This window comes from Piliocolobus tephrosceles, chromosome 12 (genome assembly GCF_002776525.5).
Source record: "Piliocolobus tephrosceles isolate RC106 chromosome 12, ASM277652v3, whole genome shotgun sequence".
NCBI lineage: Eukaryota > Metazoa > Chordata > Mammalia > Primates > Cercopithecidae > Piliocolobus > Piliocolobus tephrosceles.
The window spans coordinates 18,757,226-18,901,404 of NC_045445.1; the positions used below are offsets into that span (position 1 = coordinate 18,757,226).

Below are 144,179 nucleotides of genomic sequence, written 5' to 3' on the forward strand. Positions count from 1 at the left end.
GAATTGTGTTTCTACATAGAAATTTTAGAGCCTCTCTGGTCCCTGTAAAGGTTTATTGCATAGTTAAATTCTGGTCATATGAGCCGGACTTGCTATTTCTTGAAACTTGACAGCCATTGCGGTGGTTGGTAGTACTTGCTAAGACCCTTTCATTTAGGAGGAAGTCGATTGCCCAGGGGGCCTTCCTTCCAAGTTTTTAATAGGACCCAGTCTCCAGGGAGGACTTGCGGGATGTTTTTCGTTTGTCCAGGTGAGGGCAGCACTGTACTGCTGTATTCCTGGATAGCCTGCCGTACTGGGCTTAGATTTTTTATTTTTGTTTGTTTATTTATTTATTTATTTATTTATTTATTTATTTATTTATTTGGATAGCAGAGTGTCAATCTATCTCCCAGGATAGAGTGCAGTGGTGCAATCTTGGCTCACTGCAATCTCCGCCTCCCAGGTTCAAGAGATTCTCCTGCCTCAGCCACCTGAGTAGCTGCGATTACAGGCCCACCACCTTGCCTGGCTCACTTTTGTATTTCGGGGGTTTCACCATGCGGTCTCGATTTCCTGACCTCAAGTGATCCGCCCCCTGCAGTCTCCCAAAGTGATGACAGTACAGCTATGAATGACCACGCCTGGTCCCTGGCTTAGATTTTGATTATACTGTATAGTAGATTGGGTTTCCAGTTTGATAAACAGGTCTAAGGTAAGGAAGGTTCTCTCAGAAGTTATTGCCAAAGGACTAAGTTTTGTCTTTTCTTTGGATGCCACTCGTATTCTCATGAGGGCTATAGGCAACAGAGTGTACCATGACTCAGAAGTTTCCTGGCATAGTTTTGCCAGGGTCTGCCTTAAAGTTTGATTAGTCCTATTAATCTTGCTGGTGGATTGTGGCCTCCATGAGGAGTGGAGATGATATTTAATTTCCGAAGCTTGGGCTATCTATTGGGTTGTAGTTGCAGGAAAACAGGGTCCTTTGTTGCTCTGCAAGGAGCAGGGGAGGCCAAATCCTGGTATGACCTCTTTTGGCAGTGCCTTGGCCACTTCTGTAGCTTTCTCTGTTCTGGTGGGGAAAGCTTCTACCCATTCGAGAATGGTGTCTACAAAAACTAAAAGATATTTAAAAACCTGAAAGGTGAGTATTTGGGTGCACTGAATTTGCCATTACTCATCAGGATAGGTTCCTTGCCACTGTACTGAGGTTAATAAAGCAGGGAACCCTTGTTTTTTTGTTATTGTTGTTTGCTTGTTTCTTTTTCCAGAGATGGAGTTTCACTCTGTCACCCAGGCTGGAGTGCAATGGCGTGATCTCAGCTCACGGCAACCTCTGCCTCCCCGGGTTCAAGCTATTCTCGTGCCTCAGCTTCCCGAGTAGCTGGGATTACAGGCATGCGCCACCATGCCCGGCTAACTTTTGTATTTTTAGTAGAGACAGAGTTTCACCATGTTGGCCAGGCTGGTCTCAAACTCCTGACCTCATGATCCTCCCGCCTCGGACTCCCAAAGTGCTGGAATTACAGGCGTAAGCCACTTCGCCCGGCCCTTGTGTTTTTGGTTGTTGTTGTTCGTTTTCCCCTAAGGTAATTTTGAGAGCAAAGTTCACAGGCCAGAATGACCTTTTTTATTGTGGCTGCCAGGCCTGTACCTGTAAAGTTATGGTACATCCAGGTGGTCGTAGCATCCTGCCCATATGGATGGAATTATGTAAACTTTTGACAATTTACCACTATGGGACTGAGGAAGCAAGAGCTTTTGGCCTACGAGCCACCAACCCTCAAGAGTTAGGCTCCCCTGATTTTCTTTAGCCCATGCTATTTTATAGTATAGTATAGTATAGTATAGTATAGTATAGTATAGTATAGTATAGTATAGTATAGTATAGGATGAATTTATACCAAAAGAATGGGATGGGCATGCTGTCTCATGCCTGTTATCCAGCATTTTGGGGTGCCAAGGCGGGCAGATCAATTGAGGTCAGGAGCTCGAGATCAGCCTGGACAGCATGGCAAACCCCTTCTCTATTGAAAGTACAAAAATTAGCAGCATGATAGCATGTGATTGTAGTCCCAGCTACTCGTGTGGCTGAGGCAGAAGAATTACTTGAGCCCAGGAGGGTGCAGTGAGTCGAAATCAGGCCACCGCAGATCAGCCTGGGTGACAGAGTGAGACTCCGTCTCAAAAAAATAAAAAATAAAATAAAATGAAGAGAATGGGCAGAGAGGAATAAGGCCAGCTGGGCTACAGCTTCTATAGTTGCCATCCTATCTTCCCCGCCAGCCCTTGCATTGTCCAATGAGACTGAGGAGTTTCCTTTTTGATGTCTCTGATCGTTTTTCCTTTTTGATGTCTTGATCCTCTTGCCTAAGATCATGCACAGCCTCTAAAAGCTGCAGTATTTCTGTTCCATGTTCAATGGGGGAATCCCTTGCATTTAAAGACCCCATTCTTTACAGATAGCAGCATTTTCTCCTGGTAACACTTTAAATATGTAATTGCATGGCCTTCTGGCTTTCACTGCTTCTAATGAGAAATTGGTTGTTAATCTCAGTAAGGATCTTTTCTGACAGGTAATTTCTCTCTCACTGCTTTCAAGATTTTCTTTGTCTTTCAACAGTTTGATCTAATGCTTTTCAGTGTGGATCTGTTTATCTCCCTTAGAATCCCTTGAGCTTGTTGCATGTGTAGATTCATGTCTATTATTAAATCTGGGAGTTTGGGGCCAATGTTTCTTTAAATATTCTTTATGCTACTTTCCTTCCTCTCCTTCTGGGTATCCTATTGTATATATGTTGTTAGGCTTGATGATATCCCATAAGTCTCTTAAGTTATGTTCATTCTTCTTAATTCTCCTTTCTTTCTACTCCTCAGACAGGATAATTTCAATCAACTTCAAGTTCACTGATTGTTTATTTTGCCTGATCAAAGTTGCTATTGGCCCCTCCTCCTGCCTTCCTCCCTTCTTCTCTTCTCCCTCTCTCTCTCTCTCCTCCCCTCTTCCTTCCTCTCCCTCCTTCCCTTTTCCCTCAGCCATCCATCCTCCCTCCTTCCCCCACTGCTGAAGAGCATGCCACATGGGGGATGGGCTAGTTACTTGCTCCAGTGACGGATGAGCATGGTGTCACCCCAGCCCTGAGTGCTGGGAGTCATCTGGCCTGCATCCAGCCTCCCTGATTGTCTCTTTTCCAGTCCCATGCCTGCACCTGTGTTCTCTAACACATTGCACACCGAGCAGCCCTGGGCCCTGAGCAGCCACCACCCCGATCATGCACCAGACTTGCCTGCAGTAGCACAATGAATGATTTTAGAATCAAGAATATGGACCACATAGCCCCTGTGGCTAACAGTTATGGAGGGACACTGAGGCACCAGCCAGGTTTTGACACTTTTTATGGGTCTCTGTTTGCTATTTTTCACTCTCTAAATAAAGAGCAAACACTGTAAGAAGTGCCAACAGGCTTGGACTCAATTTCTCATGACTTGCCAACTGTGCATTGCCCTTGTTAACTCTGTATAGCAAGGCTGTGATGAATCAAGCTTTAAAAGCTACCTTCAGTGGCTTCAAAAAGGAGAAAAAGTGCTTTGGCATTCCAAAGAAACCCTGGCTGTGGAGTGAGCAGCAAGTATGCCAGTGGCTTCTCTGCACTACCAACAAGTTCAGTCTGGTGAACGTGAATCTCCAGAGGCTTAACATGAGTGGCCAGGTATTGTATAACCTTGGCAAGGAGTACTTTCTGGAGCTGGTACTTGACTTTGTGGATGACATTTTCTGGGAACATCTGGACCAGATGACCGAAGAAAAGCAAGAAAAGACAAAAGATCAATATAAAGAAAATTCATGCCCGAACCCAATTCCTCATTGGTTTAACAATACGTTAGGTTTTGGCATAAAGCAGGTACCCTATGGTATGCAAACACACAATTACCCCGAAGGCAGCCTCCTGGATGGCATGTGTCCAGCTTCTGCAACCAGCATGCCCAGCTCTGAACAGGAGTTTCAGATGTTCTCCAAGTCTCAGCTCAGCTCTGTCAGCCTCAAATATGCTCCATCAGTCAGGACTTTTTAGGCAACTTGAATTTGCTCACCAACAATTCTGGGAAGCCTAAAGACCACAAATCCCCTGAGAATGGTGCAGACATTTAAAGCTGTCTGCTTTTTTTAATGTTTAAATCACGAAGCAGACAGCTTTGAGAGCTCAGGCACCTGGAACAGCCAGTCATCCTTACTGGATGCGCAGCAGGTTCCTTTTTTTGAGAGCTTCAAAGAAAACTGCAGCCAGTCTCTCTGCCTCAAAAAATTGACCATGCATTTCAAGGATTACATCCAAGAAAGGAGCAACCCGGTGGAGCAAGGCAAACCTGTTATACCTGTGGCTGTGCTGTCCGGCTTCACAGAAAGTGGACCTGTTCACCTGCGGCAGTTTCTCCTGGAATTTTTGTTAGACAGTCTTGCCAGTCATTTCATCAGCTGGAATAGGGACAGGAAGGAGTTTAAACTTGCCAACCCTGACAATGTTTCCTGCCAGTGGGGAATCAGGAAAAATAAGCCCAAGATGAACTACTAGAAGCTAAGCCTGGGTTTACACTACTATTATGACAAGAACATCCTCCATAAGATGTCAGGAAAGAGCTATATGTGCTGCTTTTTGTGTGACCTCCAAAACTTGCTGGGGTTCATACCTGAGGAACTGTACACCATTCTGGGCTTCCAGCCCAACACAGAGGGCTGAAGTCTCTGGGACTACCATGAATCAGGCCAAGGCCCGTGGACTGAGTGGAAGTCCATCCTGACCAACTACTCCAAGGACCCAGGAAAGACACGATTGAATATGTCCAGGAACGTCTCCAAGAAGCAGTGGACTTATTGCATCCAAAACCACACCTCTTGACCAGGCTTTTTCTCTTGTGAGAGAGAAGGCAAAGCTAATACTACTCACAGTGCTTTTAAATGAAAATGGTCAAGAAACAGGCACTGGGAAGCCATCCTGGCTCCTAGCAGGCTATGGGAAGGGATGGTGCTGGCTGTTTGAGAGTCTCAAAGGAGCAAGCATATCATAAATGCACACAAATTATTTTTCCATTTTCTTTTGTGTTTTGCAACCAGGAACAGAAAATGCAAAAACTCCCTCTTTGTTTGAGATGGGTAGGAAGGTGGGAAGTAAACAGCCATGCCATTTCAGAAGTCAGTCTGTAAATATTATTATTATTTGAGACAGGGTCTTGCTCTGTTGTCCAGGCTGGAGTTCAATGGTGTGATCATAGTTCACTGAAGCCTCCACCTTCTGAGCTCAAACAGCGCTCCCACCTCAGCCTGCTGAGTAGCTGGGACCACAGTTGCGTACAACCATGTCCAGCTAATTAAAAATACATATATTTGGAGAGACGGGGTCTCACCATGTTGCCCAAGCTGGTCTTGAACTCCTGGGCTCAAGTGGTTCTCCCACCTTGGCTTCCGAAAGTGCTGGGATTACAGATGTAGGCCACTGCACCTGGCCTCAAATTTCTTTTGTACTCGGCCATTCCAAGGGTGGGTTGAAATGCCAAAAAGCTCTCCTACCATGTTTCAGTGACTTCTCTCCTAATTCAGGATTGACTTGATTGCTGTAAACCTTTTACTATATTCTAGAGTTCCAATAAAACTTGATTCTGACAGGTTTTTTCTTTCCAGTGTTTTCCATGTTTCTTGAAAGTGACTAGTCCCCAGGGTACTCTACTCTGCCATTTTCACTAACGTCACTCAATTCTGTGAGTGATGTTTTGAAGTTTAAATCCTTATGTTAACATCTTTTTTAACAGCATACGCTCTTTTTCTGAAAGGAATAACAAATCACAAGAAACATATAACTAGAAATTTATCCAGCATTAATGAACTTGTGAAAATCAATAAAATGATTTATTTTATATATGCAAAGTCAAAATCTCTTTGTACACTTTAATTTTTGCAAATTCATACAAACATAACAATACTGCTCCATATAAACTTTGTATAAACATTAAAGGAAATATACACATTTTTTTGTTCTTCTTGTGCTTCCAAAGCACAGAATGTATAAGTCCATCTAAAGACTTTCTATCATCACATGCAAGAAAAATGTCAGAGGTTGGGGGCAGCCTCAAGTGCACTTTGTAATGTCTCTAGACAAAAGAGAAGAGAGTTGGAGGTAGATTGTTTGGTGACTCTCCCTGCCCCTTCCCACAGAGAAATAAGTTACCCGAATAGCAGCTTCTTACTTCTTTGATTCAAACTATCCTGAATATTGCATGGTTTAAAAGGCACAACTAGGCATTGTTGAAAACTTTGTTCAGCACACATAAGATTGCCATTTCTTTTCTGTACACCTATTCTTTCTGAAGGACACAGTAAGAGCACCAAGTTGCACTCCACTTGCAGGTGGCCCCTAGCCACTCTGAGAATGCCTGGAATGGCAAAGTTCAAAAGAGTGACCTCTCATTACCTGCGGTAGGGGCGGCGGTGTTTACTGAATTTAGCCTGCTGAATTAATAACATCACCTTCCTCAACTGAGAAAAACAAAACAATTCATACTTTAAAAAATTATTAAGGCAAAAGCCCAGCTTTCACTGCCAGATAATCATAAAATTCAAAAGCCCCACTGCTGCTTCTTAGCATCTGGAAGGCAATTCCCTTGACTCAAACATTTCTGGAGGCTTCAACAATATCCCATTCCATCCTACAGCACAGAAAACTTGTCATTTTTTTTCATTGGTCTTTGCACTAACATGACGATCTGCTGTTGATGTGATTAATGTTGCTGAGAAGGTGGTGGGAATCTATTTTTTCTAGTACCTTCTCGAGGTACTGAATTAAGACTCGTCTTTTAAACCTGAAAATAAAGAGAAATTTTATTAACCAAAAGATACTTAAAGTACTCATGATGTTCAAGGCACTGTGTGGGATACAAAGTGAAGCTTACAATCTACATAGGAATATAAAGATTGTCCTCATGGAAAGATATGGTTTAGAGCAAGTACCAATAGTGGCAATTGAGGGCCCAAGCCTACCTGAGACTATGATAAAACTAGAAGGATGAATGAGTTGAGTTCAGATAACATAAATCCAAATATTTCTGGAGACAACCTTAACTATGAGTGAGGGCCAGGGTTTGAGAAAAAAGCAAAGCAGAGCCTATTCCTCTCTTTGTCCTGCACTGGGCCCTACTGCTCTAAAAACAAAAATGAAAAACTGAAGAGTTCCTGTTTTTACCCACCTTGCAGCTTCCTTGATGGTAAATTCAACAAACTGTTTCTTCATCTCCAGAGGTCCTTGCACTTCTTCAAGCAAAATGAAAATTCTTTCATATTCTGAAGATATTTAAAAAACTTCAGTATTTTTATAAAGATGAATGGGAAATAAAATTTAACTATTGTACATCCTTAGTAATTGTTCTTTGTGAGTGGAAAGTTAGATGTAGTTTGTATTTTAAACATTCGGATCAAAATATCTGCATGCATCTACTAGGGCAACTCTTGTTAACACTAACCAAACGTAGCAGGCTGAATGGCAGCTGCTTAAAATTGTCCACATTTTAATCCCTGGAACCTGTGAATATGTTACCTTATATGGCAAAAAAGACTTTACTTTGCCGGTGTAATTAAGTTAAGGATCTTGAGATGGGGAGATTATCCAAGTTTATGCATGTGGGCCCAATGTAAGCACAAGTGTCCTTATAAGATGAAACAGTAGAGTTAAGGTCAGAGAGAAAACATGTAAAGACAGGAGCAGAGGTCAGAGAGGAGAAAAAGTGCTACGGGTGTTTTCATGAAAATGGAGGAAGGGGCCATGGGCCAAAGAATACAGATGGCCCTTAGAAGCTTGAAAAGGCAAAGAAAGAAATTCTCTCTAGAACTAGCAGAAGGAATGCTGGTCTGCCAACACTATTTTGGCCCAGCAAAAATAATTTCAGAATTCTGACTTCCAGAACTGTAAGATAATAATTTGTATTGTTTTAAGCTAGGAATCTTTTGGTAACATGTTATGGCAGCAAAAGGAAACATTACAAGAAATAAGGGGAAAAAACAGGAAAATATATACTGTACCTTTTTAGCTAAAGCAAGAGGAATTGCCTTAAACTATGTGAAAGCCCAATATTGCCCCCAGTGTACCTCAAGGGGTAGCTTGAATCTTTAGTGAATCATAGAATGAGAGAGACCTCCTGGTGCATTATTGATAGACGTTCTTTCACTACTTACTTCGTCCAAACTTTCGAACTTCCTTCATTAATTGATGTTTTATATCAGCATTGATTCCTTGTGCCATAGCAGGAGTGATTTGTAATGTATTTGGCACAGTTCCCAAAGTAGATGCTACTGGGTCTTTTTGGTCATCAACAGAGAGATTGCAGTTTTTGGCTCCTCCTACAAATGTGTTAATACCAGGTTTTTGAATCAGCCCATCTCTGCTGAGACTTGTGAAGTCATCAGATAGAGAATCCAATTGGTTGGGTGGCATAAGATCTCCTGTCATATTTATAAGCTCTGATGGAGCAGATTTTGACAAGAAACCATCAGGTGTGATCTGACCATTTTCCATCTTCTCCTCATGGTCATCGTGAATGACAGTAGCATCTGGAAACCAAATGAAGAGGTTGAGTTGTGAGGTAAGTGTATTATGTCAACCCCACAGGTATATCCCTCCGATGCTCAATTTCTAGGAAATTATCTCATAAAGCAGGAGGATATACCAGGTGGCGATCTGAGACCCCTCAAATTGAGGCCAGGACACATAATACAATAAAACCACCTCTTATTTTCTGGCCCTATGAATACATATGGAAACCAAGTAAGACAGTACAACTCTAAACACACATTCACAGATCCCTGGTACTCATGCGTTAGTGTCAGCTTGTTATGCTTTACAAGTTGAAAACAGCAAGTCTCACTTTATTTCATGACTTCTCAAATTCACATACAACCTGCCATGCTTTACTGAGCTGGAAGCCAGACAACTTGGATACACCACAAGTTGCCTCCTCTTTACATCAAATACATTCTGAGAAAATAGAGGCGGCCATTAGTGCTAAAAGTTCTATAACGCACTCCATCACCAAAAATCCCTTTTAGTGTATTGTCTTCCTAATTCTTCTTTTCTGTGTCAGAAAAGTGACTTTCTTTTCACTCCAGATCTGACACCTCTTTCATTTATTCATCGTCTGTGGCAGGCAGTGTGTCGGGAGCTGGGGATCAGCAGTAAACAGCCCGAGAGCAACGTTCCCTTGCCCTTGTGGAGCTCACATCCTCATGGGGCAGTCAGACAGTACATGCAGAATGAGCAAATGAAAAAAGCAGCATTGGGCTGGTGTTGGGGAAGCCATCTACAGGCCTTTGGGAGACAGCAGCAGAGGGAGCCCCAGGGGCTCCCGTGTTAGGAGAGGGTGACAGAGGCCAGGCTGTGCAGTCTTGCAGACTAAAGCTGGTTCAGGGTCCCTTCTGAGTGCTTAGGAGAGTTGAGGATGGGTTTTCAGGAGCAACATGGCATGATGTGATATACATGTGGACATAATTATCTGGCCACAGGGTTAGAGAGTATATGATAGATGGGGGCTAGTTTAGAAACATGAAGCTGAGATAAGAAGGTATTGTAGTAGCATGGTGAGAGTGTGCACTGGAGGGATAGAGAGAAATAGTGGGATTTAGGGATGTTGAACATCAAGTTTCCTGAACTTGTGAAAGGTATCAAAGCAAGGGAAGAATAAGAGAAAAATCATGATGACTCTACGGTTTGTCACCTGAACCACTGGGTAAATAGTGCTGAAGTGTGGCAGGAGTCAGGGCACAACTGCCCTCCACAGCATTCTTCCTGACTCTGGTTCAATGATCTCAGGTTGATAGCTTGACATTGATAAATATTAGCATTATTTACATGAAGGAAATCTGCAAACACTACAGTCTAGAGCTTTTCTATGCTCCTCAACCCTGACAGATGTTAAAGCTTTACTGGCACATATCTGGATGGTGCTATTATCTGCAACGTGGAAGGCTATAAGTAGAGCTGTTTTGGAGAGGGGCAAGTTCAAGAGTTCAGTTGAAACTCATGAAACCTACTGAGTTTTATTTGTCTATTAGACACCTAAGTGGAGATGTATGTCCACAAGTAAGTCTGAGTCGGAAATTGAGGAGCAAGTAATATTCTAGATATATAAATATCAGAGTTGTTGAAACATAGATCAAATTTAGAGCCCCGAGACTGCATGGGGTCACCTAGGAAGAGAGTGCAGTGAAGAACAGGAGAGGTCCCAGGATTGAGCTTTGAGGCCCTATGATATTTAGAGGTGGAAAGAAAAGGCAAAACCAGAAAAAGAGGATGAAAGGGAGTTGCTATTAGAGGGAAAAGAAAGCTATGAGCTTATGGTGTCTGAGAACCCAATGTACCCATGGAGGAGGGAGTGAATAACTGCATCAAATGCTGCAGAGAAGGAACGGCCATGTGCTGCAGACACTAGTGACCTTGATGAGAATGTTTCAGTGGGGTCAAGGAGGCAGATACCAGACTGCACTGGGTTAGAGCATGCATAGGTGGTGATAACACAAAGAGCAAGTGCAGATCCACTCTTGCTCCTAATGCCAGGGAAACCTGCTTTATCCTCCTCACCCTTGCAGCTACTACAAAAGGTTGCAGCAAACATGCTCACCTCTTTCCATTATTTCTCCATTAATTACTGTGGTATTTACTTGCTAAGCAATGTATTCGTTACTGTTAATTACTATATAATTTTTTCACCTTATGTAGATTGAGATCCTTGAAACAGGGTCTCTGCTCCCTGTGGGGTTTATTGTACCTACCACATAGATGATTTAGTAATGGCTTACTTAATGAACACAAACTGAACATAAAGGAAGGAATACAAAAAGGAAAATAAAATTGTTTAGCGTCTTAGTCCTCTAGGAGCCATAAGGAAATCACAACCACTACTCTATACCTGTATGTACAAGGGTGGGTTTTATGAGGTTTGGATTAGATGGGAACCACGAGGCTGAGGGTGGTCCCTTTCCGCCCACATGGTTAGTTACAGTAGGTGGTGTTTGTGGTTTCCTCAACAGCAGGGACATACTCCGCCTTCTCTTAGATGACATAGGACTGCTGGGTTCCCCTGGACGTTTCACTTTGTTTTGTGGCCCTGCTACAAACTCATCTGCTTCATCAATCATCATTCCCTAAAAAACACATAAATGAACGTATTTCATTAAAGACCAAAATGCAACTATTATAAAACTGCAAGCACTCTTAATATGCATACATAATCAATCTTGCATTGTATCACTGTCTTTTTTTCTTTCATTTTTTTAAATCCCATGCGAGATTAACTAATATAAATATTAATCATGGGCCGAAGATTTACCTTACTCCACCCCAACTTTGTTCTTAGAAAAATGCAACTCAATTTTAATCCAATTTAAATGGAACAAGGAGGAAACTAACATACAGGATGTTGTTCCAAGCAAAACATACTACAATAATGATTAAACAGAAAGTATGCAAATAAGCAGCATTATTCAATCAAAATGAGAGACGTACAAACCACTTTGCATCAACCCTTCATAAGGGAAATACTTTCCTTTTTTGTGCTTCAAACTCATATCATTAAATAACACTGATTATCGCTGTACAGTATGCTACATGTAGATGTTGAAAGGCAGGCAGGTGGAAAACGTAACTCCCCCGTCTGCAGCCTCACAGGGATTCAAATATGCCCACTTTGATGCTGGGCAGGTAGTGAGGAGGCTTTTCACTCTTGGGGGTAGATAAAAGATGAGAGGCAGCAGTGTGGAAGTTTAGCCAAGAGCTGTTCTTGTCCAAGAACAATCCAAGAACACGTGCCCTCATTATTTGAATAAAATCATATTAAATGACTTTTCCAAAGGATTTTTTTACTCATAAACAATACAGAAAGGGGAAAACATTTTCACTGAGAATTTACTATATGCCTGTTCGTGCTGTAAACAGTGTACATGTACTCATTTAATATCATGCAGAGTTCTATTAGTTAAGTGTTATTTATTTATTTATTTATTTATTTATTTATTTATTTTTGAGATGGAGTCTCACTCTGTCGCCGAGGCTGGAATGCAATGGTACGATCTTGGTTCTCTGCAATCTCCGCCTCCCGTGTTCAAGTGATTCGCCTGTCTAAGCCTTCTACAGTAGCTGGGATTACAGGCACCCACCAGCATGCATGGCTAATTTTTGTATTTTTAGTAGAGACAGGGTTTCACCATGTTGGCCAGGCTGGTCTCGAACTCCCGACCTCAAATGATCTGCCTGCCTCGGCCTCCCAAAGTGCTGGGATTACAGGCGTGAGCCACCTCGTCCAGCCTAGTTAGGTGTAATTATTATCCCTAGTGCTACAAAATGAGGAAAGCGAAGCACAGAAAAATAAACTGAGGATTTAGGTGAGGTGGACTACCATTAATTGAGGATTGAGGTGAGGTGGAATACCTCTGAATCTAGTCTTGTCACAAAAGAGATTATTGTGTGGTCTGAGCCTTAATACCAATGGTCTCCTCCATGAGTGCAGCTATAATCCCATCTGTTTTCATGCTTTAATGGGCAAGTCAGTATATCTCTCTCACACTCACACACACACACACACATCCCACATTTAGATTTTTAGTAGGACCATTCAAGTAAAACAACATCACTTAGTACTTCATACTTCAAGGGACGTATTCATCGTTTTCTAGATCAAGCACTACAAATATGAACCATGGGAACAGGAAATAAACTGTGATTTCGATATTAAAGAAATTAGTGTGTGGTGGGATGAATATATACTCTGGAGTGAGAAAGACGTGGATTCTAACCCTTGCTCTTATGTGCTGTGTTACAGGTAAGGCATTTGACCACTGCGGCCCTTGATTTCTCCCTTTTATTTATTTTTTTATTTTTTTATTTTTTGAGACGGAGTCTCGCTCTGTCGCCCAGGCTGGAGTGCAGTGGCCGGATCTCAGCTCACTGCAAGCTCCGCCTCCCGGGTTTACACCATTCTCCTGCCTCAGCCTCCCGAGTAGCTGGGACTACAGGCGCCCGCCACTTCGCCCGGCTAGTTTTTTGTATTTTTTTAGTAGAGACGGGGTTTCACCGTGTTAGCCAGGATGGTCTCGATCTCCTCACCTCGTGATCCGCCCGTCTCGGCCTCCCAAAGTGCTGGGATTACAGGCTTGAGCCACCGCGCCCGGCCCTGATTTTTCCCTTTTAAAGGACTAACAGCAGCATTCGTCTTACAGAACAGCTGTGAGTATTAAATGAGATCATTTAAAACACCAGCTCCTACTAGTACCCAATACATGGCAGCTCTGACTTTATTCAACCAACACGCTCTTGCATCAGGAGGCTCCCACCAAGAGCCTTGGTGTCATATTTTATTGTTTAAACAAACAAATGGAGAACCTCTGATTTGTATTCATCTTGCCAAAAAGAAAATAATTATATAGCAAGAATATCCCAATTTAGGCAGACATAGGCATAGGTATCCTACCTTCTTATCTTGTTTAAATGGATTGCCAAAAGTATGCAGTCTTTTGGGTTGGTCTGGATCAATCTCTCGTAGTGGAGAAGCCAATGTCTTCAGATATTCCTGATAGTTACCCATTTGTGCAACTGGAACACTATGAAGGGAATCTGCAAAATCACAGGAAAAGGAATTGATTGATGCTTATAGCTGAAGCGTATGGTCCTTTTGAGAAGACATCATAGTTTGGTTTAGCAGTGTGTCTTGGCATCAAATAGTATTTAAAGTCTCGAATCTAGCATTCTAGGATCTAGAATCATCTCTTTTCCCCCAATCATAACTTAGTCTACCATTACTACTGCCTACAGGCTCACATCGCTAGGGCTAGAACAACTCCCTTGCCTTCAAAACAGGTTTGAGAATGGGCTGACCCTACACCACCATCCCAACTCAAATCGCCACATATTTTCTGCATTTCAAAGAGTCTAGGCTCTACGGCATTCTCTTATCATCCAGAGAATCTCGGTTAGTAGGTCTTAATCACTGAGAATTTGATGAAATCTGTAGGTTCTCTTCCTAGAAAAGCCCTCTTACACACAAAACTTTGTGTATAATTTCAGGGAATTGGCCAGAATAATATTTGCTCATTTTAGTAAACAGGTGAGCCTTTTTAAAATAAACAAAATGGAGTATATGGAATTTGTAAATAGTCACAATTATCCTGGATACCATTAGGTTGATTACTTTCATTTAAATGAGGTATTCTCTACTGAGTTTATCACAGTAGGCTGGGTGTTACAGTGTTTGGGTGTGCAGATTGGGAAATCTCATAGATCTAGCTTCTGCCGCTTTCCAACTGGCCAAACTTGGGCAAACTACTAAAATGCTCACTCTCAGTTTCCATAAAAACAGTATCTATTTCCTGGGGTTGTTTGAAGCTTACAATAGCTAAAGCATGGCAAGTGTAGTGTACGTGCTGATTAATGCATACTTGCCCTTAAACTTGAAAAAAAAAAAAAAAATGTGCCTGGTAAACAGACATAGGGTTTCAGTGAAAACAGGTATTTTATACATTAAAATACTATAAAATACTCATTATGCAATAAACACCTTCCTGTAAGTCATGCCTGGCATTTTCCAAAAAAAAAAGTATTTCACAGTTCTTTTACCTTCATCTTGTCCAACAATAAACTTGTGCGTTTTCAGCAGATTGGATCTCATTCTGGTCAGCTGGTCTAAAAGACCTCTACGGGGAATATCATAAGCATTTCTGTATGTCTGAGGTTTCAAATCCTATTTGAAATGAAACAAATAATTTCAGCTATTCATGAGGCTTTTAATATAGAAATGTAATACTTATCTCTCTTAAAATGTTATTGAAGAGCATTATATCAGTACAACTGACTACAGCAGAATTTTCCCAGTGGCAAAATTTCACTTGCTAGCCTTGTTCTGCGTTGTAACACACCTACAGGGTATTAAAGCCACTGGGACTATCCCTTTTCAAATATTTCATTTAAAACACCAAATCCCCAGATTGATACCTGTGGCCGCCTTGCAGGACCACTGCTTGTACTCTAGATGTATTCATCTGGCAGCCATGGAGGGGAGGTGAGCTGCTGGGATCTCCCCTCAGGAAAGCAATGGCTGATCCTGCAAGGAGTGCAGTTAGCAGAGAGCCTCCTGCTGCTGTGGTACCATAGGGTGCTGCAGCACTGAGCTGAGGCCATGCCCTTCCCAGCCTGCCCATGGCCAGTAACAGAGAATGGCAGGGTGTTAGGGCCTGGCCAGCTCTGCCCAGCATGGTCCTCCTCTATGGGAAATCTTGGTGCTAGAGGTCCCCACTGGGCTGGCCAAGACTTTCTCCAAGCTACACCAATGTCTGAGCTTCTTCACACTCAATTCTTCTTCATTTCTCATTCCTCTCATAGGTGATGGGTCAGCTTTTGGCTTGGAAGCTCTCCCTGCCTACTCCAGCTTCATCTCCCCTTTATCTTTCATGGGCGTTATCCACGAAATAAATCTTGTCCATTTAATTCCATATTGATATCTGCTGACAATTCCTAAACTGGTCCATTATTAACTACTAAATCCAAAATAGGATTGTCCATTATTTCACAATTAAAGGAATATGAAAGACATAAATGTATCAGACAAGTTCAAACAAATACAAACTATTTATGTCACAGTTTACCTTGTTTAAGAGCCCAATTTGGAAGCCAGCAAATTCTTTGGTATTCAATTCTGTCAGCCTAAGTGCAGTTTCCCCTGTGATTTCTTTCAATAGTTTTCTAAAATTTTTATTGTGAGTCAAGGACATGCCACCTCCAGAATGATTTTTCACTCTAATTCCAATTTCCTGGGGAGGTTTCTTCCCCACTGATGCTAGTATTCGTTCTGACTCTAGTTTGGTCTAAAATGAAAGTACACAATGTGTTATAAAAAATCTACATTACCACCGTCATTTTTACTACTTAAGAAAGATAATACTTTCAGAACCCCACAGAGCAATTTTCAGTTACAAATCACAGAAAAATGGATAATTAAACATTTTCCTGTGCTTCTCTGCACTACCACAGCAAACAGATAGGGGGCGGGAAAGACAAAATAATATGGCTTTTGTTTGTTTTTGTTTTTTTCTTTCTCGTCTAGTGTCAAAATTATAATAAAATCATGGAGAGAATAAAAACCATGAATAAGAATTGCATTCATAGACATTTAAAAGCACATTTTGTTACTATAAAATCTAGTCTAAGTGAACAGGTTCATTTCAGACTCAGACATAAAGGTTTAAGACTCTGTATTTATGTATGTAAACTACTGCTAAAATTCATCGATTGGCATTATATCTGAAAAAATTGAACTATTTATCTCTAATATTGGACTATCCAAAAAAGGTCTTAGAAGATAATGCTTAATTTAACAGATATTACCAAGTAAATAATTTGTAAAAACCTCTTAATAGGCATTGTGATACCATATTGATTAATATTGCGTGAGCGTATTCTAGTAATATATATTTGGCATATTTTGTGTTTTACATAAATCTGAAATGGCTCAAGAAACACCGGTGACCTAGTTATTAAATTAGTAATTTGAGCTATTATAAATCAGCTATGATCTTCTCTTTTTCTCAAAAAGATGGAATTCCACCAATGTTTGGTAAACCTAAAATAATTTTGGATTTCTTGTGGTTTGGTCAGAGATACTTATTAATTTTCCCTAATTATTGGAATTAAGTCTATGCTTATTATCGCTAAAAAATTCTTAAGTCATGAAATATGAGATAAGAAAAAATGAAGCGTCTGTTTCCTTAAATGGTCTTGAAAGCTCATGCATAAAATGATACATGTGCCCCAAAAGGTCCCAGAACTTGCATTAATTAAAATCTCTGTACACTATTCTTCCTTGTGGCCATACCTTGGTGACACAGCCTTAAAGGCTTAGGTAAACATCAAATTTTTAAAAAATCGATAGATCAATAGATAAATAAATAAATAACCAAACCAAAACATTTACAACAACCACAAAAAATCTATTAGCAGAGAGGTAAGGAGGTTAGGGGGATACTTGGTAGATTAGAAATCTGGGGTTGCCCTTACTTTCTTTTGCACTTATAAGCACACTGGACTGGTAGGAGCTGGTAAGCTCCAGACCATACTTAAGTTGTCAGTTCCTAGCAAGGTGTGTCGGCATCCCAATTGTGGAGTCACTTTGGTTCTTTGGTGAAATCTGATGTTTTTCTCACTACTCTCCATTTCCTAAAGGCCAAACTTCCAAACACATCCACCTTGAAGCATTATCACCACTGCAAATGCTACTATTGTCCCCTACCTGGGAATACCTTTGTGCATAAGGTAAGTAAAACTGCTGCATTAGTTTGTCATATAACGTAACACATTCATATGGAAGTAAAGCTCTAACTCAGTAGTCTCAAATATTTCCATCCTACAAGAATGGGCTAAGTAGAGGTGAGAAGTATGATAAGGAACGGTGAGTGGAGGATGAGGTACTAATAGAGAGGGGCAGGCAAGGGACAAGGTGAATAATGGCAAATGAGGAACAGGTGGAGGGTGAGAAGAGAGGAAACTGAGCTCCACTCTTCAGTTCCCCTTGGGGTCTATCACCCTCCAGTGTGAGGAACACTGGTCTCATCTCCCCACTCTCCAGGGGAAAGCATATAGTTCTTTATCCAAGGGCTAGCATGTGAGTATAAGTCCTTCACATGCCTGAAAACTAATCTCAGACAAGTCATTCAATCACACCATGCCTCAGTGTGCTGATCTAAACAGGAGGGATGCTGTAGCCCAGAGTGATCTGAGGAGGAACTAGGTTGAAGATAGACAAAATGTGACCCATGAGAGAAGTCTATTAAGCCTCTGCCCCATATCAACCAGCTTGTGGGTAGGACAAACTGGCAGGCAAAAGGAGAAATGGCACAGCATCAAATGATACTGACAGACCCTTAACTGCAGCTTAATGGTGAAGCTAGAAGCCATAGAGAATCACATTATTACTAATCCATAAAGTGTAGCGATATATACACATTTAATTTGAAAAATTACAGTTACACTAAAGAATAAGGAAATGCACTTCTGAGGGCAAAGGATTTTTGTTTGTTTGTTTTTACCAATACTACCTGTTGGCTGAGTTTTTTAAGGTAAGAGATAACACTGTAACTAAGTCCACAATCTAAATTATCTGATATCAGATTTGGAGCTCCCATCATCCTTAGTGCTTTCTTTAATGGCTATAAGGAAACAAAATACACAACAGTAAGAATAGAATAAATCTTAAAATACTCAAAGTTCAGTTATAAGGGGCAAAGGGACATGATTCATTTCTTAGAAGTCAAGGTGCTGCACATAAAACCAAACATGGAACATTAAAAAGTGGCAATGAAAATAGCAGAGAAGTAAGAAGCAGAAAGTAAAAAAAATCAGAAGAGAGTGGGATAAGAAGAGCAAGTAACAGCAAATTCAAACAAGTAAATTGCATTCAATCTTATTTCCCAAATCATCAAATCATTTCACATTGCATTTTATTGTTTGCCCCATTACTGCCATGGTAAACAGTAACACACCCCAATTTCTCCTCCCAGTGACACCAGTGTTACCATTTAAGATTCTGCCTTTTCACCTCTAGAAACTTGGCTTAAAGTTTGTCACATCAACCTCTGAAATGATTTTGGTAATCTTGATTTAGGTTATATCACCAGTTCAAAATCATGAATACCTCACATTATAAAAACCAAAATGAGGTCAAGTCATTTCTTAATCTGTTTAGATTCCACCACCCACCACCAGTGCCCCAACTTCATGCTGTGTCTAGGACACATTTAAGAGGCAATAGGCAACTGTAATGTCTTCAGATTTTCTTTTTACAGAGGGAAACCCCATACTGAGGAAACCCCATACTGAGAATTTCTAGAGTTAAAAAGGGAAGTTGATGTAATATATGAATCCGGATCTATTTATTCTTAAATTCCAATATTATAATTTCATAAGGTTACTTTTTTAATAAGAGAAACATAGATGTGTTTTATAAAAATAACCATGGCAGTTAAAGGAATAAAATAGAGAAAACAGTTCTCTTTTGTGCCGCCATGACATCTCCAAACTCTTACACATGATTTGAGAAGACAGTGACGACACAAATATCTGTAAAATAAAAAGATATCTCTCTTATTGCAACAGTAAAAGCTTTTGATCACTAACATTTTTTGTGACAAGAATCATCATTGATACAGTTAATACATATATACACACAAATACATACTAATAGGTAGTACGGAGGCAGAGTTTTTAAGTAGCTGTCAAAAGCCTGTCGCCACTTCAGATTTGGCTTAAGCTTGTGAACTTTAAACAAGTCATCTGTAATAGAAAAATAAAATATTACATCATTCTAGTCCTGAGCTCTAAGATATAATCAAGCAACCCACATCTAGAAATTTCAGCTTTTAATGTAGATGAAAATTTCACTGGCATTTATTTGATTATCTTTCTTAGTGGTTGTATTATTTACCAAAATTATATATAGTATTTTTTCTAAAAAATGAAATAAATTCTTAAGTAACATATTCCTCTTTCATCTGCAATGCTACATGAAATACAGTATTAAAACAATGATTTTGATCCACTTGAAATATTTTCCCAACCTCTTACATATTGGTAACTCTAGTAATTTTCACCTCAGGGGCAATCCATGGTCACTGGTTGATGGAATAACATTTATTTCATTTAAACATAGAGGGTGTTATACATTTTGCTGAAAGGTCAAGGTAAGAGACTTTACAAAGTATATACGAACAAAAGCTAAGCCTATAATTTCTAGGCAGTGATGAGCAAGCTCTAAAACTGTATTTTGGGCCAGGCATAGTGGCTCACACCTGTCATTCTAACACTTTGAGAGGCTCAGGTGGATGAATCACTTGAGCCCAGAAGTTTGAGACCAGCCTGGGCAACACAATGAGACCCCCATCTCTATAAAAAAAAAACTAAAAATATTTACCTAAGTAGAGACATTCCCTATCTTTTCACACTTAAATTTAATTATTTTAATAATCTAAATACATTTTTATTTTTTTATTCTTTTATTTTTTATTATTATACTTTAAGTTCTAGGGTACATGTGCATAACGTGCAGGTTTGTTACATATGTATACTTGTGCCATGTTGGTGTGCTGCACCCATCAACTCGTCAGCACCCATCAATTCATCATTTATATCAGGTATAACTCCCCAGTGCAATCCCTCCCCCCTTCCCCCTCCCCATGATAGGCCCCAGTGTGTGATGTTCCCCTTCCCGAGTCCAAGTGAGCTCATTGTTCAGTTCCCACCTATGAGTGAGAACATGCTGGGAAAATTGGCTAGCCATAAGTAGAAAGCTGAAACTGGATCCTTTCCTTACTCCTTATACGAAGATTAATTCAAGATGGATTAGAGACTTAAATGTTAGACCTAAATACATTTTTATATAATGCATGAAAATTTCCTTCACATCTCATTATTTCCAAGTGTAAGAAAAAAATATTTTTCTAATAAAAATATAAAAATTGGAATCCCCAGACATCAACATGAATCTGCCACACATACTGTAAGTACCAAAGACACTATAAATTCATCCTTTATTTTGTGTCTTAAGGTGTTATTACTATTTTTTTTTAAAAAATGCTTTACTTACAGAGACAAAACCATCCCTATCCCACATGCATAATTTATTTACAAATAGGGCCATTCTTTGAAATTCTGAATTACTTTAGTTAAGAAAAGTGACATATTTCCTTCCTTTTACAGCTATAATAAATTATTCACTCCTGCTGAAACAAATTTAAATGAATTTACAAAGTCATAAAACGTAGATCTTTTGTTAAAGATTTGAAGATATTTCTGGTTCATTGCAGCAAGTGGAGCCTTTAAAGACCATTCATATCTTGACAGAAAGGAATGAGAGACCATGGATATATCCTGTTATACCATGTCTTTATGTGGAGTCTGTCAGGAATTAGGCAGATTTTGGAAACTAACAGACAAACGTAAATACTGGAGAAACTTTTAGATATATAATACTCTTTGTATTTCTAACAATGCCAAGCGCAATGATTCCACCAAGAAGATTGTTTAGGCTAATTATTTTCTGCCAGAGTTTTAAAATGGGGGTCAGGAGAAGAAAGATAATCTTCTGCAGTCTAGATTAAGAGTAGAGAGCTTCTAGTGTGACACTGCCTTAGTCACTACCTCTGTAGCTCAGCAAATTATTTCCATAGGATTAAATACCCATTCACATGGACTCTCTAGGATGGTACAGTAAAGGTGTCATATGAACAATTAGCTGATCAACATTTGAAAGAAGAGGTGATGAGAGTGTAGAATGAATGAAAGTAAAATGATACTGCCAACACCTCAGAAATGACTGGTATTTTCTCTTCCAGTTCCTTTCTCCCCATTTCTTTCTTCAAAGAGAGGGAAGACCTGGGTTTGAGTTCAAGCTCAGCCACATCCTTAGCTCAGTGAGTTTGGAGAAATCGCCTTTGTAAGCCTCCATTTCATCTATAAAATGGGTCAGATGATAATTGCCTTACCACAAGACTATTCTAAGGAACTACATAATACATGTGTAAAAGCCCCATACAAAATGAAAAACAAACAAACCAGTGTAAGCTGTTAAGTACCAGATACATAGTGACTGCTACACATCAAAGTATCCTGCTTCTATTCTCTATCCTCGTACCTCTCCCTTTCTTCCTCCTGATCGTAACTGGTTTTAATATGGAACTACATTTTATTTTTTACACAAGCCCTCAGTTCCGAATTTAAAAGAACAGGTGGTTTTAATATGGAACTACATTTTATTTTTTACACAAGCCCTCAGTTCCGAATTTAAAAGAACAGGTGGATTGAATGTGGTATATTTAAGAAAAGGAAAAAAAACTTGTTACAAATGCTCTAATTTCCATAGTTATTAAGTCTCAATAGAAAAATTAATTTCCTAATTGGGAAAGAGTCCTTTGCTAACTACAACAATCTGGTGACCTCCTTAATGACATGATTCTGGTAGCTCATTGATACAATTAAGCCTCATTTATCTATTCCAGAAAATGAGATGTTTTATATTTTCTAGTAAAAGTTTTAGTGCATAAGTAATTAAACTTTCATGACCTTAATTTGATTGAAATCTGGTATTAATAAAAAGAAAACAAGGGACACTATTATGAACAATTACTGTACTATGCAGTAATATAGTGATGCTTCTGGACTTATGAAGTCTGTGTAACTTAACTTGCCCTTTTACTAACTGTCCCTCTCCACTAAAACTGCAAAATTATACAATAACCGTACAGTATATTCTTAGTATAAGAAAGCAGTACCTTCAAGAGCTACTAAGATAATGTAGATATTAATACCGAAAATAATAATAACAGCATTTATTGAACACTTACTATTTGCCAGGCAAGTTCTAAACAATTTAACTGTATTAACTCATTTAATTCCAACTAAATCCCTTTGAGGTAAGTACTATCATTATCCCCATTTCACTAATGAGGAAACTGAGGCATAGAGAGGTTAAGTATCTTGCCCAAGGTCATGAAACTAGCAAGATTCATACCTGGGCAGCTATGACCTCTAGCCCAAACTCTTAACCACTATAGATGTTAAACTACCCAGAGAATTAAGTAATTATGGAAATGTTGAGTTTTTGTTTATTTCAGAAACTCACAAGGAATCCCAAGTTTGGACTTCAGGAGCTCAAGGACCTCCAGCCTCAAAGGGTGTTAAAAACCCTATATTCCTCAGAAAACACAGGTTACAGAAAGGCCTGGAGATGGATATTTGAAGCCTGGGGGCAGAATGGGAACTGAGTCAAGATCGGCATGGACCCTAGCTGAATGTATGGGATTAGGGAACAGGGGAAGAGTCAAAGATGCCTCCAGAGTTTCTGGTGTGGGATGTCTGCATAGACATGGTGATGCCACTAACTAAACTGTGGAGAGAGGAGGAAGAGCATGGTAAGTTAAGAGCTCAGCTTGGCTTGAAGACATTCTTGAAACATCCAGAAGGCTGTTGGGCAACCGAAATAATTTAGGTCATCATGCTCTAGGCAAGGTTGGAGTCTCAGTGTTATAGGCTAAGGAAGACCAGGCACAGATGCCACACATATCTTACTGGTGACAGAAGACACTTCAAACACAAGAAACACGTGACATTTGAGGAATACAGTGATACAAACTAAAAGGTGGCCAGGAAAACAGTGTCAGGATTTGACTTGGCAGAGTGCTGAGGAGTTTGGGGATGGGCACCACGTGGCAACTTAGGCAAAGAAGGTTTTAGGCAAAGAAGAACTGAATGCTTGATCACACTATAATCATTCCTCTTAACCATTATGTCATGCCTTCATCTGACCTCCATTACCTGAAAGACGAGCAAAGGCAAAGATGAGAGGATGGGTCTTGCTATTGTAAAGTGCTCTACATCCTGATAACTACTGGAAGACCAGCTACTCTAGTTAAAGGAATTTTCAGGGAATAATCTGGAAGGCAGGCTGGATTTAGATGAAAGATGGGACCCTATAACTCAGCCCATAATAGTTGCATAGGACTTTCACCACTGCTCAGTAGTAATGAGGTCACCTCTACCCATATAGTGTCAGTGGAGGTCAAGTGTGGAAGACAATGAAGCATTCCTACCTCTTCCAGCCAGGAAAGTATCACTCTAGGGGAGATCCAGAACTCCCACCAGCACACAACAATAACAAGGAGACCCCTCCCTTTTGGTGTCAATGAAGACCAAGTGGCGAGCCTGAACTTCTACCTGGCATGAATGAGGCAACACCTCCTAATTTCTCCAAAAGAGTATGAGAGGAAGTAAGTTAAAACAGAAGGTTTAAGTAAGATCCAGAGACTCATAAGAAAATACTGAAAATGTACAGGAAAAAAATCACTTATCATACCAAGAACCAGGCAGATCTCAAAATTATTATTGTTATTATTATTTTTGAGACAGAGTATCACTCCATCACCCAGGCTGGAGTGCAGTGGCGTGATTTGGGCTTACTACAACCTTTGCCTCCCAAATGCAAGTGAGTGTCGTGCCTCAGACCCCTGAGTAGCGGGAATTACAGGTGTGTACCACCATGCCCGGCTAATTTTTGTATTTTTAGTAAGGACGGGGTTGCACCATGTTGGCCAGGCTAGTCTGGTCTGGAACTCCTAACCTCAAGTGATCCACCTGCCTTGGCCTCCCAAAGTGCTGTGATTAAGGTGTGAGCCACTGCGCCTGGCCTCAAAATTAATTTAAAAAGATAATTAAGGGATGTTGACACCAAGATAATAGAGATGTTAAAAATATCCAATTTAAAGCAGCCATCATAAAACATGTTTCAAAAAATAATATGAGCAGGCTCGAAGCAAATGAAAACACATGCAAAGAAATAGAAAGTAAGAATAGAAGATATAAAGAATAACTAAATGGAAATTTTAGGATTAAAAAAATACAATAACCAAAATAAAAAGCTCAGTAGATAGGCTCAACAACAGAATGCAGGGGACAGAGCAAATAATCAATGAACTAGAAAATAGAACAATGTAAATTACCCAATCTGAATAACAGAGAAAATAGAATGAAAACAATGAACAGAGCCTAACGAACCTATGAAACTACAAGAAAGGATCTAACATTCATGTCAACAGAATCCTGGAAGGAGAAGAGAAAGAAAGTGGGGCTGAAAAAGTACTCAAGGTAATAATGGCTGAAAAGTGGCCAAATTTGGAAGGAGAAATAAACCTACAGATTCAAGAAGCTCAGTGAACCTCAAACAAAATAATCTCAGAGAAATGCATGCCAAGACACATCATAAGCAAACTTCCGAAAACTAAAGGCAGAAATAAATCTTGAAAGCAAAGAAAAACAATACCTCACTTACAGAGGAAAAACAATTAAAGTAGATTTCTTATTAGAAACCAAAAGAACAGAAGGCAGTTACACAGCATTTTTCTAGTGCTGAAATAACAGTACTGTCAACCGAGAATCCTATACCTAGCAAAAAAAAAAAAAATTTACACACACACACACACACAAATATATATATATATATTTCAGGAATGAAAGGAAAATCAAGATATTCTCAGATGAAGAGAAACTAAGAGAATTTGTCACTAGCAGACCTATCCTTCACCAACATGGCACAAGTATACATATGTAACAAACTTGCACATTATGCACATGTCCCCTCGAACTTAAAGTATAATAAAATAAATAAATAAATAAATAAATAATAAATAAAAAAACAGCTAAAGGATGTTCTTTAAACAGAAATTAAATATAAAACAACAAATCTTGAATTATCAGGAAGAAAGAACAGGATATGCCAAAATATGGTTTAAAACAATAGACTTTCATCCGGAGTTTTCTAAATTATGTTTGACAGTTGAAGCGAAAGTTATAACAAGGCCGCATGTGTTTCTAATTGTACATAAAATAGTTCAGATAATTTTAGTATAAATGGAGGAGGGTAAGGAAATATAATGAGAGATAAAGTTTCTATATTCCACTCAAATTAGTAAAATAATGAGAACGAGTAGACTTTGGTAATTTATGCATATATAACACCTGGAGCAATCACTAAAAAAGCTATCCAAACAAATATACTTGAAAGTACTATAGGTAAAAGAAAATAGAATTCTAAAAAATGTTTAAATAACCCAAAAGATGCCAGTAAAATGAAAACAGAGGAAAGAAAAATAGAACAAAGAGAAAACAATACTATAAGATGGCATACTTAAGCCCTAACATAACAATAATCACATTAAATGCAGATATCTAAATACATCAATTAGAAAACAAAGATTGGCAGAATGGATTAAAAAACATGACCCAAAAATGTGCTGTCCATAAGAAACTCACTTAAACAAAACAGTTACAGCCAAGTTCAAAGTAAAATGATGGAAAAAGATATATAATGCAAACATCAAAGAAAAACAGAAGTGGATACATTAGTAGCAGATAAAGCAGACTTAAGAGCAAAGAAAATTACCAAAGATACATTACATAATGATCCATCAAGGAAGAATACACCATGATTCTAAATGTATATGAACCAAGTAAAAGCTGCAAAATAGTTGAAGCAAAAATTGACGGAACTGAAAAAGAAACAGACAAATCTACAATTATAGTTGGAGACTTCAATACCCCTCTCTCAAAAACTGATAGAGCAAATAGACAGAAAATCAACAAGGATATAGCAGAACACCATCAACCAACAGGAATAATTTAACCCTTCTAGAATATCCTACCAAACAACATGAGACCGTACATTATTCTCAAGCACCACTGGAATATATATTAAGACAGAAAATATCATTTGCCATAAAGCAAATGGCAACATATTTATAAGAGTAGATATCAAATACAGATGTGTCCTCTGACCATGATGGAATTCAATCTAGAAACTAGTAACAAAAAGATAATAGGTAAATTTCAAAACACTTGGAAATCGAACAATACACTTCTAAATAGTCTATGGGTCAAATAAGTCTCAGGAGAAATCAAAAGACAAAGTAAAGTGAATGAAAATGAAGGACAACATGTAAAATTTGTGGAAAGCAGCTAAATTAGTGCTGAGAGAAATTTAAGGCTAAGTAGTACTTACAACAGAAAAGAGGAAAAGTATCAAACCAATAATCTAAGATCCCATACCAAGAATCAAAAAAGAAAAGCAAAACAAACTTAAAGTAAGGAGAAGAAAGGAAATAAAGAAATCAATGAAATTTTAAAAAGAAAAAAATTGGTAAGATTAATGAAACAGCTGGTTCTTTGATGAGATTAATAAAAGTAACAAACATCTAGCAAGGCTGACAAAGACAAAGAAGACATAAGATCCATGTTATCAATACCAGGAACAATATAGGTGATATCACTAAAGACTGTACACATCAAAAGAACAATAAGGGATTGCCAAGAATGACTCTACACACACAAATTTCACAACTTAGATGAAATGGACAAATGGACTGATTCCTCAAAAGGACACATAACCACATTTCACTCAACAAAGTACATAATTTGAATAATCCTATAACCATGAAATAAATTGAATTAATAACTTTAAAACTCCCAACGGGAATGTTTAGAACTAGACAGTTTCACTCAGGAATTCTATCAAATGTTTACAGAATGATTAATACCAATTATACACAATCTTTTCCAGAAAACAGAATAGGAGAAGCACTTCCCAATTCATTTTATGAAGAGCTTGTATTACCTTGATACTAAAACCAAAGACAACAACAAAAAAGACAACTACAGGCCAATATCTTTCATGAATATAGACACAAAATTACTCAACAAAATATTAGCACATAGAACTCAGTAACATATATGAAAAGAATTATATGCCATGACCAAGTGAAATTTATTTCAGGGACAGAAAGCTGGTTCAATATTTGAAAATTAGTGTAAACCATCATACTTACAGACTAAAGAAGAAAAATCATATGGTCATATCAAATGATGCAGAAAGAACATTTGAGGCCGGGCCCAGTGGCTGGCGCCTATAATCTCAGCACTCTGGGGGGCCAAGGCGGATGGATCACCTGAGGTCAGGAGTTCAAGACCATCTTGCCCAATGTGGTGAAACCCCATCTCTGACTGAAAATATAAAAATTAGCAAATCATGGTGGTACATGCCTGTAATCCAGCTACTTGGGAGGCTGAGGCAGCAGAATTGCCTGAACCCGGGAGGCGGAGGTTGCAGTGAACTGAGATCGTGCCATTGCACCCCAGCCTGGGCAACACAGCAAGATTCTATCTTAAAAAAAAAAAGAGGCCGGGCGCGGTGGCTCGCGCCTGTAATCCCAGCACTTTGGGAGGCTGAGGCGGGTGGATCACAAGGTCAGGATATACAGACCATCCTGGCTAACATGGTGAAACCCCATCTCTACTAAAAATACAAAAAATTAGCCGGACGTGGCGGTGGGCGCCTGTAATCCCAGCTACTTGGAAGGCTGAGGCAGGAGAATGGCGTGAACCTAAAAGGTGGAGCTTCCAGTGAGCCAAGATCGCGCCACTCCACTCCAGCCTAGGCAACTGAGCTAGACTCTATCTCAAAAAAAAAAAAAAAAAAAAAGAGCAAGCATTTGAGAAGCTCTAACACCTATTTATGATTTTTTAAAACTCGGAAAAATACAAATAGAAGCGGAACTCTTTAACTTTTTTTTTGTGTGTGAGATGGAGTTTTGCACTGTCTCCCAGGCTGGAGAGCAGTGGCGTGATCTTGGCTGATTGCAACCTCCACCTCCCGGGTTTGAGCAATTCTCCCGCCTCAGCCTCCCAAGTAGCTGGGACTACAGGTGTGTGCCACCATGCCCAGCTAATTTTTGTATTTTTTAGTAGAGATGGGGTTTTGCCATTTTGGTCAGGCTGGTCTCGAACTCCTGAACTCAGGTGATCAGACTGCCTTGGCTTCCCAAAGTGCTGAGATTACAGGCGTGAGCCACCGCACCCAGCCAGAACTCTTCAATTTGATAAAGAAAATCTACAAAAGCATTATGCTTAATTGAAGAATGAATAGTGCATAGTCAAGCACTGATGGAACATACATCTTACCACTACCATTCAACACAGTGCTGGAAGTTCTCTACAGTACAGTAAGGCAAGAAAAGAAAATAAAAAGCATAAAGATAAGAATACAAAAGGTAAAACTGTCTCTATTTGCAGGTGACATAATTGTCTACATTGAAAATTTCAGGGAATCTACAAAATTCTCCTACAACTAATAAGTGAGTTCAGTAAAGTTGCAGGATACAATATTAACATAAAAATCAACCGTATTTGTATATACTAGCTGTGAGCATGTAGATACCAACATCAAAAATATAATACCATTTGCGATCACTCAAAAAATGAAGTAGGTGTAAATATAACAAAATATGCACCGTATTTGTATGCGGAAAACTGCATAACACCAATGAAAGATCAGAAAAGATCTAAATAAGTATTTGCAAGTCACCTATCTGTCAGAGGGCTAGTATCTACAATAGACAAAGAACTTTCAAAACTCAACAGTAACAAAAGCAAACAATCTAATTAAAATATAGGGGAAAGTCAGTTCACCAAAGAACATATACAACGGCACATGAGCACATAGAAAGATGGTCAATACTGTTAGCCATTAGGGAAATACAAATTAAAACCACAGTGCTGTATCACTATACACCTATCAAAATGGCTAAAATTTAAAAAATACTAACACCACCAAAGGCTGATGAAGATGCAGAGAAACTGGTTCGCTCATACACTAATGGTGGGAATGTAAAATAGTATAGCTACTCTGGCCGGGCGCGGTGGCTCAAGCCTGTAATCCCAGCACTTTGGGAGGCCGAGATGGGCGGATCACGAGGTCAGGAGACCGAGACCATCCTGGCTAACACGGTGAAACCCCGTCTCTACTAAAAAATACAAAAAACTAGCCGGGCGACGTGGCGGGCGCCTGTAGTCCCAGCTACTTGGGAGGCTGAGGCAGGAGAATGGCGTAAACCCAGGAGGCGGAGCTTGCAGTGAGCTGAGATCTGGCCATTGCACTCCAGCCTGGGCAGCAGAGCGAGACTCCGTCTCAAAAAAAAAAAAAAAAAAAAAAAATAGTATAGCTACTCTGGAAAACACTTAAGCTGTTTCTTAAATAACTAAACATGCAACTACCATAGGATCTAGCAATTGCACTCCTGGGCATTTATCTCAGAGAAGTGAAGACTTATGTTCAAACCTGGAAGCAAATGTTTACAGTAGCTTTATTCACAATAGCCAAAAAGCAAAAACAACACAGATGTCCTTCAACAGGTGAACAGGTGGAGAATCTGTAATATATTCATGTCATAGTTTGTAAACTCAGCAGTGAAGAGGAACAAACTATTGATACTTGCAACAACCTGAAGGAATCTCTAGAGAATTACACTGAGTGAAAAAAGCCAATCCCAAAAGGTTACATACTGAATGGTTCCATTTATATAACATTCTTGATATAATAAAATTGTAGACATGTAGAACAGATTAGTGGTTGGCAGTGGTTAAGGAGGGGATGGGTACAGGAGGCAGGTAGATGTGGCTATAATAGGGCCTCATAAGGGATCTTTATGGTGATGAAAATGTTCTGTATCTTCACTGCATCAATGTTAACATCACAATTGTGATACTGTACTGTAGTTTTGCAAGATTTCCATTTGAGAAAACTGAGTGAAGATGACATAGGATCTTTCTGTGTTTCTTTTAAAAAAATATTATTAAAAATTGTGTTTAGGCTGGGTGCAGTGGCTCATGCCTGCAATCCCAGCACTTTGGGAGGCCGAGGTGGGCCAATCACTTGAGGTCAGGAGTTTAAGACCAGCCTGGAAAACATGGTGAAACCTCGTCTCTGCTAAAAATACAAAAGGTAGCTGGGCGTGGTGGTGTGCACCTGTAAATCCAGCTACGTGGGAGGCTGAGGCAGGATAATCACTTGAACCCAGGAGGCGGAGGTTGCAGTGAGGCTTGGGTGACAGAGACAGACTCTATCTCAAAAAAAAGAAAAGAAAAAGAAAAAGAAAGAAATTGTGATTAAAAACACATAATACTTACCATCTTAACCATTTTCAACTGTACAGTCCAATAGTGTTAACTGTATGCATATTGCTGTGTCACAGATCTCTAGAGGTTTTTTCACCTTACAAAACTGAAACTCTGTTACGCACTGAAGAACAAGTCCCCATTTCCCCCTCACCCAGCCTCTGCGTCTATGAGTTTGACTACTTTTAATACCTCATATAAGTGGAATCATATAATATTTGTCATTTGGCTTATTTCACTTAGCATAAGTCCACTAGGTTCATCCATATTGTAGCATGTCACAAAATTTCCTCCTTAAGGCTAAATAATATTCCATTGCATGTATATATACCACATGTTCTTTATTCATTTATCCAACAGTGGCATTTTTTTTTTTTTTTTGCTACTGTAAATAATGCTGCAGTGAATATGGGTGTGCAAATATATCTTCAAGATTCTGGATTCAATTCTTTTGGATATATACTCAGAAATGGGATTGCTGGATCATAGGGTTAATTCTATTTTTAATTTTTTGAGGTACTTCTGCTTTCCATATTGGTTGCACCATTTTACATTCCCAAGAGTGCACAAGAATTCCAATTTCTCCACATCTTTACCAACACTTCTCATTTTCTGTTTTTGTGATAGTGACCATCCTGAGGGGTGTAATGTAATGCCTTACTGTAGTTTTGCATTTCTGTAATGATTAGTGATGTTGAGCATCTTTTGATATGCTTATTGACAATTTGTACCTCTTCCTTGGAGAAATATCTATTCAAGTCCTTTGCCCATTTTTTAAGCAGGCTATTTAGGGTTTTGTTTTTGTTTTGCTATTGAAATGTAAGACCTCCTTATATTTTTTGGAATTTAAGCCCTTATAAGATATATGATTTGCAAATATTTTCTCCTATTCCATAGGTTGCCTTTTCACTCTGTTGATCATGTTCCTTGATGCACAAGCTTTTAAGTTTGATACAGTCCCATGTGTCTAGTTTTGTTTTTGTAGCCTGTGCTTTTGAGGTCATCTCTTTTTATATTATTTCTTACAAATGCATGTGAATCTACAATTATCTCAAAATAAAAAGTGTCTAAGTGGTATGCAGTATCTGTTCTTCTGTGTCTGGCTTATTTCACTCAGCATAATGTTTTCTAGCATAGTACCTACAGTTAACAATACAGATTGTGTACTTGAAAGATCAGTAAGAGGGTAGATCTTATCAGGGCAGGAGGAAACTTTTGGAGGTGACTGATAGGTTTATGGCATAGATTGGGGTGATGGTTTAATGAGCATATACTTATCTCCAAACTCATCAAGTTGTGTACATCAAGCATGTACAGCTTTTTGTATGTCAATAGATCAAGTAGATCAAAAAAGTGTACTTAAAAATAGAAAAATAATACCATTAACAGTGTAAGTGAAGATTACACAGTCTAATCTCTTCACTTTATAGTTGTGGAAACTGAAGTCATAAAGACATATTTAAGAAAAGGGATAAATAAATCTGCAAAATACAGATACTTTTTTACTGGCAGTCTTATTAATCTGAAAGATATAACCTATATTATATGTTAATGATAATCAGCTCTTAGAAAGAGAACATCCCTTTTAGGTTGGACTAAAAAATAAAGTAGATAGGTTATATAAAATAATCATGCTAATACATTTATAAAGACTAAAAGTATTGCAATTTCAGTATATTCAATGTATGTTGTATTTATAGCACTTAAAGTCTCATAGTTTTAGTGATCATATGAAAACTTAGTAAAGATTTGACCGTTTTTGCAAAAATTAAGAAACTCCACGAAATAAAAACATTTACAACTTTACAACTAGAAGGATACCGTGCAGTAAGTACTACATTACTCTAAACAGATGTGGCTCTTCAAATAAGGGGAAAATATCTCCACACACATTTTCATTAGTATCTGAGTGACAGCTTCTTGAATTGTTCCTTTTAGAATCTTGCTATGGAAACCACAGCTTCTACAACAACAGTCCTTGCAGAATTTGCTCTGGTACCTATTTCCTTAACTCGCTACTCTGCCTAAAACAGATGCCTCAAGAGCATTTATCTTCTGAGGAGAAACAAGCATAAGCCATTACTCCCACCCCATGGTAGCTCTGTTTTGGTATTTTTTGGCCCAAACTATACAAAAAAGCCAAGTGCACTTCAAACTGGGGACTGGGGGTGGGGCGTGCATTGGAAGTTGCAACCTGAAGAACAGCATAAGAATCACACACTGAAGGTCAAGCTTCTTTTCTGTTTGATGTAAAAACAACAAAAAGAAGACAAACAAAACAGAAAACAGTATGCAAATTCTATCCTTTCAAATGGGTTTTTTACTGTCATCTACATTTTAAATGCTTAGTCCATTATGGATTTCTCATTTCCGATGTATTTTAAAGATGACTCAATGGCACATGTTTTACTTACCTAAAAGAGGAAGTAAAACTGGGTAGTTGTAAGGCATCACAAAGAGGTTTACACAAGTTAAAGTCGTACTGGCTTTTAAATAACCAAATGGATATCCAAGTTCATTGTACTTTCCACTGCTAGTAACAAACACCTGAGAAGAACATGAAGTAATGCACAGTGATGACAATAAGGATTTTATGTCAAACCAAACCCACAGTAACATTCCATAGCAGCATCTATGGCACAATTTGATTGTAATTTTAAAATAGCAATAGTGTTTTTAGCCTATGGTTATGTCAAAATATATTATACTAGGCCAGGCTCATGTACTAGGATTACAGGTGGCTCACACTTATAATCCTGGCACTTTGGGAGACTGAGGTGGAAAGACTGCTTGAGGCCAGGAGTTTGAGACCAGCCTGGGCGACAAAGGGAGACCTTATCTCTACAACAAATTTAAAAAATTAGCCGAGTGTGGTGGCACGTGCCTATGGTCCCAGATCCTTGGGAGGCTGAGGCAGGAGGATGGCTTGAGCCCGGGAGCTTGAGGCTGCAGTGAGTCATGACTGTGCCACTGCACTCCACCCTGGGTGACAGAGGGAGACCTTGTCTCAAAAAAATCATACTAAATGCGAATGTTCAGATTGCAATTCTTCTATAAATTATATTAAGAAATGAAACTATACTATGCAACAACCATTCAGAGATCACAGGCCACATCAACGGTACCCAAACACTTACTTACTTAGCAAAATGAAAACTACAGCTGAAATACTGCTAAGAGGAAATGAGCCACTAAAACAAATTAACTTCTCAAAAGAACAAGTGGTAACCAATGCAGACTGCGAGGAAAATAGAACATAGTCCCATGCCTGAAGCATGAAATTACAAAAACAAAGCCTACTTAAAGGATTATGTAAACAGTCTTCATTGTACTATTATTAAGTCTTTGTTCTATGCTCTTTGCTGCCTCCTTCCCCTACCCATTTATTCATTTTTCTTTCAATAAATATTTACGGAGTAACGTATTATAATAAGCCAGGCACTGGTGCTAATTATTTTGAGGCAACAAAAAGATACTTTGGGTCAACCTGGAAGGCATTTCTCTTATAAATTATGCTGGTAGTGGCCAAGTGCGGTGGCTCACGCCTGTAATCCTAGCACTTCGGGAGGCCGAGGCAGGTGGATCACCTGAGGTCAGGAGTTCTAGACCAGCCCGACCAACATGGCAAAACCCCATCTCTACTAAAAATTGCAAAAATTAGCCAGGCGTGGTGGCGCGCTTGTAATCCCAGCTACTCGGGAGGCTGGGCAGGAGAATCACTTGAACCCGGGAGGTGGAGGCTGCAGTGAGCTGAGATTGTGCCACTGCACTCCAGCCTGGGCAACACAGCAGGACTCCATCTCAAAAAAAAAAAAAGTTACGCTGGTAAACATTCAGTGAAGATTAAAACATTGATCTTCATTCCATGTGACTATTTTCTTACTCCTTATTGATTTCCTGATGTGATTCCTGTATCATCAGCCCCCATACAGTTGATATGTTGTGCTGGGGTCCCCTAGCTGCCATGTTTTCTCTGTTCCATGTTCAGTTTTTAGTCCAAACCACCAATATATACTTTTGGAGACCTGGACCTTTACTTTTCCAAAGTCCTTTGGCAGAATTGTTTACAACAAAAGTCAAACCCTGACATTTAACAGAATCCATTTACCTTGCTAGTTCTCGCTACCACCAATATCACCTACCAATTCACTACCTTCTTATAATATTAAGTTATCACTAAGAATAAGTTGTTATAATTTATGTAATGTAATTTATGTAATTTATGACCCCACAGAACATGAGTTGTACTAAAACATGAGTCCACTAGATATTGTGTCATAATTTGAACGATAATAGAAACAGATAACTGCAATAAACCATGCTGGATTTTATTTCCTAAGTGTGTATATTAGGAGAGGAAAAATTCATCAAAGAAAGATTTAAAAAATCACATGCACAAGGCAATCAAGGGTCAGCTCTATGATTCCCATGAAAGGAAAAGCACTGTATTTTGTTTCTTTCTCTCTTTCCCTTTCCTACCTTCCTTGGCCCCTTGAGTTTTTCCAAATTCCTCATCAGCCACAGATTCATAGATTTTTAGGGTTCCAAAGGATCTTTAGAGCTAGTTCAGACAAAATAAGTGCCTAGTGCAAGGCCACATAGTTGGTGACAGAGCTAGGGTTAGGCTCTGGTCTCCTTTGTGGTTTTACCATATTTCCTGGCTACTGGTTCATTTTATTCTTTTTCACTACAGCTAATTCTTCACTACAGCACATTAAGAATACTCTAAAACAAAGTAACATAAAGTACAGGAAAGAGGCAAATGACATATTTAAGGGGTTGTGCAGGAGCAAGGACAGTATTTCTTAAGTTTCTTGGAAGAAGGTTTCCAAGAAATGTGCTATATAGAAAAGAGGGGTTATTTTAGGGAAAAGCTATAATTTGTAATTTTATTTGCTTTCATTGTAAAAATGTTTTCCAACCCATAAATTCAAAGGTCATATCTTTATTTTAAATTAGCAATCTATTATCCATACCTCTACATTTCTAGCACTTTTGGGGTAAACTGTAAGTATATAGCTCAATGAATGCTCACAAAGTGAAAGTACATGTGTAAACAGCACACGAGTCAAAAAACAGAACATGGCCAGGCACAATGGTTGATGCCATCATCCCAGCACTCTGGGAAGCCAAGGTGGGAGGACTGCTTGAGCCCAAGAGTTTGAGACCAGCCTGGGCGACACAGTGAGACTCTGTCTCTATTTTTAAAAAAATTTAAATATTAGCCAGGAATTGTGGTGTATGCCTGTAGTCCTAGCTCCTTTGCGGGGGGCTGAGGTGGGAGGATCACTTTGTTTGAGCCAAGGAGGTCGAGACTGCAGTGAGCCACGATTGTGTTACTGCACTCCACCCTGGGCAACAGGCTGGACGCTTCTCAAAACAAAACAAAAAACAAAAAAGAAAAGAATGAAAGAAAGAAACAGAACAAAACCAGACATCTCCTTGTGTCGTCTTCTATCCACTACCTTGTATCTCCCCAAAAGAAACCACTATCCCGACTTCTAACAGAGTAAGTTAGTTTTACCTCTCTCTGAAAGTATATAACATAGAATCACACAATATGTAATCTTTTCTGTCTGGCTTCTCTGCTCAGTATTATGTTTGTGAGATTATTCTGTTTCTTGTGCTTTTACATTCTTGCTTTAAGCTTGCTCCTTTTTTTCTAACTAGTTGTAGCATCTTGAGAGAATTTAAGTAGCTTACAGACAACTTGTAGCAATAATCTCACATTTTAAGATAAAACAGATGGCAGTCTGAAAGTGTTCCTTGCATAAATAGAGCCTAACAGTTACTGATTGCTATAGAGTCCTATATATTAATAGAAGTAGAACATATATCTTTACAGTTTAGAAATAGAACATACATCTTTACAGTGTAGGGCCTTTTTGTTGTATCCACATAAAAAGGCTGTGACTGCCATGTCTGAATTTTTACAAATTAAATTCCATAGGTGACTCTATTAACCAATTAGCAAATCCTTCTGGCTTAAGTGTAACACTTGGAAGAGTCAGTGTATGATATCTCTATGCATTTGTCTCATCCAAGTTGCAAAATCCACACTACACACATTAGTATGATTTGTACTACAGGACGAAGACTTTTATTATATTACACTAATACAGAAATTAGTTTTAGGGCTTATGGTTCTCTGGCTAACCTATCCTGTACTCCCAATCTGTCAAGTTGAAAGTAAGGGCTACACACCTTGTTTCAGCTGCAGATGCCATACCTGAAGTGAATTACATCCTTTAGATTAGGGATTCTTAAGCTGGGGTCCATGGGTAGACTTCAAGGGGTCCCCCAAATCCTCAAATATATATGTTTCATCAGACTCTATTGCTTTAAATGTCAATGTACAGTAGACTAATGATTCATATTAGTCTGAAATTATTTGCCTGGCCCTGTTGCTTATTTGACAGCATTCATGAGAAACATTATTAACAGAGACAGTCCAATTATTTTGAGATTAACCTTTGAAGCTTCCTTTTTTTTTTTTTTTTTTTGAGACGGAGTCTTGCTCTGCCGCCCAGGCTGGAGTGCAGTGGCCGGATCTCAGCTCGCTGCAAGCTCCGCCTCCTGGGTTCACGCCATTTTCCTGTCTCAGCCTCCCGAGTAGCTGGGACTACAGGCGCCCACCTCGTCGCCCAGCTAGTTTTTTGTATTTTCTATTAGAGACGGGGTTTCACCGTATTAGCCAGGATGGTCTCGATCTCCTGATCTCGTGATCCGCCCGTCTCGGCCTCCCAAAGTGCTGGGATTACAGGCTTGAGCCACCGCGCCCGGCCTGAAGCTTCTTAAAACAATTCCCAGATCCTAGAGTGGTTACAGACATTCGGCTAATAGGTAAGGATAAGTACCTGCCAGCAGGTATGGGGAGACTTTCGTTCCAAGATATACTGGGTTAAGGGCGAAGGTTCAAGTTCATATTTGTCAAAAGGAAGTTTGTCTATTACCATTGGCTCACAATCTATACAGGAGAACCTCACAACAGGATGAGATGTTCGTGGAGGCTAAAACAATTTTTAAAAAAAAGCAGAAAAAATGGTTAGGTCTCAAAACAAGCTTTTATCTCTGACAATTCTTCCAGTCCTTTTATATTTTGTTACATTATCACTGAGATACAGACTACCATTTTGAGAAAGAAGATTACTAGATCTCTAGGAACCACCAATGGCTTCCACAGGAGGGCTCAGATTCTTTACTATCTACTTGACATTAGGAAGAGGAAAGGTCAATTACAACACTCATAACTAAAATTTCAGTGAATTGAAAAAAACTGTTTTGAATATGTTTAAGAAGTTATTATGAGTCGTAGGATGAATGTTGAATTTCAGATCTATTTTATGACTTCCAAGAATTCCCTGCCCTTCATTCCTTTGTACCATGAGGTTACAGATAGTCCAGATACACTGGGAATGAAGAAATCCATGCAACTTTCTAATAAGGTAATGAGAGGGCTAAAGCCATGAACAAGCAAGATGAAAAATAGTAGAGAGATGGAAAGGGCAAGATAGAGACTGATAAAGAGCCAGTCACAACGCCAGGGCCCAGATGGATTTTTGCAGCATTGCTAACACCAACGTGTTTGCCTTGAATAGCTGGAGCTGGGGGTGCTTTGCGCTGGGCTTCGAAGGCCTGTGTACCTGGGGTACTGGAGCAGATTAATGGAGAAGCCATTTAAGTAACAGGTTTAGCTTGTGTGACTGGAGAGCACCAGAGAAATAAAGGCGAACAGCAAGGGCAACATGGAGAGAGAGGGACACAGGACAAGTCCCAGAGACAAAGTAAGAAGTGGGTCAGCCTATTCTTGTTGAGAAATCTGTAAGGCTAATATGAGTATGATAAAATATCTCTGCTTCCTTTATAAAAAGAAAAACATATTCATTTGCCTTTATAATTTACAATTTTAAGATGTTTGGGGGTTGAGAAAAATAGCTCTTAAATGAACTTTTAAAGATGGAGGAATGGTAACATGAGCTATGTGTGAATTACTTGTAATGTCTTTTATTCTATTTTGTTTTTTCCCGACTTAGTTTTAATTAACCTCGTGAAAGGTTTCTGACTCCTTAGATTTGAACAGGTAAAAATGTAATAAAGACAAAAGTGATGACTTATTGCTAGCAAAAATGAAGTAAATTTGCCATAAAGCCTATACTCTGGAGTTTGGAAGGGCTGACGTTTCACAGGCGTAACACCTTGAAGCCCTGAGGAGAGGAGTGGGACATTTACCCTCACCCACAGCAGGGGCCGAAAGGATTCTTCAGTCTTACATTCAGGTCTTTCATGGCCACTTCTGAAAAAAGCGCAGAAGCCTAAAAGCAGTAATCCAGGAGAAAATGCAATTCACTGTCAGAAATTTCTAAAACTGAGACAGAATATAGATTAACTGAACCAGGAAGATGTTAAATAGAAGAAGTAGTGATTTGTTTGTGTCCCCTCCTGAGCCCACACTAGGGAGATTACTCAGGCCTTCTTACAATTTGGGGAAGGGGAAAGAAGAGAAAAGAGAGAGTGGGTTTCATACCATCTCCCTTATTACTAGACACTGCCCTCCCTCCAAAAGAAAAGCCAATTGATTTGGCACTAGGAGCAACTATAATAGCAAAGCCTCTCCTACAAAATGCAGTGACCAAAAAGATAAGTTCTTGCTTAGAGATTATTTTTTAAATATTGTTTAATTACCCATCATTGAGAGGTATATTGCTACAAAAGTCCATTGATTACAAAAAGATGACAAGTAGGAAGAAGTAGAATTTTGAATATGCTTTTAATATGTTCCCAGAACCTATCCAAGGTGCAAACTATGTTCAAACTTCCTGAGGCTGTGCATGAAAACCAAGGCCAGTCACATTTTAGACATTGTGTTTGCCACATAAATCAAGTCAGCTGCTCTGAAATGAAAACCAAGTAACAGATTATAACAGCATCAAAAACAGCAATGTTTTAACATCCAAAAAGGGCAGCTCAAGTGGTAAAGGCAACTGAAGAATGACAAGTATCAGAAAATAAAGGAAGTCCTCCTTTGATTTTAGGCACAAAGCTAGACTTCCAGTAAGAGACAGAAGGCAAAGGAGGGAAGACTTACTTGCCTGTGGCGTGGCATAAAGGCCTCAAAGCTATTTTAAAAGGTTCACTGTAATCAGAAAATTGAAAAATCCAGAATGATGTTTACCTTTTTGTTTTATGACACTTACTAGTGAAGGTAAATTCTGATCTGGCCAAAAAGATTCTGGAATTGGCCAATGTCCAACAGGAACACCAGTTTTAGAGTTAGGTCGTACATAAATGAGTTTATGACAACTATGCCATGGCTGAGCAGCAAATGAATTGCTTGGCCTAGATGAATCCATAAGTCCATCTAAAAGTTAAACAAAAGACAAACTAAGGTGTGAATTTCTTTTTATAGCTGCTCATCTTCTTGTACAAATTTTCCAGCTGAAAGCAAAGTCCAAAATAAAACAAGAACAATGATTCATGAAAAACGAAAGAAAAAAAAAAGTAACTCTACTAGGATTTCTAAATGTTCTCTCTAGCAACTCTTCATCTAATCTACCTCTTCTAACCCAACACCCCGCCCCCCACCATTCTTAACCTAGTAAGAGAATATGCAGTTATGCAGAAAACTATGGTAAAACTGGTTTTAAATGTTCTGAGACTCGTACACATAAATTAAAAACATCAAAACACTACAGTTAAATAACTGTATTCAAGAACTGAATTCAAGAATTCAATTACTAAATTAGGCAAATGAAATTGTTCACTCCCTGGTATAGTTTTCACTTTCTGGAATTGACAAAAATAGATCATAAATTCCATTTATATATTCTTTCTATTTCCAAATACATGGAAAAAAAGTGTTCTCTGTCAAACAATTAGACCGAATGACCACAAAGGCAAAATAAAAACTAGCCAAATTCACTTAAAGATATAAGAAATGCAGACAATGTGTATATAGTTGAGGGGAGCACAAAGCAAACATATCAAGTTTATCATGGGCTAATTCACCATGGTTTCTCCATCCACCACCATCAAAATTCCATGGACAATAGGTGTTGCATAATGCTGAATAATGTATCCTGAATGCATTTTAATGATTTAAACTAGCGTATTTCATTTCCTTCCTCCTTCTCCCCCCACCCCAAATCAGGGCAAGGCAGAGTTATATGACCTTTCAATGATAATATTTGTAAAAGATATGTTTTAATGATTTGAGTCTCATTTTTCTTAAATTACCAGTCATTTGAATAACTTATTTAAGCATTACTTTAAAGAAGTAATTTCTTTAGACTAGGAGATTTAATGGGTCCACTGTGCACTAGGGAAAAAGACATGTAATGGCTTTGGAGGACCCCCCTTAGGTTGAGCTCACAATTCTGACAATGTGTATTTTTCTGAGGAAAGGGTTCTTAACTTTCATCAGAACCTGAAAGGTTAATAACTCTGGACAAAGGAGAACTGGAGCTAGAAAGAAAAATCTGAGCCATTTACATGACACCAGATCCCACTAGGATTTCAATATGTAAGTTCTCAGTTTATGCTAAGATAGTGAGCACGAAATTTTGGATTGCTAGCAGTATAACATGCCCTTCCTACACAGTTAATTTAAAATAGGCTGTGGAGCCTCAGTCTTTTATGGCAGATGTTCTTAACTTGGAGGTCCAAAAAATCCCTGAGATTATATACAAAATTGTGGATGTGTTACTTATGTCTGTATTTATAGGGAAAGCGGTCTATATTTTTTCCAACAGCTTCTCAAAAGGATGAGGAACTAAAGAGCAAAACAACAACAACAACAACAAAAGATCAGGAGCCACAGGATCCACTGCTTCAGACAGAAATGTATAGCTTTCTGCCCTTAAGCATTTGACTCCTTTGTTCTTGGTCAAGGCAATTAAAACATATAAATCAGGCTAGACAAGCACTGTGGTAATAATAATGGAAAATACACACACACACACACACACACACACACACACACACACACACACACGGACTTCCTAGGAGCTCTGTTCGTGCAATGCATTACCATGGAAGTCTTGCAATGCATTACCATGGTGCTTGTTTCGTTCCCTGATCCCTTTGAAATCCATCTGCATTCAAGTGATCACAAACATCCATTCACAAACTATCTGGAGATTCACTACAATTTAACTTTCCCTATGTAAAAGTCACCCTACTTTCATCAATTTTTGGATGTCAAACTTTCTGTGAAATCTCATTTGGAGAAAAGGTTGCTCAACCTTTAACTTCAAAGTGAAAAAGTGACCGGGAAAATACTAGTGTAGGATCTTAGAGAAGATGAGCAGTTCCTGGATAAACATTCATAATTTCTTGCTGAGGTGCAGAAACTAACACATATTTCATAAAGATGGCTTAGCATACTTGGCACTCACAAAACAAAAACCAGATTATTATTTCAGTACATACCACAGTGAATCTCCAGACATTTTGTGAATAGAGAAGTGAATGAGTCAGTGCAATCCAAAGACTGGGACCAGAGAATATAAAATGCACCAGGAAAAGGAAACACATTCCTAGGAACATCCAACATGAAATTAAAGTTGTTAGAATTTGGCTACCTGACACATACACATAGGCAGTGAATGTATGGTAGTTGTTTGGATGGATGTTTGTAACCACTCAAATGCATGTGGATAGTGAAGACTGTGTCTATAATAATTTATTTAATGTCTTCTCATTCTCCTATATAACACTTTAGGGTTAAAAAAGTTTATCTACTATACCTTCTCCAATAGGAAGTGGATCTGGTCCTGTTTTTTCAAAATTAATAACTACACCACTCTGAACTTTTTGAACTAGAGATTCTAAACATTGATTCAACATTCTTTGTGTTCTCACACAGTAGGAGCGACCTATCCCAGAAGGAAAAATAAACAGCACAAGTTTGATCAAATAAAATATAATTTCATAATATAAGCATTTTAAAATCCTAAAATATAGCTTGAAATAATCATAACTACATTGGCAGCAAGTATCATACCAATGATGACTTTAAGCAACAGAGTTAAAAGGCTTTGAAGGAAAACAAGTAAAGATTGGATATGGCATTTAATGAAAAACATACTCTATGCTCTGAATTTTTCCTTCAGAAACGGTAAATATTGCCAATACCTCCTGTGACTTCACACATCTGTGTGATGGCAGATTCATCAGTTGGTACGCTCCCTAGTTGCTCTGGTTCAGTAGAAGCCACTCCAGGCAAACGCAACACCAGGGCAAATAACCTTTGATCCCAACGAAAAGGTTCTTTGGTTAGTTCACTTCCAGGCAGAGGGGAATTCAAAGGAAGATGGAGCTGATAAGGCAAAAATGTGAAAAGATTCATCATAACAACCCATATAAAAATGAAGAAAGAATTAAAGGGTTGACTTTTTCTTTCATGTAACTCAATAAAATTAAGCAATCTTTCAAGGATTACCAAGATGGGTGATTTGACCAAACTGATTCTTAACTGGAAATGCCTCCCACAGAAATAGCTACATTTTCCCTGCCATTTAAACAAAATTAAAAAAAAAAAAATCTCACCTCTTCTTGAACACCAGCAGTACTTGTTAACTTGTTTCCATCTGTGATGGTAATTAAAATAGATGGTTCTAAAAAAAATGGATTTCTCCCCTAAAATACATTTAAAAAGCATTAGAGCCATGTAAAGTAATAGAAGTGTATTTAAACTTTTACATTTGCCTTGCCAATGATCTCTCAAGAATATGATAAAATTTGTCTGGATAAATAAGGAAGAAATGATCAGGGAACGAAATAGGTGGGAATCAAAATAACAACCACTGAAGAGGTAACATTCAGTATAAACTGAGAAATTCTTATAATTCAGGAACTCCCCAAACCATTAACATTTAAATACCTCTCTCACTCTGCTTTCCAAGTAATCATAAAATAATATTACAAGATTATACTGGCATTATCATCCACCCTCATGAATCATTCACTTGAGTCAAAATCCTGGCACAGATAGGACACTAGTGACTTACGTGCTGCAACCTGGAGAGTGACTCTGGTTACTGTGAGCACAGACTTTAGAGGAGGAAAGGACAATGTGAGCAACAGCAAATGCTACTCTGCCTTCTTATCCTAGAGCTTTTTCATCAAATTGGGAGGGGCAGAGGAGTTAAGGACACTGAAAGTTTCTTTCCAATTGTCTTGTTCCGATATTTCTTAGCCGTTTATTCACATCATTCTCAAACATCTGATTATCTCATAGTAGACAATTTTAGCTATTCTATTATCAAGCCATACACAAGAACCAAAAGAAGAGGGATTTTTTTAAAGTATATATTTAAAAGGTAATATGAATCTCATTTTTGGAGGTTATGAAAAGTAGCAGAAAACTCAGTAACCATGCCCAATTTTAAATTCTTACCCCAAGCCACCAAAATAAATTAGCTGTACTCACTCAAATTTTTTTTACCTGTCCATAATTGTCTATTCCAGATATTAATCTATTGAGATTTAACAAATCAAATGAGGATCTTAGAGCCTGACCAAGAGTAGTCAGTCCAGAAGCCTGAAGATTTTTTAGTTCGCTCATGAATGTTGCATGATTTTCCTTCCAACCAGCCTGCAAACCAAACATTTACAAAGAATTTCTCAATTACACAATGAACAATATATAAAGTACAAACATAAACAGCAAGTATCAAAACTCTAAGAAATTAACCACTCCTTAACCTAATTCTATTCTATATCTTCACTGATCAGGTAGAACTAAAGCAGTTTCGGAAAGACCTGCTAGCTCTAATGATCAACTGCAAAGAACTGAAGTCAAAAATACTTCGTCCATTATGGCTGAAGGACTGTGGCACAAGAGGTCCAATTTTCTGTTCAGGCTCAACCAAACCTGCCAACACACCTGTTACCCCAGCTTGACATTGATGGTAAGCATGGAGTAAGGGGCAGAGGAAGGAGTAGTTATTTTTTAAATGCATTGTCCTTGGTAGAGACAAACAATTAGCTATATTGACTGCCTGAGCTACATTAATTCTTCTAACCAAGATTCTTCCACCCAAGCAATATTTTCACTTTTAAGCAAGAGTAAAGAGGGAATAATAGGAATAGAGCCACACTTATTTGGATATAACCCTTCTGGCATCTTCAAGCATTCAGAAAGCCCAAGATCTAGAATAAGAGGAGAAAGAAAAAGAAACAAAAAGTTTTGGCAAAGAAGCAGCGTCCCCTAGCTACGCCCAGCAGCTATGAACAGCAGCAAACAACCAAAGATCCAAGGTCAACAGCCAACATGCTGTGATTGATTGCTCTGTAGAATAGAAGGAAGGAAAGGATCGTGCTGACTGGTCTGAGATGGGTATAAAAACAAAGCAGCAAAAAAATGCTGAGAAGAGAAGCTAAAAGAAGAAGGTGGCAGCTAACAGGAAGTCACAGAGGAATGGGCCAGCAAGAAAGAGAGAAGACAGCACAGCTTGGCAACAGAGTGGAACAGCCACTTGAGCCTCGGAGAGCCTGAGAGCAGCAGTGTGATATGCTAAATGCTGAAGTTATGCCAACCAGGCCAGTACAGCGGGAGGTGGAAAACAAGAGCAAATGGTACCGAGATATACCAAACCATTTGAATTTCACATTTAGCTGAAGGCATATAGTCCATTATCCATGCAACTACATCAGACACTCTTTTCTGGTTTCATGGTCTTCCAGAGCAATTTGGATTAGTAGAATGACTGAGAAGTAAGAAAGGGGTCAGGTTATTGGCTATGAACCCTGTTACGAAATACCTGTGTGACCTTGAGCAAACCAGTCGGCTTATTAGGACCTAAGTTGAAAAGGAGGATGATCTGATAAGCAGGGACACTGTCTAAGGCTGAGAATACCACCTCGCAGAGTCATTCACATCGTAATCTGTGAGAGTGGCGCCCCCTAGGGTTAAACAGAACACAACCTGCATAACCCTACAAGGTGAGGGTGATCTTGGTTAAGATTCACTCCAGGTCCAATAGCTGGCGATTCTTGTGAAATTAAAGATGTGCTTAGCTTGTTGTCTTTTATTTTAATATTCCTAACATATCCTATAGGTCAAAGCATTTAAAGGTTAAAACTTTCCAGGTGCTCTTTTGGCCAATTTATATATATATGACTTTTAGCACTGGGAATATAGGGAATGAGAATAACTCTTTATGGCCCAAGGAAAATCTTATTGGACTAGATAGTGAAAAGGAAGCATTATGGTTTAAAGTGTCTTTTCAAATACCTGGAACTATCAGTAGTTGATTATAAATCATACAGAATTAGGAAATTAGATTTCTTCTTTGGGGTAGAAGAGAAAGGTGTACATTTGGGTGGAGGAGAGGATCAATTCTTTCTTGTATTTATTCAGCAATTTTTTTTACTGACAAACTATGCTATACTTGGCAGAATGCTACGTGCTGGGGATATAGAGAGGAATGAGCTCTTGAGGGGTTCCTGCCACAAAGGAATAAGAGATGCATTTATGGAGACTGAAAGAACAAGCGACCAGAGAGTGAGGGAAGGCTTCTCACTGAAAATGGGACATTTGAGAAAGCCTGATGGAATGAAGTGAAGATCATGAGACTCACTGATGTGAGGGGTGGAGGGGACTGTGCAAGAGAAGAGAACAGATAAAAAAGGATAGGACTTACTTGAGAACCACCAGTAATCTGATTATCATTGCTCTGGGCACATGGCAGGAGGCAAGGCTGATTAAGATAATTTGGGTTCTGACTATAAAGTGCTTTGTACACCATGCTCAGCAGATTGGATTTTATCTGCTGGCCCTGGGAAGAACTCAAGGTTTTAAATCCGGGGAGTGGTATGATCAGATCTGTATTTCACTAAGATCTCTGCTGGTAGTTGGAGAATAAATTGTGGGGTGGAAGGGAGGCTGAAGCTTGAGGCAGGGAAACTGGTTTGGAGACTGCTGAAAGAGCTTATGAGAAAAGTGATGAAAGCCTGAGTTAGGGCAGTGGGGATGGAGAGGATGTTGCAGATTAAAGAAGTATTTCAGAGGAGGAGTCCTAAGGATTTAGTAGCTAATTAGAGGGACAGGTGAGAGAGAAAGGGTCATGCATTATGTTGAAGTTTCTGGCTTTCGCAAACTTGTAATGGTGGGCAGGGGTCCTTCACCCTGAAGTCATTATATAAAATTGATTCTTGTTTTTGGAGTTAATTTGTTTAGCAATCTTATTTCCACACTGGAAACAACGGTTATATATCAAATTTGAACTCCTGAAGGGCCATGTGGTAGTTCAAGTTATAATTTTTAAAAACTAGTGGACTGTTTGGTTTGGTAAAAGGCTAGGATAAGATTTGGATACCACTTCATGACTCATCACGATTTAAAATAATGTGTCCTGATTGTTAGTGGTGTTATTCATCAATCTGTCTTCAAATTTTCCTTTAGAATATGGAATGAAAGCATTTTACAAATATTAAGTTTCCTTCCTTCCCTCCTTCCTTCCTTCTCCTCCCTCCCTTCTCTCCTTCTCTCCCTCACTCTCTCTCTCTTTTTCTTTCCTTTTTTTTTGAGATGGAGTCTCACTCTGTAGCCCAAGCTGGGGTGCAGTGGCACGATCTCGGCTCACTGCAACCTCCACCTCCCAGGCTCAAGCGATTCTTGCATCTCAGCCTCCTGAGTAGCTGGTACTACAGGCGTGTGCCACCATGTCTGGCTAACTTTTTGTATTTTAGTATATTCGGGGTTTCACCATGTTGCCCAGGGTAGTCTTGAACTCCTGAGCTCAGGTGATCCACTTGCCTTGGCCTCCTATAGTGCTGTGATTACAGGAGTGAGCCACTGTGCCCGGCCCAAATATTAATAGTTTCTGTATCTAAATCTCTGACATTGTTTTTAGGTTAATTCCTATTCTTTGCAATGAATTGGATGATATGGGAAATTTTTAATGCCACTCCTACCTCAGTACTACAAAGTATGTAGGCTACATTTACTACCAAGAGCAATTAACTCTTTGGTAGGGGTCCAGCTCCCTATATCAAGAGAAGAACCAAATGTCCCTACGTCCATTGCTCAACACGCTGAAGGAAAAAAGGCCCACAGATTTACTGAAGTATTTAGAGAATCTTATTAATGTGATAAATTTCTTCCAAAAAGATAATTATAAAGAGATAGTGAGTATACATTTATACTCTCTGTTCATTGCTTAATTTTTTTTCACAAATGAATTCAGGACAGCTAATTTGCCTCCTTAATATGGTTTTTTCTTTTAAATTACTTTACTCCAAAGATATTGTATTCTTATGTTAGTAAAAACCTTCACTCCTGATAATAACTTCTATACATTCTTACAGAACTTTACTGCTTACAAAGCACTTTCACACTTCACATTGGCTTAGGACAACCCTATAAAATAGGCGTGGCATTAACATCCCTATTTTAACAGACAAGGAAGAAGTGAAACATAGTTATGTCTTGTTTATGTGGTGGCAAGTCACATTCTACAGCTGCACTATCTGATACAGTAGCTTTTAGCTACATGTGGTTATTTGACACTTGATGTGTGGTTAGTTTGGATTGAGATGTGATGTAAGTATAGAACGCATTTGGCATTTTGAGGATGCAGAACAAGAAATGCCAAAATCTCATTATTTTTGTACTGATTACATGTTGAAATGATAATGTCCTAGATATTTTTGGTTACATAAAATATTTTAGTAAAATTAATTTTACCTGTTTTTACTCTTTAATGTGGCTAGTAGAATTTTTTAAATTATGTGTATGACTGGCATTATATTTCTATTGGACACTGATGTTCCTAAAAGACCTGAAGTTGAGGTATGAGAGCCTGGCCTTAAAAGCAGCAGACAGTAGACACACTACAGAATTCAAGGCAGGGGTAAACAGGAAAATCAGTCTGATAGTTACATACAGGACAGCCTGGAGGAAGGTGAAGCTGTAGTCAGAAGAAGCTAGGAGGTTTGAGGCCAGGCACGATGGCTCACACTTGTAATCCCAACACTTTGGGAGGCCGAGGCTAGCAGATTGCTTAAGCTCAGGAGTTCAAGACCAGCCTGGGCAACATGACAAGGCCCTGTCTCTACCAAAAATACACACACAAAAATATAGCCGGGTATGGTGGTGCGCACCTGTGGTCCCAGCTACTCAGAAAGCTGAGGCGGGAGGATCACTTGATCCCAGGAGGTGGAGGCTGCAGTGTGCCATGGTCATGCCACTGCACTCCAGCCTGGGTGACAGAAACAGGGCCTGTCTCAAAGAAAAAAAAAGGATGGGGAGGATGAGGGGGGCAGGAGGAGGAGGAGGAGGAGAAGGAGGAAGAGGAGAAGGAGCAGCAGCTAAGAGGCGTGAATAGTAAGTCACACCTGGGGAATCAAGACCTGAATTAGTATGGAAACACAGATGAAAGAGTTAAATGAGAAACATGTGAAACAAATAGGACAGGACTTGGTGATAGAGCATGGGGCCAAAGGACAGACAGTAAAAGATGATTACAAGAGGCCTAAAGAATGGAGGTTTAGGACAAAGGAGTAACTTGGGATGGGTAAAAATCCTAAGCTAAGGGTTTATTATCTTCACAGGTCAAATTTTAAAAGTCTCTCCGAGGTAAAATAATCATGATGATGACTAAGGAGAGCTAATATTTATCAGTGCTTATATGTTAGGAACTCACTTATACTAAGCATAGCATGTAATATACATCCTTCTTACATGAACCTCACAGCCACCCTCTGGGTAGGTGCTGTTATTATCTCCACTTTATACATGAGGATACTGAGGCTTGGGAAAGCGAAGCAACTTGTCCAGGCCAAACAACTAGGAAATGGCACAGCCAAGATTTGAATCCAGATAACCTAACTTCAGAGCCCACCAATTTAAACCACTCTTCCACACATTATGGATATCGGCATACCTCATTTTATTGTGCTTTGCTTTATTGCACCTCACAGATATTGCATTTTTTACAAATTGAATGTTTGTGGCAGCCCTGTATTATCAGTGCCATTTTCCCAACAGCATGTGCTCACTTTGTGTTTCTCTGTTACATTTTGGTAATTTTTGCAATATTTCTAACTTTTTCAGTATTATTATATCTTTTATGGTAATCTATGATCAGTGAGCTTTGATGTTACTATTGTAATTATTTTGGGGCACCATGAACCATACCCATATAAGATGGCAGTGAACTTAATCGATAAATGCTGTATGTGTCCTAACTGCTCCACTGACCAGCTGTTCCCTGTCTCTTTCCCTCTCCTCAGGCCTCCCTATTCCTTGAGACACAACAATATTGAAATGAGGCCAACTAGTAACCCTACAATGGACTCTTAAGTGTTCCAGTGAAAGGAACAGTTGCACTTCTCTCACTTTAAATCGAAAGCTAGAAATGATTAAACTTAGTGAGGAAGGCATGTCGAAAGCTGAGATAGGTAGGCCTCTTGCACCAAACAGCCATGTTGTTAATACAAAGGAAGCTCTTGAAGAAAATTTAAAATGCTACTTCAGGAAACACAGGAATAAGAAGAAAAACAGCCACATTGCTGATATGGAGAAAGTTTTAGTGGTCTGCAGAGAAGATCAAACCAGCTACAACATTCCCTTAAACCAAAGCCTAATCCAGAGCAAGGCTCTAACTCTTCCTAGAGTTGACAGAATGAATCTTCAACTCTATGAAGGCTGAGAGAGGTAAGAAAGCTGCAGAAGAAAACTTTGAAGCTAGAAGAAGCAGCCACTTCCATGTCATAAAAGTGCAAGGTGAAGCAGCAGGTGTTGATATAGAAGCTGTAGCAAGTTATCCAGAAGATCTAGCTAAGATCACTGATGACAGTGGCTACACTGAAGAACAGATTTTCAATGTAGATGAAACGGACTTCTATAGGAAGAAGACACAATCTAGGACTTCCATAACTTGAAAGGAGAAGTCAATGCCTGACTTCAAAGCCTCAAAGGACAGACTGACTTTTTGTTAGGGGCTAATGCAGCTGGCAACTTTAAGCTGAAGCCAACATTCATTTGCCATCCTGAAAATCCAAGGGCCCTTAAGAATTATGCTACATCTACTTTGCCTGTGCTTTAGCAATGGAACAACAAAACCTGGATGACAGCATATCTGTTTACAGCATGGTTTACTGAATATTTTAAGCCCACTCTTGAGACCTAATGCTCAGAAAAAAAGATTCCTTTCAAAATACTGTTGATTGTTTTCAATGCACCTGGCCACCCAAGAGCCCTGATGTAGATGTACAAGGAAATCAATGTTGTTGTCATGCCTGCTAACACAACATCCATTCTGTAGCCCATGGATGAAGGAGTCATTTTGACTTTCAAGTCTTATTATTTAAAAAATACATTTTGTAAGGCTATTAAGAAGTACATTTTGTAGGGCTACAGCTGCCATAGATAGTGATCCCTGTGATGCATACGGGCAAAGTTGAAAACCTTCTGGGAAGGATTCAACATTCTAGATGACATTAAGAGCATTCGTGATTCGTGGGAGGAGGTCAAAAGATCAACATTAGCAGGAGTTTGGAAGAAGGTGATTCCAACCTTCATGGATGACTTTAAGGAGTTCAAAAGTCCAGTTGAGGAAGTAACTGCATAAGTGGTAGAAAGAGCATGAGAACTAGATTTAGAAGTGAAGCCTAAGGATGTGACTGAATTGCTTCAATCTCATAATAAAACTTTAATGATTGAGTTGTTTCCTATGAATAAGCAAAGAAAGTGGTTTCCTGAGATGGAATCTACTCATGGTGAAGATGTTGTGAACATTGTTGAAATGACAACAAAGGATTTACAATATTATATAAACTGAGTTTATACATCAGTGGCAGAGTTTGAGAGGACAGACTCCAATAAAAGAAAATAGAAAGAAGTTCTACTGTGGATAAAATGTTATCAAAAAGCACTGCATGCTTCAGAGAAAACTTTCCTGAAAGGAAGTGTCCACCAATGCAGCAAAATTTGTAGTTGTCTTATTTTAAGAAATTGCCACAGCCATCCCATCCTTCAGCAACAACTACCCTGATCACTCAGCAGCCATCAACAACGAGGCAAGAGTCTCCACCAGCAAAAAGATTATGACTGGCTGAAGGCTCAGGTGATCATTAACAATTTTTTTTAGCAATAAAGTATTTTCAATTAAGGTGTATACATTGTTTTTTAGACATAATGCTATTGCACACTTAATAGACTACAGTATCGTGTAAACTGGGAAAGCAAAAAATTCTTCTGACTCACTTCATTGTGGTGGTCTGGGAATTGAACCTGTACTATCTTCATGGTAAGCCTATATTCACTTCACAGATACGTCTTGTTAGATTAGTTTAGATGTTTAATAAAATTTTCAAATTTCACTTTAAGCCTACTTTCCCTGACATCTAAGTACAGAACAATTAGGTATGGGGAACAGTGAATTAAGAATTAGAAGGGCCTGGTCTATTCCTAGCTGTCTCAAACTTGCTTGGCAAGTGGTCCAGAGTAAGTCATTTAATCCCACTGGGGCTGTTTCCTCACCCAAAGAATGAAAGGGCTGAAAAACCAACTCCAAGGTCCCTTGCAGTTTTTATATCCTATAATTCTATACCTTCTTTTAATATAAATCAGACTTATATATCTTATAATTCTACACCCTGTAACAATCCTTTATGTAAATCTGACTTACAGAAAGAGAACACCTCCTGTCTCAGTAAATATGTTAATTCAGGTTGGGTTTAAGTTTCCATAGTCAACTAAAAATGTCTTTTCATACCAACAGAAAAACATGGGCCTTTCTGTCACTGACAGAAAGTGACCTGGGTTCTTGTCCCAGCTTGATCTGACTAGCCACTAGCTATTTATTCTCCACTTACATCACCACAGGAAGGAGAGAATTTGCACTTTTCTCCTCAGAAGGGCAAAGCCTAAAAGCAATTATTTTCTTTTCTATTACCCTCTGTACCCACATTTCCACCTTCTCATCTGACTAGTTGGTTTGCAAACAGGAAACTGGCATGCTCTCTGCAGGCCTGTTGCTGAAGCTCTTTTGAATATTCTGGTATGTTCTCTGACATGTGGTGCTTAAGGCGTAGGTTCCACCCCTACAACAGACCCATAGGGTAGGTCTGTCAATATGTGAACTACTTGGAAGCTTTTCATGAATACACATGTAGGCTATATCCTTTCTTCCAGCTTTGATCAGGAATAAAGCTGTAATCTGGAACTCTGGTTGGTTTCTGGGTCTTATTTCTCAATAGATTTCAAGTGGAGGAGGGAAATGAAGGAGTGTTATTTAGCGGCTCCCCTAAACTTCAGTATCCCTCAGTATCTATCCTAATACTTGTCCTTCCTGAACTTCATCCCATTTTAGCCAGGCCACTTCTCTGATTCATTGATTTTCATTGATTTTTATTTTTTTAAAATAGAGAAGCCTTTTCCTCCATTGAAATCTTGCCAGGAACTAAGAACAAGTAAAAGAGATAAAAGCAGATCAACTGTCCTTGAAGGGGATGTGGGAGTGGTGTCAGAGGCCTTTCTGAAAACTCCTGTTCTATCTCTAAAGGTCACTTGTAATCCTTTTCCAAAATGTTAGCAACCTTACTAACATCTGGAAAATGGTATAATGTTATAACACAGTATAATGTACAAGTTCAATAAACATGCTGTTAATTTCCCCAGCCAAGGTAAGTGATAAAAATATTTAGGGCAGCTGTACCTAAATTTCCAGAAGAAAAGAAACCCTTACAAACGGTATGTGAATGGACTATTTATAAATAAAAAAAATAGTTGAATGATTAATATTCTCTAGGATGGTAGCTATTTAAAGGGACTGGCAGTGAATCTTTCCAAACAGTAAAAAGAATCCTTGTACATTATGAATTTTCACAAGCCAGGCTCCTTCACACAGCAGTGACAGGACTTCTTGCTGGGAGGCTCCACTTGTTGTGTCCCCCTGACTTGGTGCTGAGCCACTGCACTGACTTGTTTTAGGCACATACATCCTGCAGCCTATCTGGACATTCCCCTGAGCAGTGCAGTCCAGTCCAAATCTTCCTAGCTTGTTAGCAAGCCCTTCACAATGAATGAATGAAAGCCTTGTTGACATCCAGAAAGCCAATGCATGTTGCTTTCCTCTCCTTGACAAGACTTTTTATCTTTTATTAAAGGAAATTAGACCAGCCTGGTAATATCTGCCATTCGTAAGCCCATGTTAGAGGTCTATCCTGGACATTGGGCTCTTCTAGGTGGTTATACAAACTAAATGATTAACAGATTTGAGTATTTTCCCAGATGTCACAAGTTAAAGCCAAAGAGTCTAAATTTAGCAGGGCCATCATTTCTCTTGTTGAAAGATAAACTATTTTCCTTTTTCCATCTGCTCTCCATAAGTTTGGGGAAAACTTGCTCTGAAACAACCCAGAAAATTTGCATAAATCAATTCCAACAGTATTTTTCAACCAACTTACTTTCTTCTTCAAGTTAGCATTCTGTCATCTTTGTCATCACAAACTGTTCCTGCATTGGTAAACTCACCAGTGAGATGGAATGACATGAAAAATAAGAAGCCCTGCTTTTCCAATCATCTCTGTCTCCTGAGGAGACAAATGACTTTTCTCTTGGTCTTTGCCCTGAATATTTGGGCAAGTTAAAACTTCTCAACTTCAAGAATCTTCTTCTCACAATTACAATGGACTTCAATTTTGATAACAAAGATAAGGTTTACTTGCTGTCTTAGGTAACAGAACACTGTGATAGCTTAATCACTTTAAACTGTTTAAAATATCTTTGTAAAATGATTTTTACAGCTAGCACACCTATAAAGGAGGTTGTTACAATTATGAAGTACACACTAAGAATACACTATATCATTACAAGAATAGAACTGTCTTCCTTCTTGTACCTCCCCTAAAAGCTTCCTTCTTGCTTATATTTTCTGACCCTGACACAACTTTTTCCCTGATACTCTAGCAATTTGGCTGGATTTCACTTTTTTGTGCTTTACTCACTTGACTCAAGGTACTAATATACTTCAACGCTCAAAGGAGGTATTTTACTGTTGTGTGTTTTAAATGTATAGTGTAGCTTTAAAATTACTTTTTAAAGAATATCCAAGGCTGGGTGCAATGGCTCATGCCTGTAATCCCAACACACTTTGGGAGGCTGAGGAGAGAGGATCACTTGAGCTCATGAGTTCAAGATCAGCCCGGGCAATACAGCAAGACCCCTCTCTCTACAAAAAATTAACATACAAATTAGCCAACCATAGTGGCATGTGTTTGTAGTCCCAAGTGGTAATCGCTTGAACCCAGGAGTTTGAGGCTACAGTGAACTATGATAACACCGCTACACCCCAGCCTGGGTGTCAGAGCAAGACCTTATCTTTAAAAAAAAAAAGAAAAAGAAAAAAAGGAAAAAAAAAAAGGATAACCAGTTCTCTTGGATTCAGTTTTATAAAAGTTACTTCCCCAAGGGCTTTTCTTAGTGTCCTGAACTTGCCAAAATGTGCAAAGTTCATTTTATTTGATTAAATCGGTTCTCTCCCTGAGAATTCTGAATGCTATCATTCTGTGTTTTGATCTACCAATTTTCCTCCACACACTTCAGGAGATACTACCAACCAAGACTACATATATGAAATCTAGCTTACTTGTGTCTTCTACTTTTTAACAAAGATATTAAGAAATTTACCTCCCCCAGTGTATTGCAGAAATGTATTTAACAGTCTGTGGCCTGCTGCACTGATCTTCAGCAGACAGTTAAAGACTCGGGTGATCACATATTTTAATGAAACTGGGCAAAGAAATGATTCACAGTTTGGTTCCACTGACACATAGTTCACCATTTTGTGTTACTGACCTCTTTAAAGTAATACTTAGTATGAAGTTTTTTAAGCATATAAACAATCATAAGGATCTAGAAAATTTACAAAATATGTTTATGAAGTTTTCAATTCTTACCCCAGGGAATTACGATAAAATCGTGAAGCGGCACACTTCTCAAAGTTTACTGGAAAACATGATAATATCAAAAGAAATCTGACCTTCACCAGTGGACAGTAACATGTAGAAACTAATAATTTTAGAAGTTTTTCTCCTCCCTCCAAAAGTCAATTGCACTGTCACTGAAGCAGAAACATCTTAGAACTTACTAAACTTGGTCATATGTAAACGTGAAAAGTTTCCTTTCCCAGTCTCAGACCACTTCGACTGCAGCTATCAACTAATACCTATTATCAGGAAAAAAAAAAAAAACTACTATTGCGCATATCACACGTTCAGTTGGTTACATTTTGGCTCATTTTATGGACAGATACACAAAATAATAAAAATGTTTGGCCTTGGAAAAAACATACGTGGACAGGAGTGAGACTAAGCCACCTAAGCATTGCAGAAAGTGTTGAACATATGACATAGCAGAATGGCCATTTATTACTTTCTGAAGATTACACAGCACCTCTTTCCCCAGGACTAATTCTTTTAGGAAAAATTCTTCCATGAGAACACATGGACACATGGGAGGAACCACACACACTGGGTGGGGCCTGTGAAGGGGGGTTGGGGAAGGGAAAGCATCAGGAAGAATAGCTAATGGATGCTGGGCTTAACACCTAGGTAATGGGATGATCTATGCAGCAAACCACCATGGCACATGTTAACAAACCTGCATATCTTGCACATGTACCCTAGAACTTAAAAGTTGATGAAAATAAATAATTTCAAAAAATTGTTATGAGCTACTTTTTACATGGTAAAAGTAACATGCATTCATTGCTAAAAATCCCAACAAAATACAAAGTTAGTCTGTCTGTCTGTTCACCAAACCCTCACTCTCACTCTTCCAAAGTATTGATAGGACTCTGTCATGAACATTATTAAATTGTTTACAGCAAACAGAATTGACATCAATAAGATGGAGTGGCATTTACCAATTTAACCACTAAGTGTGTGATATAGCACATTAAACACATCCAGGACCTCTTTTCTAAAATTTAAAGTTTGTTGTTGTTGTTGTTTGTTTGTTTTTTTGAGACAGGATCTCGCTTTGTGGCACAGGCTGGAGTGCACTGGTGTGAACATAGCTAACTGCAGCCTTGTAATCCTGGGCTCAAGTGATCTTCCCACCTCAGCCTCCTGAGTAGCTGGGACTGCAGGCATGTGCCACTATACCAGACTAATTTTCTTTTTTTAAATTATTTTTGGTAGAGACAGGGTCTTGCCATGTTTCCTAGGCTGTCTCAAACTCCTGGGCTCAAGTGGTCCTCCCACCTCAGCCTTCCAAAGTGCTGCGATTACAGGTGTGAGCCACTATGTCCGGCCTAAAGTAATTTTTAAGTCACCCTGAATTCCAAGCCTCAATTATTCCACTTCCTGCCTTTCAGTTATACAACTCTCTCCTGTACTTTTTCGGAAGGAGCCCTGGAAATAATCTAGTCTAATCCCTTCATTTAATAGATAGGGAAACTGACACCATAAAAGGTTAAGTGACTTGCCTGGGGTCATGTGTATAATTAGTAACAGACTCAGGCTAAGAACATGGATCTCTTGCCTTCCAGTCCAGCACTCTTGACAGAGCTACTGAAGTGAAAATGACAGTTTGCCATACCACATGACAGTAGATGGTATGATCTACTAGACAGGATGTACTATGTCCACTTTTTAAAATCTGATTTTATAAAAGTACCTAGCTATAGCCTAAATCTACCTCTAACACACAACTCAAAGGCATCACTATGAAATGGAGTTTACAAACCTACATAAGCTATTAAGAAAAGTGGAGAGCTTTGCTCTGCTTATCGTCAACATCCTCCTTCAAGAAATAAAACAGGAGGGGGTCTCCACTTTCCAATGTCATGGCTATATTAAAGGCTATTCTCCCTGGAATCCTGTTGTCCCCTGTCTAGTTATGTGGGCTGTCTTTGGCAGAGGGACTGGCCCTTCTGATTAAACAGCAGTGCCTCCGGGCAACTTCAGGTCAATTTAAATTAAAACATCTTGGTCTAGAGTTCAGGCTAATCAAACCCTAAAGGTCATACTCCAGCTCCCACCCTCCTTCCTTCTGCAACTTCTCATCATTATAATAGCATTTTAAAGCATGTTCTGTCATGTCCTCACCCTCAAGTCACACCCTTAATGGAATGCTTTCAGTTTACTTCCTCTCCTCCCCGAGGCCTTCAGCTCTCCTGGCTCTAAATCTCTTCTTCCTTTGACTAACTGATGCTCTAAGGGCTGGCATCAAGAATGGGGAGATACACTCAGAGAGTAGAAGAGACAGTGCAGGGCTTCTGTGGGAAATGATGGGAAATAAGTTTTTAATGACACGTGGAACAGATACTAGAGAGCTCAGAATGACATGCTGGGGAATTTAGACTTGACCCCATAGGCATGGGGAGACTGAAGGCTGGTGGGGAGGGTGATATGATAAAACCAACTTTTTTCGAAAGTTAGCAGTTGATGTAAGTGAAGACAGGAATTTTGGAGGCACTTGGGAGTCCAGTTAGAAGGTTGGTACAGTGGTCAAAGCATAAAAACATGAGAACCTAGATTAAAGTGATGGCAACAGAAATTGAGTCGAAGAAATTTCAAAGGGATGGCAGATAGGCCAGAGAAGATGGAAGGCAAAACAAACAAACAAACAAACCAAACAAAGATGAATAATGACAGAGGTCTCACTGTGAGCTGATAGCAGGACAGACAGTCACGGGGGATGTGTGGAGATGTAATGCAGTCAGTTGAGATGCCTGAGTGAGAGCTGAAGATGGTGAAGCATCAGTGTGTGCCGGAATATTTGGAACCACAAATGAAGCAGGATACACTCCCCAAGGGAAAGACTTTGGAAGACAGAGAAATAATTATCAGAGAGAGAAGTGGAGAAACAGAATATAGGAAGTAATAAGTTGTGGAAGGGAGTAGTTAGTTTCAAATGTAGTCAAGGACAAAGAGGATGCATATTAGTAATTTTGCCCAAGTAGCTTGACAATAAATCTTAGGATCTTAATAAATCATATTTACTTTTCTTAACAGTACTGTTTTTCAGTTGCACAAACAAAAATGTTTCAAGACTTTTTGTTCAATTGCATTTAAATCCTGTGTTTGGCTCCTGGTACTAAGTTCACTGAACTATTTGAGCTACAGGGCAGGATATAGATAATGAAAGAGCAACTGACATTAGTGAGTAGTATAACCAGGGGGAAATGGTTTAAGATACAGAATTCTACTTTTTCTATAAACATCTGGCACACCACCCAAAAGTCTTCATGCAATGTTTTTCTGGTTAAGACCCCACTGACTGACATCTCTATTTCTTCTCTAAAATACCTCTTCTACCCCAGGCCATCTAACTAGACAGGAGGGAAAAAAACCAACGATCTGACTATGACAGGGTGTGGCTTCAGGAAAATGGGAGAAGTGGTTGAAATGAGGACCACACCAGCAGATAAGGCTCAGGCTGATACACAAAACTCTGCAAAGGCATGATGGTAATCCAAACATTTTTAAAAACCATGTCTACCTCCTCCAGAGGTTGTGGATTAGAAAAAACAAATGGCTACTGCGGAGTACACTGAATATCTTTCTTTTCCTCATAAGAAAAGCATTTATCAGGAGATTGGTAAAGTGAAGAAGGCATATCAGTTTCTAGTGGCTATTATGAATAGATAGCCAAGGACTACCCTGCTGCTTTTACAAAACTACCACTATTCCTATAGGGCCTACTCAGCCTAGGCCACCAGTTCACATCCTCCAGTCCTCAACTATCTCATACTCCATCAACTGAGAGTCTCAACAACTCTGTATCTGTCATCAGTAGGGGCATAACTGTGGGACATCAAAGGCAAAAATGTTTTACAAACAAATGTACCACAATACTCACCCAGCAAGTCAGAGAAATATTAAAAATAATAACACTAGCAGTAATAATTTTCATTCACTGAGTGCTTGCTACAATACCAAGCACTATTACATTAAAAGCAGCTATAAATAACAGCATGATAATTATGTTTAAAAAATGATGGCTCTAGGACATGCATCATACTGAGAAAATACCAGTGAGAAGTTATCAAAAGGAATGTTGTGTCAAAATTCATAGGAAAAGTGAAGAGGTTAATCACTGAATAGACTGGACTAGAGACAGACCTGGGTTACTACTGGCTATGTTACTTAACTTCTCTGGGTCCTGGTTCCCTCATCTATAAAATGAGGATAATAATAGTACCTAGTAATACCAGTACACAGGCTGACTAGGAAGAGAAGCTAAATAAACATTTTACGTTCATTGGCACATTGCCCTGTACCTAAGCATTACTCAATAAATGTCAGCTGCTATTATTTGAAAGCTATTTTGTGACTGTTCATTATTACAAGGAGGCAAATATAAGTCAAATCATATCTGAAATACAGGGATATGCTATACAAGCTAGATAACACCTTCGACCATAAGATGGGATTTAGTAGGATCCAAAATTAGGGATATAAAGTGTTCCTACCTCTTATAGATGCCATTCATCAGCATATCTATACATCCACCCAGCCTCAGAATTAGACATTGGTGCTTCTTACTTAAATGGGAGCCATTATAGTTACCAAAAAATAACAACCACTCCTGTAACCTCCACTAGGAGGATTAAGTTTTGAAAAAGTTAAAGACTGTCAGAAGTAAGAATCCTAGGAGCCCTCCAGTCATGTGGCCTCTCCCTCATTGTAACGCTACTGATGACTTGCCATGATATAAGACGAGGGCTCCGCTGGGGAACATCAATAAAGTTTTCAAAAACAGTAGTGATACAAATTCCCCTTTGTTAAGTTTTACACTATGCCAAACTAGAGTACTTATTCTTTATCCTCTAAACTTTATCCTCTAAGCTTCCTAAAGAATGCTGCTCCTGAGAATTATTGGGCAAAGTAGCTATGTAAATCTAACAAGGGACATGTTACATATTTCTAATAACACTGAAAGCATGAAACATTCAGTACTACTGGGGAGCACGTATTATAAATGGAATTCTGAATTACTGCAGTTACATTCATTCACATACATATTCCATTATACTTAGCCCAGGAAAAGACTTCTAGCCCAACCAGTTGGATCACCAACTGCATCCAAAAGACTAAGCAACCAAACTGGCTTTCAATACAAATAAGAATGGGATGCTTTCATATTTTGCCCCATGGGCAAGGGTTATCAAGCCATCAACTCTGAACTATATGATAACCTTTCATGCACAAATGAGTCTTTTATCACGGGGTGGGGGGGGGGGGGTGTTCATTTTAAGCGGAACTTCCAGAGAAAGGATCCTCCTTCAGAAACAATTCCTAGGATATGAACATCATAAAATATCTTAAGAAAGAATATAGACGAATATTGCTAATAGAAATATAGTGCAAGCCACATATGGAATTTCAAATTTTCAACCTGCCACATTAAAACAGTAAAAAGAAACAAGTTAGATTAATAATGTACTTAACTCAATATATCCAAAATATTATATTTTACACTGTCTGTTGCAGCACCGACTGACAGACTAGCTACCTTTCAAGTGCTCAATAACCATACGTGGCTAAGTGGATGCTGTGCTGAACCCTGTAAATGTAGCCAATCTATGAATAGGAGTAACTGGCATATGTGAAGAGCCACGCCTACCTCCACTGCCACCTCAGCCCCTCACCCTCTCTGCTGGAACCTTTACAGTGTTCCCACCCCTCAAGGAACCACAGTCCACACCGAGTTGTGAGGAAGAAGAGAGAAGGAATATGTTTTCCACAAATCAAGTTGGAAACTTAAACCCATTTCCCATTAGAAACAATGATAAACACAATAGGTCTATGGCTAAATGACATTAAGAGTTAAAAAGGCTTTCCTGGGAGGAAGGTCTGGGAAGGTAATCACCACTTCCAACATTGTATCCAGGAGATAATGTGTTCCAAGTTCCCAATACACAGTTACAAAGGGACTGCCTGGGTCTCTCATCTATACTCTTTTGGTAAAAGGCAACTGGGAGGAGGCCATGTTTACAGAGTTTTTCATTTAAGGACTTAAATGAAACATGTAGTTTCCTTTCTTCACTGCCCTTCTCACTCCCATAAGGAGGGTCCTTCAATCCTATCCTTCTCTAGAAAACACATTTCTTCCTGAGATGTGGAACCACTGCCATATTTTTTCACTCTGTGAAACTGAGAATCCTGTGTTCTAAATTATAATTATCTTCCCAAAGCAAAGGCAAACTGAAAAGAAAAAAATATCTGCCCTTTCCTTACCTGTGCCCTGCCCTTCACCATCGCCCTACCCCCACCCCAATCCCAACCATAAGGCCAAAAGCTCTCAAGCAACAAGCACTAATACAAAACTAGGCAATTTCAACTACAACTTCTGGGTCTCCCTAGCCTTTTATTCTCCCCTCCTTTAGCTCACTTAAAAGGTAATTATAACCAAACAAGCATACAGACAACAAGTTTTGTCCTATTTCTCTTCAGTTCTACCTAAGAGCTCTGCATTCCAGAAGAAATGTACATACTCTAGCTTGTAAGTTTCAAAGCCTTTCTGTGGTCCAGTCTTAACTAGTTATAGTCTTGAGACACATCAGATTCTCCGAGTCCTGTGCATCCTCCTCCCTCATCTCCAATTGTCTGGTTAAGAGTCCACTGCTCTTGACATTTCCCATATTCTAAGCAACCCTCTCTAGTCAGTTTTTTCCAGTGACTATCCTCAAGACCTTTTATGACTAGGACCATGTCTTTTACTATTCTGGTCCCTCCTTAGGCCAGATCTTTCTGATTTCACCTTAGGCCCCTATAACAGAGCCTGGTGCAGAGGAGATGCTCGAGAAGTATATGGTAAATGAATGCCTAGACTGCCGTAGTGTTGATCCACTGTTAGACTTGTCTTTTGGAAACACCATTTTGATCATATCACTACAATGGTGATAAAAGTCAGAACAGTAATTACATGCAGGGGAGAGATGGATTGCAGAAAGATGCAAGAGGCATTTTCCTGGTTGATGGAAATGTTATATATCATGGCCTGGGATGGTGGTTACACGAATGTATAAATATGAAAATGCATCAAGTCATCAGGATTCATGTATTTTCTGTATATAAATTATACTTCGACAAAAAAGGAAAAAAGGGAAATATATACAATTATCTTGTAAAAAATACAATAAGATTCTACCATATTATAAACTTGAACCTATATGAAAATGCTACCTATAATAAACATTAAATATATCAAATTGTTAATAGTGATTACTCTATGGGGAAGAGTTCCAAGAATGAGGTAAGCTTTGACATGAGAGAAATGAGTAGCTTTGACACTTACATAGTGCTTGAAACCTTTTTTCCATTTGTTGAGTACATATTAAAATGTACATACCCCCTTAGGTACTAGGGATACAAATACCTAGAAGTTCAAATATTTGCCCTTCAAGAGCTCACATTTGGGAAGTCAACGTGAACACTAATAGTCCCCATATAACATGCTAAATGCTGTATAGTTAAGGTGTGGACAACACATTAAAGGATCACAGAGGAAACTGTTACACTGCTTGGAGTAGGGAAAAGGCAGATGGACAAAATGACTTTCGAGAACATAGAATAAAGAACTGAGGTATGTCAGGCCAACCAATGTGTCCCAGGCAGAGGGAATAACACTTACAATGGCACAGAAGCAACTGGCATAGTGTGTTTGGAGAGGACCTAATTTTTCATTGTGAGTGAAGCCTGAGGTCCATGAGAAGAGAAGAGAGGGCAGAGACATGGTAAAATAGGGCCAAATCATGAAGGGCCATGGAGGCCAGGCCAAGAAATTTACTATTATTGGGAAATGTAATGGAGTGCCACTGAAGGATTTTTTTTTCATAGAGGAATGACTTTATTTAAAGAATGATCAATCTGAGGGCAATGAGGGGAAGGAATCAGTGGAAAGCAAGACTGGAAGTAGGGAGAACAATTGAGTGACTGCTTGCAAGTGAGAAATGATGAAGGTTGAAACGAGGAGCAAATAAGAATGAATGGATACAAGAGAGGTTGGGGATCCAGAACAGACAGGCCTCCACAATTTTGTCAGGCATATTCCCTAGTCATCTTCCAGCTGGTCCCTAGTCTGAAGATTGTATTGCCCAGAGGTCTCATCTTCTACTATTGACTCTCCCCCTTATTTCAAAATAATTATTGCTGCATGCCACAAATGGCCAGTAAAGGAAGGTAGATAAGAAAGCAAGATCATGGGAGAGGCAATTCATTGTAAAAGTCAATGCACTGCCTGTGTGGCATTTTGAGTTTTAAAAGCATCTTTCATTGTCTAAGATTGCTCTCACAGGCCATGTTGCTACTATTTCACTGACAAGCTCTTCCATAGCTTCTTAACCACAATGAAAGGCTCCCGTAAAAGTCACTCCTTTTGCAAATAAGGTCTATAAAATATATTCATGGGCATATGAAAAAGTTATGTCTTAGCTAAAATTCTTAAAAATGCCTGTGACACATATCATTTTAAAAGCTTAGATTACTTCCTAAATCTGTAAGCCAAAATTTTGCTATTTTCTGATACATGTTGTCAAAGGCATGCAGACACCAGTAAGCAAAGCTAGCTACAGGATGTGAAAAGGCAACACTCAGGGAAAATTTTACTTTTTCAAATGTATGTTTTCAAATTACAGACTTAGAATATTTCTTTGAAACATTATCATTTCCCATTTATAAAAATCTTCTGGCCAGTATTTTATACATATGTTTCAACTATTTGTAGAAAAGTAACTCCATTTTATGTTTTAAAAAAAAATTTCCTTCAACGAAAAAGAAATAATTTTAAGAAAGTAGCTTCCAACATAAAACTATTTTGAATACCTTTGTTAGTATATACCCTACTCTAATAGCTTACTTTCTTTCGAAGTAACAGTAGTGACAAGCCTACCTCTTCTATTCACTGAATAAAAGGAAATTATTATTCATAGCAAAACAAAACATACAAGACAGCAGAACCTCAGCCAAGACTAAAAAGAACAATTATACCAAAACATCCCAAAACATAACACTTTTAAAAACCACATATTAGTTTTACAAGGATACATTAGACATTTTTAAATGTTAAACAGGGTTTCATGCTAGCTGTGTACACTGAAGATACCACGGTATAAAGGTGGGGTTAACACTTGTAACACTATGCATAAAACTTGTCTAGAAAGCAACATAACAGACGTAGCACATGATGCTTACATTTCATACACTTTTTATATGGTACTTAAGTCAAACTTAATTCCATCCATGCAAACCTGGACTGCAAGTAACAAGTATGACTAATTTTAAAAGAGCACACAGCTATAAAGTAAGGGGTATGCGGTAAAAAGTTCCGAAGTCTTTGGTGAAATACTATATTCACATATTCAACATTATACGTTAGTGAAAATTTTCAGTCACAGTAACTTTTCACAAGATTTATTGTCGGAGCTTGTAAGTGGATATACTGGGAAGAGTTGCACGCCTATTAGGAAAAAAAATCTTCCAACCAAATGCACAACTCATGTCTGTTATAACACCAATAGAAACAAACCTTCGAGTAGAAAACAAAGTTCATTTTACAGTGTTTAAACTTGGATACAACCAAGACCTAAGAAATAAGCAGTTACTGTGAAAAAAGAGAAACAATGGTCCTCAAACCTTAGAGAAATTTAAAAAAATACACTCATATTCTGCAAAAGAATAAGCTACCAATAAAATCCTAGCCAACATCATTTTGCTGAAAAGACCTCAGACTCCCTACGAGAGTGAAGTTTTTAAGTAGGAACTAAGGTGCCCGCTGACAATCAAAGAAAGACCTATTTGATAATCAGTGTGACAGAAAACAGACATGTATGGCTCCCAGCTATTAGCAAGTGAGACTAGACTAAATTTTAAGAAAAAAAAAAAAAATCACCAGATGTTCTAAAATTTCAGACCTTCCAAGCTGGTTAGATCCTAAAAGCAAAGAACAAATAGTTACCACATGCTGAGAGGAGGGTTGGAGGCAGACTGGCAAGAGAGTGATTGAACAGAGACTCAGAAATGGAAAATGCTACCAAAATATGGCATATTATTAATTCAGGTATAGAGAGCAAAATGACAAGAACATCGTTAAGATCATTAACCTTTCCTAGAACATGTAGTTACCACCTAAAATGAAAAACTTTGGAAAGATAGACTAAGAAGAAGATAACCAACGATTAATAAACATATTACCAAAAGTATCTTCCCATATATCTGTCCTACATAACGAAAAAAATAATCAAACTCAACTTGGAAACGTGCTTTTTGCTTTAGGAAAAAAATGGCAGGATAAAAAGAGCTATCTGATGAAATTTCCACTAAAAACAAAATCCAACTTTTACTGTCTGTTCTATAGGACTATCTGGAGCCTTTAAAATAGCATGAATGAATTACACAGCCAGTAAAAATTTTAAGTATGAAGGCTATGTGGCGACCTGGAATAATTCATGGGATAAAAATCGGTGGAAAAAGCAGAATACAAAGTAATATGTGCACTGTAATCACAATGCTAGGTTAAACGATGTAATGATGGTTATTAAGAATGAGGTTTATTTCCTTTCCCAAGTTTCTGTAACTACTGTTTTGTTAAGTTTTATAGATGGAAAACTATCTTTAAACAATCCTTCTTGGCATATGGAAAAATGATAAAGAAGTTGTTCCTTTTTTTTTTTTTTTTTTTTTACGACAGTTTCACTTTGTTGCCCGGGCTGGAGTGCAGTGGCATGGTCTCGGTTCACTGCAACCTCCACCTCCCGGGTTCAAGCAATTCTCATGCCTCAGTCTCCCGCGTAGCTGGGATTACAGGCGCCCACCACCACACCCGGCAGATTTTTTTTTTTTTTTTTTTTTTTTTTTTGGTATTTTAGTAAAGACGGGGTTTTACCATGTTGCCCAGGCTGGTCTCAAACTCCTGAGCTCAGGCAATTCGCCCATCTCGACCTCCCAAAGTGCTAGGATTACAGGCGTGAGCCACCGAGCCCGACCAATAAATTGTTCCTTTAAGGAAAAGAAGGCACACTGCTTTGTGGTTTATCTTTATTACTACTTCCAATTAAGGAGCATGTCTTCAAATGACCACACTACAAATGGTCGGTTCTTATCTATATTAGTAGTCAAAGGGTGTAGATATTCAGACCTAGGATGTATAAACATCTCCTTTTCTATGTGGAAAAAAATGATCACATCCTTTTGGTAAAACTGACATTTTTAAAAAGCTTATGGCATTTTGAAAGATGTCTACTTGTTCCACTTTTCTAAATGGATAGAATCACAAACTGAAAACAAAGTATCGAAAAAAAGAACAGTTTTAAGGGGAACCTACTAATTAAACTGTTAACCGAAGCTACGAGTTACAAAATTAGTTTCTCTTTGGTTTCCCTATGCTTGAAGGAACACTCTTTGGCCAACTATTCAGCTTGGTAGGTTCCATTCATTAAAACACCTCATTCTACAGAAACGGATCACAACACATCCAGACTGCGTCTCCCTACCACTATTAACGACTATTCTGAGGAAAAAAGAAAAAGCCTAACAAAAAACGTCAAGGATTGTGGTAGTATTTTTAAATTTTCAATATGCAAGCAGGACTCTTATGCAGGTTGGTTTAACAGTTATCTGGTCACTGCAGGCAAAGCAGCAGTTCTTTATCTCCTCAGCATAGGAACATAAATTACCCCACAGAGGCCGTCCTCCCTACTTTTCTCCTGTAGGTCAGAATCAAATCATCGAACTTGACTATTACAAATGCTCACATTTGAGTCCTCCCCTTCCTTTCTTTCTTGTCCCTGGATTAATTCCTACGTGGCTGGCACAAACCTAATTTATGATGTAAATAGGTAGAGCGGGTCCCTAAAAAGCTCTGCCCCTGTGGGTTCGCACTCGGCACGTCCCCCTCCGTGTCGCTGCTTCGCTGGAATTTCCAATGAAACAGTAACAGTAGCTAAGGTAACTGAGAGCGGTGCTGAACCTGGCCAGTTCCGGAGGAGAAACGCAATGACTTTCTCCGGGTCTGGGGGTGGGGAGGCTGGCTTCGCGGACAGATTTCCGATTGGGCGGGGGTGGTGAGAGGCCAACGAGTGCAAAGGCGGTTGTCTGGTCTTTGAAGGCCGGCGGCTGGCTCTGCCACGCTCTCAGCAGGAAGGGGAGGAGAGCGGGAGGAAGGAGGGGAGAAGGAGGAGAAGCGGCGAAGAGCCCAAGGAGGGGGAGGAAGACCGGGGGAGGAAGGAGGGGCCGGAGGAGGAGCCCAGGCTCCGGGAAAGCCCGCGCGCCCAGCCCGCAGGACCTCGGGGCGGAGTCGCAGGCTCCGCCCGGCCCCCCGGCCGCGGCCGCACCCTCGCGCGGTGCGCCTCGAAGGGGCGGGACCGCCTCGCAGCCTCCCTCCGGGTTTCGGGCCCTCCTTCCCCGCTCCTCCCTCCCCTCCCTCCCCTCCCTCCCCTCCCTCCTTTCCATCTCAGCAGCGCCCTCAGTCTCCCTCTCGCAGGCTCATACAAAAGCAAAATGTCCGCCATGTTCCGAGGCAGCTGCGGTTGTCGCGCCACGAGCTCGGCCCTCCTGCGGTTTCTCCCTGGGGCTGCTCCTCCCCGGTCCCCTCTCCCCGACCCCAGGTGCGACAGCTACTCCGAAGCCGCCGACGGCACCACTCCGACCGCCCTCTGCGCTCCCCCGCCGCCCGCCCCGCCGGGCGACGCAGGACCGCCTCGGGCGGGGGCAGGGGGGTAAGCAGCCCCCGCCGACTTGCTCCCGCTTCCCGCCTGTCCCCCCACCCGTAGCCCCTTTACCTTGATGCAGTACGGGGGTTCGTCGTAGGTGACCAGCATGTACCTGTCTCCGCGGCTGGCCGGGTCCCGGGCGCGCAGCTGCGGGGCGAGGGATGACGGAGGGGGTCGCGTAGGAAAGGAGGGGGGAGGGCGATACAAACGTTACAGAAGCACCTCAATCCACACCCCGAAATCCCTCGGGAGCTCTCCCCATCTCTCCCCTCCCCTCCCTTTACCTTCAAGAATAACTCCACAGCGCCTTTGGCAATGTCCAAATAGGAGGTGCCCAGGTCAGTGCGCTGGTTCATAGAGGCGGACGTGTCTATGAGGAACAGCAGGATGGGCATCTTCTCCCGCACTCCTGCCTCCGCTCCCCACTCTCCTGGCCCTCTTGCCCTCACTGCCGCGTACGGCCACCCGAACCCTCAACTCTCGCAGAGCCGGGGGGCAAGGAGCAAGAGAAAGAGGGGGAGACGGGACGGGACGGATGGGACCGCTCCTGGCCTCCTCTTTCTGCAGCCCCACCTCCTCTCCCTCCAAGGGAACTTGAAAGTGTGAGCGTGTGTAGCCCTCGGGGCCCTCCCCCTTCCTCTCTTCTGCTGCCACCACTACTGCCGCTGCCAGGACTACTGCCTAAGCATCCGTCCGCGCTCACTAGAGCGCTCGCCCCAGACTGAGCGCCGTCTCTGTTCACTGACAACTTCTGTCTGCTCACCTACCATCGGCACCATGTGACCAGAACCCAAGCCATTGGCTGCCAATTATGTGGTATTTGCATATTCATCAGATGACAGGACTAGGGGAGGGACTTGGGCGAACCCTGGGAGTTGAAGTTTGAACCCAGGCAGAGGGTAAGGGGAAGTGTTAAGGACCCTCGCTAGGATTCTCCTTTAAAGGACTTGGAAGCAGTTCAAATGATTAGTTCGGGTGGTTTAGATGGATTTTTCTGTCGCTCTTCAAAGATGGTGATTCGAAAGGAAGAGTGAATTTGAGCAACAGTTGTACAGAAGTACAGAAGCAGATGCTTGGACAGTCTGCACAGAAAACGCTTTGCTAACTGCAATCGATCAATACTGCCAGTGGTGAAGACGAAAATATTTCAGAAGCAGCAAACTTCTTTCCTGGCAGGACGTACTCACATTCCTTTAGATCCCTCCCCCGTCTTGATCAGTATTTGTGAGTCGGTTGCTGGCCTTGCATTCCATATATATCTACTTAGAAAGGAAACTAAAGCTTAAACACAGTTACCTAAACTGGCCTTTTGTATGCACAAGCTTCTTCAGTTTCACTAAGCTCTTTGAAACATTGGCCTGCCTGTGATAATTCCACCACTGTTCTTTCTGCGCAGCCTTTACACAAGGAGGTTTGCAAACCTAGATTGTGATTCAACTCACACATTTATTTATTTATTTATTTATTTATATAAATAAATAAAGAAGATCTCGCTTGATCGCCCAGGCTGGAGTGCAGTGGCCCCATCACAGCAGTCTGCACCGTCCGGCTCCTGGGCTCAAGCGATCCTCCCATCTCAGCCTCCCAAGTAGCTGGGACCACAGGGGCGGGCTCTCAACTCACATTTATTGAGCACCTATGAAGAGCCAGGCACCCACGGTAGCCTTGTTTAATCTTTGAATTAATTATGGCAGATGGCATTATATTCATTTCAGTAAAGGGAAATGCAGCTCCCTGAGGTTAGGGTAACAATGTCGGATACTGTCAGGTCTGGCTCTGTGAAGAGATTCAATAAGTGGCCAACCACACTTGACTGACTACTTCATATGACACAGTTTTAAAATGTGGACTTGTGTATTCCTGGCAATTACTATGCACAATGTGGAATCCAGGGCTCCAGTGAGTTTGCAATTTCATTGAGGAGAGATGATGACATACACATATATAATATTTTGTATCTTTTGGTCAGGCGCGGTGGCTCATGCCTGTAATCCAGCACTTTGGGAGGCCAAGGTGAGTGGATCATTTGAGGGCAGGAGTTTGAGACCAGCCTGGCCAACATGGTGAAACTCCCGTCTCTACTAAAAATACAAAAATTAGCCGGCCATGGTAGCAGGCGCCTGTAGTCCCAGCTACTGGGGAGGCTGAGGCAGGAGAATCACTTGAACGCAGGAGAGGGAGGTTGCAGTGAACTGAGATCACGCCACTGCACTCCAGCCTGGGTGACAGAATGAGATTCCGTCTCAAAAAAAATAAAAAGTCTTTTATATATTCTATGTACACATTATATATATATATATTCTGTGTATTATATATTTTTATATATTATATATACACATTCAATACATTCTCAGAGAAATACGATTTTAAAATAAGTCATATGGCAGTATATGAATCAGGGACAAACAAGGATGCAAATTAAAAAGTGCTATGGAAACAGTCGTCCAGTGGTCTAGAAATTCAGAGGATTTCATGAACAAGGCACAAAGGTGGAAGAGAGGGAATCTGGTTGGAAGGAATGGTGTGAACAAAAATTCAGCCAAAGATAGTACTATGTATGGTGCATTTCAGGCCATTCTGGTGGAATGTAGGGAATTAATGAAGAAATAAGTATCAAAAAGATACCAGAAGCCACCATTTCCATTCCAATACAAATGTCAATATAGAAGGGCAATGCCTACATGGGCTAGGGTACAAAAAATATAGGACTGTTGGGGGCAGTGTGTTAGTTTTCTACCGCTGTGTAACAAATTATCACAAATTTGGTGGCTTAAAACAGCACAAGCATTTACTATCTCACAGTTTCCATGAGTCAAGGGTCTGAGTTTACCTGGGTTCTCTACTTAGTCTCATAAGTCTGCAAAGTGTCAGCCAGGCTGTTTTCTTCTGGAGGTTCAACTGGGAAAGAATTGGCTTCCAGGCTCCTTCAGATTTCTGGCAGAATTCATTTCCTTGGGGCTGTATGCTAGTGACCAGAGACCACCTTCAGGTCCACCTTCTGTTGCAGGTCTGTGCCATGTGGCTTTCTCCATTGGCTGTTCACAACATAGCTGCTACTTCAAGGCCAGCAGAGAAATCTGTCACTCCAAGGTGGAGCCTTATATAATGTAGATAATCTCGAGAGTGACCTCCATTACTTTTGCCATATTCTATTGACTAGAAGCAAGCCACAGGTCCCACCCACCCTCAAGGGAAGAATATTATACAGATGTAACACCAAGGGTTGGAGATCATGAGGTCACCTAAGAATTCTGCCTAACATTAGATAGGGATGGGATTATTAAGATGGGGATGTGATTATTTCCTGGAAAGAAACTTTGCCTAGTTCACAGTTTTTGTGAGATCAAGTCGTGCTCTGTCGCCCAGACTACAGTACAGTGGCATGATCTCGGCTCACTGCAACCTCTGCCTCCCAGCTTAAAGTGATTCTCCTGCCTCAGCCTCCTGAGTAGCTGGTACTAGAGGCATGTGCTACCACGCTCAGCTAATTTTTGTATTTTGAGTAGAGATGAAGTTTCACCACGTTGGCCAGGCTGGTCTCAAACTCCTGACTTCAAGTGATCCACCCGCCTCGGCCTCCCAAATTGCTGGGTTTACAGGTGTGAGCCATCATGCCCAGCCTGTTAAAGTCAATTACGAGTAATACTATACAAACTTTCAGCCCACCAAATAAATGCATTGGGTTGATTTGTTGCTTAGACTATCCTTTGGTTGAAGAATCATAAGATTTCCCATGAGGAGTTTATATTTTATTTTGTGAATATCTATATATGTATGTGTGTATGAGAGAGGAGAATAAGGACTGCTGAGCCATGATATACCCCAGTTTACAAATGGTATTTTAAGATGACATTTAAAATCTCCTTTATACTTTCCTCCCAACTTTTCAATGAGTATGCCTTACTTTAATAATCAGAAAAGGGGCTATGTTAAAAATTACATTAAAAGTATTATAAAAGTTATTCCAATGTGAATATTACTGAGGCAATTTTCAAAAACGACTTACCAGCATTAGTGAAGCACAAATAGTCTCAGTCACACAATGCTCCTGTGGTCGAGCATATACATGGTCCCACAGAGTGACCTTCTAGGGACAAGATATTCTCCCCATGCAGGTGAATGCCTTTTAACGTATTTTTTTTTTCTAACAAGACATGTTATTGATTCTTTCTGGCATAAATGCAAATGGAATTGAAATGATGTAAACATAGAATTGAAAAATATTTGCGTCTCAGTATAAACTACAAAAATGGCAATATACAAAAAAAAAACCCATGTAATGGATTTATGGGCTTATTCAGATTAAACCAGACCCCAAGCTATCACCAAGAACCTTCTCTTCATCACTTCCTGGAGGAAAGTAAGCTCTGTATTATGCTGGAAAGTGTGTAGACTTCTCCACTGTGTTTCTTTGGCATACATCAACACTAGCCCATACAAAGCCCTTTCTACATCTTTCTCTGCTGCAGAACATCAGCCTCTTCGTGTTGTAGGTTCTTTCTGCCTTGGGTTTGTTTCTTGTACTAGAATGTAAACTCCTTGAGAGCAGCTAGAGCCTATAACCAATGCCTGGTGCAAAGTACTTGCTCCATAAATGGTTATTGAAAGAAATTGTCAAATGTGCTGTGGTTTTCATTCTTTCATCATATTTCCAGGTGCTTGGGGTATTATCCTATAGCTCCTTTCCTAGGGTTACCCAGCCCTCCCATGTTGCCCCCTGCCTGCCATCTCTCATGGGAGCAGGGTGGTAGACCCAGCTCCCCTGTCCCTGAGGATCCAGGGCCATTTGGATTTGGGCTCCAGAAGGCCCCTTCAGGCCAAGGCATTGAACTGACAGTCCTCACTGCTTACCCAGAACCCTGGCAACTTCCCTTTTGTTCTACTCATGCTTCCTTATGAAATGGCTCTTTCTGGGGCCATTGCTCACTGTTTGTCTCCTTCAGTCAAATCCTCTTCCAACTGCTCCCAAATTTCAGGCTGTATGACCTGCATTAACCATCCTGTCTTCTTTTCGATTTTCTCACTTTTTTTGAAATCGTGAGCTCTTGAAAAGAGTTTCCTCTTTCCCCTTCAAGTCGTTGCTCTTCATATACTGCTCTCCTGGCCTTCATTCCCTTCATACAAATGTTCACAGACTTTGCCCCATGTTTACATTTTATGTTGTGGTGTGGTCCACCACCATACAGCTGATGCTTTGTTTTGGTGAGAGTCAGTTTGATTTTTCACTCTCCCAAGATTTGTCACCTCTTGTCTTTAAGCAGTCCCTAATCACTATATTTTCATTTTTATTTTTGAGAGGTCACACTCTGTCACCCAGGCTGAAGTATAGTGGTGTGACCACAACTTACTAGAACCTCAACCTCCCTGGCCCAAGTGATCCTTCCACCTCAGCCTCCTGAGTAGTTGGGACTACAGGTGCTTGCCATGATGCCTGGTTAATGTTTAATTTTTTTTATAGAGATGGGGTCTCACTATGCTGCCCAGACTGGTCTTGAACTCCTGGATGCAACCGATCATCCCAACTCAGCCTCCCAAAGTGCTGGGATTATAGACATAAACCACCAGGCCCGGCCCTAATCACTACATCTTGACAAAAAGACCTTACTTAACCTGGTGACTACCCCCTCCCAAAGCCCGCCTTTCTTGGTTTAGAGGGGAGTAAAATCTCCCTGTCTGGTTTCTTCAGCACCCTTTGTCTCCTCAAGCCCATGCAATCTGGTTATTTTCCCTGCACTCCATGGAAACTGCTCAGAGGTCCCCAGTGGCCTACTTCTGGCCAAGTCCAGTGGTGTGTTCTATATTTCCTTTGTTGATTGCAGAGCTACTTGTTACATGCCTTCCTGAGCTCCCACTCCCAACTACCTTGTTTTTCATCTCCTGCAATTTCACCGGGGGTCTTCCTACACCTTGGACCATTTGTTTTCACCTTCACTGACTGTTAATCTTTGTCTCACTCCATGGCTACCTCTTTTCCTCTCACTGTCTCCACAAAGGACTGTGTTATTTCCACAGTCTTTATTCACTTAGTCATTCTTTCTTTCTTTTATTCAAATACTGCTTGGGTGGACCTCCTATATGATGGGCAATGAGTATGCATGTGGGAAAAAGGGAAACAGCATATTGTCGTGGTTAAGAGCTTGGATTTGGGGGTTCAAATTCCGGCTCTGCCATTTATCAGCTATGTGACCTGGGACAAGTTTACTTAACCTCTTTCTGCCTCAGCTTCATCATCTGTATAACGGTAATAATAATAACAATATTTCTTTGGATTGTAATGATGATTAAATGAATGAATACTTTTTTTTTTTTTTTTTTTTTGTAGAGACACGGTCTTGCTATGTTGCCCAGGCTGGTCTCAAACTCCTGGGCTCAACCATTCCTCCCACTTCAGCCTCCCAAATGTTGGGATTACAAGTATGAGCCACCGTGCCCAGCCTATGAAGAGCTCAGAGACATGCTAAGCACAGAGTAAGCTCTATTTGTGTTAAATAAAAGCAAAAATAGATATAGTTCTGGCCCTTGTAGAGCTTACATTCTAGTGGGAAAATAGTCAAAATAATAGATGTGATATTATATTGAGTGCTATAAGAGAGGAAATACAGGGTGTTATGGAAGCACCAAGAAGGAAAGTATGTTCTAGAGGGGGTGGAGATGTCAGGGGGGCATACAGAGAAGGTTTCTTATAGGATCTGACTTTGCTTAGGAATTATCCTGGTGAAAGAGGCTGGTGGGGGGCGAGGAATAACACACCGAAGGAGGAAGAGTGTTCCAGGCAGGAAATGGGGAATGTGGATGAGATGGTGAGAGAGACTGACAGAGACCCCTTGGAAAAAAAAAAAAAAAGGAAGTTCTGTATGACTGTAATGCAAAGGAGCTGGAGTGGGGGAATAGGTAGAGGGGAGAAGTGGATAGAAATGAGTTTGAAGAGGTTAGCAGGAACCAGATCATGCAGGGCCCAGTCAACCCTGTAAGGAGTTGAATTTTATCGTGGAGACAACGAGGAACCATTGAATGATTCTCAACAGATCAGGTTTCAGTGATATCCTTCTATCTTCAGCACAGAGAATGGGTTAGATGAGGACAAAAATGGAATCCAGAAGACAAGCGAGGAGTCTATTTCTATAATTTAGGTGGGCTGAATTGTAGTGGTGACAAGAGGGTGGAGAGAAGTGTATGGGTGCCAGGTACATTTAGACGGTAGGGTAGTCAGGTCCTAGCCATTGACTGAACATGGGATGTGGGAAAAGGGAGGGGTCAAGGGTGATCAGCATTCTAGCTTGGGCAATAGGGAAATTGTGGGGCTACTCACTGAGACAAAAGACAAAGGAAGAGATGCATTTTGGGGCAGGTGGAGGCTATTCAACAAATATTTTGTAAGCAGTGCCAGGCATTGTTCCAAGATCTAGATACATAGGCCAAGATTCCCTGTCTTGGCACATTTATAATAAATAAACAAGTAAATATCTAGTATGTCAGATGGTGATAACTACCATGGAAGAAATAAAGTCAGGTAAAAAGTTAATCTTTGTGCAGGGGGCAAGGTGAGTTTGACTTGTCTGTGGGCCACCCATGTAAAAATTACTAGGAAGCAAGCTGACTGAGCAAAGTATAAAAATAAGCCTCGAAGAGGGGAGAAGCTTCCCAAACAGATTTTGGGGGAATACACTACAGTTGTGAGTGCTTCTTTTTTTAAGCACTAACTACGTATAAGATAAAGGCCTTGGCACTTTGCACATCTTATCTCAAGGCACCAATCTTGTGAGGTAGGGCCTACTATTTTTCCCAGGTGAACATGAGGAAACTGGGGTCCCTCCGCTGGTCAGCTGCCTGACCTCTGAGCTCAAGCTCTTTTTCTCCACTCTGCAGGAACAATACCAGAACGAGAAGATATGTGCTGGGTATCTAAGAGCCCAGACACACATTAGAAGAAGCCCAGCGTGGAACCAGCTCACTGGCAGGGAAGCACAGGAAACCTGGGCACTGCTCTGCAGTGCAGCAGGATGCAGAGAGGCCGGAGAGAGTGAGTCATCCAGGCATGAAGACTGCCCTCCCTCAGCCCACAAAAGACTGGCCTTGGATAACCCATCTTGTAGGACTGTATGGGACCTGATTTTGCTGTGATCTGCCTATGGACAGTTGTTCTACCCATGCTCAGGAAATCCTCTTTCTGAAACCTGATGGGAGAAGGGCTGCTGAGGGGTGAGGAGTGGTGGCAGTGTTGGGGTGCCCAGAGAGCTGAGGTGAGATCCAGACATCTGTTGATCAAGGGCAGCCAAATGCCTAGCACAATCTTAGTGGCTCCCTTCTGCCCAGGGCTCAGGCACAGCAAGTTATATGGACATTTATAGACTTGGTTACTCTGAGAGGTGGTGTACGCTAAAAATAAAAATAGCTGGTGATGAAAGTTGACCCAGGGCAGCCCACACAAAGCTCCCCAGCGAGTCTTGCCACTTGGGTAACTTCCTCTCACAAGTCAGGGTGTTGGAGCCTCTGGGCTGAGGCCCTGGAATCTTGGTCTTTCCCCTTCACATTTTCTGTGGTGTTCTCCTCATACCTCACCACCCTGAAGCCACTGCCCATGCCCCCTGTGGAACTCACAGGCAAGAGGGTCATTATTCTGTGTGTGGAACACCAGGGATGTACGCAGTGCACAGAGAGTGAATTCTAAGCATTCAGGTGGGGAGGACCTTGCTACAGACAGCCTCAGCCTCAGCCTCTCTTGCCTCCAGAAACCTAGATGCGTCTCTCTCTCTCCTCCTCCACATCTAGCAGACCAGCAAGTACTGTTGAATTTCTACCTTCTATATCACTTAAATTCATCCCCTCACTGCTTTTCTCCTGGCTGGGTTCTTTGCAACTTATTTAGTCCATAGTACTTACATGCCTTTAGTTTCCCTTTTAACTTCTGGGGAGGATTAGTATTGTGAAAAATCCTTAAACAGCTTCTATACCAAGACATTTCCACTAACAAAAAAGAAACATTTTGATTCTTGCTAAAGCATTAGTTTCATCATTCTTCCCTCTTCTCCTTAAGGCTATGCTTTCTAAATGACAACATTTAAACTATGTTTGAACATGTCCTTTATTTTATTTTAACTTTTATTTTAGGTTTGGGAGCACATGTGAAGATTTGTTATATAGCAAACTCATGTCATGGGAATTTGTTGAACTAAGCCTAGGATCCAATGGTTATTTTTTTCTGCTCGTCTCCCTCCTCCCACCCTCCACCTTCAAGTAGGCCCCACTGTCTGTTGTTCCCTTTTTTGTAAATATGTCCTTTAAAATGTAACAATAGAAGGATCATATTTTTACTTAGGTGTAGTAAGAACCCCTATACCTAGCTTATTTGTCATAAATCACTTAATTTTCCCAGTTTTGCCTGTTTCCCTTCTACCAAATGGAGAACGAAGAATTATTGATAGCAGAGCTGGCTGGCCTTGTACAGCCACAGAAATCACTTACTTAGTGTTCAGTTCATCAGATATTTACTTAGACCTGCTCTACTTGACACTTTGCTAAATGCCTGAGGTGAAAAGATAAACAGGACATGGCTTCTGCCTTGATGAGCTTCTATTCCACTGGGGAAGGCCAGAATAGAAACAAATATTTTCAATAGAGTGTGGGAAATGCTCTGAGAGAGAGGAGAGAGAGAGAGAGAAATGCACAAGGTTCTATGTGAGCACAGAAGGGTAAGACTTAGCCAGTCATCAGGGAAAGACTCCTGGAGGAGGTGATATCTGAACTTGTCCTGAAAGGAAGAATTCATGATGAAAAAGAGAGGCAGCTGAGGCCGGGTGTGGTGGCTCACGCCTGTAATCCCAACACTTTGAGAGGCCGAGGTGGGCAGATCACTTGAGTTCAGGAGTTCAAGACCAGCCTGGTCAACATGGCGAAACCTTGTCTGTACGAAAAATACAAAAATTAGCCGGGTGTGGAGGCAGGAGAATCACTTGAACCCGGGAGGCAGAGGCTGCAGTGAGTTGAGATCATGCCACTGGCCTCCAGCCTGGGTGACAGAGTGAGACTTGGTCTCAAAAAAATGAAAAGAAGGCCGGGCGCGGTGGCTCAAGCCTGTAATCCCAGCACTTTGGGAGGCCGAGACGGGCGGATGACGAGGTCAGGAGATTGAGACCATCCTGACTAACACGGTGAAACCCCGTCTCTACTAAAAATACAAAAAATCAGCCAGGCGAGGTGGCCGGCGCCTGTGGTCCCAGCTACTCGGGAGGCTGAGGCAGGAGAATGGCGTGAACCCGGGAGGCGGAGGTTGCAGTGAGCTGAGATCCGGCCACTGCACTCCAGCCTGGGCGACAGAGCGAGACTCCGTCTCAAAAAAAAAAAAAAAAAAAGAAAGAAAAGAAAAAGAGAAGCAGTTGTCTCCCAAAATAAAGGGACTAGTAGGAGCCAGGGTCTGAAGCCTTGAAACAGATTAATGTGTGTGTAGCCCCAGCTAGTAGTCTGCTCAAGTGCTCTTTATTGGCCACTGCACCCATCCCACAGCTGCTGTGAATGTCGGCTGCCCCGTCCTCTTCTTGAGGACAACTTTTGTAAAGTTGTCCTCAAGAATGGGAGCCTCTTTGGTACCAAGTCACATCCCCCCCGCCATCCCCCACAACCTGCACCCAACAACTGCCTAACAAAGATGGGATCATCTTTGTGGTGTCATTCGTGATTCCCAGATTTGGGGAAGCAGCCAAACCCTCTCTCCAAGTGAGTCCACATTCTTGCTTAGGTTCTTCCCCTGCCCTATCCTGCTTCCCTCACCCCCTTCTTCCGGAAACTCTCCTGTAGTAAATTACGAGAACCTGACCTCAAATAGTTTGTTCAAAGAACTTCTAGACATTTGGCATACCTTGTACTTAAGATGTGAGTTAAGGAATAGTTGGAAGATGAAATCCAAGAATTAGGCAAAAAGCCAGATCATAGAGGACTTTGTATGCCGTATTAAAGACTTTTTGAGTCCTTTTAATTTTTATATTGGGCCTTTTAAAGATTAAAGCACCCTTCCTCAAATCATGGTCCTTTAACAATGTAGCTTCCCCACCTTTAGTGAGTTGTTCATTTAGGTAAAGGCACTGGGGGATGCTGGGTTCCTTAGCCAAATGCCCATCTTTCTCAAAGTGATAATTCATTAAGCCATGAATAGTCAAATTCACCTTAAAGTACAATGCAGTGCGACAGATTCATTTTTATAAGCTAGCCATACCTATACATTTATCCCACCCCACATGCCCTTATAATGTAATGTGACTGACACTCTTCCCACTGGGAGGTGGGGTCTGTGTTTCCCACTCTTAAATATGGGGAAGGGGGCTTATAACCACACTGGTCAATGGTGTACAGCGGTGGCAATGCCGCGTGATGTCCAAGGCAAGCTTCTAAAAGGAAATATGGCTTCCACCTGGATCTCTCTCTCGCTCTGTCAGGATGCTTTCCTTTGGAAACCAACCACCATGTTGTCAGGGAGCCAGCCCACATGAAGAGGCTCCATGTTGATGTTCTGGCTGACAGTCCCAGCTAGGACCCCAGCTGACACCGGTCACCAGCCTGACATCAATTGTGAGACAATGTGAGTGAAAGAACCATCAGATGATTTCCAGCTCTCAGCTTTTGGATCTTCCAGCTGAGGACACAGACATCGTGAGACAGAAACAACTTTTCCTTGCTGAGCCTAAGTCTGAATTCCTGATCTACAGAAGCCATATAAATAATAGATGATTATTAGTGTTTTAAGCCACTAAGTTTGAGGGTATTTTGTAACAGTAGGCGACTAATTCATCTTTCTAGGCTCTGAAGTCATGATTTCCCCTTTAAAATCAGCTCCTCTGGTTTCCCTACTCAGGTTAATGCTATCTCCAAAGTTCTTTCAGTGACTGAGCTTTTTTTAACTCACCCTTATCACTGCACTTACATAGAATTAGTTGTCAGGTCCTATGGTTTTCCCTTTCTATAGTGTCTCTGCCATCTATCCTTGTCCTTGGTACATGCCTTTCTCCAGATTAAACTAAGGCTCAGCTCTACTTGTTTACATACTCCTGCTCTAAAACTGTCAACTTTCACAAAAACACAACTTCCACATGGAATTTCATAAATCTATTCCAAATTTATATATTCTAAACATATATATTCTGAATACATATATAGCTACAGAAAACATACTTTGCTTGTTCATTGTAACAATTTCAGATTTGCGATAATATAGATGTGTACCCAAAAAAATAAATGTCTCACTCATCAGAGGTAATTACTGTTAACATTTGATATGTTACATTCCAGGCATTCTTCTAGGTGTGAGTATGTGTGTATTCTAGGTATGTAGGTATATGTCTATATACATACATGTCACAAACATTTTTACAATAATAGGACCATAGCTCACATACTGTTCTGCAATTTAGTTTAGGGTTTTCTTTTAACCTAATATTACTTCCTGGATGTCTTTTTATGGCAGCACATGCAGATCTACTTCATTCATCCAAGAAGTGGTATAGTATTGTACCATCATTTAAGTCTTTCAAAAGGATACTGATTGCATAAGTTTTAATATACAATTGGCTATCCATTTCCATGGATTCCACATCCACTGATTCAACCAACCACAAATGGAAAATATTTTTAAAATAAGAATACAATAATAAAAATAATGCAAATTTTAAAACAATACAGTATAGCAATTATTTATATAGCATTTACATTGCTTTCATTATTGTAAATAATCTAGACATCTCTAGATTATTTAAATCATCTTTAAAGTATATGGGAGGATGAGCATAGATGATATGCAAATACTGCCATTTTATATAAGGGACTTGAGCATCCTCCAACTTTGTTTTCTGAGGGGGTCCTGGAACCAGTCCCCTGTGGTGGAGAGACACCAAGGGACAGTTGTATACATACAATATAATACTATGCAATCATTAAGGTAGACAAGGTAAATATTTAAAGCATTGACACAAAAAGATGTTCAACATATTAACTAAAAAAGACAGAAGGTATAGTATGATTCCATTTTTGTATATATGCATAAAATATCTGGAAGTATATATACCACAGTGTTAACAGAAGTTATTTCTGGGAAGTGCAAGAGTCTGTGAATAACTTTAATTTTTTTCTTTGTTGTTTGAATTTTTTAAAAAGCTGTCAGAAGGGAGATTTTCCATTTTGCAAAACATTGGATAAATGATGTAAATGTTAGAAATGTGCTACACATTCCCTCTTGAAGAAGGAACAACATGGGAGAAACAATGAGAAAGCAATTAGAAATCTGCAGTTGACACAAATTCACATCTGTTAACTGTGGGAACTAACTACAGATACATGATTAGACTTAAAATCGAATGGACTTTACAAATAAACAGACCATTTCCCAATGTTTAACACAACAGAAATACACTTCATTGCTCCTTGACAAACATGTGTGGTAAATTAAAATTCTGGATAAATTAGCTCTAGTCTAATAAACTACCAAAACAATGAGCTATTTGAGAAAATAACAATTTTCAATTAAAAGAGAAAAAGCTTTCATTGGCTTCTCATCACTTAAGGCTGTTACCCAAATTTGCTTGAACATCAAAATCACTCCAGGAAATAGAATGGAGATTTCTCAAAGGCTGAAAGTAGATCTACCATGCATTTAATCTGGCAATCCCACTACTGGGTATCTATCTAAAGGAAAAGAAGTCATTATATGAAAAAGATACCTGCACACATATATTTATCGCAGCACAATTCACAATTGCAAACATGTGGAACCAACCTAAGTGCCCATCAACCAATGAGTGGATAAATAAAATACGGTATATATTGTGTATTTATGGAATACTACTCAGCCATAAAAATAATGAAATAATGTCTTTTGCAGAAACTTGGATGGAATTGGAGGCCATTATTCTAAGTGAAGTAACTCAGGAATGGAAAACCAAAATACAAGTGAGAGCTAAGTTATGAGTACACAAAGGCACACAAAGTGGTATAATGGACATTGGTGACTCAGAAGCAGGGAGGGTAAAAGGGGGATGAGGGATAAAAACTACATATTGGGTACAGTGTACACTACTCAGGTGACAGGTGCACTAAAATTTCAGACCTCACCACTGTACAAGTCATTCATGTAACCAAAAACCACATGTAGCCTTAAATCTATTGAAATTCACTCTAGGTATTGTTAAACACACACACACACACACACACACACACACACACACACACACACACATTACAGGTATCACTCTTAACCTAAGTCTGATCACAATCCAAGATCTAAATCCTCACTGGAGGGGTCTGGAACTCTATATTTTTAGCAAGTTCTCAGGTGATTCTTCTGCTCAGAAAAGTTTAGAAAACATTAACTTTTTCTTTTTTTTTTTTTTGAGACGGAGTCTCGCTCTGTCGCCCAGGCTGGAGTGCAGTGGCCGGATCTCAGCTCACGGCAAGCTCCACCTCCCGGGTTCCCGCCATTCTCCTGCCTCAGCCTCCGGAGTAGCTGGGACTACAAGCGCCCGCCACCTCGCCCGGCTAGTTTTTTGTATTTTTTAGTAGAGACGGGGTTTCACCGTGTTAGCCAGGATGGTCTTGATCTCCTGACCTTGTGATCCGCCCGTCTCGGCCTCCCAAAGTGCTGGGATTACAGGCTTGAGCCACCGCGCCCGGCCTAGAAAACATTAACTTAAAGAAATAATTACAAATCCTTTACCTGGACTTTAAAAAGTCTCAGTCATTCCTGTCAGCATTTGCAACTTCTTGTGAGGCATAACGTTGTTTCAGTTTCTGGAATATATTGGGTATCACCCAAGAGGGATTTTTTTTTATTCACAACAAAATTCACATACCATAAAATTCATCTTGTTAAACAATACAATTCAGTGGTGTCTAGTATGTTCACAAGGTCATATAACCATCACAACTCTAAGTCCAGGACATTTCTTCACCTCCAAAAGGAAACCACTCCATAGCCACTAGCGGTCACTTTCTATTTCCCTCGTCTTAGTCAGTTTTCTGTTGCTTATAACAGAATACCTGAAACTAGGCAATTTATTTTAAACAGGAATTCATTTCTTGCAGTTACGGAGGCTGAGAAGTCCAAGGTTGAGGGACTGCATCTGGTGAGAGCCTTCTTGCTGGTGGGCACTTTCTAGAGTCCCAACATGGCAAGGTGACTGAGCATGCTAGTTCGAGTCTCTCTTCCTCTTCTTATAAAGCCACTAGTCTTGGCTGAGCATAGTGTCTCACACCTGTAACCCAAACACTTTGGGAGACTGAGGTGGGATGATCACTTGAGGCCAGGAGTTTGAGATCAGCCTGGGCAACATAGTGAGACCCCATCACTACAAAACTTAAAAACTGAGCCAGGCATGGTGACATGCACCTGTAGTCCTGGCTACTTGGAAGGCTGAAGTGGAAGGATTACTTGAGTCCAGGAATTGGTGGCTGCAGTGAGCTCTGCTCCCATCACTGCATTCCAGCCTGGGTGACAGAGTGAGATCCTGTGTCTACAAGTAAATAAATAGATAGATGATAGATAGATAGATAGATAGATAGATAGATAGATAGATAGAGCCACTAGTCTCACTCCCATGATAATCCATTTATCCATTAACCATTTAATCCATTATTATATTAATGTATACATGACAGGAGGGCCCTCATGATCCAATCGCCTCTGAAAGGCCCCATTTCTCAATACTGCCACTTTGAGGTTAAGTTTCAACATGAGTTTTAGAGAAGACATTCAAACCGTAGCACCCCCCCAACACATACAACACTACCAGTCCTGACAACCACAAGTCTAGGTTTGGGCTCTATGGATTTACCTATTCTAGACATTTCATGTAAATGGAATCACGTACTATGTGACCTTTCATGATTGACTTCTTTCACTTTACATATGTTGTCAAGGTTCATCCATGTTGTAGCATGTATAATATTTCATTTCTTTTTATGGTTAAATATCCCATTGTATAAATATAACACATTTTTATTATCTATTCACTAATTGATGGATATTTAGGTTATTTCCACATTTTAGCTATTATAAATAACTCTGCTATGAACATTCATGTCTGGGAAACTTTTAAAACTACAGAATTCCCAGGTCTCACTCTGCACCAACAGAATCAAAATATCTGGGGGATAGGGAATAGGTAGTGCTTGGACATTCTGTTTTTAGAAAAAAATTAAGCTCACCAAATGATTCTAATAAGTAGTCAAAGTTGAGAATCATTGAGCTAAATATCTTAAGGCAGTAGTCTTAAAATGTGATCCTTAAACAGCAGTATTGGATAGGATTTGTTAGAAATACAAATTCCCAACCCCCACCCACATTTACTCAATCAGAATATCTGGGACATGAGCCCAGAAATCTGTTTAAACAAGCCCTCCAGGAAATTCTGATGCACACTCATTTGAGAACCATTGTGCATCACATTAACATCTTAAAATCCCCCAAATTCTGAATTTCAAAATAAATTTGGAGACTTCCATTTACAGAAAGATAGAGTAGATATTCCTCCCCCCACCACCACTACTCTTCCCACTAAGTACAGCTAAAAACTTTGGACTTTAAAAAATAGAACAAGCCAGGCACGGTGGCTCACCCCTGTAATCCCAGCACTTTCAGAGGCCAAGGTGAGAGGATCACTTGAGTCCAGGAGTTTGAGACCAGCCTGGGCAACACAGTGAGATCCCATCTGTACAAAAAAAAAAATAGCTGGTTGTGGTGGCACATGTCTGTAGTCCTAGGTATGCGGGAGACTGAGGTGGGAGGATCACTTGGGTCTCAGAGGTTGAGACTGCAGTGAGCCATGATCATGCTAATGCACTCCAGCCTGAGTGACAGAGTGAGACCCTGTCTCAAAATATAAATAAATAAAACAAACATAAGACACTGAAAAGTGGAGAGAAGGTGGCAAATAAGGTAGGGACCTTGATGGTAAGTTTCCTTTTTGCTTCATATATCCCAGACTGAGTACTAGGGGAACTGGCCACCCCAAGTGCCAAAAGATGTAGGCAAAAAAGCCCCAAGGAAAGCCTGGTCTCTTTAGCTAGAGGACAAGGAAAGGGGCAATCTAGCAGGAGTGGAAACTTTTGGGTAATAACTGCTCTACTCCAACCAAACCCCATAGAAAATACTGTGGCATCAATGAACACAAGCAAGTAAATTCCTATTGGAGGGTCTAGACTTCCATCCTTAACAGGCTGTAACAAGGTGCTCCAGTGCACCTTCTGGGGTGGTGGCAGAGGAGGCCTAGTGGAGAGTCAGGACTTCGTCACTATCCAGTGGAAAATAATCCACTGCACACTCCTATGCCTGCCCTGTGTCAGTGACTCCAGATGAAGAGCTGTACTAAGACATTCTAACCCCTCCCAGACAGCTGGGTATAAAGGAGACCATATGAGAACCTAGAACTACCAACGTTTCACAGCAGTAATGACCCCACTGCCCCCCACTGGTATCAGTGGAGACCAACTGGTAAGCCTGGATTTCTTCCATCTTTCAGTAAGAAGGCAGTGTCTCCTCTTTCCCTGCTAAAACAGTGTCATAGGAAACCAGCTAAAACCAAAGGTTTAAGTAAGAGCCAAAGTCTCTGACATAATATAAGAATGTCCAAGATTCAATAAAAATTCACTTGTTACACAAAGAACCAGGAAGGTCTCTAACAATGAAGAAAGACAATCAGTAGATGCCAACTACTATTGATGACAGAGATGTTAGAATTAGCCAAAAAACATTTTAAAGGGGTTATTATAAAAATACTTCTAGAAGGGCCAGGCATAGTGATTCATGCCTGTAATCCCAGCACTTTGGGAGGCTAAGGTGGGAGAATCGCTTGAGCCCAGGAGTTCAAGACCAGCCTGGGCAATATAGCAAGACTCTGTCTCTACAAAAACTTTTATTGAAAAATTAGCTGGTTGTGATGGTGTAAGCCTGTTGTCCAAGATACTTGGGAGGCTGAAGCAGGAGGATTTCCTGAGCCCAGGAGTTCAAGGCTGCAGTAAGCCATGATCACATCACTGCACTCTAGCCTGGGTAACAGAGCAAGATCCTGTCTCTAAAATACATACATACATACTTACAACATGGAATACTATGCAGCCATAAAAAAGAAGAAGACCATGTCCTTCATAGCAACAAGGATGGAGATAGAGGCTATTATCTTAAGCCAACTACCACAGGAACAGAAAACTAAATAATGTATGTTCTTATTTATAAGTGGGGGCTAAACATTGTGAACATATGAACACAAAGAAGGAAACAACAGACACTGTGGCCTACATGAGAGTGGAGGGTGGTAGGAGGAAGAGGATCAAAAAACTACCTATTGGGTGCTATGCTTATTACCTGGGTGAGAAAATAATCTATACACCAAACTCCTGTGATATGCAATTTACCTATATAACAGGCCTGCACATGTACCCCTGAACCTAAATTAAAACTTAAAATAATAGAAAATATCAGAAAAAAAGATGTAAAGAGGAAACAAATTTGAAATTTTAGAGTCGAGAAATACAAAAATTAATCTAAAATATTTAATGAGTGGCCTAACAACAGAATGGACAAGACAGAGGAAATAAATCATTGAAGTTGAAAATAGAGCGATAAAACCTTCCCAATTTGTATAACAGAGAGCACATAGATAGGGAAAATTGAACACAACCTCAGAGACATGTGAGACTGTAACAAAAGATCTAGTATTCATGTCAACTCCCCCTGAGTCTCAAACGAAGAGCTGAAAAAAGTATTCAAAAAATAATGGGTAAAATTTCCAAAATTTGACAAAAGAAATAAACATACAAAATCAAGAAGTTGAGCTAACCCAAATGGGATAAACCAAAAGATATCCAGGCCTAGACAAATCACCCTAAAAATTCTGAAAACTAAATAGAAAAGTGAAAATTTGAAATCATGAAGGGAGAAATGGCATTTTACAGATGGGGAAGACAATTCAAATAATTATGATTTTCTTATTAGAAACCGTAGAGGACAGAAAAAAGTGACCTAAGTGCTGAAAGGAAAGAACTATCAATCCAAAATTGTATATCAAGCAAAAATATCCTCCAAGAATGAAGGTGAATTCAAGACATGAATCTTCACATGAAGATTAAGGGAATATGATGCCAGTGAGGAAAAATGGTTCATGAACGTCTATAAACAGACAGGAAATAATAACTAAAAGAGTCTCAGATTATCAGGAAGAAAGAAAGATTAAAATAATGAATAAAAATAAAAGTGAATACTATAGATTTTTGGTCTCCTCTTGAATTTTCTGAATTATTGTTGATGGTTGAAACAAAAACAATAACACTACCCTGAACTCATTGTCAATACAGGCAAGGGGACTATTCAAGACAATTATATTATAAATGAGGGAAGGTAAAGGAATACAAAGAGAGATCAAGTTTCTATTATTTCCCCAGGCTGGTAAAATAATGACATTAATAGACTGTGATAAGTTATGTATATATAATATAATACCTAGAACAACCACTTAAAAGTTGTACAAAGAGATAAACTAAGAACTAATGTAGAAAAATCAAAATTGAATTCTAAAACAATGTTCAAATAATCTACAGAAAGGCAGGAACAGAGAGGACCATTATATAATGATAAAAGAGCCAATCCACTAAGAATCCTAAATATGTATGTACTGAACTGCAGAGCTGAAAAATTTGTGAACCGAAAACTGATAGAACTGAAAGGAAAAACAGGTCCACAGTTGTAGTTGAGACTTCAACACCCCTGTCAACAAGCAATAGAATGACCATGCAGAACATCAGCAAAGACACAAAGGAGCCCAACAACACCGTCAACCAAAAGGATCTTATCAACATTTATAGAATACCCTATCCAGCAACAGCAGAATGCACGTTCTTTTCAAGCACCCATGGAACATACTACCAAGATACACTATACTCTGGGCCATGAAACAAACCTCAACAAATTTAAAAGAATTAAAAGTGCTCAGAGTTTATTCCCTGATACAATGAGATCTAACTATAAATTAGTAAGAGAAAGATAACAGGAAAATGTCCAAACGTTTAGAAACTATAGAACACATTTCTAAATAATCCATGGATCAAAGCAGAAGCCTCAAAGAAATAAAAAATGCATTGAACTAAGTTAAAATGAAAATACAACATACTATAATTTATGGCACCCCACTGAAGTAGAGTTACAGAGAAAATGTATTGAACTAAATGCTTACATTAGAAAAAAGGATCAAATCGATAATCTAAGCTTCCACCTTAAGGATCTAGAAAAAGAAGGGCAAAGCAAAGCCAGCAAGGAGAAGGATAGAAAAAGCAAAGAGCAGAAATCAATGAAATTGAAAATAGAAAAAAAGTACAGAAGATCAATGAAAAAAAAACTTGCTTCTTTGAAAAGGTATATAAAATTAACAAATCTCTAGCAATACTGAAAAAGAAAAAAAAAGAGGTGACACAAATTACTAACACCAGGAATGAAACAAGGTATCACTACTGACTCTATAGCCATTAAAAGAACATAAAAGAATACTATAAACAACTGTACATGCATATATTTGAGAACTTAGATAAAATGTATCAATTCTTTGAAAAGCACAAACTGCCAAAACTCACTAAATGTAAGATAGAGAATTTGAATAGTACTATAATTATGAAGGAGATTGAATTTATAATTTTAAATCTCCCTAAAAATACATCTCCTGGTCCAGTGGTCTCACTGGAGAATTTTACCAAGTGTTTAATGAACAATTCACACCAATTATCCACATATCTTCCAGAAAAGGGGAGGGGAATGCTTTTTCAACTCTGTTTATGAGGGCAATTTTACCCTGATACCAAAGCCAGACAAAGTTCAAAAACAAAAAAAAATTCACATAACTATAAACCAGTATCCCTTATAACTTAGATGCAAAAATATTTTAAAAATTGGCAAATAGAATTCAGCACTATGTAACAATTCTACACCATAACCAAATGGAGTGTATTCCAGAGATGCAAGGCTGGTTCGGTGTTCAAAAATCAATCAATGTAACCAACCATATTAACGGGCTAAAGGAGAAAAACAACATGATTCTATTAATCAATGAAAAAAAAAAAAAAAAAACATTTTACTAAATCCAACATCTTTTCATGATTTTTTTTTTAAAAACCCTCAAAAATAGGAAGAGAGGGTAACTTCAGAAAATGAAAAAAAAAACAACCTTTCACGTTAACTGTATGTTGTTCAGCTAACATCATACTTAACGGGGAAAGAACGAATGATTTGTTTTACAAAGATGCAAAAACAATTCAATGGAGGAATGATAGTTTTTTCAACAAATGGCAATAATGTAATTAGATATCCATAGGGAAAACATCAATGTTGATCTAAACCTTATAGCATATGCATAAATTAACTCATGACCCCAAAAACATGATTCATAAAAGAAAAAAATTGATAAATTGGGCCTCTTCAAATTGAAAAACTTCTGCTTTGTGGAAGAACCTGTGAAAAAGATGAAAAAACTAGCTACAGACTGGAAGAAAATATTTGCAAATCACATATCTAACACAGTACTAAGTGTCTAGAATATATAAAGCATTTTAAAAACTCAACAGTAGCAAAGCAAATAATTCAGTTAGAAAATGAGAAAATAAAAGGAGCAGACATTTCACTGGAGGCAATATACAAATGGAAAATAAGCCAATAAAAAGATGTTTGTCTTGGTCTGTTTTGTGCTGTTATAGCAGATTAGCTGAGATTGGGCAGTTTATAAAGAACAGATATTTATTTCTTTTGATTTTATTTGTTTTTAATTGATACATAATGATTATACAAATTTCTGGGGTACATTTCTGGAGTCTTGGAAGTCAAAGTTTGAGGACCCTGTGTCTCGTGAGGGCTTTGTTGCTGCATCATCACATGGTGGAAGGTGGAAGGGCAAGAAAGCATGTTTGTGAGAGAGAGGAGGGAAGGGGACCCAAACTCATCCTTTTATCATGAATCCACTCCCATAATAACTAATCTACTTTCATGATAACTGCATTAATCCATTCATGAGGGCAGAGCTAGCATGGGCCTCATCACTTCTTAAAGCTCCCATCTCTCAACACTGTTACATTGAGGATGAACTTTTCAACACATGAACTATAGGGGACACATGCAAGCCGTAGCATTATTCAACATCATTAGTCAGTAGGAAAATGAAATTAAAACAATAATGAAATATCATTACAGTACACTTTTCAGAAAGGCTAAAATTAAAAGAAAGTAGTAAAACACCACCAAATGCTGGTGAAGATGTAGAGAAACTAGATCATTCATACATTGCTGGTGGGAATGTAAAATGGTATAGCCCCTGAAAAACAGTTCGGAAATTTATTTAAAACGAAACAGATACTAATTATATGACCCATGATAAGTGCCATCACTGGGCATTCATGCCAGAGAAATAAAAATGATCTCCACACTAAAACCTGGCACTATCAGCCAGGCATGGTGACTCATGCCTGTAATCTCAGAACTTTGGGAGACCAAGGTGGGTGGATCACTGGAGGCCAGGAGTTTGAGATCAGCCTGGCCAACATGGTGAAACTTCGTTTCTACTAAAGAAGAAAAAAATACCAAAATTAGCCAGGCGTGGTGGCACATGCCTGTAATCCCAACTACTCAGGAGGCCGAGGCAGCAGAATTGCTTGAACCTGGGAGGCAGAGGTTGCAGTGAGCCAAGATCATACCACTGCACTCCAGCCTGGGCAACAGATGAGACCCCATCTCAAAAACAAAACAAACAAGCAAATGAACAAACACACACAATAATAAAACATGGCAATATTAAGATGGAGTGCTCCAGACTAGGAAATGAGAATGGTGGTACAGGCCTGACCCTTTCTAACCCGATTTCCACCTATGAAAGTTTTACCAATCCTTAAAATAATGTTTAAATATCAGAAATTTCGTATTTTCTACCTAAATACCTCTGCCATGGTACCCTCTTTACTGTACCATGACTTTCAGTTATTCATGCACAGCTTTTCTCTCCCCTATTAGGCTGTGAGATCCTTGATTTGCTTTTTCTTTACGTACCCCACCACATCATCTAGAACAGGGCTTTGTATCCCCAGTTAGTGGGAGTGGCCAATTTCTAGGACCCAAGGTTCTGAGGCTGTCGTGTGCCTCAGAGTCATGGAGGATGCTTGTTTCAACGCAGAAACATGGGCCTCATCCCAGATGTAAAGAATCAAAACTTCCATGTGTAGAATCCAGAAGTCTGCATTTAACAGGCTCCCCAGCAGATTCAGGCAATCAGAGGATCACACAGTGAGAGCCTCTGGCTAAGGCTGAAGCTTTCAGCTGAGAGTAAGGTCTTGTTAAAAGTTACACATGCCCAAGTCTTATTGTATCTTGCAGTATTCTTTCTTATACAGCATCTCAACCTTGGCTACACATAAGAATCACCCTGTGAACTTTAAAACATTTGCCTGCCCAGACCACACCACACGCCAGAGCAACTAAATCAGAATCTCTCGGGGAGGGCAGTCCAGCGTATCAGTACTTTTTAAACCTCCTCAAACAATTCTATTGTACAGCTTTGGTTGGGAACTACGGTGAAAGTAGAAAGGGTAGTGATATGATCAGAATTCACTCGAAAATAGCAAGAAGGCAGAAAGAAGCAAAGTGATCAGGCTGAGATGATACATCTTGGTACTTGCTAGGCCTTTAAGTGTGGAGGTGGAGATGGAGTAGGTAGAGCTACTGCTACAGATTGAGCCCTGGATTATCACTACAGTCCGGACATTATATTATGTGGCACTTAGCTTATTTTGTTTATTTTCTGTTGCCCTCCACTAAAATGTGAACTCCATGAAGGCAGGAATTACCTTGTTTCCCGCTGTCTCCCCAACACACGGTGCTAATCAAGTATGTGTGGCATGAATCAAAAAGAATGAGTTACATTTGGGAATTATCTGCCTCAAAATTGCCTGGGGCACTCATTAAAACAACAGATGCCCTTCACTGTTGCACTATTGCTCTTCTTTCTGCTCTGTCTGGTAGAAATAACACTCTCCACTAATGTTCCCTTTTCTTACTCATTAGGCCAGCCTTCATAATCATCTCAAATAAAACCCTTTCAAGCTAGTTAGTAGGATGAGTGCATTCATTCATTCATTCACCAAATATTTATTGGTGAATAAGTGCTAGAATCTGGAGAAACAGCATTCTAGTAGGGAAAACCTACAATAAACAAATGAACACACTAGTAAATATATAACTATAAATGAGGATATGTTCTGCGAAAGAGAAGAATACAGTGTACTATAAGAATGAATAACAGGAGAACCGAACAGACTGGAGAATAGGGGATGGCCTCTCTGAAGAAATAACATTTCAGCAGATTTGCAGAATGTGGGACAGTTAGTCAGTTGAAGAGGGTCAGGGAAGAGCTTTCTGGGCAGAAGAAACAGGATGGGTGAGTGTCTAGAGTCAGGAAAGAGCTTGGTGCTTTTGAACTGAAAGATGGGCAGAGTAGCTAGAACACAGTAATAAGTGGCAGAGTAGCTGGTGAGAAGGGCAGGACCCGTTCATGTAGGACTTTGTAGGACAGAGGAAGGAGCTTGGATCTCTTCCTAAATGTGAAGGGATGCCTTTGGAAGGTGTAAGTATGGGAATGATATGCTCTGATTGGTATTGCTGCTGTTTAGAGAGAAGACTGTAGCAGGGCAGGATTGTAAGCAAGGAGTCCACACAGGAGGCTCCTAGTGTGCTTGAGTGGAGTAGTGGAGATGGGGAGTAGTGGACAGATTCAGTAGTGGATGGATTTTTGCTGGAGAAATGTGTCTTTTTCACCACAGCTGGTGACAGTCTCACTTCAATCATTTCAATCGGAAAGAAACAAGTATCTTAGGTTAAATCAGTGACACACGGATTCTTTCAAAGCATGATATATCTATACATTGGTTTGTTAACTTACTTTTTTGAGGTACAATTTAATTCATTTAAAGGCACAGATCTTAAGTGTACAGTTTTATGGTCTTTAAAAAATGTATACATCCAAGTTACTATTATCCAAACAACTCCAGAAAGTTCCCTTATGTCTTCTTCCTAACAATTCCTTGATAGACATCCTTGTTCTGAATAACCATTGGTTATTTATTTTATTTATTTATTTTTTTGAGACGGAGTCTTGCTCTGTTGCCCAGGCTGGAGTGCAGTGGCCGGATCTCAGCTCACTGCAAGCTCCGCCTCCAGGGTTTACACCATTCTCCTGCCTCAGCCTCCTGAGTAGCTGGGACTACAGGCGCCCGCCACCTCGCCCGGCTAGTTTTTTTTTGTATTTTTTAGTAGAGACGGGGTTTCACCATGTTAGCCAGGATGATCTCGATCTCCTGACCTCGTGATCCACCGTCTCAGCCTCCCAAAGTGCTGGGATTGCAGGCTTGAGCCACTGCGCCCGGCCACCATTGGTTATTTTTGCCTGTTCTTGAACTTTACATAAATGGAATAATATTTTATACATTATTTTGTGTCTGGCCTTTTAAACTCACCATAATGTTGAGATTCATTCAAAATTGTATATAACAGGAGTGTATTTCTTTTTATTGCTAAATAACTTCCATTGTATGAATAATCATAATTTGTTTATCAGTCTTTCTGTTAATGGACATTTGAATGGTTTCCCATCGGTTAACTTCCAGTTTGAATTGTTTCATTAGTAGACTAGGATACGGTTTCAATTCACTGTTTTTTTTTTTTTTTTTGGAGGCGGATTCTCACTCTGTCGCCTAAGCTGGAGTGCAGTGGCATGATCTTGGATCACTGCAACCTCCACCTCTTGGGTTCATGTGATTCTCCTGCCTCAGCTTCCTGAGTAGTTGGGATTACAGGCACGTGCCACCATGCCCAGCTAATTTTTTTTATTTTTAGTAGAGACGGGTTTTTGCCATGTTGGTCAGGCTGGTCTTGAACTCCTGACCTCAGGTGACTGACTCACCTCGGCCTCCCAAAGTTGTGGAATTACAGGTGTGAGCCACCACGCCCAGCCTGAATTCACTTTTTAGCCATATCCTATCATTGTCTACTTCAAATTTCCACCCATTCTTACATATTTCCCCTTTTATTCATCAATTCCTTTCTTTAAAAATTTTTAACATTTTCTATGGGAATTCTCTTTTTATCCAAAACCAATTCTAGTTAACAACACATTTTCTGGAAGTCCTCATAGTCTTGCTCTATTTGTGTCCATCTCTAGAAAACAGATGATAAAAGCCAGTTAGACTATTACTAGAAAATGCATAATATGTTTTCTTCTGGAATGATGATTCTTAGATATGATAGTAATCCAGGTAAGTGATGAGGGCTGTGTCCCATTTGTAATTTTAATTTCATATTGAATTTAGGTATTTCTCAAAACTGGTAAAATAAATGTTAAAACCCTACATTGTGCAAAACAAAAAAGTTAATGAGAAAAGTGGTATTGTTTTAATTTTTTTTTTGCAAATTTCTTCAATATCTAGAATAATAAAAAAACAGCTGGATTCTCATATCTGCTTCCGTGTGCAATCAGGTGCCAAATGTTGTTTTGGATGCAGTATATGAAAGAGAATCAAGACTCACATAGATGCAGAGTTGGAACAAAGAGGAATACTTTATAACTTTGGAAGATAATTGTGGATATTCTTTGTTGATATGCACCAAAACTCAACAAATGGTAGTTTCTTTTCCTTGTTACAATTTTATTGAAGTATGATGGACATATAATAAACTACTAATACATATATTTAAAGAGTATAATTTGATGTTTTGATATATATGCATATATACGCAATACATACATGCAAATATATATATAGTGGCTGTGTAACAAATTACTCCAAAGTTACTGACTTAAAACAATAAACATTTATTATATCACAGTTTCTGTGGGTCAGTAATCCAGCGATGGCTTAATTGTGTGAGTGGTTTGGGTTCATGGTCTCATGAAGTTTCAGTCACAACCACAGCTGGGGCTGCATCCAAAGGCATGACTGAGGATGGAGGATTTGCTTTAAAGATGGCTCTCTTGCACGGCTAGGAGCAGAAAGCCTTAGGTTTTTTGCTGCCTATTGGGAGTAGGTCTCAGTTTTTTGTCACATGGGCTTCTCCATTGCACTGTTTGAGTGTTCTCATATGTGACAGCTGGATTCCAGAATAAGTGATCCAACACAGAATGCACTCAGTATTCTGCAGTGCTCTTTAGAACTTAATCTTGGATGTGACATACTGTAAATTCTGTCATATTTTATTAATTAGAAGTGAGTCACTAATATCAGCCTGTACTCAGCAGGAGGAGAAGTAGACTATGTCTCTTGAAGGGAGGTATACCAAAAGAATTTGTGGAGTTTTTTTTTTTTTTTTTTTAACGGAGTCTCACTCTGTCGCCCAAGCTGGAATGCAGTGGCATGATCTCGGCTCACTGCAACCTCTGCCGCCCAGGTTCAAGCAATTCTCCTGCCTCAGCCTCCCGAGTAGCTGGAATTACAGACGCCTGCCACCACGCCCGGCTAATTTCTGTATTTTTAGTAGAGACAGGGGTTTCACCATGTTGGCCAGGCTGGTCTCGAACTCCTGCCCTCAAATGATCCACCCACCTCGGCCTCCCAAAGTGCTGGAATTATAGGCATGAGCCACTGCGCGTGGTTGGTCTTGAACTCCTGACTTCCTGATCCACTCGCCTCGGCCTCCCATTGCCACAATCAAGATAATGAATATATCCAGCATCTGCCAAAGTTTCCTTATGACCCTTTGTAACTTTACGACCCTTTATCCTTATGATGCTTTATGACCCTTTATAACCCTTATGACTCCGTTCTGACCCTCTCAGCTCCTCAACTCATCCAGGAAACCACTGATATACTTTCTGTAACTATAGATTCATTTCTGTAACTATAGATTCATTTGCACTTTCTTGAATTTTGTACAAAATGAATCAATAGATAAACTCTTTCTTGTTTGTCTTCTTTCACTCAGCATAATTATTTTGAGATTCATCTATGCTGTTGCCTGTATTAATAGTTAATTCTTTTCTATTGCCAAGTAGTATTCAATTTTAAGAACATACAACAGTTTAATCATCCAATCACCTGTTGATGGACATTTGGGTGGTTTCCAGTTTGGAAATATTACCAAGAAAGTTGCAAATAAATAAAGACTTCATGGACAAGTCTTTATATGGACATATGTTTTCATTTCTCTTGAGTAAATACTTACGAGTGAATGATTAGGTCATATGGTAGGTATATGTTTCAGTTTTTAAGAAACTGTAAAACTGTTTTCCAAAGTAGTTATGCCATTTTAAATTCCCACCAACAGTGTATAAGAGTTCCAGTTTCCCTAAATCCTCACCAACATTTAGAATGATACATTTTTAAAATTTTAGCCATTCTAAGGAATGTGTTGTAGTATTCATTATTTTAATTTAAAGTTAATGATGATTTTAGTTAATGAGTAATGACATTGAGAAATTTTTATGTATTTATTTGTTATCCATATATATTCTTTGGTAAAGTGTCTGTTAAAATATTTTGCCCTTTAAGAAATTGAACTGGGGGCTTCAAGATGGCTGACTAGAGGCACCTGGCAATCGCCTCCTCTGCAAAGAAAAACTGAAACAGCAGTAGATAACCACGTGTTAAATAGAGCTTCTAAGAGAGAACACTGGAATTCCACAGGGAAGGGAAAGGGACCATCTGAGAAAGAGAGGCAGGCAAAGCAATTGGCTCAACCAAGATATGCTCAGAACCAGGAAAAGTTCTCTATTGTGGGTAAAAGGTAAGGAAGATATCCTCAGGGGTACACATTACCACCATAAATTCCTGCAATCCTAGCCATGGGAGAGCCCCTTGGCGTTCGTGGGCCTTGAGCTTAGTATAGGGAGCTGCCTAGAGTGGCAGGTGGTGCAGGTGTGCCCACAGGAATCTCAATCATGTATGCAAGTGCCAGCTGTGGTGAGTGGGGCCAGGTGATCCCCAGGCCCCAGATGACATGTAAAAGCACTGGTGGTGACAGAGGTGGGGCCTGCCTGTCCTCAGGCTCCAGGATGATGTAGGGGCAGGCCGGTCTGTAGTGTAGTTCTTCCAGCTTGGTTTTTCTTTTCAAAACTTTTTGGTTACTTTGAGTCCTTTGCATTTCCATATAAATTTTAGAACAAGCTTGTTAATTTCTATAAAAATGCATGTTAAGATTTTGTCTAGAGTTGCATTGAATATGCAGATCAATTTGGGGAAGATTGACATCTTAACAGTATTGATTATTCCAAGTGGTGAACACTCTTCCTCTCTTTAATTAAGTCTTTTAAAATTAATCTCAGCAATGTTTTGTAGTTTTTGGTGTACAGCTTTTGCGGTTTTTTTTTTTTTTTTTGACAAATTTATCTCTAAGTGTTTCATACTTTTGATGCTACTGTAAATAGTATTTTAAATTTCAATTTCTGATTATTCATTCCTAGTATAGAAAAACGTTGTAGGCCGGGCGCGGTGGCTCAAGCCTGTAATCCCAGCACTTTGGGAGGCCGAGACGGGCGGATCACGAGGTCAGGAGATCGAGACCATCCTGGCTAACATGGTGAAACCCCGTCTCTACTACAAAATGCAAAAAAAAACTACCCGGGCGAGGTGGCGGGCGCCTGTAGTCCCAGCTACTCGGGAGGCTGAGGCAGGAGAATGGTGTAAACCCTGGAGGCGGAGCTTGCAGTGACCCGAGACCTGGCCACTGCACTCCAGCCTGGGCGACAGAGCGAGACTCCGTCTCAAAAAAAAAAAAAAAAAAACATTGTATAATAATCTTATATCTTACAACTAAGTTAAACTCACTTCTTAGTTTTAGTAGCTTCTTTGTAGGTTACACTGGATTTTCTCCATCATTTCTTCTGAAAAGAAGAATAGTTTAATTTCTTCCTTTCTGATCTGGATGCTTTTTCTTTTCTTGCCTTAGTGCACTGGTTTGAATGTCCAGTACATTGTTGGATAGAAGTGGTAAGAGCACACATCCTTGCTTTGTTCTTGATCTTAAGACGAAAAACTGTGATTTTTCCTATTTAAATATAATGGTATATGTAGGTTTTTGTGTAAGTGCCCTTTATGTTCAGAAAGTTCCTTTTTATTCCTAGTTTGCTGAGAGGTTTGTTTTTAATTGGGACTAGATGTAGTATTTCCTTAAGTCTACTGAGAAAATAATATGTTTTTAGTTTTTTAATCCATTAATATGGTGAACTGAATTAATTTCCGAATGTTAAGCCAACTTTGCCTCCCTGGCATAAACTACACTTGATATCAATGTATTCACTTTTTAAATATACCTTGTTGGATTTGGTTTTCTGAGATTTTGTTAAGAATTTTTGCATCGAAGTTTATAAAGGATATTAGTTTGTAACCACAGACCTTTTCTTTTCTTGTAATTTCTTTTTATAGCTTTGGTGTCAGACAAATATAGGCCTCAAAGAATGAGTTGAGAGGTGTTCTATTGTCTCCAATTTTTTGGAAGAGTTTATGTAGTTTTACTATTATTTATATTTAAACGAGTAGTAGAATTCACCAGTAAAGTAATTTGGCTTGGTAGTTCTTAAAGTTTAGTTGTAACGTGGAATGTGAAGTCATATCAATGAATGTTTTACATTTATCTTTCAACTCAAACAACTGGACAAGTGCTTTCCACTGAAACAACCACTATACTTCAGTGCAAAATGGAACTACTTTATGCATACTTCTCATTTCGTTACTTTGCAATATAAAAGATTTAATAAAAATAATAATTTTTGCTCTTTCTCCAAAGGCATTCTTAAATGAAACTGCTTTTTTTTCTCTGAGTATGTGGTATTGAAGACTACAATAAAATGTATTATTGAAGACTACAAAAGCCACTACAAGTTAGTGGTTTAGTTCCACTGCCTTGATTCATTCTAAGAGGCTGGCAGTTTTACTCACCATTGCTTTTGCACTATCTGTGCAAACTTCAACATAGTGAAAAAATGAATAATATTTTGATATTATATTAGTTTTGACCTTGTGGACCCCCTGAGACTGTCTCAAGGAATTGTATGGGTCCACAGACCACACTTTGAGAAGCACTGCATTATAATATGAGGATACGTATTCAAATGTTCAGCTTGGATTTAATATCCCAGTTACAGTCCATGGTGCCTGTACTGATGGTTCCCCAGTGAATATATAAAAAATCAAAATAATGAGAAATTCAATAAGAAGAGTTTCTCTCTACTCAAAATAAGATCTTAAAGCAAGTAAATCACAAGTGAAGAAATATAGGCCTTTAAAAGTATATTAAGCCAGTTGAATCTGTTTCTCCCAATTGACTTATACCATACTGCAATTATTTACCTTTGGTTAACAAAAATAAACTCTCAAGTTTCAAGAAACTAACCTCAATTACTTGCAGGTCACCTTACCTCTTCCATCTCCAGTTTCCTTATCTGTAAAACTGTGTGGGAGGTGGTGGTGATCATAATAGAATCTACCTCATAATGCTATAGGAACCAAATGAAATCCTGAATGTAAAGCACGTGAATGCTGAATTAATATTAGCTATTATGCTAATGTTATATCTCATTCCTTTTATGACTGCATTGTATTCTGTAGTATGAATGGATGAAAATTTGCCCTGGTCGTGCCATATAGTCTGATAGCTCTGGGAACTTTGGAAGATAGGAGTCATGGGGTTGGAGTAATATAATTTTGGAGGTGTTGAATTTTCTACCAGTTTCATTTCATGTAATCACTCAGTAATTTAAAGTACGTTAAAAGGTAGATTAATAGAGATTCCTGTAGGATTTCCATTGTATGGACGGATAAAACTCATTTGTAATTTATTCCTGGAGTACTTAAAATTGCTTAATTCTTTCAAGGAAGTACTTCTCACCATCACCCCTCACCACTATACTAATACACACACACACACACACACACACACATCTTGTTTATTATTTGCCTAAAAATTTCATGATGACAAATTTAGGCCAGGTCTGACTGAATTATCACAAAATCTGAAATCTAACTGTTTAAAATCAGAAGAAAAAACAATTTTGGAGGTGTTGAAGGAGCTATGTACTTTCTAATAGATGCTGGTCCAGGCTTCGACCAAGGCAGGGTTTCTCAGCCTTGGCTCTTTTGACATTTTGGACTGTATAATTCTTTGTTGTGTGTGTATCTGGGGTAAGGGGTGCTGTGCACTGTAGGATGTTTGACAGCATCCCTGGTCTCTTCCCACTTGATGCTAGTGGTACCCTTCACCCCGTGTCATGATAACCAAAACATCTCTAGACGTTGTCAAATATCACCCAGTGGGCAAAGTCACTTCCAGTTGAGAATCACTGAACCAGGCACTCAAGAAAGACCTTTCTGGCTGGACAGAACAGTACAGAAACAGAATTGTATAAGGAAGGTGTTTTTAGATAATTTTACTTAAATATCTCTGTTGGAAAAGACAACAGCAATAATAACAGCTATTATTTACTAAGTGCTATTAGGCACTTTGCAACATTAATCCTTACAGCAACACTATAGATATGAATATTCCCATTTTACAGATGAGTAAAACAATACTCAGAAAGGTTAAGTTACATGCCCAAGAGAGGGACAGAGCTAGGATTAGTATCTGATCTAATTGACTTCTAAGCTCATGCTCTGAACCATCGCAGTATTAATTTTGTTAGAAATGCAGCTTCCTCTGTGGGATGTTAATATTTAGCGCACCTTGTATAATCCTGTCTGGTGACCCTATTGGGATAACTGAGTTGCGCATAATTTTAGATGAGAAATTGAGTAGGGGGTGACTTCCTGACCCAGTACGTGGGATAGCTTTGGGATAAACTTAATTGAAGTATTACTTTGATGGGTTACAGAGACGTCTGAGGTAAGATCAAAGAGACATCTGTATAAGGCCTTGAGGGACCAAATTACCCATCTCATTGGTTCGAGCAGCCATGACAATAATTAGTCAAGCAGCCTTTCGAAGGTGCTGGTAGGACTTTCTTGATACTCTGATTATCTCCCTCAAGGGGAAATGAAATCACCTTTGATTGACCCCAGACCTGGCTGCTAAGCACTTTGGTTTAGTTGAAGAGAAAATATTTGGGGAAATGTTAACCATGCACTCTAACCTCTAGGGCAGGGTTCTGCCAACTGCCTGTCACAACCCATTAGGGGTCATGAAATCGATTTAGTAGAGCATGAGCAACACTTTTTTTAACCCAGTTTACATGACTCCTTTTATTTCACACACTCATGGACTAGACCATTGTAAAGTAATATGGATTACTAAAGATAGCATTATTTTTATGACATCATTAATTATTATTTCTTGTGTTCTTCGCGTATTTACATGTGTTACAGTTTTTTCATTTCCTTTTTTTTTTTTTTTTTGAGACAAGGTCTTAGTCTGTCGTCTAGTCTAGAGTTCAGTGGCATGATCACAGCTCACTGCAGCCTTGACTTCACAGGTTCAAGCAATCCTCCCACCTCAGCCTTCCAAGTAGCTGGGACCATAGGTGTGTTCCTGGCTAATTTTTGTATTTTTTGTAGAGACGGGATTTCACCACGTTGCCCAGGCTGGTCTGTAACTCCCAGGCTCAAGAGATCCACCTGCCTTGGCCTCCCAATGTACTGGGACTACAGGCGTGAGCCACCACGCTTGGCCTTTTTCTTTTACTGATATACAATGTGTTACATATTCATAGGGTACATGTGAATGTTTGCCACAAGCATAGAATGTGTAATGATCAAGCCAGGGTATTTGGGGTATCCATCACCATAAGTATTTATCATTTCTATGTGTTGGTATCCATGAGTAACATTTAAAACAGAGAAGACCAGAGTAGAAAGTATTATGGATCTCATACCTTATAGGCAGGACCACCTAAATAATTTGTGGGGCCTACTGCAAAATAGAAATATGGGGCTCCTTGATTAAAAGACAGAAAATACTGTTGCTAGAGGGACTCAAATATAAAGCTCTTTTCTTTTTTCTGCAGTCTCTGTCTTGACTGGCTGGCCATATTGGAGATTTTTTTTTTTTTTTTTTTTTTTTTGAGACAAGGTCTCACTCTGTCGCCCAAGCTGGAATGCAGTGGGACAATCACGGCTTACTGCAGCCTCAAACTCCTGACCTTCAGCGATCCTGCCACCTCAGCCTCCTGAGTAGTTGGAACTACAGGTGCACACCATGCCCAGCTAATTTTTAAATTTTTGTAGAGACATGTTTCACCATGGTGCCCAGGCAGTTCTTGAACTCCAAAACTCAAGGAATCTGCCCACCTCGGTCTCCCCAAGTGCTGGGATTACAAGCGAGACCCACTGCGCCTGGCTGCCACGTCGTTTTTTTATTTGCTATTTATTCCAACCCTAAGTTAAAAAAATAATTTAAATTACTAACGTAAAATTTACCATTAATCTTTATTAGGCAAGGCCAGTTTAAAGACACAAATATAAAAGCACTTAACTTATATGCAGAATCACCAAAACTACACAATTTATATTTTGTAGCTTTTACCAGAACAGTGGAAACGCTGCACAAAATGAGTTGAAGTGTTTTTATTTCACTTCCGATACATGCACATACTAAAAATAGTCTCTGCCTTTGGTTTACTGGTGAGTAAGGCATGATGAAAGAGAAAGGGTTGATGTATCTTTTCCCTTTTTTTCTATGTCATTATTTGCAGCATAACTGGTTGACTAATACAGGAAAATAACACCATAGGATATAATAGGGTTCCTTGGTTTTCATATTTCTCTTTCTTTCCTTTTTCTTTTTTTTTTCTTCTTTTTTTTTGAGACAGAGTCTTGCTCTGTCACCCAGGCTGGAGTGCAGTGGCGTGATCACAGCTCACTGCAAGCTCCACCTCCTGGGTTCACACCATTCTCCTGCCTCAGCCTCCCGAGTAGCTGGGACTACAGGCCACCATGCCAGGCTAATTTTTTGTATTTTTGTTAGCCAGGATGGTCTGGATCTCCTGACCTCGTGATCCACCCACCTCGGCCTCCCAAAGTGTTGGAATTACAGGGGTGAGCCACTGAGCCTGGCCGGTTTTCATATTTCTTAGACTTCCATTGCATTGAATTCTTTCTGTGTGTGAAATAAGAGCTCGTTCAAAAGGTAAGCAGACTTCTTTGGTCTGTCACTACCCTACTCCACACCACTTTAGTTGTGAGGGAACACACCTTCTTCTCCTTTTGAAACTTGCTGAACTCCCAAGCATTGCCAGTTCACTGCAGTTGTTTTCTCCGGGGACATCACAAACACTATATGTAAATGAGGGAACAAGAAACACACATTTTCCGCATCTACTCCGCTCACGTGCATGCTCCACTGTTGCATTTGACTTCCTTTACAAAACACAATTTCAAAAATAAAATTATTAAAGATTCCTAGACAGTGGTAGCAGAACATTAAACCAACTATGGGGCTCTTCTGAGCACGGGGCCCTGTGCTACTATAACGGGTCACAAGCTTAGGAAGCCAGCCCGGAGGGTAACATATTGTTTGGGAAAGTTTTACTTCAAGTGTATGTGTGGGAGTGTGTGCTATGTATGTACTGGGGTCATCGTCAAAGTCTGGGAATCCTGCTTTAGGAGAAGGCCAGGCTTCTCTCGTTTCCTCCCCTACTAGAGGTTAGAGCTTCCTCTGGGAAGAGTCAAGTGATTTTAGTTAGAACAGGACTAGGGCTAATCTCTTCAGTGCAGTGCAAGTTCTCTGTGTTCTGTGTTCTCCCCTGCCCCTGCATCTCATGTGACTGGTATGACAAGACAGGCCAGGGTGGTCTCCTCTTTGTAAGCAGGCTGCCTTGACCTTACCCAAAAAGGAAACCAGGGTGGGCCTAGGAGAAAAAAAGCACAACTGTCTTGTACCTGCTTAGGCTTTACTTCTCGTCTAAGCTCGTTTAAGCTCAAGGGGCAAAAAGAGTCCTTTCATCTCACACACAGCGGGCCAGTTTACCAGGGTAAGTAACAGGTTGGTGCAAAAGTGATTTTGCCACTACCTTTAATGGCAAAAACCGTGATCACTTTTGCACCAGCCTAATGCTTTAGCAATTCAGCAATAAGTAGGCTCTTTCCTGGGGCATCTTTGTGATTATATCCTACCCTTGGGAATCTGTTGGAGTATGGGTGGCAAGATGGGCTTCAAGGATCCGGAGAACCTTAGCCATACCTGCCTTTTTCACTATTAACATAATAGGCCTTGACATCAGTTTTACTTTTTACATTGTAAACATTCCATCAGTTTCACAGAGAATTCAAAAGATAAAGAAAATTATGTGGAAGAAAAGTAAAATTGCCTGTTATATAAAATTCCATCATAAACACTGTGAACATATTTTGTAGGGTTTTTTCCACTTATTTTTCTATGTGTATACGTTACAATTAAACACAATGGATCATATTGTCTATAGAAGTTTAATCTGTTTTATTTCACTTAGCATTATATTAGGAGATTGTTTCTTTCTCCCAGACAGTGCTGCACATGCACAGAAAAATTTCTGTCTCTCTCTCATGCACACTTGAGATGCATTGATGTCATTGGTTAAGGTAAAGTTAAGTCAGTTGTTTCTTGTAACTAGAAAACATTTTTATTTCCCTATTAGTTTCCCTCTCAGAGGAGAACGTTATTCCACATTTACTCTTTGTTCCAGTAATTTGCACTCTCTGCCACAAGATAATTAGAAAAGAGTGAAGATATTTTCTTGTAGCTAGAATCAGACTTCTATACCAAGTTCAACTCTTTATCAAAATAATATTTACCTTTCTTACATCTTTCTAAGTAACAAAACTTTGAATGTGATATAAAACCTCAGTTATGTGCATCATTTTTTTTTTTCTAAATAACATGGCAGCCCTTTGTCCCTTCTTGCCTTTAAAACTCGACCTACACAGGAAGACTTTCTCTCTCCTGATGCTTACCTGAAGTTACCCTGGGCTCTAAAATGTGTGCCATTTTGCTCCAGTGTCTGGCTTCCTGCTTCCTATCCTTTATAGGGAGCCTTCTTTCCTTTTCTATGTGTATATGTTACAATTAAACACAATGGATCATATTGTCTATAGAAGTTTAATCTGGTTTATTTCACTTAGCATTATGTTACGAGAGCTGTCGACTCTCCAATAGTGTTTTAGGGACAGTAGTTTACTGATGAAGATAGAACTGTGGTTTAAAAACATTAAATAGTTAAATTACCATAGTAATTATAAACAGTAATTATTCCTTTTCCCCAGAATATAATTTTAAAAACACATTCATGCAGAATCAAAGCAGAGGTTTTGAAACAGATACAGTAGAGGTCCTTCTGGGAATCAAATCAGCGGATTCCCACCCTTCCCACATTGGCTGATCCCATGGTTCTTGAACTGAACCTCCTCCCCTAATCCTCCTCTTCCTTCACTTCTAAGAATCACTACCCGTTTTCTTCATGAGAGTTAACACTAGCCAGAGAGGGATGGTTAGACCCTGGTGATCTTCCATTACATCCAAACAAGGAAAGAGCATTTAGAGAGAATTTCTAAGGAAATACCTCTGTCCATGTCCTTATCTTAAGTACATCCTACAAGAGATAAAAAATGACAATGGCAACAAGCCAAGAATCTCATAGCTCTCGTTATCTTGAGTTTGCAGGGTATGAAAATCACAGAATGTCAAACTCTGGAAATCATCCCATCCTTCATTTTGCAGATGCAGAAAAAGATCCAGAAAGTAAAGGACTGATTTGGAAGTCACATATCTAGTCAGTGGCAGATCTGGGACTAAAAGCTCAAATTTCCAGATTTTGATTTCAGCACTTTCAGCTCTGCCAAACTATCTAAAACTGGGAATTGCATTACTTGTAGAATGATTTTAGGCTCTAATGAGCAGCAGCTTGCTGAACGGTAGAACAGCCAAAGGAGACTACTGCCACTTGCTGGTAGCATATGTAAATTGTTGAGAGTGTTGCTAAAAGGGAAATGCATTCATTCATTTATTCATTTAATTCCACAAATATTTACTATCAGCCTGGCATGTGCAAGCAATATGCTGGGTGCTATGGGGATGGCGGTGGAGTCCCATTCTCATGGGCCTGACATTTTAGTACGGAAGTCACAAAAAATAAACAACAAATTATTTAGTAAAAAAGTGCAAGTGCCTTAAGAGCAGTATAGACACAACGATGTGGGAGTTCAGGGAAAGGACAGTTTCATGCTTTCTCACAGGGATCTGGGAAGAAGAGGATATGGAGAAAAGATTGGTGAATTTGGCTTCAAAGGACAAATAGTTTAAGAATTGTTGAAATGGTGATAAGGCAGAGCACTCAATCCTACATCTGGTTAAGCATTTAAAGCCTGAACTCTTAATTAAAAAAAAAATAGGTGTGTATCCATGGCACACGTTTTCCTATGTAACAAGCCTGTGCATCCTGTACATGTATCCTGGAACATAAAATAAAATAAAACAAAACAAAATAAAATAAAATAATAATTTAAAGATAAGGCCAGGCGCAGTGACTCATGCCTGTAATCCCAGCACTTTGGGAGGCCGAGGCAGGTGGATCACCTGAGGTCAGGAGTTCAAGACCAGCTTGGTCAATATGGCAAAACTCCATCTCTACTAAAAATATGAAAATTAGCTGGGTATGGTGGTGCCTATAATCCCCGCTACTTGGGAGGTTGAGGCAGGAGAATCGCTTGAACCTAGGAGGTGGAGGTTGCAGTGAGCCGAGATTGCGCCATTGCATGCCAGCCTGGGCAACAAGAGTGAAACCCCGTCTCCAAAATAAACCAACAAGCAAACAAACAACAAAAAAAGATAAAAAAAGAAGTAAAATCTTCTATTGAGAAAAAATGTTGTGTATATTTATGGGGTACGTGTGATGTTTTGATACAGGCATACAGTGCGTACTAATCACATCAGAGTAATTGGCGCATCCATCACTTCAAGGATTTATCATTTCTTTGTGTTAGGAACATTCCAATAATTCCACTATTAGTTATTTAAAAATATACAGTAAATTATTGTTGACTGTAGTCACTCCGCTGTGCTATCAAATGCTACATCTTATTCATTATATCTATGGTTTTGGACCCATTAACCATCCCCACTCTAAAACCTGAACTCTTAAACGTTATGCTGTATAGGCCTTTTGATTGGGTTGAGATTTACAGTTGGAAAATAGCATAAGGCCCTGAATGCCACGTTAAATGATTTGAATTTATTCTGTAGGTAGCCAAGGATGGTTTTAAAGAGAGTCATCTGATCACAATTGTACTCTTGTCCCAAAAGCACTGAGCATTTGGATTAGGGCTTGAGAGCAGATCAAAGATGACAGTACAGAGGAGTGGGTTCCATCAGAAGCTCTGATGGCTGGTAATTATTCTGCAGCTTTTTTCTTCATAGGGTCTCACTGTGTTGCCCAGGCTGGTCTCGAACTCCTGGGCTCAAGCAATACTCCTTCTTCGGCGTCCCAAAGTGCTGGGATTACAGGCATGAGCCACCGCCCCGGACCAATTATTCTGCAGCTTTAATTGCTCAGAGCCTTTTGCTAAGCTCTACTCTGCTACACTTGGCTGGTCACATTAAGAGCTGCCAAATCTATTCCCTGAGTTACAGAGTAGATCAGGACTTTGTCAGAAGTCAGCTTTATTCAAATAATTTTATTATATGTAAAAATATTTATACATATATAAAATACATATATAAAATATGTATTTTATATATGTATATATGTACAAATATAAAGTACATATATAAAAATGTATATTTTTTGGAGGAAAGGTTTACTTTTTTTCTAGTTTAATATCATTTACTGATTCCAAAATTTTCTAACATTACAGAACCCTTTTTTTAAACAAATGATTCATACTGTTTTTAGTTTGCTTTATTAAATGGCTTATACAGCACAAATTCTCTTTGCATATCAGTACATGTAGATCCACCTAATTTTTAAAAATGCACCTTTGTGTATTTTTCTCAGTTCCTCTATGGATAGACATTTTGAGTTCTTTTCATTTTTTTCTATTACAAGCAATAATGCAATAAATATATATATACATAAATCTTTGCACATCTGCGGAGATGTTTCTACAGGAAAAATTTCTAGCACTATAAATGTTGCATCATTGGGTCCTATGAGTTTTCTTTTGCCAGATACTACCAAATTGACAGATACTACCAAATCGCCCTTTTAAAATATCATACCAATTTATACTTTCAGCCAGGATGTGCTGGCTTGTTCATACCCTCTTTAATACTATCAAACTTTTACACTTTTCATACTGGGATGGACAAAAAAGGATATCTTATATTTCCAGTAATCAATATACATTAAGCATTCATATTTGGGGGGAATTAGGAAGCTAATGCTAACTAGCCTCTCTCATTCTTCCATATAACTTGCATATGTTCTCAAAAGGTTGTTAGGGTCATTTTTCAGGGCCTGGCATGTTGGACACTCATTCTGGGAACACACACCGTATGTATGTTTGGTATATAACTTCATAGAGTTTGTATATAGGAAATATAGATAGAGCTGGATAATGGAAGTGACTTAAGTTGCACGATAACCTAATTCAAGGAAATAGCTGAATCGCCCATCAAAGGACACAAATGAAAATCTTTATCTGATAAGAAAGACCTACAGAGCGTAGTAGCTCTGTCCTGGATCTGTCACTTGGCTGTTTGTCTTGTTTCATTCGCATCATATACAAACCACATTTTCCAAATGGTGACATCATTGATAATACACTGGCTCAAAGTAATGTAATTGTTTCGCCAGATGACAGTATTGTTGGCTCAACACCCCAAACACGTGATGGCATAGTTTCTAGTTGGGGAAAACAACTGTAACAAAAGCATCTAAGCCCAAATATTTGAGTAGTTGCCTCTCTCAACACAATAGCTAACAGACCGACTTAGCACAAATAATCATGAATTGTTTTAGTCTGTTTGGGCTGCTATAATAAAATATTAGGTTGGTGCAAATGTAGTTGTGGTTTTTGCGTTGTCGGAAATAGTGGTTTGATATTGGAATACATTCTTAAATAATGTGGTTATGTTAGACATCATTTTAATGGGTCCTCGCTATTTATTTATTTATTTATTTTTGCTAACGACTTATTACTTGCTGTTTATTTTAGGCTATGGAAATGATGTTACACAAAAAACAAATATGAGAAATTTTCTTATTTGAGTTCAAAATGGGTTGTAAAGCAACAGAGGCAACTCACAACATCAACAATACATTTGGCCCAGGAACTGTTAACAAACATGCAGTGCAGTGGTGGTCCAAGGAGACGAGAGCCTTGAAGATGAGGACCTTAGTGGCCAGCCATCAGAAGTTGGCAACAACCAATTGAGAGCAATCATAGAAGCTGATCTGCTTACAACTACATGAGAAGTTGCTGAAGAACTCAATGTCGACCATGCTGCAGTCATTTGGCATTTGAGGCAAATTGGAAAGGTGAAAAAGCTCAGTAAGTGGGTGCCTCATGAGCTGACCAAAAATTTAAAAATCATCGTTTTGAAGTATTGTCTTCTCTTATTTTACATAACAACAACAATAAACCATTCCTCAATTGTATTGTGACATGTGACGAAAAGTGGATTTTATACGACAGCCAGCAATGACCAGCTCAGTGGTTGGATGGAGAAGAAGCTCCACAGCACTTCACAAAGCCAAATTTGCACCATGAAAAGGCCTGGTCACTGTTTGGTGGTCTGCTGCCTCTCTGATCCACTATAGCTTTCTGAATCCCAGCGAAACCATTACATCTGAGAAGTATGCTCAGCAAATTGATGAGATGCACCCAAAACTGCAATGATGGTAGCCAGCATTGGTCAACAGAAAGGGCCCAATTCTTCTCCATGACAATGCCTGACCACAGGTCGCACAACCAACACTTCAAAAGTTGAACAAATTGGGCTACAAAGTTTTGTCTCATCCGCCATATTCATCTTACCTCTTGCCAACTGACTACCACTTCTTTAAGCATCTTGACAACTTTTTGCAGGGAAAATGCTTCCACAACCAGCAGGATGCAGAAAATACTTTCCAAGAGTTCATCGAATCCCAAAGCATGGATTTTTATGCTACAGGAATAGACAAACTTATTTCTCGTTGGCAAAAATGTGTTGCTTGTGAAACAGCTCCATTGTCTGGGGTATATACCCTAGCTCTTGATCTCAGTCGAGAAGGAATTCAGGACACAGACACACAAGAGGAGTGGGTTTTGGAGCAGAAAGTTTAATAGAAAAAGAAGAAAAGAGAGAAAAAGCTTCCTCATGTTGAGAAAGCCCAAAAGGGGGTCTCCAAGAGGAAAAAAAAAAAGGACTGCTGGCGTGAATGCGCCAAGTTTTACAGTCCAGGCTGAGGAGGCAGTGTCTGATTTACACAGGGCTCCTAGATTGGTTAGATCAGTTATGATGTCTACATAGTGCGTGGGAGAAGGGTCGTCCCACCCTAATCTTATTATGCAAATGGGTATTCCAGTTGATCGGTGCCATCTTGTCTGCTTCTTACTGTACATATGTGACTGACAAAGAGAAGGGGAGATGGAGCTGCCATCTTGAACATGATTGGCACAACTGCTGGTATATATGTCTGCAGCTTAATTTTACAGGCTGCTCTTCATTAGAAAGGAAAATAATTTGGGGCTGCTTTTCATTAAAAAGAAAAGCCTTACTGGGGACTCCCATACCCTTACTATCTACCTAAGTAATTTCTTCTTAATTCTTACGTCAATTGTAATGGTTCCTATTTTGATTAATAAAGATGTGTTTGAGCCTAGTTATAATGATTCAAAATTCATGGTCCAAAACCGCAATTACTTTTGCACCAACCTAAAGTATTTTGCACCAACCAAAGTATGTTGTGTAATTTATAAAGAATAGAAATTTATTGCTCACAGTCCTAGGGGCTGGGAGGTCCAAGATCAAGGCACCAGCAAATTTGCTTTCTGGTAAGAGCCTGTTCCTCATAGATAGTGCCTTCTATACATCTTCACACATGGTACAAGCAGCACGGCAGCTCTCTGGGGCCTCATTTATAAGGATTGTAATGCCAGTCAGGAGGCCAGATCCTTCAAGACCTAATCAACCCCAAGGACCTTTTAATATAATCACCTTGGTGATTATATTTCAATATATGAATTTTGAGAGTAACACAAACATTCAGTCAATAGCGTAAATAAATCTGTTTAAGCAAAATTTACCATTCACTTAGCTTATGTTAGTCCAGTTGGTTCTCCTCCTTCTGAGCACACTGAAGAATTCCACTTTCCCATTCTCTTTTGCTACTGAGACAGATTTTGTGACTTATTCTGGCCAATGAATTGTGAGATGAAATGATACGTTTTATGATTATTTAGTTGTCTGAGTGAGACCCTCCACTCTTTCTTCCCATGCCTGAAGTGATTATGGAAGCATGTATAGAGATTTCGGGTGCCACAAAATCAAAACAGCTGGTACCACCGAGTCACCACATGAGGGAAAGCTGCCTCAGAGTGTCACCTGGACTTGCAATGGATTTTGTGAGAGCCAGAAATTAAATTTTGTTGTAGTCAGACAGTGAGATTTTTGGTGTTGCTACCACGGCATAACTAATACAGCATTCCTTGGCCAAAATGAATCTGTTAAATGGCCCAGCTGATGAAGAGACAGAATGGTGAATTAACAATCAACTGCTGGGTGCTTTCCATGTGCCCAGGAGAGTGCTAGGTGCAGGCACAATACAAAGATGTCTGCAACACAATCAAACTCTCACTGTCTCTATTTCCTTTGATTCTCTCCTTTCCAATAGGTAGGACTAAATGTTTCCTTTTCAGTGCTCTCATAACACTTTTCCCTCCCCTCTCCCCATCAACACTTCAGCATGGTGACTACAGTTAATAATAATAAGTTGTAATCTGGATGTGGTAACACATGCCTGTAGTCCCAGCTACTTGGGAAGCTGAGATGAAAGGATCACTTGAGCCCAGGAATTCAAGTCCAGTTTGAGCAACATAGTAAGACTTCGTTTCTACAACAAGAAATGTATTGTATCCTTAAAATTTGCTAAGAGAATAAATCTTAAATGTTCTCACCACATACAAAAGAAGGGGTAAATATGTGAGGTGATGAGTATGTTAGTGAGCTTGATTGTGGTCATCACTTCACAATGTATACATATATCAAATAATCCCATTGCACATCTAAATATATACAATTTTTATTTTTCAAAAAAGAAACATGGTCAAGATTGCCATTTCCATAGTAGTAAAGACTTGAGTTTGTTTAAATACTACAGAGAAATATTAAAGAGTGGAAGGAGAAGTTGAGAATAGATGGAAAGAGGGGAGAATGAAAGAAAGGGCTTAGGAAGTCATTCAACATATGCTTAAGGAAGGACCACCATATTCCTTACACCATACAGGTTCTGAAAATGCGGTGATAATTAAAACCCAGAGTACAGATGGGGAGACTGGGCTTAGGAATGACTTCCTCTGTGCCAGGAAGAGAGGAGGCAAGGATCATGGCTGGGGTGGGTGGGTTTTTAATGGCATGAAGGCAGAAAGCACTTTCCCTAAAGAGTAGGAAGCAAAGGCCTTTTACTATGACTGAAGGTTAAGAAGAGTAGAGAAGGTTTCAAAATAGTTCTTGTGGAGCATGAGGGCATATGATGATTAATTTTATGTATTAACTTGTCTCAACTCTTCTCTGGGTCTCCAGCCCATTGGCCTGTCCTACAGAATTTAAATTTTCCAACCTCCACAGATTTTTAGACAATTCTTTAAAATAGCTCACACACACACACACACACACACACACACACACACACACACACCCCTCCTAGTGATTCTGTTTCTCTGGAGGACCCTGGACAGCATCCAAGGACTGGGTTGGAATTGGAGATCATGAATGTGTAGTTGCTGGCACCCATCCACATGGTGGCAGGATTTCCTCTTGCAGCACTCTGCAACTCTAACATAAGAAAGCGCAAAGAAGGCAGGTGCAGTTGAATTGACCCAGGGTTAGAGTTTTTCTGGAAAGTGAAATGGAAGTATAACGGGAATAGAGAGTCATTGAATAATGTACCACAGGTCTAGTCTAGATCAGGAAAGAATTAAAGACAGAAAAGGGTTAATTGACTAGAACAACATGGAAGGGCCAGGGAACTGAAATCTGGTGAATTCTAAAAAACAAACCAAAACAACAACAAGCAGGTATGTTATGGGTTGAGTTGTGTTCTCCTCCACCTGCCCCCACGTAAAAAGATATATTAAAGTCCTAATTCCCAGGCACGTTCTCAGAATGTGACCTTATTTGAAAATAGGATTTTTACGGAGATAATCCATAAAGAGGTCATTAGTATGGGCCCTAATCCAATATGATTTTATAATATATGTCCTTATAAAAAGGGGCAATTTGGACACAGACAGACATGCAACAGAGAAAAGATGATGTGACTGACACACACGGAGAATACTATGTGAAGACAAAGGATTGGAGTGATGCATCTACAAGCCATGGAATGCCAAAATTGCCAGCCAACCGCCAAAAACTAAAAGAGAGGCAAGGAAGAATTTCCCTTAGGGGTTTCAGAGGAAACACAATCCTGCTGACACTTTCAGACTTCTGGCCTCCTGAATTGTGAGACAATACATTTCTGTTATTTGAAGCCACCTAGTTTGTGGTATTTTGTAACAGTAGCCCCAGAAAACTAATCCAAGGTATATGGAGAGTAAGGCTGTCAAAGAGCCTGAAGGATATGAGTTAATAAGAGAGTAGACTCTAATTGAGTCCAGACCCCTGAAGCCAGTTAGGAAATCTTGAAGGGGTATGCAGGATCATCAGTTCCCCCTGGAGTTTCTGAAAAACTCAGATTTGTAGAGAGTGATGCTAAGTAACTAAGTAGTTTTATTGGAGTCACTGGACCCTTTCTTATCTCAACCCAAATCTTTACAGTGGTCCTAGGGCACCCCAGAGCAAACCAGGGAATCAGAATATAGAATCATCCCAACATAACCATTTTGGGATCAAATGAGCGCTGTGTTGCTTTTGCTAAACATTGCTACAAAGCCACTTTGTGTGAAACCAAAAAGGCAAACAGACTTGTGGTTCACCATAAGGTGACTTCCTTTGGCCATCACTAGGCAACAAATCAGGATGGATCCAACTGTAGCCAATTACATGCTCTCCAGAAAAAAAGACTCTTTAGAAAGCAAGCTTAAAAGTCCCATACAATACCATAGCTACAGCAGAAATCCTTCACTTTGCTAAAATCACTTTCACCTTTTGGAATTTCTTCAAAATAAAGGCAAAAACTTTATGCTGCACATTGGATTATAAGTGTAGTTAAGACACCCATTATTGTATGAGAACTGTCTGGTTTTGCTTTATAAAGCTAGAGTGGCAGATGACCCATTTCACTGACCTACTTTTAGTCTAAGTAGAAAATGTCAACTAAAACCACCTTGTGTTAGTCTTTGAAAATCTATGTATTAAAGAAAAATATTACTTTAAGTTTCCTTATACTCAACAGCATATGTCCATGGACATTGACTCCAAAGATAAATAGGGCACAGCTCCTTCTGTCAATGGTATGTGCTACAATCTAGTTAGGAAAACAGTACATGTACATAAAAACACAATAATACATGGTAGCAGAGGGATTATCTCATTTAATTCTCACAACAATCCTATGAGGGAAGTGCTATTTTTATGGTCATTTTACAGATGTGGAAACCAAGAAGCAGAGGGGTTAAGTAAATCTCCTAAGACAACAAAGCTATCAAGCAGTACAGCAAGTATTTGAGTCCAGGTAGTCTGGTTCTAGAGACAATGCTCTTAAGACTGCAATAGAGCAGAAAAGAATGACTCCTTGAATAGCAGCCTCCCAGGTGTCCAAAATCTTGAACTATGACCAGAAGAGGGACATTTGAGAGAGAAAAGCCTTTTGAACGTAATTTCACATTCAGTTCCATAGTAACTATATAATATGAGTAGCTTTTTGAAAGTACACTATGTTATTACAGAAAACCAGCCAGTACCAATCCATTATTATAAAATTCTTCAGATATACATTAGCATGATGAAGACTCTAGTTGACCTATACCTCAGTGGAGACTCTTCTCCTCTCTGGCTTCTTAATAATCTCCATCATCATCCTCTGATTCCACTGTGGTGGTCTTCCATCTAGCCAGTTGAGAAAACATTACTAATAAGGGACATAAACCCTTACATTTGCATTTAAAGGACAATAGCTATTATGTGTTTAGCACTATCATGTATTAGCCTCTTGAATCTATTTTCTGAATCTTCATCAAAAACATGGAATTAGTATTATGTGTACCTCCATTTGACATCTGAGGAAACCGAGTTATAGACAGGCCAAAGTACCCAAGATCACATAGCTAGCAAGTGGTGGCTAGGACTTGAGCCAGGTCTGACTGACTGCAGAACCAGCTCTTTTAAACACCTCACTCTAATGAGTTCCATATAATATCAAATGAAGAAATTAATTCTACATATCAATTGACTATGCTGATTTATATTCCTAATAACCTTTGTATGCCCATTCTGGATATATCTTCCTAGCTTATTTTGACTGGCATTGCTTTAAGACTCACTGGCATTAATCTATGCAGAGAAACTAGAGTTCTTCTATTTCTATGCTATATGGCAAATTCTTCTAATTTAGACTATCTCATTCAATTCATTCGTTTTTTCTATTTAGAATGTGTATGTGCATACATGTGTGCACATTCATATGTGTGCACATGAATGTACGTGTGTGTATTAAGCAACTCTTCAGCTCAGGATATCCATCAAATAAAGAACCTTACCTATAATAGCTTTGTGTTTCTAGATGCTATTGCTCTGAAAGAACAGTTGAACACACACACACACACACACACAAACTTGTATCAAGTCAGCAGAATTATTCCTAACTTAAGGCCAGTTGGGGAGGTGATTTTAGGAGTCCTTCCACGTTGGAACTCATGGAATGGGAGTGCAGAGGCTTGGAAAGGGAATAAGTCCCTCACACCAAAAATAAAAATTACCTGTGGTTCATGAAGTGAGGCTGTAAAGTGGTGAGACCGGCTTCCTTAGCAGCCACATTCAATTACCCTGATCTGTGACTATTTTCTTTTTAAGACTTGATGTAAATTTTAACTTGATTTTATCTGGATTTGAAAAATAGACTGCAATAATCAGTTTATTATAAATGTATTCTGAGGTGATTTTCCAAGGCTTCTGTTGGTGATTATTTAAAATTTACTATCACTATCTAGTCTTTGCCAGCTCCACTACCTCCAACCTAGCCCAGGCCCGTATTCCTCCTGCCCAAATGATCACTAGTTGGCCTGGATAACCACAGTGATACCCACCTTCTATCCATCCTACATACTGATACCAGAATGATGATCCTTCAACATCACACACACCACTCAGTCCCCTGTACTAAGCTTTTCAATGACTCCATGGATTTCCAATAGCAGAAAGTGTAAACTCATCTGCTAGCCTATCAAGACCCTCCCTTCAGGCCTCATCCTGGCACCCACCCATCCTTAATTCCCACAACTCCTAGCATGCTTCTGCACCTTCTATTCTAGTCGGGCCTATTCAATCTCTGTCCCATGAACACAGCATGCTCATTTATTTACGTATTATCGTATTATAACAAGGTGCTGTATTGATTTCATTTGAAAACATACTGTAGGTAAAAGATCCTACTCTATGCCATGATCTTGGTGAGATGCTAGACCACAAAGATGAAAAAGGCAGTCCATACCCGTCTGGTGAAGGTGACAGGCAGCTTAACAGGCAATCATTTTGCAGCATGATAAGTGGTATATGAGGGAGGTCCAGAGAGCTGTGGGAGCTCAGAGGAAAGGAATTTAACCCAGACTTTAGAGAGCAGGGAAGGACTTAAGAAGAAGTGAAGCTGCAATTTTAATGCACAAAACATGAGTAAGAGTTAGTGAGACAAGGAGTTTGAGACAGGAAGTGACATTCCAAGCAGAAAAGAGCAGCATTGACAAAGGCCTGGAAGAGATCCTGATACGTTCATGGAACAGATCCCCAGATTCATGGCCCTGATCCCCAGAACCTATTCATCTTATAACTTGGTACTCTTTGAGCAACATCTCCCCATTCCTCCTACCTGGCAGTCCCTGATAATTACTGTTCTATTCTCTGTTTTTATGTTTTTGACTTTTTTAGATTCTGTACATAAGTGAGATCATGCAGTATTTGCCTTTCTGTGTTTGGCTTATTTAGCTTAGCATAATGTTCTCCAGATCTACCTATGTTGTTTCAAATCCAAGATTTCTCCCCTTTTTAAAGCTGAATAGTTTTCCATTGTATATGTGCACCACATTTTCTTTATCCATTTATCCATCGATGGGCACTTAAGTTGATTCCATATCTTGGCTATTGTGAATAGTGCTGCAATGAACATGAATGTGCAGATATCTCTTTGAGATATTGACTTAATTTTCTTTGGATATACACCTGGAAGTGGGATTGCTGGATCAAGGTCCAAAGTGGTGTTGCTAACTGCTAATCTCAAGAGTGGACTCCCATTATGTGGAGAATAGTAAAGATCATCACAATGTCAACCACCAGAAGCAGAAGTCCGTATACTTATGCCTGCTATGAGATTCTGCATTCAGAAATGAGCAAGAGGAAGGCCGATCACTCAGAGGTATTGCACTTGAAGCTTGATGAAAAACAAGGATGAGACTTTGGGTTGTATCCTTCAGAAAGGGAGTAAGTGCCTTTAGCGTAATGCATGGAAGATAGTCATATTAGATTAGGGAACATGCAAGTAAGTAAATGGAAAGAAGGATGCACGTGGATGCTGGGCATTTGGTGAGGGCTGAGGAGGTGGGAAGCAGTTAGACGATGAACGTCAGTGGTTTTGCATACCTTGTGTTTCCTTTTCCCATATTCGGGTAAGATAAATGGCACTGTGATGACAATCTGTGCACAACGAATTTTCAATCATTTGGATTTCATTAGGATAGAGTTCTCAAAATTAGAATTGCTAAGTGAGAGCACACAAACTATTTCATTTATTTTGTGGCTCTAAATAAATATATGAAAACTGCTTCTTAAAAGGGTTGGGCCAATTGACATTCTTACCAGTGACATAGGCAACTGTTCCTATATATTTCATCAACTATTTCTGAAGTTCAATGCTTCACAAATATATCTTTCGGCTTAGAGCATGTGGGCCAGCCTGTATGGTGATCCTCTGCATAGATTAAGAATCTTTCCTGAAAGGTTTTCTTGATCCATGTGATATAGTTGCACCCTCAAACAGGATCCTTCCCAAGTTTCCCTCTGATCAATTCTGCGACCTCCATCAGAGGGATTAATGCATTTATTTCTCTTCTTATGACAGTGATTTTCTGGCTGCAGTTCTGAGCATAATTTCACTTCTAGAGCTTTCCTATCTGGCATTTCATTCAATTCTGAACACCCTGAGATAGCAATTAACACATCCAAATCTACTGCACCACAAATGTGAGGCATCTCTGGATGCCAGTTAATAACATTGTGTTGTATACCTGAAAGTTGCTAAGGAGTGCTTTTTAAGAATCTCGACCACAGAAAGTAATGTGCGGTAATACATACGCTAATAGGCTTGATTTAGCCATTCCACAATGTATACATATTTTAAAACATTATGCTGTATATCATAAATATGTGCAGTTTACTTGTCAGTTTAAGTAAATAAATCATGAATAAATCAATAACATCTTACTTGGCTCCAATTAGCTCCTAAATTAGAATGTTTTGAGTTTTAGAAACATAAACAAAGGTTTTGCACCTGAAACACTCAATGATATATGCTTATGCATGTCATTAGTCTAAAGCTCACAATCTGCAGAGAAGGAAATGGTATCCCAAAAGCTTAAGGGTCTTGCTCAAGTGTACACAGCTAGCTAGCCTAGGAGCTGAGACTAAAACTGAGATTTCTGGACTTGCGATGCCACTTGGTTCTCCCTATATATTATGTTACTTGCCCCGCTTTGGCCTGCTTTACTCTAGGCTGAGCAGATTAACTCCCTCAGACCTGGCTCTTGGTCTTATCTCGACTGGGCATCAGGGACAATTTCCTTGAATCCAACTAGAAACTGGATCTTTGGTGGCTCCTAACTCGGCAGTTGCTCATTATCTGGTCCTAACATCCAGAAACATCCAGCTTTCTGCTTCTTTCTTTTTTTTTTTTTTTTTTTTACACGTACCAGTCATCTTTTATTTGGAGGTTAATTCCCATTAGGACATGAAAGGATTCAGCAACGATAGAGATTGTGTTCCTCACGGAGGGGCTCAGGCCAAGGTCATGGGGTCGGGGGGTGGTGCAGAGCGTGTCCTCTTCAGTGGTATTTGCGGTGCCGCTCGTGCTTGAGATGCTTGTAGGAAATGCAGTAGTTGAAGAGCACGTAGCATGCCAGCACCATGGTAATCCCCGAGATGCTCCCTTTCCTCACGTTAATGTACTTGTTGTAGTACCGGTAGTAACCTCTTTGAAATGCTCCGAGAATGCCACTAGGGCTGAAGTCCCGCATCAAGATCCAGCTTGGCAGCTCCCCCAGTTTGACCTCTAGACGTTTCTTGTCCTTCACTGGTACGACTGACGCCATCTTGGAGTCCTGGTGTCCGCTGTCTTCTGCTTCTTTCTTTAGGCATCACAGCCTGGTTAAAACTAGTTACTCTCAAAGCAGAGAGACATCTTTCTCCCTGAAAACCCTTCAGGTCAGGATCTTGGAAACACCCTTCTGTTTTGTTCTGTTTTCCTATCTCCAGCTTGCCGTTCGGTGCTTCCATCCTCTGCCTGAGTATAGTGTCAAAAAACTGCAGGTCCAGGGATGAATCCAGACTTAGAGCTGCCATTGAAGAATCTGGCAGGGAGGAGTGGGACATCTTTTACCAGTCTATTACTTCCTAGTCTGATACTGGAAACCCTAAGATCAGTGCCTCTTAGATTTCTTTCGGCCACAGGCCACCATGGGAAACTGATGAAAGTAATAGTCTCTCTCCCAAATTCACAGATGCACAAAAATTAAAGCTACAATTTCAGGACCTTCAAAGGCCATCTGAATCCTAGCCACGATCTGTAGAAAATTGTCAAGAATTTGATTACAGTGGTTACTCCCTAGTCTTAAGCAGATATACTTTCCAATAATTATGAGGAGAATTTGAATGTTGCAGGTTACTTCCTTGTTTAAGACAAAATGTGTAATTGTTGTGTCTGGAGTGGGAGGTGGGGGGATCTTTTTTCATAGCAGGTTTCTTCCTAGGCTCATTCACACTTCCTAGGCTTCCTGAATAATTGGGGAGATGTTATCACAGTAGGCAGCTACATATAGTATCTACTGTATCTACTGCTACTGTATCTCTCAGGCATAGGATGCATTGTTCTATGCTGTCAAAAATAGTTGCAGGCTCCAGGACAGACTATAAGGTTGTGAGCAAAAAGCTGCTTATAATGACTTCCAGTCAGCTTTTAATATTACAGCTGGAGTTAACTCACAGTTATGTTTGCCAAGGGTAGCAGAGCAAGCTTGCCAGCAAAGTCCTACACTGTAGCCTTTCCCCACTTGTTATGGTTAAATCCCTGAAAATCGCTGTGGTAAAATAATTTGTATTTGAAGGACTTAGTGGGTAAAGTAGAATCAGGAACAAAAGGACAAGTTGTGAGCCTATAAAAGTTCTTACAAACTGTTTTTGACTTTCACTAAAATGAAAATTAAAGACAGAATGCTACATTTAAAAAGTCAATATTTTACATACTTTTAAAATTAGAAACAGTCATAAACAATTCTGTATAATTTCCATCTACCATCGTTCACTCATTAGAGCATTTTCAGGAATGATTTCTTCCTGTTTTATCTTTATTGTGTTATCCTTATTTTAAAAGTTACACTCATAATAATTTAATTGTATAGAAGTGTTATAAAGTAAAAAGCAAAAGTCTCAAATCTCACTCCACACTCAGAGATAACCATTATTAATGGAAGAACATTTGGACTTTTTACATTTTGGCTTTTTTTGTGTGGAGGAGGAATCATTTTTCAGCCTGATGGTTTTCACAGCTATGATTCTGAGGCTGCTGGATTTTAAGGCTCCTGTGAAGCTGGGGAGAAGGGAATGGGGATAGTTCAAGTTAAAAAGTCATAAGCCTTGCTACTCTTACTGAGACTCAGCAGCTTTTGTTTAATAAAAACTTCTCAGATTCTTGCAAACCTTTGGTTTATTTCCAGACTTCTAAAAAAGTTGACTGTGACAATTTTTGCCAGTATTTGCATTTTTTTAAGGAGGAACAAGTTTATGGAGGGTTTCACCCTGCCATTCCAGACTTTACACCACTATCCAAGCTTTTTGTATTTCTCTCTTTCAAAAAATATGTTTGCTTTCATCATCTGCCAATTTCTGGCCCCTCTGCCATGAAAAGAAAGGGAAAATTTGCGAAACTGAGATACAAGGAAATTATAGCTTTGGAGTCAAATTGACCCAGATGTGGATCCTATCTCCACCACTCAGTCGGATTGTGATCATGGGCGGGTAGTTGATATTCCCAAGTCTCCAGCTCCTAACTGGTAGAGAGTAGTAATAATACTCACCACAACCTGTCTGTGAAAATCAAAGTAAAGCTTTTGGTACAAGTCCTAGCAGATAGCAAATGTCTAACCTATGATTTAAGTATCTTAGTTGCATGTACTCAGAATCTTTTGGGATTGAATTGCAATATATGTATATCTTATCTATATGTTACATATACTATTATGTATATTATATATATGTATATATATATATATACACTTTACATGTCAGTGTCAGCTTTGAGCACCCAAACTTTTAATACTTCTTTCATGGGAATTTAAAGAATTACACGTGACCTCTGCTTCTTAAACTAAGTATCCTGAAAATAATGTACCCTTTCCTCGATGACTGAAGATCATCTTTATAAATATTAATTATTCATACTAGTACTATTGCTAATTTATATGAATTCAATATGTAATATTAATTGTTATCAATTATTACTTTTATGTCATTAATTTCAACTTATTATGTTTTTAGAGTAACGAATGTGATGGTCTCAGTTCATTCCTTCACTGTATGATCCCAGCCTATGGTTTTGATAACTTTTCTGTTCCCTTATTTTATCTACAGTCATTCTGGGAAGGATTTCAGTTGTTCATATTCTTTCCTTGCCTCACTGCCAGTGTCTGCCTGACACTAATGACTAGCTCATTTCCTGAGTTTGCTTAGTATGCCCTTCTTCATCTGCCTTTGTGACCATATCTACAACCCAGCCAAGTTGTAGGCATAGCAAACACTAACATTAGAGGGATAAAGGAGTTTGAACTTTGTCCTGAAGACAGGAGGTAAAATAAGGATATGTTTATGGTGGGAAGAAGGATTGAAAGAGGAAGGATAAGGTTAGATTGTGTGGAGAATACATCACTCTGTCAGCAGTGGAGAATATATCAGGTTGTGAGATCCTTGGGTGGAGGAGAGGGAGAACAAGTGGTGTAAGGGCAGCAATTAGCTTCTTTTTTTTTTTTTTTTTTTTGTGAGATGGAGTCTTGCTCTGTAGCCCAGGCTGGGGTGCAGTGGCGCGATCTCGGCTCACTGCAAGCTCTGCCTCCCGGGCTCACGCCATTCTCCTGCCTCAGCCTCCTGAGTAGCTGGGACTACAGGCGCCCACCACCACGCCCGGCTAATTTTTTGTATTTTTAGTAGAGACGGGGTTTCACCGTGATAACCAGGATGGTCTCGATCTCCTGACCTCGTGATCCGCCCTCCTCGGCCTCCCAAAGTGCTCGGATTACAGGCGTGAGCCACCGCACCCCGCCAGCAATTAGCTTTTAATGGTTCTTAGAATTCAAACTTTATCATTAGTTGATATTCTTTGTTGAAGTATATTGGAGAGGGGAGTGGCGTGGTCATATTTATGCTTTCTATGGAACACCTTAACTGGTATGAGGAGGACGAATTTAGCATTGGTAGGGACAGGGGTGAAAACCTGCAAACAGGGACAGTAACAAAAAACTTGCAGTGACATAGGGGAACATAACGTGTATCCAAACCAAGTTAAGGCTGATGAGGATGAAGTGTGGGGTGGATTTTTGAAACTGTAAGAAGTGAAGTCTGTCTTAACTACTTTTCCTGGGGGAATGGGATGCAGCTGACTCAGAGATGTCTTCTGACTTTCTAGGTAGATGGTGGTGACACCACTCAAGAGAGGGAACCAAGAAAGAAGAGAGGGAATTTTTTTTTTTTTTTTTTTTTTTTTTTTTGAGAAAAGACAAGTTCAACTTGGGACATTTTGATTTTTTATATTTGAGTGTGCCATAGGCAGTTTAGAGATATGATCAGAATCTGCTTGGTTACCATGTCTAAGGGCTGGTCTTCAGCTTTTCAGAGTCGTGAACACATTTTGCAAGAGCCAAGAGTTAAGCCAAACTTACCAAGGATTGATTTTCAAAGTAGAATGCCAATCAACTTTCAATGAGAACTATAACAGTCAGGTTAAGTTAGCAACATGGATAAGAAAGCAGAAAGTATTGTTAAAGGAAAGGGATCCCAAGACAGGTCTATTTTAATAGTAGTTGGAACATAAAGGCCTCAGGAGCCCCAACTGAGGCACAATTGATTTAATGTCTTTGTCTAGTAAGTAGCACATTCAGACTACGTCAGGGACAGTATCTGTTCTTTTTCTTGCTGTGCTTGAGCCATAGTTTTTAATTGCTTTGCATGCATCACATATTTTTGGTGAAAATTGAACGTTTAAAACATTATAATGCAGTAACTCAGGGAATCAGATTCTCTCTTTCTCCAGGGCTTGTTGTTACTGCTTATCGTGGGTTGTAGGTTTGTTTGTTCTTTTGTTTGGTGACTTTTAGAAACATTTTTAAAGACTCTATTCTTTGTTGTGTGTGTTCACTAAAGTCTTTGTTCTGTTAGCTTAGAGGTCCACTAATAATAGGACCGAGATTTCCTTGCATGCTAGGAGACAAAAATAAAAATAGCAGATTGTCTTGTGTTACAGTTCTGACCTAGCCTACACTATATGCTTGTGCAGAGCTTAAATGTCAGCCATAGGCAAAAGATCAAGGTCTTCTCAGGTCTTCTTTGAGTATCCATCCATTCCTGGGCAAGTGCACGGGCTTACAGAGTCCTTAATGTACTCAGAAGCTTTACAAAGCCCTCAGTCTCCTTTCTATCTTTTCCCCTAGCCTCTTATTTCCCAGGGGTTTTTGATTTGTCCACTGCTTGCCCTGTCTGTTATCCCTTGCACTAGATAGCTAAGAGTAATACATTTGTTTTGAAATTAATTCATCAAACTCTTCTCAGAAGGCTGCTGCAGCCCTGAAAAGTTTCCAAGACAGATAAAACAGAGGCATGCCTCTGCACTGATCCCTTAGGGGGCCATGCTGGGGTTTTCTGACCTACAGTTAAATGATGCATGCAACTGGCCATGGCTTTAAACAAGTATTTAACGTAAGCTGGTTGCCATTCCAGTATAATTCACTTGAAAAGCAGTAGCAGTCAGGAATTGGAGCATCCTGGATGGGAGACGAGGAATCCAGAGCCTGGATTGGTGTGAACTTTTTATGCTCTTCACTGAATCCCCCCAAGATATCTGTAGAGGCTTGTTTGACTGTTCACCGAATAAGAGTGGTTAGCTATGCCTAACAGGGCCATCAAGGAAGGGCTCTTGGAGCCCTTAAGTTCAGTCTTTAAACATGATGGAGAATTTTCTAGTTGGGTCTTAAAAGGTTGAGGCCAGATGTGGGAATGTCTTCCTACCATATAGAAGGAACAACCGGAAAAGACATGGAAGCCTGAAATACCTTATGTGCTTTATGAAATGTAAGCAGTTGGCTGATTCCTTTCCATACAAAGCCATGGCAATGTCTGAGTGTCAGGACCATGGTAAGGAGGTGTATGGCCCTGACATTACAGCCTCTGAAGAGAAGGTCTTGGTGGTCGACAAATCTGGAGATGTGCACTCCTTTTTGGTTTCAGAGCCACACAGATGTGGCAGACTTGACCTGGCACACCTGTCAATGTGGTTAGAGGTGACTGTGAGTCCTGATAACTGATCCATCCTCACTGCCAACCGGGATGAGAAGATCCAGGTCAGCTAGGCCACAGCGCCTCACAGTATCGAGTCCTTCTGCCTCCGGCACACAGAATTTGTGAGCCGCATCTCTGCGGTGCCCACTCAGCCCGAACTGTTTCTTGTCCTCCTCCAGGGACCGCACTCTTAGGCTCTGGGAGTACAGAAGTGGCCCATCAACTGCACTGCTGTCACCTGGCCAGTCTGCAAGAGCTGATGGGCCTCTGGGGCCCCAGAGGTTTGTCACATCCAGGATCTCGTTCTGGTGCTAGGAGAACTGCATGGCGCTTCTGTGCAACTGTATTCCTGTAATCCACATCTTCCAGCTTGATGCTCTCAGACAGCTAACTTAATGTACAAGCAGCATCTGTCATTCTAGCACCAAGTGTGGGATGTGGCTTTCGAGGAGACCCAGGGGCTGTGGGTGCTGCCAGACTACCATGAAATCCCCCTGGTGGTCTGCAGGCCTGTGGGTGGCCAGTGGCATTCTGTTCCTGAATGCACTGTGTTTAAAAAAAAAAAAAAAGTCTCCAGTGTTATTCGTGGGAACTGGGCCATGCTGGAAGGCTCTAACGTCACAGATGCCAACTTCAGCAGTCTCTATAAGGCCATCTTCGATAACATGATCTTCTATCTGAAGAAGAAAGAGGAGAGACTGCAGTAGCAGCTAGAGAAGTCCCCCACCTGGGCCTCAAACCAAAAAGTTGAGGCCGGGTGAGGTGGCTTTGAGTTGCTGACTTTAGTGGTTGGTAGTGCCTCTCACAACCCTGAAACAGCAAAAGCAGTTTTTATTTGCTCCCTCCTCATCCTGGCATCTCCCTTTAAGAAGGAAAAGATGACATTAATTAGGTCTGACCAGCTCAGCTCAGTGGATGGAATGGTCTCCTGGGCTCTAGAATATTCTGTATCACTGAGCATAGGCTCTTGCCTGGTGTCTGTGCCCCCTTCTGGTTGAAGAGAAGCTGTCCAGGGCATTAGCTCAACTAAGAGACTATGGGGCAGAGTGGAAGTGCTGGAAGCATTTTATCTTCATGTTGAAGGCAATCTGCTAACCTGTAGCAGTGGCAACTTTTGATTTTTCTACCACACACGTGATGATGTTCATGCTGGACATGTCTTCCTCTAAGATGTATAGGCAGACATTTTTGTAGTGGCATGGAGGATGTTTTCATGTTGTTCTTGCCATCTCAGGTGGTGTGCTGCTCTCCAAGTAGCCACTTGCCACACGGGGCTATTGAAACTCAAATAGAACTAACTCTTCAGCCATCCCCAGCTCCAGTCACACTTCATGTGCTCAGGAGCCGCATATGGTGAGTGGCTCCTGCTTGGGAAGTACAGAAACATGATTCCCATGTCACAGGGAGCTCTCTCTGGCAGCACTGGTACAGAAGTTGAACTTGTTTCAGCAAGTGTGAAGACATGTGCCCTGGCTAGAAACCCAGTTTTAGAGGGAAATGATCGAGAATATCGTATTTATTACTTTGATTTGACCTTTGCACACACTACAGAGCAGCAGCGGTGTCACTGAATTCCAATCACCTATCAATAAGGATGAACTTTTGCGACTTTCTGGAAATCTTTAGCAGCAATATATGGAACTAGACTCAAAACATATTGAGCAAAATATTTGGGCGCATGCACTGTTTGTGACCGAAGTGTTCAGTTATAAACTGAACACTTTTGGGAGGTGATTTGGGAAGAAAGATTCTGTGATGGTTTGGCTTCTAGATGCATCAGCTAATTTGTTCATTTGAGCTTCTACCCACTCTCCAGTGATTAAGTTTCAAACACAGGAATGATTGTACATGTTGGTGATAACTTGGGTGTGGGGTTTTGCTGGGGCCTTAGAAACAAAAGCTGTATCAAAAGCTGGAGTGCTTCAAGTTTTTCATAAGTGCCTTGCTTTCCTAAAAAAAAAAAAGTCATTCTTATTTTATTTTATTTTGATTTTTTCCATAAGTTATTGCGGTACAGGTGGTATTTGGTTATATGAGTAAGTTCTTTAGTGGTGATTTGTGAGATTTTGGTACACCCATCACTCGAGCAGTACTCTGACGTGTCCAGCATGAACAGCATTACGAGTATGGTAGAAAAATCTACAGCTGCCACAGCTATTGGTAGTCTTTTATCCCTCGCCCCCTTCCCACCCTTCCCTCCAAGTCCCCAAAGTCCATTGCATCCTTCTTATGCCTTTGTGTCCTCATGGCTTAGCTCCCACATATCAGTGATAACATACAATGTTTGCTTTTCCATTCCTGAGTTACTTCACTTAGAATAATAGTCTCCAATCTCATCCATATTGCTACAAATGCCTTTAATTCATTCTTTTCTATGAATGGCTGAGTAGTATTCCATTTTATATACATACCACAGTTTCCTTATCCACTCATTGATTGATGGGCATTTGGGTTGGTTCCACGAACTTGCAATTGCAAATTGTGCTGCTATAAACATACGTGTGCAAATATCTTTTTTATAAAATGACTTCTTTTCCTCTGGGTAGATACCCAGTAGTGGGATTGCTGGATCAAATGGTAGTTCTACTTTTAGTTCTTTAAGAAATATCCACACTGTTTTCCATAGTGGCTGTTCTACTTTACATTCCCACCAGCAGTGTAGAAGTGTCCCCTGATCACCACATCCATGCCAGCATCTACTGTTTTTTGATTTTTTTGTTATGGCCATTATTTCAGGAGTAAGGTGGTATCTCATTGTGGTTTTGATTTGCATTTCCCTGATCATTAGTGATGTTGAGCATGTTTTCATATGTTTGTTGGCCATTTGTGTATCTTCTTTTGAGAATTGTCTATTCATGTCCTTAGCCCACTTTTTGATGGGATTGTTTTTTCCTTACTGACTTGTTTGAATTTGATATAGATTTTTGATATTAGATTCCTTTATCAGATGTATAGATTGTGAGGATTTTCTATAAAAATTCTAGAAGATAACATTGGAAAAATCCTTCTAGACGTTGGCTTAGGCAAAAATTTCATGACCAAGAACCCCAAAGCAAATGCAATAAAAACAAAGATAAATAGTTGGGACTTAGTGAAACTAAAGAGCTGCTTTTGCATCACAAAAGGAACAGTCAGTAGAGTAAATGGACAACCCACAGAGTGGGAAAAAAGGCATTCATAATGGTGCCTCAAAGACCTTCACAGCCTGTGAGAAGTAAATCTGTTTCCCAAGGCACCTTTCTGGTAGTTTGGCAGCTAAGCAGATATGGAAAGAAACATGACTTCCTTAAAATATTTCAATTCAATCAGGCTCCTAAAATGTAACCTGTGGATATAGTTTGAATATATGTCCCCATCAAATCTCATGTTGAATTATAATCCCCAATGTTGGAGGTAGAGGCTGGAGGGAGGTGTTTGGGTCATGGGGTAGATCCCTCATGGCTTGGTGCTGTCCTTGCAATAATGAATGAGTTCTCATGAAGTCTGGCTGTTTACAAGTGTGTGGCACCTACCCCTCCCCACGAATCTCTCTCTTGCTCCTGCCCTGACCTTGTGACATGCCTGCTCCCACTTCGCCTTCTACCATGAAAAAGCTCTCTAAGGCCTTCCCAGAAGCAGATGCTAGCACCATGCTTCCTGTATAGCTTGCAGAACTGTGAGCCAATTAAACTGCTTTATAAATTACCCAGTCTCAGATATTTCTTTATAGCAATGCAAGAACCACCTAGTATACCTGTGTTCCTCAGGACACCAGCATAGAGATAAAAATAGGGTCATAGTAATGATGAACTCAAATCAGTACTTTTCTGACTGAACCTGCTTTGATGAAGCCCCAGATCCCCTCTCTAATGCCTCCTAAGTACTTTTTGATGTGTCTCACGGATTTCTCATGTGTGCTCTGAAGAACAGTTCTCTTCAGCTCCAGCTTCCCCTCAGTGTGGTCATCCATGTCTCTTGGTGCTGACAACAACTGCTGCTGTACCAAAGACTGTGTCAAGGGCACACTCTCCCATGACTACAGTGGTCATTAGCACCTTGCCCCATAGCCAAAGAAACAAATAGAAATATCTGTCATTGATACCGTACTTTTAAGTACAAACATAGAAGATGGGTATTTAGGATTGAAAGGGTTTGCTGCCTGTACCTTCTAAATGTGTTAGGAATTTGCTGGTCTAGGGCAGAAGTGGAGAAGACAGTTCTGGGCAGGCACAGCCAGCAAAGCCAAGGTGAGAATTTTCAGGCAGTCACAGTATTCACAGATGAGTTGTAGAGATATAAAATCCTCCAAAGCCAGTGGAATGACAACAGGAACAATTCTGAAGGCCAGGGAAGATCAAGAACTTAATGTTTAGGCCTGAGAAAGCATGTGAATGTGAAACGGATTCAAGTTTATTATTTTAAGAAATTCAGTCATGAAAAAGTGGTAACACAGAATTCGGTAGTTTGGAAAGAAGTACTAATGTGCTGGGACTCAAGAATTTAATTCTGACTTGGCCTAAGTTCTGTGCCTGAAATTTTACATAGTGTCTGTTCCAAGACTCCCCAGTACCAGACTTGATAGCAATGCTTCTCCACAAACTACCCGTGGCTTTTTGATTTTCAATCCAGTATAAACAAATAGTTTTGTAAAGTACTTCAAAAATGAATTACGAGAGTAACAACCATTTAGATGGCCACTTTTTTGTTTGTTTGTTTTTGGCAGAACCAGTGCCTCAGCCTCCTAAGAAGCTGGGATTACAGATGTGCGCCACCATGCCATGGCTAGTAATTTTAGTAGAGACGGGGTTTCGCCATGTTGCCCTGGCTGATCTGATCTCCTGGCCTCTAGTGATCTGCCTGTCAGCCTCCCAGAGTGCTAGGATTACAGGCATGAGCTACCGTGCTTGGCCTAGATGGCTACTATTTTTTAAAACCCAGAAAATAACAAGTGTTGATAAAGAGAAATTTGAACGCTGTGCTCTGTTGGTGGGATTGAAAAATGGGAAAACTACTGTGGAAAACAGTATGAAGGTTTCTCAAAAAATTAAAAATAGAATTACTGTGTCATCCAGCAATCCCAATTCTGGATATATAGCCAAAAGAATTGAAAACAGGGTGTCTTAGTCTGTTTGCACTGCTGTAACAAAATGCCTGAGACTGGGTAATCTATAAATAACAGAACTTTATTTCTCACAGTTCTGGAGGCTAAGTTCAAGATCTAGGTATCAGGATTTGATGTCTGGTACAAAGGGCCTACTCTCCACTTCTACCATGGCACCTTGTTGGTGCATCCTCTGGAAGGACAAATGCGGTGTCCTCACATGGCAGAAGATACGGTAGGCAGTGAATCAACTCTCCAAGCTCTTTTACAAGGGCCCTAATCTCATTCATGAGGGTTCTACCCTTATGACTTAATCACCTCTTAAAGTCCCCACCTCTTAATACTATCACATTGGTGATTAAGTTTTAACATACAAATTGGGAGGAGGCACATTCAGACCATAGCACAGGGTCTTCAAGAAATATTTACATGCCCATGTTCATAGCAGCACTAGTCACTGGAGCCAAGAGGTGTAAGCAACCCACATTTGCATGGACAGATGAATAGATAAACAAAATGCAGTGTATACATGACAATGTATTATTATGCAGCCTTAAAAAGGAAGAAACTCCTTTTATATGATACATTATGGATAAACCTTAAGGACATTATGCTAAGTAAAATAAGCCAGTCACAAAAAGACAAATACTGTATGATTCTACACATACGAAGTCTCTAAAGTAGTTAAATTCACAGAAACAGAAAGTAGAATGGTGGCTATCAGGGGCTTGAGAGAGGGGGAAAAGGAGAGTTATTGTTTAATGGGTATGAAGTTTCAGATACTCAAAATGAAAAAGTTCTGGAGATCTGCTTCACAGCAATGTGAATATACTTAACATTACTGAATTACACACTTAAAATTATTAGATGGTAAATTTCATTATGTTTCTTTTCTACAAAAATATTTAAATATAGCAGCTCTCTATTTAAAGATATGTTTAACCTGCTAGTACAAAATAAAAAATTGAAAGACAAAAAAGTAAATTATAAGATGATAGAAAGGAATTAACTCAAAATAATAAAGGACATTCATGAAAAACACAAAGCTAAAATAATATTCAATTGTGAAAATCTGAAAGCTTTCCCCCTAAGATCAGGAAGAAGACAAAAATGCCCACTTTCACCACTTCTATTCAACATAGTACTGAAAGTTTTACCCAGAGCAATTAGGCGACAAAAGGAAATAAAAGGCACACAAGTTGGAAAGGAGAACGGAAAACTATGTGCAGAGATAGGATCTTTTATATAGAAAATCCTAAGAAATTCTCAAAAAAAGTAGAACTAATAAAAAATTCAGCAGAGTTGCAGAATACAAGATCAATATGCAAAAATCAGTTTTTTTTTATACACTAACAATGCACAGTCTGAAATGGAAGTTTTAAAAAATTTCTATTTACGATGCTGTGAAGATAAATTAAATATATGGGAATAAATTTACACTTGGTATGCAGCTTACACTTGTATACTGTGTAACCTTTTACTTATACAGTGAAAACTATAAAACATTGCTGAAAGAAGTTAAAGATGACCTAAATAAATAGAAAGATATCCTGTTTGCACGGATTGGGAGACAATGTTAAGATGGCAATACTGCCCAAAATGATTGACAGAATCAAAATGCCAATGGCCCCTTTTCTTGTAGAAATTGAAAAGCTGATCCTAAATTTTTAAAGGAATTGCAAGAGACTCTCCAAATAGCCAAAACAACCTTGACAAAGAACAAATTTTGGGTACTCATGCTTCCAGATTTCAGAACTTATTACAAAGTCATAATAATCAAAACAGTGTGGTATTCATGTAAGGATAGACATCTAATAGAATAGAATAGAGAATCCAGAAGTAAATCCATACACCTATGGTCAGCTGCTTCTCAACAAGACTGCCAAGATAATTCAATAGGGTAAAGAGTAGTCTTTTCAAAAAATGGTGCTGGGATAGCTGGATGTACACATGCAAAACAATAAAGTTGGAACTCTGCCTTAAAAACCATACAACACAAAAATCAAAATTCATCAAAGACCTAAGTACTAAAGCTAAAACCATAAAACTCTTAGAAGAAAACATAAGGGTAAAATCTTCATGATCTTGGATTGGCAATGGTTTCTTAGATAGGATAAAAAAGTACAGGTAACAAAAGAAAAAATAAATAAACTGGACTTCATCAAAATTTTAAGACTTTTGTGCATCAAAAGATATTATCAAAAACTCAAAAGACAACCCACAGAATAGGAGAAAATATTTACAAAGTGTGTATCTGAGAAGGGTCTAGTATGCAGAATATATAAAATAGTCTTACCACTCAACAATACAAAAGACAAACAACCAATTAGAAAATGGGTGAAGGACTTGAATAGACATTTCTCCAGAGAAAATACACAAATGGCAAACAATATATGGAAAGATGCACAATGTCATTGGTTATTATGGAAACAAAAATAAAAACTCCAGGGGGATACCACTTCACATTTACTAGGATTGACAGAAAAGAAGGAAAACACGTGTTGGAAAAGATGTGGAGAAATAAAAACATTCATATATTGCTGGGGAGAGGTAAAATGTTGTAGCTGTTATGGAAAACTCGTATTTCCTCAAGAAGTTAAACATAGAATTACCATATGACTGAGGAATTCCACTCTTAAGTATAGACTCAAAAGAACTGGAAATAGGTGTCAAACAAAAAATTGTACCTGAGTGTTCATAGCAGCACTATTCATTCACTACAGCTAAAAGGTGGAAACAAGACAAATGCTTATCAACAGATGAATGGATAAATACAATGTGGTATATCCATACAACAGAATATCATTTTGCCATAAAAGGTAATGGAGTACTGATAGATGCTACCACATGGGTGATCCTTGAAAACATTATCCTAAGTGAAAGAAGGCAGGCACAAAATATATTGTATGATTCTATTTTTATTAAATATACAGAATGAACAAATCCATAGAGATGGAAAGCAGATTAGTTGTTGCCAGGGATGGGTGGGAGAATGGGAAGTGACAGCTTAATGGATACAGGGTTTTTTTCAGGTTGATGAAAATATTGTGGAATTAGTGATGTTTGCACAACATTGTGAAGGTACTTCACGCCATCACATAGTATGCTTTAAAATGGTTAAAATGATAAATTTTATGTTATATGTATTTTGCCACAATAAAAAAGAAGATTCCAGGGCTCTCCACTCCTGTAAAGAACAAAAGTCTTTCTGTGCAGTTTCTTTAAAAGATCACTGAGGATGCTATGGCAACAGTGTAGAAGTGTGCAGTACCCATAGTTGTTCATGCTTGAATGTTTACGGAAGGACAGGATCCAGGCTTGTTTACTCTAGTTAATGTTAGGGTAGAGAAACTGCTGTGTGCCTTTTTTAATGGAGGAGCTGCTACCAGGCACCCCAGGATAAGAATTTTCTTCATTTTGAGAGCTGTCCCTCCAGGTCCTTAGAGGTGACCCCTACTAGAAGCATTGGAATTATTATGCAAATGAGAACCTTACCGACAGGTCATGAGCAATTTATATTCCCTGAGGTGGAAGGAACAATCAGTTCTTATCTAGCTCTTAGAACTTTCCAAATTTGGGATGTATCAGTGGGGTTGTCAGAATTCTGAAACAATGTCCAAGATTCCTGTCCCTGCTCCTGGTATACATACCTTGTATAATGTCCTCCTTTTGAGTGTGGACAGAAACCTGTGAATGTATGAGATGTCATTCCAGTGATTAGGTCACTAATCAGTTGACTTTGAGTTAATTAAAAGGAGATTATCCTAGGTGGGCTTGACCTAACCAGAGTAGTCTTTAAAAGAAAATGAAGCTCAAAGAGACTTGTTCCTGATGACCTAGAAGGAAGAAGACAGTCCTGCTGTGAATGTCTATGGAGGTGATGTGGCAAGGAACTGTGGGTGACTTCTAGGAGCTGAAAGTGACCCCTGGCTGACAGACAGCAAGAAAACAGGGACCTCAGTCCTAAACCACAAGGCAATGAATTTTGTCAACAATCAGTGAGTTTTGAAGAGGACACTGAGCCTCATATGAAAATTGCAGCCTTGACCAAAAACTTGGCTTCAGCCTAGGTTAGACCCAGAGCACAGGACCTGGCTAACCTGTTCTCAGACTCCTGACCCTTGTCCTTCTTATCCCTGGTATACCCCTTTCCCTACCAAGGCCCTAGTTCAGAACTGATACCCCTAATCAAACACATTTATGGGGCTTTGCAATAATTCAGTCAATTTTCATAAATCTCTTCTAGGATCTGTGGAAACCAGAAGAAGATTTTCACTCTTAGTAGTTGTTGCAAAATGGTCAAGGGGTAAGGAAATAATTTCCCCTGCTAGAGTAGCACTTACTTCCCTACCCCACCCTTGGGATATTAGTGGTCCCACATAATTTACAGAAGCCTGGAGAAATTATTCTTGTTCAGAAATCATTGTTCTTCAGCTTCACCCAGGGGCTACAGAGATTTCAGCAGCCACTTCCATGTTATTCTAATAACTTCATACAGACATCAAAGGACACAAACAACTCTAAGCTGTTCATGTCCCAAATCACACTCTGCCTTGTATGTGGAAATCTAGCAGGAACACTCAAGAGCACCTTGGACCTATCTCAAATTATTAAAACTTCACCAGAGAGATGAAGGCTTTTTCTTCTGCTGATCAGCAGCAATAGGTAGCTAGTGAAAACCTACTCTAGCTAATCTCACCACCCTAAGAACCACAGCCTTCTTTCCAGCAAAGTAATGCATCTTGTATTCGTAAATTCTGTATTGTTTGGGCCATTAGATGTATATATATTGAAGGCCCGTAAACATTCAAATTTTGTCAGACTTCTTTTTTTACTTTCACAATTGAAGAAATGCATGAACTTGAGCTTTGGAAATGCCTCATAGCAGTTCCTTAACATAAATCACTAGTTTCCACCAAATCATGCCTATAAAAGCTTCAAGTTATTTTATAATGTAGGGTGCTCCTCTCCTGATACACACTCACATCCCATTTGTGCTGGGAAAAATATCTGGTAGTAGCCAGAGGTTCCTCCCAGCCTCTCCTGCTCGGTGGATGCTGAGAGTCCTGAGGCAAGGCTATCATCACTTAGATGTTGAGATTTCACAGAATGACGCCTAGGGGGACATAAGAAGTTCTGGGATTGTTTCCTTCCTTTCTTACCCCCATCTGCTGATAGATGCACTTCAGATCACTTCAGATGCGCATGGAGCCCGATTAAATATTTAGTACCAGTCTGCTGCTGGCCACAGGGTGCGAGGAATTTATAGAGGCATCTTCCTGCAGTCCCTGTGGGCCACACCATACCTACCATAACCCTCTGCTCCTTTTCTCACCCAAGTCAGTGTGACCCAACACAACATTCCTGGCCTCAGCTGGGGGTCAGGAGTTAAGAAAATAAGGCTTTCTATTTTAAAGTATTCTATTTTCTATTATGTTTTAAAATGGTCTTTAGAAGGAATAAGTTTGAAATGTCTATTGTTGCTGGTAGCTGCTCTGCCTCACAGCTTTGGCAGAAGCAGAAGCTGGTGATTACATATCCAAAGAGTACTCTAACCAAGAAGCAGGAAAAATGGACAGCAGTCTCCACATTGCTCATCCTAGTCCTTGCCGGATACTGGAATCCCAACCTTGAACTCCAACCAGTCTTGAGACTTCCTGATGCCAAGTGCCTATCCTCCTAGACCTTTTTCCTTTAGGATGTCAGGCTCATCAAAAATAGTTTCTAGCAAGGACAGGAGTGAGGAATGTGTTGAGGGTAGGGAAATAGGGAGTGGAGACAAGGTTTGACCACAGTTCCAGTGGAACTTGGTGTTAGGTAGGTTTTACAGTCTGAATATTTGTGTCCCTCCAAATTCATATGTGAAATCTTAACCCCCAGCGTGATGGTATGAAGAGGTGGGCCCCTTGGGAGGTGATTGGGTTGGGTCATGAGAGTGGAGCCCCCATGAATGGTATTAGAGTCTGTATAAGAAGAGACATGAAAAAGCTTTCTTTTTTTCTCTCTCTCTCAACCATGTGGGGAGAGAATACAGTAAGAAGGTGAAGGTAGCCATCTATGAACCAGGAGGAGGGCTCTCACCAGAGGACAACCATGCTGGTACTCTAATCTGGGACTTCCAGCCTCCAAAGCTGTGAGAAATGACTGTTTGTTGTTTAAACAAACAGTCTATAGTAATTTGTTATAGCAGCCTCAGCTGACTAAGACAATAAGGAAGTAAGTCATGGATTTACATGCAGGAACATGAGAGAGGGGCCCTGTCATGGGCACCAGAAATAAACCTGGGGCTTTGTCCTAGAAACAAATCATGATCCCAACCTCTGGAACTAGAAGACGATCTGCCACAGGGTGCAATCAGCAAGAATAGGGCAGAAATCCATGAAGTGAAAGCCAGGCAACTTGGCTATTAGCCTTGGCTCTCCCACTCAAAAGTTGTATGACTTTATGCACAACATTATGAGTCTTACTTAGTTCTCTTGTAAAATAAAGAAATTCACTTATGTCGGTGGGTTTCAGCCTCTGGAGCCCCAACCTACTACAGGGCCGTGCCTCTCAAATTTTAATATATACATAAATCACTGGGAGATCTTGTCAAAATCCAGGTCCCGGTTCAGCACGTCTGTGGTGGGGCCCTCAGAATCTGCATTTCTCACATGCTTCTAGATGACTATGTTCTGCTGGTCTCTGGACAACACTGTGAGTAGCAGGCAAGCATAGAGGACCACAGAAGTGTCTCAGTTACCTATCTGCTGATGGGGATTGAAGATTAGAAGTCATCACCCCCTCCCCGGTTTTAGTAGGAGTAACTTGCCTTCGGTTTGTTTTACATTTTAGGGCTTCACCTAAGATTTTATTTGAAAAATAAAAAGAGCTTAAAAGCAATGGATTATAGCCCTTTCTCGGCGGGGGGGGGGGGGGGGGGGGGGGGGGGGGGGGGGGAGGTAATATTTTAAATTTTATTATGGAAAATTTCAAATATACACCAAATTCAAAAGTCTAAGAAATTCCCATATAGGCACTACCCAACTTCAATAAGTACATGTACATTTCCCTTTATCCACCTGATAAGAACTTAAATACCAGAAAGAGAAGCAAACAGATTATCTTTGGGCTGGGATTCAAAATTCTTCCCAGTACAAAGACAGCCTGGCTCCGGAGCCTCACTGGCAGGGCTGAACTTCCAAGTGGGGAATAAATGGGCCTGTTTTGGGGAGTTATCAGGAAGCAGGGACAGGAAACAGCACAAAGCATTCCAAGGCCGCCTCTCTGGCAGGGGAAAAGGCGAAGTCACAGGAAGGAATGGAGCCGGGGCGGGAATGTGGCCAAGCTCTTCTCCTTAAGTTTTCCTCCTGGAGGAACTCATGAGGACAGACAGCAGCAAGATGCTTGCTTCAGTGGCTGCAGGAAGCCAAAGGTTCAGGCACACACAGACAGAGCTGGGGACCAGCAGAGGAAGGCTGTGAGCTTCAGGAAGGCTCACTGTTGATTTCAGCTGGAGTACAACCATCAAAGTCAGAGGATGGCTATCTTTTCCAAAACCAGAAACAATGCTGAAGGGTAGAATGCCCCCTATTTTCTGCCTTCTGTTTTTTCTTCTTTTTCTTAAGCCTTCTGTGTCCACTACCCCTTCTCTGCAACTGAGGGCTGGCAGGTAACAAATAGATGAACAAGGTGCAGACGAGGCTGGATAAATATCAGTTGTTTTCACGCGCAGGAGCACTGGCAGTGGTGCTTCTGTTTTGCATATGACTACAGCTGATTCCATGTATGCAGCCCTCCCTAGGTACCAGGCACTTGTATAAGCACGGCTGTACTTGGTCTCCATGGCATCCTGCAGGATGGATGCCTATTTGATGTCCCCAAGACACAGCTACGAGTAAAGCTAAAAGCTAATAAAGACAAAAAAAGACAAGTACTTGTTTACCGACCACTTCCATATGGCAAGCACTGCTCTGGGCTGAATAGTGTGACCCCAAAGTCAATGTCCACCTGCAACCTCTGAATATGACCTTGCTTGAAAATAGGGTCTTTAAAAATGTAATTAGTTACATTTACATGTGGTCATACTGGATTAGGGTGGGCCCTGAATCTAATGAGACTGCTGTTCTCATAAGAACAAAGACATGGAGACACACAGGAGAGAAAGCCATGTGATGATGGAAGCAGCAATTAGAGTGATGCCTATAAGCCAAGGATCACTAACGATTGCCGGCAGCCACCAGAAGCCGGGAAGAGAGAATGTGAGTGACCTGCCCAATGTCACCCAGCTCATAACCTGAAAAGCCAGGATTTAAGCCCAGCTGGTTTCTCCCTCCAAAGCCTGCTTGAACCACAGGGTACCTAGTTTAAAGCATGGAATTGACTGTCCCTCAGTGTTTACTGGTGTCCTGAGAAGGCCCTTGTGACTTATCTGGGTATCTGGGTCTCCAGTCCTGTTTGCACATCTCTGCTGTAGTGTTTGTAGGAATCAAAAGCACGTAACAACCTCATGGGTGCTTATTTGCTTAAGATCAGGCACCTCGTATAACTTTTGAAAACCCATTTATCTCATTCTTATGGTTTGTTCAACTACAGAAGGCTAATTTTGTCAAAGCTGTTTGGTGAAATGCTCTTTTGCCCAGCTCATCTGGCTTGCACTAACAAGAATAGCGTCATCTCTTGGTCACTCCCTTGAACTACATCTGAAGGCCCTTGGGAGGATATTGCTAAAACTTTCAGCAAGAGACACAGCCACCACTGCACCTCAGGCTTTGATAAGGGAAAGAGAAGAAAGGCCATGAGGTCATGGGACACAGGGAGTAAGGGAAGCAGGTGTCAGTGTGAAGTTGCAGAGCCTCAGCTTTAACCATTTTGCTGTGATTCCCAGGATAATACGATCTGACAATTTACTACATTTGACAATGGACCGGCAGTGATTCCCAGGTGGCATGAATGTGGCTAGTTGCTGTCACCTGAAAATGTCATAGAAAGTGAGAAACTAGGAAGTGGAAGAGAGATGAGTCTGTCAGTTTCAAATGTTGACAGGCACTGTGAACGTTGCTTCCCCTTTATGTACTGCTGTGCCCATGGGGCAGAGAGGGAGGCAGGTGCAGAGGGGCACAGTGACATGCCCATGTTCCCAGAGCTGGTGAACCAGGAGCTGAACCCCCATGCCAGCCTTTGAGCTCCCAGGCTGGCCTTTGCCCTCTGCACTCCCATAAGCAAAAGCCTGTGGAAGAAGGAAGTGGGAAAAAGAGTATGAGAGACACAACAGAGGGTCTGGGGTGAGGCTTTGCATCACGTCTGAGCAAAAACTGCTTTAACCAGTGCTCAGATTTGCCATGGTGTTCACATGGAAAGCCCTTTAGAAAAGACATTCCAGGACAATTGCATTGAGCGCACTTCTAGAGTATAAGTGGAACCACTTTCCAGCCATGGTGTCTGGTGTATACATTGGGGTTCTTGCTGCATGTGCCCTGACATTTATTTTTAACATTCATAATTTGAAAAAAGAAATCTTTGGGTGCCCATCTCTGAGAACTGGGAAGGCTATCTTGTAGCTCCGCAGGACTGGGTGGTCTGTTTTTTTTTCTGAGTTAACCTTTGCCCTGGAGGTGATGACAACACCCATACCCCATACTATTTCTTTGGTAGGGGGAGTTGCAATCCTGTTGGCAGAGCCTGCATGCTCACCTTGGCTCCTACTCAGCACTCACCTGTTCCTGTAAGCTCCTCCTCTAACTGCCCATGGGGAATCTGCCTGGGGCCCACCACAGTGTCAGATGTAAAAAGGGATCAGGGAACAGGCCAGGAGTCCCCTGTCAGGGTGTCCTGAAAGCCTTCCCTGGAGCACAGAGCGTGGCATGAATTGGTGTATATTTGTGTGGGTAGGGGAAGAAGAAAGATTTGGTGAATGAGAGGACCCCGATATCTGTGGGAGGGGGTGTTGTCAGTGGAAAAACAGCTACCGTTGTTTACAGATGGACTCTGGTGGCCAGGGAGAGGGAGTGTGCTGTCATGACAGCCACAGAGGGAACCTGCTGAGAAAGGGCCAGTGACAGGGCTTGGGTCAATCCAGCCTCAGGGGACCTGGAGGACTGCTCTGCAGACCTGGGAGAAGGCTCGAGGTTCAGCCTGATCTCTAGGTGGCTGAGTGGACCAGATGGCAATAGTGACTGTTGTGTGTGCCACCAGCAGCATGGCAATGGAAGGAAAGCTCATGGGGTACAGCCTGCATCAAGACTGTCTATCTCTACAAGTCTGGTCACCCTGCTTGTAAGACTCAATGTCTGTTCTCCATGAGGTCATATTTGGAATGTTGTGGCAAGTGACCAAGCCTCCTTGGCTGCTGTCTGGGATCCTGTTTGCCCCTCTGATCCTCTTCCTGGGAGGAACTGAGACTGTGAGATGATGTAGGTTTAGGTCCGGGGGCAGGCAGTCATGTGTTTGTGGCATCCAATGTACCCACAAAGCCAGGACATCTGTGTCCAAGGAGAAGGCCTCAGGGTCAGAGCCAAGAGCCCAGCCCAAATGCAATGCAGGTGAGCCTGCTGGGGTAAGAGAGGAATGCCCTGATCATTCTCTAAAGCATGAGGCCAGGAGGAAGAATGAAGTCTGTGATGTTCTCCACTGAGCAGACAGTTGAGGAATGTGGCTGGATCAGTCCCGCATCACTTGATCATTCACTGGAGATCCCCACTCTGAACCACCAGATAGAGAAATAATTGAGGCCTAGGATTGCTTGGGAACTAATAGGATGGGGTTACTTTTGTAAGCTTTTAATACCACAGTGGTGGGTCAAGGGCTGTAGGGGATTGAAAGAAAGGCCAAGAGAGAAGTTTGTCTATGGAAGAGGCCAGATATAGTTTGGATGTTTGTCATCTCCAAATCTCGTGTTGAAATGTGATCCCCAATGCTGGATGTGGGACCTGGTGGGAGGTGTTTAGGTCATGGGGGACGATCCTTCATGAATGGCTTGATGCTGTCCTTGCCGTAGTGAGTTCTCACTCTATTAGTTCATATGAGAGCTGATTGTTTTAAAGGACCTGGCATTTCTATTGCTCCCTCTCTCACCATGTGACATGCCTGCTCCCCCTCCACCTTCTGCCATGAGTAAAAACTTCCTGAGACTTCACCAGAAGCTGAGCAGATGCTGGTGCCATGCTTATACAGTCTTCAGCACCATAAACCAAATAAGCCTCTTTTCTTTATAAATTACCTAGCCTCGGGTACTTCATTGCAGCAATGCAAAACAGACTAACACAAGGTCCAGTGGTGAAACAATAACACATCAGCAAATATGTTACAGAAAAAAAAGTCCTGACCCAAAGGCAAAACTCACCACCAGGGTAGATTCAGGATAGTTTTTGATTTTCAAACTAGCTGCATAAAATAGGTGTGTCTGGCAGTGGTGCTGACAAAAATCCGGATACAGAGATTGACAGCTGCTCCTGTTGTTCGACTTGATATCAGATTGAAGATGAGGAATAATTCTCTGCTTCATACATGTCCTATTATTCTCTGTTACAGCAGTATCTTCAAAGGATAGAAACATACTGGAACCTTCTGTGTCCTGCTGCTGCTCTTATCCCTGAGCTGGAGAGGATTGCTGTCCATTTGCTCTTGGCTTAACAGTATAAAGTACTATCTTCTACTCTTCCCTAGAGTTGATAGTAGAAACCTGACCTCTATTTTGTTATTAAATATTCTGTTGGCTGTCCTGCTGCCTTTATGGTTTTGGGGTCACAGATTGTGTGATGAATGCTCTCTCTTCTTCAAGTTATGGAAAATGCAAGTGAGTGCCCTGCCATCCATGATTAGGTTGGTCAAGGAGGACAAGAAAACACCCCCCCAACCCTACCCCTGCTTTGACCTCATTGCTGGGTCTTGGGTGCATTGCTGCACCTTCATATGCCATGGGGGCTGGCCTGAAACTTGGGTCCGCAAGAACTGACCTGGTTGTGGAATAGATCTTGAGTCTGAGTCTGCAGGGGCTGGCCAGGTGCTTGGATGGTCTTGACACCTGGGTGGGTCCACTGGGATGTACCTGGAGCCTCAGTCCAAAAGGATTGGCCTGGTGCTAGAAAAGGCCCAATGCCTGAAACTACTCGCATGGGCCTATGGCCTGAATTCACAGGGGCTGGCCTCGAGCCTGGGTCTGCAGTGGTGGTCTTGGAGCCTCAGTCCATGAAGTCTGGCCTGATACTACGATCTTCTGGGGTAGTCCTAGACTCTGGGTCCTCTACAGCCTGGGGCTATGGGGGGAATGGCCTGGAACGTGGGACCAACCTGGTTTAGGGGCCAGCATGGAGCCTGGGTCTGCAGCGGCAGGGTCTGAAGTCTAAGATTGCCAGCACTGGTTTGGTGACTCGAGCCACTGGGACGGGTCTGGAGGCCGGGGCCATGAGGACCATCTGGAGTCTATGTCCAGTGGTGCCTGCCTGGAAGCTGAGTATGCAGGTGCTGGACTAGAGGCTAGGTCTGTGACGGCTGCCCTAGGTCCTGGGATCTTAGGGTCTGGCTTGGCACTTAGATACACAGAAGCAGTCTTGAAACCTGGTTTCACGGGGGCTGGTCCAATGCTGGTCTCTATTGGGACAAGTGTGGACACTGGGTCTGCTGGAGCAGAACTGGACTCTAGGTCCACTGGAGTATAGGACCATAGGGACTAGTCTGGAGTGTGATGCTGCAGGGACTGACTTGTCACTGGATGGGGCTGGAGTCTGTGTCCGCAGATGCCCACCAGGTGTGTGAGGACAGGGGCACTGACTTGGCACTGGGGTAGGCCAGAAGCCTAGAGCCACAGGGTCTAGCTTGGCACTGGGCAGCCCTGGATCTTGTATCTTCATGGACTGGCCTAGAAGTTGAGTCTGTGGGTGCTGGCCTGATGATTAAAACTGGGGGCCACAGCCTGGTACTTAGGACGTCCAAAATAAAGCCTAGGGCTATGGGGGCTAGCTTGATGCTGCGCCACTCCAGAGTCCAGGGCTTCCAGGGCCAGTCTGGAGCCTGGGGCCAGTGGGGTTGGCCTGATGTTGGGGCAGGCATGGAACCTGGGGCTGCAGGATTCTACCTGGCACTGGGCAGGCTGGGAGGCTCAGTTCACAGTTACTGACCTGGAACATGGACCCACAGAGGCTGGCCTGATGCTGGGCAGGGCTGGAACCCACATCCTCAGGGTTCAGCCTGATGACTAGGGCTGCGGGTGTCAGCCTGATGTCGAGGTGAGTCTGGAGTCTTGGGCCATCAGGGTCTTTCTGGCACTACCTTCTACTGAGGGCAGACCCAGTGTTAAGGTCCAAGGCAAAGTCCAGTGCTCACTTCACTCTCCTTCCTCCAAGCAGAGAGTATCTCTCTCCATGCTGTGCTGTCTGAGGCTTGGGGAGGAGTGATGTGAGTAAAATGAAACTGTGCTTCCTACCCTCTTTTAATGAGGGTTTCTTGTTTCTGAGCTAAATTCAGGTGCCATAATCTCTCACCTAGTTTCCTTAGCTATTGTGAAGGCATTTTTGTGCATGGATAGTTGTTCAAATGGATGTTTCTGTGGGGAGACGAGTGCTGGAGAGCCCTATTCCACCATCTTCCTGAAGTCAACATTGGTTTTTATAAATAGCTTTGTTAATTATGTACAATTTTGTTATTTATGTACAATAAACTACATGTATTTAAAGTCAGTTTTGACATCCATATACACAATGAGTCAAGATAACGGATATTCCTATTACCACCAAAAGTTTCCTCTTGTTCCTTTGTAATTCATCCCTTTTTCCATTCCCATCCCCAGGCAATGGTTACATTCTGTCATCACAGAATAGTTTGAGATTTTTTAGAATTTTATATAATGGAATCATACAGTATGTACTTCTTTTTCACCA

General features: G+C 40.2%; 1 protein-coding gene and 3 pseudogenes across 5 annotated transcripts; 2 read left to right on the forward strand and 2 right to left on the reverse strand.

Moving 5' to 3' along the window:
• Nucleotides 1-3,145: 3,145 nt before the first annotated feature.
• Nucleotides 3,146-4,715, forward strand: LOC111531529 (annotated as a pseudogene).
• Nucleotides 4,716-5,851: 1,136 nt separating this feature from the next.
• Nucleotides 5,852-68,956, reverse strand: INTS6L (integrator complex subunit 6 like). 4 transcript variants are annotated; one of them, XM_023198786.2, is made up of 18 exons: nucleotides 68,491-68,956; nucleotides 68,276-68,353; nucleotides 43,984-44,133; nucleotides 43,086-43,175; nucleotides 42,672-42,855; nucleotides 42,284-42,412; nucleotides 39,734-39,897; nucleotides 37,397-37,549; nucleotides 32,954-33,086; nucleotides 19,228-19,322; nucleotides 18,089-18,199; nucleotides 15,644-15,862; nucleotides 14,619-14,742; nucleotides 13,477-13,619; nucleotides 11,053-11,155; nucleotides 8,195-8,569; nucleotides 7,213-7,306; nucleotides 5,852-6,828 (listed from the first exon to the last, which is right to left on the reverse strand). In XM_023198786.2, the coding sequence occupies exons 1-18, from the start codon at nucleotides 68,599-68,601 to the stop codon at nucleotides 6,720-6,722; spliced, it is 2,565 nt and encodes an 854-aa protein (XP_023054554.1). In that variant the 5' UTR covers nucleotides 68,602-68,956; the 3' UTR covers nucleotides 5,852-6,719. The 4 variants fall into 4 exon arrangements, with proteins under 4 accessions (XP_023054554.1, XP_023054552.1, XP_023054555.1 ...); XM_023198784.2 differs by having other exon boundaries at nucleotides 10,921-11,155; nucleotides 68,491-68,955; XM_023198787.2 differs by lacking the exon at nucleotides 18,089-18,199.
• A 50,417-nt stretch (nucleotides 68,957-119,373) lies between these two features.
• LOC111531558 lies at nucleotides 119,374-119,818 on the reverse strand (annotated as a pseudogene). Its single transcript, XR_002728312.1, has one exon. The product of XR_002728312.1 is annotated as an ATP synthase subunit f, mitochondrial pseudogene (transcript).
• A 5,239-nt stretch (nucleotides 119,819-125,057) lies between these two features.
• LOC111531505 lies at nucleotides 125,058-126,026 on the forward strand (annotated as a pseudogene).
• Nucleotides 126,027-144,179: the final 18,153 nt, after the last annotated feature.

What these genes read in the sequence shown, in the direction of transcription:
- INTS6L (XM_023198784.2), bottom strand. Translation starts at nt 68,601, where the DNA reads ATGCCCATCCTGCTGTTCCTCATAGACACGTCCGCCTCTATGAACCAG. An exon ending in AGTTTTACTTCCTCTTTTAG is followed by an intron (nt 19,323 to 32,953) that starts GTAAGTAAAACA and finishes TTTCTATTACAG; the next exon opens with ATGACTTGTTTAAAGTTCAC. An exon ending in AAATTGGGCTCTTAAACAAG is followed by an intron (nt 14,743 to 15,643) that starts GTAAACTGTGAC and finishes CATTTCAAATAG; the next exon opens with GATTTGAAACCTCAGACATA.